Source organism: Poecilia mexicana, unplaced genomic scaffold (genome assembly GCF_051168715.1).
Source record: "Poecilia mexicana isolate PSO_F unplaced genomic scaffold, ASM5116871v1 scaffold_1, whole genome shotgun sequence".
In the NCBI taxonomy this organism is placed as follows: Eukaryota; Metazoa; Chordata; class Actinopteri; order Cyprinodontiformes; family Poeciliidae; genus Poecilia; species Poecilia mexicana.
Window position 1 is genome coordinate 4,231,923 of NW_028263370.1, and position 125,788 is coordinate 4,357,710.

The 125,788-nt window shown below is 41.5% G+C and overlaps 13 protein-coding genes across 16 annotated transcripts in view; 6 read left to right on the forward strand and 7 right to left on the reverse strand.

Annotated features, from left to right (window-relative positions):
• Window positions 1-467, forward strand: part of inab (internexin neuronal intermediate filament protein, alpha b) — a 5,274-nt gene extending 4,807 nt beyond the window's left edge. Inside the window, exon 3 of the mRNA XM_014967385.2 lies at window positions 1-467. This exon is cut by the window's left edge and continues 1,760 nt beyond it. The gene's annotated coding sequence lies outside the window, so the exon portion shown is untranslated.
• Window positions 468-18,778: 18,311 nt separating this feature from the next.
• taf5 (TAF5 RNA polymerase II, TATA box binding protein (TBP)-associated factor) lies at window positions 18,779-25,020 on the forward strand. The gene is made up of 11 exons (XM_014967429.2): window positions 18,779-19,210; window positions 20,193-20,418; window positions 20,508-20,823; window positions 20,926-21,089; window positions 21,390-21,525; window positions 21,647-21,767; window positions 22,664-22,793; window positions 23,346-23,510; window positions 23,625-23,802; window positions 24,215-24,392; window positions 24,484-25,020. Exons 1-11 carry the CDS (start codon window positions 18,802-18,804, stop codon window positions 24,696-24,698), a joined length of 2,238 nt encoding a protein of 745 aa, XP_014822915.2. The 5' UTR covers window positions 18,779-18,801; the 3' UTR covers window positions 24,699-25,020.
• Window positions 25,012-26,756, reverse strand: atp5mk (ATP synthase membrane subunit k). Its single transcript, XM_014967433.2, has 4 exons — window positions 26,659-26,756; window positions 25,537-25,642; window positions 25,228-25,321; window positions 25,012-25,150 (listed from the first exon to the last, which is right to left on the reverse strand). Exons 2-3 carry the CDS (start codon window positions 25,621-25,623, stop codon window positions 25,232-25,234), a joined length of 177 nt encoding a protein of 58 aa, XP_014822919.1. The 5' UTR covers window positions 25,624-25,642; window positions 26,659-26,756; the 3' UTR covers window positions 25,012-25,150; window positions 25,228-25,231.
• Window positions 26,757-26,857: 101 nt separating this feature from the next.
• On the forward strand, window positions 26,858-40,767 carry pdcd11 (programmed cell death 11). 2 transcript variants are annotated; one of them, XM_014967427.2, is made up of 36 exons: window positions 26,858-26,936; window positions 28,122-28,300; window positions 28,417-28,551; window positions 28,656-28,823; window positions 29,214-29,375; window positions 29,459-29,579; window positions 29,676-29,839; window positions 29,930-30,031; window positions 30,243-30,455; window positions 30,530-30,654; window positions 30,750-30,810; window positions 30,906-31,052; window positions 31,151-31,402; window positions 31,967-32,092; window positions 32,179-32,373; window positions 32,463-32,633; window positions 32,721-32,934; window positions 33,021-33,170; window positions 33,704-33,816; window positions 33,931-34,430; window positions 35,111-35,173; window positions 35,269-35,365; window positions 35,475-35,564; window positions 35,681-35,783; window positions 35,863-36,040; window positions 36,719-36,775; window positions 36,846-36,968; window positions 37,170-37,292; window positions 37,397-37,562; window positions 37,701-37,841; window positions 37,936-38,079; window positions 38,604-38,854; window positions 38,939-39,107; window positions 39,748-39,901; window positions 40,007-40,172; window positions 40,514-40,767. In XM_014967427.2, exons 2-36 carry the CDS (start codon window positions 28,199-28,201, stop codon window positions 40,683-40,685), a joined length of 5,418 nt encoding a protein of 1,805 aa, XP_014822913.2. In that variant the 5' UTR covers window positions 26,858-26,936; window positions 28,122-28,198; the 3' UTR covers window positions 40,686-40,767. The 2 variants fall into 2 exon arrangements, with proteins under 2 accessions (XP_014822913.2, XP_014822914.2); XM_014967428.2 differs by having other exon boundaries at window positions 26,915-26,993.
• Window positions 40,768-40,817: 50 nt separating this feature from the next.
• LOC106903546 (RING finger protein 122) lies at window positions 40,818-52,201 on the reverse strand. Of its 2 annotated transcripts, XM_088011349.1 has the most exons (8): window positions 51,671-52,201; window positions 51,423-51,578; window positions 50,870-51,247; window positions 48,312-48,465; window positions 45,628-45,670; window positions 44,981-45,022; window positions 43,953-44,035; window positions 40,818-41,656 (listed from the first exon to the last, which is right to left on the reverse strand). In XM_088011349.1, exons 3-8 carry the CDS (start codon window positions 50,892-50,894, stop codon window positions 41,536-41,538), a joined length of 468 nt encoding a protein of 155 aa, XP_087867475.1. In that variant the 5' UTR covers window positions 50,895-51,247; window positions 51,423-51,578; window positions 51,671-52,201; the 3' UTR covers window positions 40,818-41,535. The 2 variants fall into 2 exon arrangements, with proteins under 2 accessions (XP_087867475.1, XP_087867507.1); XM_088011381.1 differs by lacking the exon at window positions 51,423-51,578.
• A 1,864-nt stretch (window positions 52,202-54,065) lies between these two features.
• calhm1b (calcium homeostasis modulator 1b) lies at window positions 54,066-60,746 on the reverse strand. Of its 2 annotated transcripts, XM_088010921.1 has the most exons (3): window positions 60,415-60,746; window positions 58,436-59,026; window positions 54,066-55,894 (listed from the first exon to the last, which is right to left on the reverse strand). In XM_088010921.1, exons 2-3 carry the CDS (start codon window positions 58,979-58,981, stop codon window positions 55,385-55,387), a joined length of 1,056 nt encoding a protein of 351 aa, XP_087867047.1. In that variant the 5' UTR covers window positions 58,982-59,026; window positions 60,415-60,746; the 3' UTR covers window positions 54,066-55,384. The 2 variants fall into 2 exon arrangements, with proteins under 2 accessions (XP_087867047.1, XP_014822917.2); XM_014967431.2 differs by lacking the exon at window positions 60,415-60,746 and having other exon boundaries at window positions 58,436-59,407.
• A 1,093-nt stretch (window positions 60,747-61,839) lies between these two features.
• On the forward strand, window positions 61,840-66,566 carry LOC106903542 (inositol 1,4,5-trisphosphate receptor-interacting protein). The gene is made up of 2 exons (XM_014967424.2): window positions 61,840-61,978; window positions 62,901-66,566. The coding sequence occupies exon 2, from the start codon at window positions 62,910-62,912 to the stop codon at window positions 64,776-64,778; it is 1,869 nt and encodes a 622-aa protein (XP_014822910.2). The 5' UTR covers window positions 61,840-61,978; window positions 62,901-62,909; the 3' UTR covers window positions 64,779-66,566.
• A 538-nt stretch (window positions 66,567-67,104) lies between these two features.
• On the reverse strand, window positions 67,105-68,215 carry zp3c (zona pellucida glycoprotein 3c; the record flags this gene model as incomplete). The annotated part of the gene is given in 3 exon segments (XM_088007371.1): window positions 67,105-67,715; window positions 67,717-67,845; window positions 67,847-68,215. Coding segments are annotated over 3 exon segments (597 nt in total), but the record flags the coding sequence as incomplete, so codon positions are not given.
• A 439-nt stretch (window positions 68,216-68,654) lies between these two features.
• LOC106903551 (ras-related protein Rab-40C-like) lies at window positions 68,655-72,771 on the forward strand. The gene is made up of 6 exons (XM_014967444.2): window positions 68,655-69,351; window positions 69,428-69,488; window positions 69,585-69,645; window positions 70,069-70,146; window positions 70,980-71,202; window positions 71,681-72,771. Exons 1-6 carry the CDS (start codon window positions 69,198-69,200, stop codon window positions 71,995-71,997), a joined length of 894 nt encoding a protein of 297 aa, XP_014822930.1. The 5' UTR covers window positions 68,655-69,197; the 3' UTR covers window positions 71,998-72,771.
• Window positions 72,772-75,518: 2,747 nt separating this feature from the next.
• Window positions 75,519-78,278, forward strand: wfikkn1 (WAP, follistatin/kazal, immunoglobulin, kunitz and netrin domain containing 1). Its single transcript, XM_014967441.2, has 2 exons — window positions 75,519-75,875; window positions 76,758-78,278. The coding sequence occupies exons 1-2, from the start codon at window positions 75,624-75,626 to the stop codon at window positions 78,276-78,278; spliced, it is 1,773 nt and encodes a 590-aa protein (XP_014822927.2). The 5' UTR covers window positions 75,519-75,623.
• mettl26 (methyltransferase like 26) lies at window positions 78,276-81,869 on the reverse strand. The gene is made up of 6 exons (XM_014967442.2): window positions 81,544-81,869; window positions 81,263-81,425; window positions 80,089-80,148; window positions 79,955-80,022; window positions 79,020-79,098; window positions 78,276-78,918 (listed from the first exon to the last, which is right to left on the reverse strand). The coding sequence occupies exons 1-6, from the start codon at window positions 81,735-81,737 to the stop codon at window positions 78,862-78,864; spliced, it is 621 nt and encodes a 206-aa protein (XP_014822928.2). The 5' UTR covers window positions 81,738-81,869; the 3' UTR covers window positions 78,276-78,861.
• Window positions 81,870-82,051: 182 nt separating this feature from the next.
• Window positions 82,052-104,347, reverse strand: ccdc88aa (coiled-coil and HOOK domain protein 88a). The gene is made up of 29 exons (XM_014967437.2): window positions 104,285-104,347; window positions 103,089-103,180; window positions 101,815-101,920; window positions 100,211-100,280; window positions 99,669-99,727; window positions 99,511-99,594; window positions 99,293-99,433; window positions 98,052-98,227; window positions 96,889-96,970; window positions 96,268-96,426; window positions 95,924-96,070; window positions 95,499-95,643; window positions 93,959-94,534; window positions 93,661-93,866; window positions 93,363-93,557; window positions 92,802-92,923; window positions 92,570-92,708; window positions 92,129-92,302; window positions 90,892-91,053; window positions 90,519-90,796; window positions 89,671-89,814; window positions 89,406-89,592; window positions 88,948-89,093; window positions 88,069-88,161; window positions 87,178-87,359; window positions 86,572-86,652; window positions 84,652-84,867; window positions 84,454-84,519; window positions 82,052-83,697 (listed from the first exon to the last, which is right to left on the reverse strand). Exons 1-29 carry the CDS (start codon window positions 104,345-104,347, stop codon window positions 82,673-82,675), a joined length of 5,316 nt encoding a protein of 1,771 aa, XP_014822923.2. The 3' UTR covers window positions 82,052-82,672.
• Window positions 104,348-106,308: 1,961 nt separating this feature from the next.
• pld5 (phospholipase D family member 5) lies at window positions 106,309-116,512 on the reverse strand. Its single transcript, XM_014967445.2, has 10 exons — window positions 116,116-116,512; window positions 113,728-113,864; window positions 111,674-111,857; window positions 111,336-111,444; window positions 110,049-110,176; window positions 109,172-109,369; window positions 107,753-107,904; window positions 107,453-107,618; window positions 107,246-107,336; window positions 106,309-106,740 (listed from the first exon to the last, which is right to left on the reverse strand). The coding sequence occupies exons 1-10, from the start codon at window positions 116,146-116,148 to the stop codon at window positions 106,484-106,486; spliced, it is 1,455 nt and encodes a 484-aa protein (XP_014822931.2). The 5' UTR covers window positions 116,149-116,512; the 3' UTR covers window positions 106,309-106,483.
• Between the last annotated feature and the right edge of the window lie 9,276 nt (window positions 116,513-125,788).

A 125,788-nucleotide genomic window follows, 5' to 3' on the forward strand; every position in this document is an offset into this window, starting at 1 on the left:
CGTAATGCGCGCTTTGACAATGGATGAACGACTCGTGGTTGCAAAGCCTTACACTAAAAACCAAAAAATAAAAAAATAAAAAAACAACAACAAACAAATGTCACCACAACTGCGGCACTGCCAAACTTTTCTAAATGCACATTTTTCTCAAAAGGAAAAAAACAAAACAAAACTAGTACAATATGTCACCAATCCATACTCAACCATCAATATTGAACTATATCGTAGAAGAAATATTGTAGGATGTGAAACGCCTTAAAACACCAGCAGCTTCTGGTTCCATGTTCAGTGTGTATTTCAGTCCAGTGGGGTGTTTTCATCTTCCGTCGTATCTTCAGTAGTGTTTATTAGAGTTACCATTACTTCTAAAGCATAGGGATTGAATGTAGTTGACATGCTGTTCTCTTTACCGTGACTACTATATATGTATTGCTGTATGACACCATATCAATAAAGACTTGACCTGACCGAGGCTGCATGTCGTTTCATTGTGTCTCACTGACTGTGTGCTGGACAATCTAAACATTTTGAGCATATTTTCATGCTTTAAATAACTGTTTTGCATCTTTATATTCTTTAATCATTGATATCCTCAAAGTAATGAACACTTGTATTTAAAAAAAACAAACAGCTGAGATGATTTAACCCTTTCATGCATAGCGGTCACTTCAGTGGAGAGCTGTCTAAAAGCCATTTTCTTGTGCTTTTTGTGGATTTTTATGTTATAAATGCACACAGACCACTGAAGTGGACACTAATGCATCATAAAATACACTATCAACTACTGGCCATCAGCTGCAAATGCAAGAAATTATCTTTGTTAAATCCAATATGGCCGACAGACAAAAAACCATGCCTGGTCTCTTGCAGGTAAAAAAAAACATTGTGACCTCAGATAACCCCTAAAGAACAATACTACTGATGTATTTTTCAAATAACTTTGTATTTGGAGAAAATTACAATTGATCACCAAAAAAAAAAAAAAGTTTTTTTTTTTTTTTTTTGCAAATTTTTTTTTCCTACTTTTTGTATGCCTTAAGAAAATAAAAATAAAATTGGGAAAAAATCCTGACACAAAGGATCATAATTCATGCATGAAAGGATTAAAGTGGTTTAAATTATCTTTTTAAGACACCACATTATAGTAACACATCAAATGTATTCATCCCCCAAAACTTTTCTCATTTTGCCACATTAAAATCTCAGATTTCAGTGAAGTGAAGTATGGCAGGCGTCTTTTGTTTCTGCCCTCAGAGTCGGCGTTTTGTACATCCACCTTCCACTACAGTCACAGCCGCAGTGTTTTCAGGGTCCGTCTCTGCCAGTTTTGCATATTTACAGGTGGAAAGCTTGGTACACCGGATGTACAGCATCTTTGAACATTTATTTTCGAGTCTCGTCGCAGATTCTCAATTGGATTTAGGTTTGGACTTTGACTGGGCCACTTCATTTTAGCTCTGGCTACATCTTTGCTATATTTTTAATCCTCCTATTAACCCTGACCTGATTCCTCATCCCTGCAAAACAAATATTGCAATCTTCAAGACATTTCTTGTATTCTTTTGTCTCTTGGGCCCTTTGCACAGATGGATTTTTATAAATGTGATGGATAACTTGCTCCAATTTGCCGTGTTGACCTGTACACTAAAATCTTTTCTCTCCCAAACCTCAACATCTCCATCTTCACAGATCAAGCCTTCTTTCCTCTTTCAGCTGGGTGGGACAGATTTGTGTGTTTGCCCGTGACGCAGATTGCAGTTCTTCAAAGATTTATACTCCTGCAGTGCTGCCGAGTGGAGAGTGGGGCGTGGGGACCCATAACGGGGCTGATATTAAACAAAATGCTTCAGTATCTCGTCAAACCTGAAAAAAAGCTGCTCTCGGCTGCACTTCAGGCCGTTTGTCCCTCACTTCATAAGCACAAAAAGCTCTTGTGAGCTGTCGAAGGGTTCGTCCTCCTCCATGCTGATTAAAACCTCCAATTAAAACCCTCTTCAGTTCAATTCATGTTGATTCTACTGTAACTCTGGATGTTCCCCAGTTTATTCCACAAAAAACTAAAAGCAAACTTGCACCAAATTCTGGTCTCAACATTTGATTCAGGGGTGTTCAACTCAAGTCCTCAAGAACTCCCCTAGTCCAGCATATCTGAATCAAATGCAAAGATCATTAGCAGGCTGATGCTAAACACAACTGAGGAAGTAAATATCTATCAGGCAGGAAACCAGTTATTTAGGATCTGAGTTGGACACCCTGAGACGTTTTGGACGAGGCAAAGTTTTTCCAAGTTCTTAATGCATTATTTTTGGTGAATCCTCGTTAAATGCAGCTTCTTCTTCTTTCCGTCCTTAGCTAACACTACTGCCCCTTACTCTCCTTCAGTAGCCAATCTGTCTCAAGGTTCAGCATGTTTCTGATGTCAGAACACAAATAAAAAGTGTAAATATATGTTTCCTCCTGGACATCTAGAATATTTCTGACCTTCCAGTCTGCAGACATCCACCACAGTAAATGTCCATCTTTTTTTTTTATGTCCTTCCAGCTACAACCTTGAAGAAATAACTGCAAACGAGGAGAATGCTTTATGTTCTGTGAGATGATCATTTTGTCTGCACCTGACTTTGATGTTAGAAGAGATGAGCTTCAGTGAGGAACAGATTGACTAGGAATTTGCTTCTTTTTGTTGTCCCCATAACTGGACTGGACAATTAAAACCTTCCTTGAAATCAAACCAGTTGCTTGGTGAGATGTCCTTCCATGTAAAAAAAAAAAAAAAAAAGAATCCCAACAATTTCTGTCATTACATCGAGATGGAATACATTTCAGATATTTAAAGACGCATCTCAGCTTTATTTCTAGCAGGTAGCAAAGAGTTAATTGGTGGGTAAGGTTGCCATAGATTCTGTTGCTGAGCAGCAGCCACCGCGGGGAGCGATTTCTCCCAGAGACACACTGTGTCAAGACAGATCTGAGTGAAAACTGAGCTGTGTACACTGACACAGAACCTGGATCAAACACAAAAACAAAAAAACAACAAAAATCTAAACCGAAGAGATGAATTTACCTTATTTTGGCTAATGGATCTCTGACTAAAGTGGCTAAACACCAGAGTCATTAAGGCCTTAAAATAACTCGAGGAAAAACTGAAAGAGAACATTTTGTTTTTAAATCTTGAACCTTATTTCTAAAATTGCCTGGTTCAAGCTGTTTTCTGGATGAGGGGAAAGGTGCTGAATCATTTCGAGGTAGAGCCATTGTGTGTTAACCATGACATCATCGCCATCTTTTCCTTTTTTTTATCCATAAAACTTGGAGCTAATAATAGAGTGACTGCCAGCTGAGCCACCCAGACAGACAGAAAGACGGAGAAGAGGAGGGTCTTTGTCCCTGAACAAAGGGGAAGGGCACATCCTTCAGTCCTGACCTCCTTCTGTGCCACTGAGGGTGTTCAACCTGAGAAACATAATTACATTTCTGCCACATCCTGCTTATCAGAAAATGGAGCGGGTGGCCCAGTGATTGTTCCTCAAAGGTTTTAAATGAATTTTATAAGGGGCAAATATTTAACACAGGGGGAAATGCTAATTGCCTTTTAGTCACACAGAGAAATTATGATTATTTTCTTTTTTTTTTTTTTTTTAAACTTAGTCGGAGATGAAACAGTCAAACAACCTGAAATAGAAATATGTTGCACATTCACATTTGGAGATATTTCTGAAGACTTCTCTAAATTAAAGAGAAGACCCTTGGTCTGTTGACCAACATTTAGCACTGATATGAAGGGATGAATATAATAAAAGTCAAACACAGATTCTGAGGTGAGATAGAATGGGATTAATGACATCATCCTTAAAATAAACAAAGATAAAATACAAATTAGACACTAAATGTTGGAGACGTGGCATGTTTTTAGGTTTAGCTGTCTGGATCAAAAATCCGTTTCTCGTTCAGACATTTCAATCCTCTGCAGGACACTTTCTAGAATACATCCTCCAACGTGCTAATAGGCCGCTCATTGAAAAATGCTTTTCTCTTTCTGTCTTGCAGCAAAGTTCAGCTAACGTAGGACGTAGTGAATTAGCTTTTGACATTAAACCATCTTGGCATCACTTTCTGAGTTGTAGCAGTCCGTGACATGCTCCGTATTCAGCTGAGACTTGTTATTCTGGAGGCCTGGGAGGACGCAGCGGTGCTGCAAAACAAGCTTCACCCACAGGGGCTGCGTCCGTACAGCAGCTCTATGCTGAAGTTTGCATCTAAAGGATTCAATATAAATCACCTGAAATTAAACCTGGACTAATCGTCACATTTTACCGACACTTTGCTTTATAAATCTGCCTAGTTTCAAGTCGTGGTATGATAACTGAGCACTCCGCGACAAGCAAGGAAACTTAGACATAATTCATCTTTGAATTGTTTAAATATACTTTGTCTTAATATAGAAGCTGTCAAATCTAATGGATGTCTTCATAGACCCACACTGTACCGGTATGGCCTGAAATATAGTTCCTAAGTGAGAGGGTTGTGCTGCTGCTGCTGCTTCATGTATAATGAAAGAGCTGAAACCTTTCTGGGAATTATTCAACATCCAGTTTGCACATGACACAGCAGTTTGAGGCAGGAGGCTTAACACAACTTTAAAAGTACACCATAGATGATCCAGAGAAGGGCTTGGAAACAGGTTCCTGAATATTTAAGTGATTAGTAAGAGCAAGGATAATAGCAGCAAACAAAAAAGGAGCGACTACTGATCAGAAGATCAAAGTTTCAGAGTCACAGAGACGCGTCGCACCGGCTTTAGATGTTTCTGCTTAATCACAGCATTATTATCAGGGTAACAGAGTAAAACTCATTGGCATCTTCCAACTCAAACTTATTGTGAAGTTTTGCAGAGCAGTCACAGACCCCGTAACAAAGCGTAACGTTATGACCGACTGGTAAGTGTCACAGTTTTGAAGCAAATAGTTTGACACTTTATTCGTTTGCCATAAAATTCTGTTGCCTTCAGAAATTCTCCGTAATCCAATCCCAAAACATCACAGCATGCTCCAAGTCACAAATCAGGATGGTGCATTCATCCCTGCATGGAAAGGCTTCGTGTTGCATATCTGGGTCAGATCTGTGAAAGTTAATTTCCGCTGGAGCTGATCAGGTAAGAAAACCAACAGGTCAGATGAGCTTCAATCATTAATCTTCAATCCCAGAGGATATGAATGTTGGCGAGATTATTAAAGCCATCAATAACTGTGAAACATGAGTTTTTCCTGTGAAGTAACAGCTTAAATGTCTGTTTACAGCCCATCTGCAGTTTTGTCATGAGCTTTGCACTTCTATCTTCAATTACCTACACCAGATCGCCCAAGTTCATCCATAACTCACAAAATAAGAACATTAGCGTCTGCTATCAAATATTTTACTGATTCTTTCCAAGATGTCGGTTTTAAAATCATGTTTTTGCTTTTACGTACCGCGTTATAAAACCCTCTTTTACTTGCAAAACACAAAATAGGCAGACATTTACAACACGTGCTTTAAAACAACAGGTCTATTCAAAGAAGTCAGTGAATTTCACAAAAACAGAGTTTTTTTGTTTTCTTTTTATCAAGTCCAAGATTATCATTGGAGCGCCACAGGGTTTTTTGGGGGGGTTTTTTTTGGCTCGCTATGATGCAAACACTTTCCAGCTTGATGTCATTTCAAAGAGAGTGCACCAAGTGCACCATGTGCAAGTCAAAAGTTCACATACTCTCATCCTCAGCATGAATGGCACTATTTTGGATAGAGGTGTGACTGAACAACAAGCAACTTAAATTTGGAAACATTCTTAGTTGATTTCTGGCTTATTTTTAATAATTCCCAACTCCTTTTGGCAAAATTAAACACTTTTAAGTATTCTCCATCAATTTTCAGGATAATTAATTTCAGTTCTTTCCAGAAGCTTAATGTCAACTTTCTTTATCAATCCAAAATCTGTTTTACTGCCAGCACCAAAAATCCCAGTCTTTATTTAAATTTATGCCACTAATGTCACCGTGTTCAGGTATTTACACCACAGAGCAGTTATGTACGTCATAGTGCGGTTCACTAAGAAACGTGTTTATTGCAGTCCTTTTCTTCTGCTGCTCTATATCCACAACTCTTTGTGGAAGCAGGATGGGCTCAAGCCCGTCCCAGCTGTCGCTTGGCAAGAGGGCAGAGTACACAGCAGATTGATCGTCAGTCCGTCACACAGCCAACACAAACACAAGCAACATCCACCAACGTACTCCATCATAAGATCAATTTGGAGTCCTCAATAAACCTGGTCTGCATGTGTCTCAGCTGTGGGAGTAAACTGGGAAAATCAATGCACGTCGTACACGAGGATATTGAAGCAAACTGATAACAAACCGAATAGATGGCTGTTGTTTAATGTGAGCTGAAAAACGTAAATTGGTGGCATCGTCCCACAAAATCTGTCTCCTCTCACCTTGTTTCCCCCCCCCTCTAATATACGTAAACGCTAATCTGCCCATGACATCAATGTTTCTTTATTAATGTTTGGCAGCAGAGTCTGTTTAAGCTGAAAAAGGACACAGAAGGACACTTTCCTCCCCCAGCGGAGCTCTGCAGGTTGAAGGAGTGAAGATTAACTGCCCCCAGAGACCACCTTATTGACAGATGCTCCTGTGTGCCACAGAGTCTTCAAACATCCAGACGTGCACAGGACAGCTGTATGAGGGCGACTGGGGCACGGCCAGTGAGGCGGGGGGGTTTGGGGAGCGCGGTCTACCCTCCTGCACCACCAGCAGCAGCTTGTAGGCAGATGCTCTGAAAAGAGGTGAGAGAAAGTTTCTTTCCTCCTGAAAGCGAACCTTTAACTGATCATCCCACTCATTTGTCGTACTTAAGCTCTTGGGACAAAATAGAGGTGAACGGAAATTAGAACTGAGGTTTCTAGAGATTGTTTTGGGTTTACTTAAATGTGAAATGAACATGGAGGAGATAAGGGTAGAGAAGAGGAGGGAGGATAAAGAGAACAGTAGAGAACAGATGGATGTCTGCTTCTGCAACTACAGAAAGAAAAGAAACACAAAAACAAAACAAAAAAACAAGCAAACAAAAAGAAAAACCCAGAACAAAGAAACCACAGCGGTGGCTGCATTGAATTCTTTACAAAAATGAACCAACCGCTTCAGGGGAAACATTCAGACCTGAGTCTGTTGCAATGTTTTGCCTGCTCTATTAGCATCTCGTCAAAATGCAAAGTGTATTCAGAGTTCAAGGCCTGAAAGTCAGCCATGTTTGAACATGTCCTTTTGACAAATGGGGAGAATGAAAAGCAATTTCCTGTCCAGCAGGCTGAAAGTTTTTACAGTAAAGATGCGACGAATCATTGTTCGTCCCAAGAAGATTTGCAGAAATAAGTTTTAGGCTTTTGGAAATGTGAACAAAAAGGTCATCTCTAGTTTTCATCTGCATTCTGTGTATTAAAATTATACGTCTCTGTTATTATAACGTTACTTTTGACTGTCCAAAATTTTAGGAAATTAAATGAAAAAGCAGCATTAACACAAATCTGACAGCTCAGTTTATTGTTTGCTGACACTGTACTTTTTAATGTTTTTTTTATTGCAGCAGCATTTTCTTACTCTTCTAAGTTTTCAAAGATTTCTTGAAAATCAGCACACGTCTGCATTAACTGGACAGCATGTTCTCTTGTCTTCCCCATCTTGAAGAATAACTAAGGGATCCCAGGAACTTGATTTAACGTAAACTTATAAAGTATGCCTAAAATAAAGAGAATGTTTCAAACAGATGGCTCAAAACAAATATTTTCTTACCATTGTTTTATTTTTCTCACCACCAAACAGTTTCTAAATTTTTTGTAAAATGTGAGATTATGCAACCAAAACCCCATTTTTGTTATGTTTCATCTTGCAGTATTTATTTATTTTTTTTTTTTGGTTGGCTAGCAGTTTATGAATTTCAGTTATCAGTCACTTATGTTCCTATTAGGGCGTAAGCGATTTTAAAGACGATTTTCTCTTAGATATTTCCAAGAAGCAGCTTGAACGTTGCTGCTGTTTTACCTCCTTTCTGTGTATTTACTGTCTGCTCTGCGTTGTCTCAGTCTGCGGTCTCGTCTGGCAGGAAAACCTAAAGCATTAGTACTGTCACCAAATTGCTCCCATGAGCCCACGTGAGCAGAAAATTTCAGCTTGAACCCTGCAGAAAACAAAACAAACCCATTAATATTAGTGACAGACTGCTGCTGAAAGACTCCCTGGAAGCGAGTTGTGATTTCAGTCCTAAAGCCGCGAGGATAATTACAAGATGTAATTCAAAATCTGATCATTCACAGAGAGCCACAGAATGATCTCAGGAGTTTCTGACTTTAATAGATTGTTATTCCCTGAATTGGAAATTACAGCTTAGGTTAACGGAGAAATCTTTGGCCTGTAACAGCCTTTGCTGTGTCAGAGACAATTACATGTGTCAGTGGACAAAGTTTTTGATCATAGCATATTTGTTTTTTTTTTTTTTTTATTCCAGTGAATTAACCACAAGGAGCAGAATATCTTGAAATTTTACTTAAATAATAGTAAAGATACTTTACAAAAGTAATACTCAAGTCAGCACTTTGGGAGTACAAGGTACAGTGTAGTAAAGTGACTCTTAAAAGCACATTTTAACTAATTGTTCAGGTACATATAACTGAGTAAATGCAACTGGTTACTACCCAGCTCTGCAAGAATCTCGAGTCATGCTTCTTCTTCTTCTTCTTCTTCTTCTTCTTCTTGTGTCGTGGGACGTTGACGATGCCTAAACAGCTCAGACAGACCACCAATCACTGAGGAGGAGTGGATGCCTTCATCTGCTGCCAGGCTGTAAAGACACAACAGGAATCCCGAAGCTCGCTCAAAGCAGAAGAAACTTTATTGGCTTTCCAGAACACATCGCTGCATTCCTCTTCTCCTGGTCTGTCTGAGCCGTGAAGTGCTGAGATAGTTTCAATCCATAAACCACTGAACACCCTCTGCGTTTGCTCCACCTCATTTTCTGCCCTTCATCAGCACCGCAGACACTCAATGCAGCTCCTACAGCATGAAGCGCGATTGTGTGTGTGTGTGTGTGTGTGTGTGTGTGTGTGTGTGTGTGTGTGTGTGTGTGTGTGTGTGTGTGTGTGCGTGCGTGTGTGTGTGTGTGCTTACCCTGCTCACCCATCTCCCAAAGTGCTGACTACAGTCATTCCATACCTCCTGGCAGTCTGCCTGCAGGCTGATATAGTGTGTCACCATTCGCACATAAACAGCTATTGATCGGCTGGAAACACCAAAAGCTTTCCATTAGCTTGACATGAGTGTATTTCAGATTGCCTGTGGGACTTGAGGCTGAAGACTCAATCAGACATTGTGCCTGACTGCTGAACTGTTAAAATATTTACCCAACATGGCGATGTAGATAAGGACAAACATCCTGCCGCCTGATGCGACGGCAAGTTTCTTCCTATGTGTGGTTGCAGCTGTGGAAAACCTCATGTGTGTGTGTGTGTGTGTGTGTGTGTGTGTGTGTGTGTCAGTGAGGCTGCAGATCTATACGCTCATACGTCGTAATTAAAGAGCCAATCGATGAAGCAGCTTTTAATTGGAAAACCGTTTGTAACATTGTACGGAAAGACAGAGAGGACAGGAATCATCTGTATCTGACTATAGATTAACATTTCAACATTTTACCTGGAGCAAAGTTTAAGATTTTCTGAGCCGTGAGGTTAGAGGGTCATGCATTAAATATTCACTTCCTGACTGTCCAGTATATTAGGATTATCTGTGGTAGACCAACACAAAGCAGCACATAACTGTGAAGAGGAGGGAGAAAAAAAGGGATGCGTGGTTTACAAATTAGTAATTCAATTCAATTCACTTCATTTTGTTCTCAAAGGTCAACTCATTTGTAACAGGTGGAGATGTCGGCCAACACATTCACACAAGCTTTTTTTTTTTTTTACACAAAGATTAATAAACATCCATCTGAAATAAATGTCTAAAAATAACATTTGATAAATAATACATGAGCTAAAAGTGAAGTTGGATGGCAGCAGTTCGATAGCGACCTTAAGTCAGGACATTAAATTGAGCTTGTTTAAAAACCCAATGACTGTAAGAATAAAGATAGAGAGAGCTTCAATCTGTGCGTCCTGCACCTGAAGGGAGAAGATTAAACTGAGCACGTAGGGATCCGATAAGATTTTTTGGGGGGATTTGGATTCTGATCTGGATTTAAATACGTCCATAATGTCGTTCTGTTGCATCCCAGTGGATTTTCTGCATCCTTTCGATCACACCCTGTTAGTGATTACAGTTTTTTTTAATTCAGAAAGCCAAAGCCAGTCCTGGGTGACACCAAGCTGAAATACAAAGCATCAGTGCTTTAACATGCACGCTTCTTACAAAGTGCTATAAACCCACAGACTTAAGGAACAAACATTGCTTCCAAACTGCTGCATATATGAAAATGCACACATGCAAAATGGCGTGTCTGCTACTTTGTGTCCGTCTGTTGTTTTTGTTTGCACAGGTTGGTCAGTCCCCCAGGACGCCCTCCTTCATCAGGTATCCCCCCTCCCCTCCTTGTGATTTCCAATGATGCTCATGCAAGGAGACCTTCCTCACACCCTTCAATGACTTCTGTGTCAGGAACACACACACACACACATGTACACACACCTCTCAAGGAGAACAAGGACATTCAGCACAAAGAGATTCTGATATGCATTTAGCTGAGATTTCTTTGTGTGAAATTAAAGAGGAGCTGAATATTACCTGCAGAGATCAAGCAGGTTTTTTGAATCAGATACTCAGGCCTGCAGAGCTGATTAGGACTCAGCTTTGGCGCTGCCGACAGATCTCATGAATTAACTAAAGGTCACTATTTTTAGGGCGGAGAGGGATCTTTATCAGCTGAATGTCCAGGGAATAGATGTTCACGCCGACGCGGCACACGCAGGACAGGAAGGGATCTGTGATAATCCTCAATTCTCTTTAAATTATTCCAGGTTTTCAGGGGGCGCTGCATGTCTTCTTCAGAAAGTGTAAAAATGTCTCTTTCATCACGTACTCTTTCAGATCTCTCACTTTTATGCGCAGACTCACATATGCAGTGGACGTGCGATCTGTGCTTTAAATATCCGTTGTATTTCAAGTGATTTCACACTGTGATGTGAAAGTTTTGATTAATTATACAACTTAATTGCAGATACATTGATTCTGGAGAGGAGAGCTGACCTTTAACAAATTCAAGCCCGCTCCTTTATCTCAGTCCGGCAGCTGTCAGTCAGTGTGCGTGCGTGTGTAGGTGTGTGTGTGTGCAGATCAGGGTGTGTGATTATCTCCAGAAACAATCGCTGGACTGCAGAAGGAGCTAATTGGTAATCAGAAGCTACAGTGAGAAGATCCAGCCGATCAAAAACGCGAACATGACTTGCATTAATAGCTGATATAACAATGATGCACTGCACTAAGTGAAATTGGGCTAAACCCACGTCAACGCATGAAATAAGGTTTTCGCATCGGTGCTTTTTGTTAACACTTTTCCAGCTCCCCGGTAGGAGCTGGTTATGGCTCCTTGCCGTGTCTCGCCTGCTCATTAGTTTTAGATGAGGCCTGCATTATTTATGGCGATAAAGAAACAGCGCCGCGCAGCGTTGCGCTGGGAGGGACCTGCATCAGGGGCGCTGTTAACGTGCCTTGGTTAGCTCTGTCCTCGGAGGGAGAGCGTGGGAGGTGGCTGAGAAAAACCACAGGCAGCCAGATGAAGCTGCGGAGAAAGTGGAAAACACTCCTTCACTTGAAACGCCGCTTGTTAATCAGACGAGTTGTCGGTCGACAGCTCGCGTACACTCACTCATCTCTGGCACTAACGTCGTATCGGGTTTGAGTATTTTTAATCGATTGGTTCGAAACTCTGACGCTTCGGAGTGGACTGGTCCTTTTTGTTACAGTTTTTTTTTAGAATTGGATTTTGGTCTTCAAATTGAATCTATTTTAGATTTTCACAACATCAGTGTGTACACACACAACCTCACAATAACTTGTTAAAAACGTTCCTTAGCAACCCGGTTACTCTAAGAGTCTTCTTGTCGGAAATTGTTGGTCTAGTTGGTTGATTTTCAGCTAATGTTAAACGTTTTTAACAGCATGAGGACGAGATAATTCCACTCTAAAACACATTCTTTCATGTTGGAGTATTAAAATTTTTGTCCAGGTTTCCAGCCATTTAATTGGTGATTTCATGCGGTCTTGATGAAGTGGGGAAGTAGTCCTCCTTCTCCTGCACCTCCACAGCTGAAATGAACCCTCGGCATGACGCTGCAACTGCCATGCTTGAAAGTTGGCTCAGTATTTTGACATGTTTCCTATCTTCAAGGCCAAATAACTCAATCCTAGCCTTTCTCTAAAATGTATTTATCTTGTAAATTTCAGGGGTTTTTTGTTGGAGGGGATGTTGGAACAGGTGGTTCTGAGTCCATGGTGATAATAAACTCACTTCTCTTTCGACAGAGACTCTGGAGATCCAGCATTTTCTGCACGATTTGCAAAAGCCTTGGTGGTTCACAGGTTGTTTCTGAACATTTGGCTCAATTTCTTTGGGGTTGGATGGTCAAACAGGGCAAAGATCCCAAACACACACATAAAAAAAATGTTCTGGAACAGATAGAGCAGAAACCTGTAACTTGATATTGACTGTTTTGATTGTTTATGAGGGTGCGATTGAGTAAAGTGATTTTATTCAGCCGCCACAAACACATTGGGTCCCTCTCCCTGCGTTGATGAACACATCAGAGAGGGAGGATATTAACTTAAGACCCAATTTAAATGAAGTCCTTCATATTGTATTTTAAACTAACCTTTCTTATTTTCTAAAATGAATCATTTCATGTTTATTCTACCAATCATCGCTCTCTGACATCAATCTGAGGACAACAAACAGTGGTGAAAGAAGAATTGTCAGAATGGAGAGCAGGACATTAATGTTAGAAACAGAATGTCTAAGACCTTTTCGAGCTCCAGCAGAATACATTTAACAACCAACAAACTCAAGATTAAAGTCAGAATAGGAGATGCAGAGCAATGGTTTGGGTTCAGCTCCTGCTTACACAAAGACAGGAACTCAATAGCCCGAGCAAAAACGAACTCCAGCTCTGTAGTGAAGCCCTCTCCTTCAAAAACCAGCTGAGTCGCAGACTGCGTGACGGATCCCGCTTTCCAGTTAGGTCGGTGCTGAATAATGCACAATCCCCACATCCCTCTCCCCGAACCTCAGACCAGCCTTCACACCCATCATTCCACTTGGATGGCCTCAAGACGCTTTAATGCATTCACGCACTAAAGTACCCACACAGGGAAAAAAAAAAAAGAAATACACAACTTCTGCAACATGAGATATGAAACATGAGTAAATACACAAACGTCACTTGATAAAGACGTATTTTTCCCCATCTTGTGTTGGTCTGTCATACAAAACACACAGAGGTTTGAAATTTATCCGATTTAAATACGTTTGTGTGTCGGGTAAAAACTATTCCAGAACTGAACAGATCATATGCAGTAGGTAACCTTTTTTTAAATGTGTCGTTTGCTTGGAGTGACGATTAAAGCAGGTGAAAGCAGGTTTTGCTGTTTCCTCTTCTCATTTGCTGCTTCTCATCCTTCACACCTTTCCTCTACACCTCCATCTCACCGCCTTCTGCCGCCTCTCTCACATACCTTCCCTCCCTTTCATCCTGACAACCTCTGACTTCTCCTGCTCTTACATCCTCTGATGATCTGCCTCGCCCTTCCCGTTCCACCCCCTCTCTCCTTTTGTCTCCCTTCATCCTTTCCTTTCCTCTCTCTCTCTCCCTCTCCCTCTCTCTCTCTCTGTTCCTCTTCTGTGGGTCGCACCTCATAAATCATTTATCTGTGCCTCTCAGTGAGGAGGGGGGATTGGGGGGGGCTCTGCTGCATTTCTTGACCATTTCGGCGAAACCTGTAGGTGATTTCTCATCACCAGCAAGATGCAGGTGACTGCAGTTCACCTTACTCACAGCTGAGTGCTGCTCACAACCAATGCTGGGAAAGTCAATCTTGAAAGCTGGGAAAGCAATATGTGCACCTGTCATACTCAAACATCTTTGTAATTATCAGGATGAAGATTTAGCTTCAGCTGTGCCTCTTCCGCAGACGAAAATACATAAAAGAGGCAGTAAAATGTGCCACGCCCGGCTCTGCACTGCCAGGACTACGTCATATAGGCAGACACACGCAGGCGCATCTCCACAGGGTGCATTTGTGCTTCAACATTTCCTTCGTTTTGATTCATGAAAAGCTAAAAAATAATAATAATAATAATAATACAATCTGTTTTGCCTTCAGTAGATTTAAAACATGTTACTATAGCTCAGTTCTCAGCTGGCCTTGAATCAAGCTAGCAAAACATTACTCCAGCTATATGTATAGTATTTTCTTTAACAAGAGGAATTAAAGGGTTCACAAACTGTGTTTTTTTTTGCTCAGTTTTTTTTTTTTTCCTGTGCGCGTTCCAACAAACCTGGCTCTGTGGGGACGCCACACCCTTGCACCATCTGACAGAGCAGAAATGGGGATGTTGGGAGAATCCTTCAGCTTCCACCACCTGCCCACACACACACGCACACACACACACACACGCACACACACCCCCCCCCCCCCCACACACACACACACACACACACACACACACACACACACACACACATTTGTTTTGCTATCTTTGTGGGGACTTTCCATTGACTTCCATTCATTTTTTCCTCATTTCTGCAGCCTAAACCTGACCTTTACCCTTTTCCTAACCCTAACCATCACATACCTAACCCTAACCCTAACCAAAACTCAATTCATACCTTAGCTCTAACTCTGACCCCTGACCCAAAAACAGGGTTTCCCCTCGTGGGGACCAGGCTCAGGTCCCCACGAGGAGTGATTGGTCCCCACAACGTAGCATATGTCAGGAAAATCGTCCCCACAAGTTATTACAAACAAACGCACACACACACACACATGCACACACACACACATACACAGAGAATCCAAGCCAATCATCTCCGAGGTGTGAAAGAAGGGATGGGACTGAACATGCGTCTCTTTTCTCAACCCTCACCCATTTCATTATCACTATGAGACGTGCTGGAGCAGCTCTGCATAAACTCGATAAATAAAAAGCAGCAGAAGACATAAGGTTGGATAAGTGGAGCTTGAACATCCGAGAAGAAGTAGATCTGAAAATATATCACCTCTTCTCCTCATTTATGTTTCTTGCATTGCTTTTATCACAGCATTGGGACTCTCCTGGTGTACCGGCAGTCAGGGTGTGGCTTGAAGGTGACCTGTGAGGTAATAAATAAATAAATAAATGGGTGGGGAAAGCAGAATGGTTTTAGAAAAAAAAACTATATTTACATATCTGATCAACAACTTTTATGCAGCAAAAGGCTTCGAATAATAAGTGAAAGTGAATAACTTAGATCAAAATCAAGTCCTGGTACCACCTGATTATCAAAAAATAATAGCTGTTTTATTTAAATAAGAATGTTTTTCTTCACGCTTTTTTATTCATAAAAATGACAAAATGATCTACAGGAAAAACAAAAACCAGCAGAAAAGTGCAGAGGATGTATATTTAAGAACCAGCTTGTCTTGAGAACAGTGGAATGAGCTCAAATGAGCCTTAAAGCTAATTAGGATCAGCTTTAGGACTCAAAGAACAAAAAGGTGTGTGTTCAAACAACTGGCTGGCAATTTAAAGGAGAAGGGAAAATAAAAATATTTCCAAGAATAATACGTCCCAGATCACTCTCTCCGAAATCCTCCAACACTGTAAAAAATACTGCTGGAGAAACTACGTGTTGCCAAACTGGTAAAAAAAAAAAAAGATTACTCACAGCTGAGGCTACAAGAATGACTTGGTGAATAGCAATTATTTATTTGTAGAATATTTTTCCCCACCCAATATAAATACAGTATATTCAAATGTTGGATTATTTGGGGGTAGGGGGCAAAGTTAGTGAGTTTATACTACTGCAACAAAATCTTCATTTACTTTAAAACTTTTTGCACATCTTTACCAAGGCTGTTAATGTGTCTGCATCTGCCATTGCTGGAGAGCAGAAGTATATTTTTATCCACTCATTTCACTTCAGTCAGTAAACAAGTTGTTTGTGAACTAATTGCTGTCTAATCCAATCATCATCAGAAAGGATGAGATGTCAGCAGGTTGCTTCTGGTGTCTTTACTGTGTTGCATTTCCATTTAAGTTGTTGTTTTGTTTTTTTAACACTAAACTACATCATTGCTCACCTGAAGCAGGAATAAATGTTGGGTATTTTTCACAGCCGACCAGGCAGGGAGAACCTTCACTGATTGTAAGTCAGATTTCCCCCCCCAAACAAACGTTAAGAGCCGTTTTACAACAATCGGAGAAAAGCTGACCACGCCCTGAGCTGCTCATGTTGTCTCACACACTACACCCACAAACTAGTGCACCCCATCCCCCCACCCGGCTCTCCTCCACATGGAGCAGCGCCGCCGCAGTGTTACACAACATCCTGCCGCATCTGTGCCTTCTGTCCCAGCCCTCATCACAGAGCTGCTGGGGCGTCACCTTCATGGAGTCCAGGTTTGGAATGGGCCACGACTTAGGATGGTTAAAACAAAAGAAAAAAAGTCAAATAAAACCAAAACATCAGTCTGTTTTGATTTCCCCACGTGACAGCTTCACTGAAATGAAAACCTGGCTGACCTGAGACCTGCCTCGTCAGCGTCACACGTCTGACAGCATGTTCGGCATGTTTACTGAGGCAGGTATGGTGGTTGTTCTGTGCAGGAGCGAAAATCCTCCCCCCGCCCTGCCTCAGCAGAATGCAAAGTAAAAAACAATGAATTTTTCTGCATGTTTTTTTTTGCCTCAAAGTGTTTCAAGGTGAACATATTGAAAATAGGATTTTAAAGCTGTAAAGGACATGGGTATAAATTAACTCTTAAGATAATAATGTGTTGTAAAAGGAAAAGATAAGGGTAGTTGTAGAAAACCATTGTAACCTAAAGATGAGAATTATGACCTTGCCATCTTATGTGTCTAAACTGGATCTAATTTTGTCATTTTGTTCTTTTTGAATCAGTTAGTAAACCAAAATCTAGAAACTCAGTGTCCTTGAATTAGTTCTGCCTCAGGGAGTCTCCTGCCTGCCTCCTCCATGTTTCCTAGACTACACCAACATCAAACGCCCCTGTTAATAAAAAGGTCCGCAATAATCTTTGAATAGAGGTCTTATTTCGGTTCATAATTAGTCATCAATAGGTTTGAAGGTAATTTGTTATGCAAAACTGTTACTCAAATGAGACTCTCGTGTTTCTGTTTTCTTTTTGCTGCACAAAATTGTGTTTCACGATAATAAATTATAATTAGAATAATAAATTATGTTTATGTAATTTTACTAATCACCTGGAGAAATTAACTGTATGTTTACCCCTGGCGGCCTGACGTCACTATAATTTACAGCTATCAGGGAATATCTTTAAACAAAATTTACCAATTCTATGCTGTTATTTATTCACTGTGACTGTAGATAAAAATGTAATTCAACAGTTTTAATGGGGGAAAATATTTCTTTTTTTTTCTTTCTTTTTAAATCTTGACATACCTGAGAGTGAGTTGGTCGTGTGAGTAAAGAGTGCCCCCTGCTGGTAAAAAAAAAAGCACACATCTAATACTAATACTAAGCATAAAGGTACAGCTGGATACACTTAAAGTAATCAGCTGAAAGTTAGCAAAAAAAAAAAGAGATTGGTTTTATAGGATAGAAACAATCAAGACTGTTTTTAGGAAGTTGAAAAACGTTTAACCTCAGTCGAATTGCCCAAAATGTCTTTGTCTGCTGAAGAATCATTTTTACTGGAACTAAGGGGCTGAGATCAACTACTGCAAAACTCATTTCCACTGCAGAACATTGTTGGCAAGCACTGCCAATCCGCCTCATTGGCTTTTTCCACTCCTTTTTAAATCCCTGTCTTTCTGTATAGTTAGAACATCAGGTAGAGGGATGTTGGAGTCTGGGATATGATCGTTGCCCATTGTGACCAATGGAAGAGATTGCTTGACCTTTCTTCTTCTCCTCTTTGTTGTTTGGTCATGCTCTGCATCCACAAAGCCTTCTTTTCAACTCCATTGGAATTTGGGGTTGCAGTTCAGGTTTTATTTGGGCTTTGGAGATGTTAATAAGGCACTCCTCGAAAACAATACTTTGTGGCTGCGGTCACACATCATAGCAACTCTCTGAAAGTAAAAAAAAAAAAAAAAAAAGCATGAGTAAAAATCCTTTTATGCACATCATTCAAAACTACAGGGAATAACTATCCAAACATGCATCCCCTCATCCAATAAGATTATGAACAAAATTCTATAAAATGAACAAATCAAAAGTAACATGCTGCCACCACGAGCAGCAAATTCTGGTTCAAGTTAGTTAAAATAAACATCACGCTAAGTAGGCATACATGACAGTTTGTTTGTGTCCAACTTGCAAATGATTGTGCCAACAATATCCGTCCTCAGAGTACCACTAAGCAGCAACCAGTGGTACTAGTCCCACAGCTGTGAAACCAGAGTTGAATCTTGAGAGAAAGGGGCGGGACTTAATTAGACTCTTCGAATTTGACTGACATGCTCTTAAACCAATCAGGTGACTCGACGTCATGCAATTGGCGGTTTCCGTTTTTCAATCTCGCGCATGCGCATTTCATTCTGAAAATGGCGGCCGTACAGGGTAGTATAGTCGACGCGAAAGACGAAGCCGACATTAAAACAGAACCAGCGACCGATGGCTTCGGAAATAATCACGCCAACGACGCGGGAGTGCTCTCTGCATCCCCCGGCTCCAGCGCTGCGGCTGGAAACAACAAGCCGGCGGCGGGAGCCCCTGAGGACCAGCAGACCCTGCTGGCTGTGCTGCAGTTCCTCAGAAAGAACAAACTGTCAGAGTCCGCGGAAATTCTGCGTCGCGAGGCGGGATTGCCGGAGGAGGCTCTGGATCCAAAGGGGGCTGACTCCGCCGGTTCTGGGCTGGGAAGTGGTGCGGACGTAGACGGTGGGGATGCGAGCGCTTTGCTCAGCCGGGTGACCGTCTCTGCTCCCGGCGGAGCTAAGGCGCCAACCAAAGGTACAGTTCACTCCAACTCATGTTAAGTGTGTGGAAACGGGGTGAAAATATCTCTGGTGTTAATTTAGAAGCAACAGCAAGTTAATCTGTTTAGTAATACATCTAGAGATTGTAATCGAACCGGGCCAATATTGTAAAGTCAAACATTCACACAGATATGCCCAACATATTGAGTTTTGCGCTGTTAGTTTTACTTTTTTCCACAGAAAATTGATAGAATGTATCACATGTGTTACACTCAAGGCCGGCGGGCCAAATCTGGCCCTCCATAGGTTTTTGTGCGGCCCTCTAGATTCTGGAAGGATACATAAAAACAACCTTCATGATAGCAGCTGTGTGCTGAAATATTACTGTGTCGATCAAATCAAAGCAGTTTTTAGTTGTATACTGTCAAATTACATCACTTTGAAATTATGTTCTACATTATTTAATTTCAACAAGTACTCATTGAAAGAAGACATCTATTTCTTAACATTTTACCTGTTTTAATAGGTAGTTTTATTATATTTTGTCACAAATCGGCCCTCTGAGGGCTTTCATGATCTTGATATGACCCACAATGAAAATGTGTTTGACACCCTTTGAATATATAGATGAACTTGTTGTGTTCTCTAACGTTATACAGTTTCTGAAGCATTTTGCATCATTTTCCCCGGTTACGGGCAAATGCCTGTAAAAGTTTGGAATTTGAGTTAAATGTTTTCCAATTTTGAAATGCTTCAAAAACAGAAAACAGAGTGGAAAACATATTTCCATATGCAGTCGTATTTTCTCCTATCCCATTGTCTAAAACATGCATGCAGTAGATTCATGCTAAACTTTTGTATTCTTGCTTTAAAATCTGAACTGAAAACTCACAAAATCCCAATTTTGATATTAAAGTGCGTGGAAACCCTGAAGTCACATTTAAGTTTTTAGAAGCCAGAAGCTTTGCCTAGATGAGTTCAATCTACCAACGATGGAAAATCTGTTTCTGTCACAGCTGGGGAGGATCAGCCAGACGTCAACGTGGTTCTGTCAGCCTACAGCCAGCAGGGAGACCCAGCTCTATATGAAGTTTACTACAGCGGTCTGAAGAAGTTCATCGAGTCGGTTCTGGACTGCCACAGAGCAGAACTGTCTCAGGTCTTCTACCCTCTGTTTGTCCACATGTACCTGGAACTGGTCTACAACAATCATGAAGGCGAGGCTAAGGCCTTCTTTGAAAAGTGAGTGTCTTCAGGATATTTTAGTCTGATAATCCCCATCATCCCATCGTATTTATTTTCTCCTTCTTTTCCCCCCTCACCGTTTTTAGGTTCAGCGGGGACCAGGAGTGCTACTACGAAGAGGACCTACGCATTTTGTCAAGCCTTACGAAGAAGGAGCACATGAGAGGGAACGAGACGCTGCTGGATTTCCGCACCAGCAAGTTCGTTTTGCGCATCTCCCGCGACTCCTACCAGCTGCTGAAGAGGCACCTGCAGGAGCGCCAGAACAACCAGATATGGAATATCATCCAAGAGCACCTCTACATCGACATCTTCGATGGCATGCCGCGCAGCAAGAGCCAGATCGACGCCATGTCCGGCAGCTTGGCTGGAGAGGCCAAACGAGAAGCAAATAAGGCCAAGGTTGGATAATTAAATTATATTTTTGTTTTATACCTTTCTCTCATACTTTTTTTTTTTTTTTAACTTGTCTGTTTTTTTTTTCTTTTTTTTTAATTTGTGTAGGTTTACTATGGCCTGCTGAAGGAGCCAGAAATCGAGCTTCCCCTTGATGATGAGGATGAGGAAGCAGAGAACGAGGAAGGTAAACCCAAGAAGAAAAAGCCCAAAAAGGACAGCACCGGCTCCAAAAGCAAGAAGCAGGATCCAAACGCTCCTTCACAGACCAGGTACAACCATGTGTGCATTCCTAATTCATGTCTCTAGACTCTCACATTGTATCCTCCCTGTATAATAACGAATTTCTGTGAACAACATGGATATTTATGTATGAGAGAAATGTCATGTTATTTAGTTCTGCTGAGATATTTTATTAAGAAAGGACAAAACCTTATTCATTGAAATGTTGTTGTAGCATGAAAAATATGGAAAAAGTTCACTGGATGTTGATACTTTTGAACAGTCCAGCAGATTCTCATTCAGGATTTGTTTCTCAGTGGTTGACGTTTTTTTATTTTTTTTTTTTTTAGAATACCTCTACCAGAACTAAAAGACTCAGACAAGCTGGACAAGATCATGTACATGAAGGAGTCCACCAAGAGAATTCGTTTGGGACCTGACAACCTGCCCTCCATCTGCTTCTACACCTTTCTCAACGCATACCAGGCAAATGACCTCAAATGACCTGCGGACTCTGTTTGCACTTCATGGGAGTTGTCGGGACGAACCAGTTGATAGCAATCAGATTTACATTTTTTTTTTTTTTTTTGTCACGTCGCCCCTTCAGGGTCTAACTGCGGTTGACGTAACGGACGACTCCAGTCTGATCGCAGGGGGCTTCGCTGACTCCACGGTACGGGTGTGGAGCGTCACGCCGAAGAAGCTCCGCAAGGTCAAGACCGCCGCAGGTAAGACCTGCCGCAATCAGCGATGAGGGCTTTAACGACAAACTTTGTACAGTGTTTTCAATTAAAATTATGTGTTTTCAAGGTTTATAAAGTGCTTGATTTCTGTGTAAGGACCTTGAAAGTGTCCTTGCACACTGCACAGTTTTGTAATAAAGTGCAATCTACTGCTTGATTAAGAGCCTAATTTGAAAAATGTTATTTATAGTTGAAACCAGATATTTTTACATACCTAATAAAAGACAGATTTTTTTTTCTCACTGTCTGAAGTTAAATCAGTCAAAACTTTTCTTGTTTTAGGTTAGGTAAAATTACCAAAGTAATTTCTATTTGTTAAATAGAAAACTTAGCGTTTTAAAACATTTTCTGTAACTTTCTTTGTATATTATGTTTAGCATTTAATTTGAGCGGGAAGCCAATTTACCTTAACATGATTTATTTGGACTGTTTCAATGAAATTAATATTTATTATTCCTAATGTCTCAGGGATTTACTGCTATGTTATTGAAATAAATGTTGTTTTATATGTTATACTTTTTAAAAATAAGTGTTTTGTTCTTAGACTAATCGGGTGTATAGGGTGTGTGTGACGAAGTCTTCAAAATATAAAATGTTGTTATATTTTAGTATTCTACATTTTACAGAAGAAACAAACTATCACAAGATATTATCATTAACAGTAATAATAAGTAATATCATATAATAGTGAATTGAAACAATAATTTCTTCTAGCTATTTTGCAGTGTTTTTATCTCCAAAGTGTGGTGCTGAAAAAGTGTAAAAACTTACCCTGAAAGTGTTTGAAGTTTATTGTGGAAAAAAAGTGTGTGAACCCTGTATATTGTGACATAGTTTCAAAATAAAACTTTACTTTTATATGTGTGTTTTCCCTCTTTAAGATTTGAATCTGATTGACAAAGAGTCAGATGATGTTCTTGAGAGGATTATGGACGATAAGACGGCCAGTGAGTCAAAGTGCCTCTATGGACACAGCGGACCGGTGTATGGCATCAGCTTCAGCCCAGACAGGTACAGTTTTGATCAACTTGACCAGAATAAAACCTCATGAGAAGAATATGCTCAACTGAAAATTACCTAAGTATAGCTTAGATTTAGCTGTGACTTAAGAAAAAAATTTATTTCCTCTAAAAATCATCAGTCAGTGGATAGAAAGTGTTTGGCAAGCATCTAAAGTCCAAAGACAAACTGGAGTAAGTTCAGAAAGATTGAAGAAACATTGATCAAAACAACTTTAAACGATTACAATAAACTCTTTGTTCACATAAAGTGAAATGTAGAGATAAGGGAAGAATCAGGACTTTTGCACAGCAGGTACATTCATATATTGATTGATTGATTGATTCATATAAAAAAGCATCTTAGTAGTTGCCATGTTTGATTATGTTGATTCTGTCCAGTCCCCAATGTTATATTTTTGCTCTTCATTGAGGTACAGGCTTGAATTTTAGCAGTAAAAATGTTAATATTGTGTCGTAAAATAAAAATAAGTGAACATTTTGTTTTGAGTTTTTTATTTTATTTTGAAGGACAGAAAGATTTCTGACCATTTCACCTTTTCAGAAACTACTTGCTGTCATGCTCTGAAGACGGCACGGTCAGGTTGTGGAGCCTCCTGACCTTCACCTGTCTGGTGGGATACAAAGGCCACAACTATCCAGTGTGGGACACGCAGTTCTCCCCTTACGGATATTATTTCATCTCCGGGGGGCACGACCGGGTCGCCCGGTAAGAAACACTTTCAACACACCTGCAGTTCTGTGTGTCTGTAGAGGAAAGCCACATGTCGCAGCTCAATGTAGAGACTTGTTCCTTTGCGCTCTCTCTCTCTCTTTCCTGCAGCTTGTGGGCGACTGATCACCACCAGCCGCTGAGGATATTCGCCGGTCACCTGGCCGACGTCACTTGCACTCGCTTCCACCCCAACGCAAATTACGTGGCCACAGGCTCGTCTGACCGCACCATCCGTCTGTGGGACGTCCTCACCGGAAACTGTGTCCGTATTTTCACCGGTCACAAGGTGAGATTTCACAGGAACAGGCAGCTGCCATTTTTCAGCTCGGCATTTGCAAGAAATGGGAAGGATTCTCATGCTATGACGGTCTGGAGGAGATTAAGGATGGAAATTCAGTTTTACAGAAAAACCAAAAAATTTTAATATGATCTTATTGCTTATGTTGAAAACAGAAAGCAATGATGGCTCATGTTTGCTAAAATAGTAACTTCAATTAATAGTTCTGTAAATTGGTCTTTTTAAAGAAAAAAAAAAAAGAGAAATGCATCAGAAATAAAATGAGACTTTTCACTCTTTCTGACCTCAATTTCTTTTTGAGCTTAAGTTAACACGAAATCCGTAAACATGAGGTCCTGTTAGCGATACAAATAAGAAACCACAGCTTCTGGACTTTTTTTTTCTCCTCTCAATCCACCAGGGTCCCATCCACGCGTTGGCGTTCTCTCCTAATGGGAAGTTTTTGGCCTCAGGAGCCACTGATGGCAGAGTCCTCCTGTGGGACATTGGTCACGGACTGATGGTCGGAGAGCTCAAGGGTCACACAGAGTGCATCTACTCCCTCAGATTCAGCAGGGATGGAGAGATCCTCGGCTCCGGTGGGTGCTCAACATCTCACTGCACCATTTAAATCGGCTAAATAAAAGCAACAAAGGCTTTAATTAGTGATCATGGTTTCGGCCGTTCTAGGTTCTATGGACAACACGGTTCGCCTGTGGGATGCGACGAAAGCATTTGACGATTTAGAAACGGATGACTTCACTGCGGCTACGGGACACATCCACCTGCAGGATAACTCCCAGGAGCTTCTGCTGGGGACCTACATGACCAAATCGACGCCTGTAGTTCACCTTCACTTCACACGGAGGAACCTGCTTCTGGCCGCAGGAGCTTATAATCCATAGCAGCATTGGACCATCGGGGAGGGAGGAGAAATCATTTAAAGCTTGACATGATGCACATCACTAACCTCTGAGCTGTACAAATAAACGTCATCAGTTCGTTTTCTGGCTAACAGACTGAAGTAGTAACCGGTTGACCAATCAGGTTCCCAGAACAAAGCTAACTGTTGCAGTTGTAAACTGCCTCATTGACCCCTTTTTTTTTTTTTTTTTTAATAAATCACTGCCATGACTTCACAGTTTACCTCAAAACATGGCTTTCATCTTTGTAACATATTCTTTTATACTGATGCACATTGTAAATAAAAACAAAGTGTTTTCTATGTCCAGAGCGTACATTTTCTTTATTGTTTACACAAGGAAACCAAATAGACATATTTTATTACAAGCATGTCCAGCTGCTCTCTCTCTCTCTTTCCACTCCAAGCAGTTAGAAATGAAGATCAAACGAAAACCTGTCGAGAAAACCATCAGCTATAAATCATGGGAACTGAAAATAGCTTGTAGCGTAGAAATAGCGGAATATACTTACATAACTACTTCTCTGTGACGGCAGGTTTTTTCTTGGGCTTCAATTTGAAGAAAAGGAAGATGGCTGCAAGGCTGGCGTAAGTGGCCAAAACACACTAACAAAAAACAAAGGCGGAAGTATTAAAACAAGTACTAATTTTAACTTTACAATAAAACATGCGTCGTTCCGGTTTGATTCTTGCTTTGTGAGTCATCCTGTTCAAAGAACTACTTGTGTTCAAATTATTTTTGGTGCTGCTAGAGCAGTTTGCACATGTAAAATCTTGAAGCTTCAATTCAAACTTTAGGGTTAAACATCAACAGAACTTACGTTCCTCCTTCCGACGATTGTGTATGAATTGAAGTGTTTGGCAAGTCCAGTGAACTGGTGCTGATTCCCCGCGTCGTGTCCTGCCATTCTGGCTAAAAGTATGGTCCTGCCACAAACATAAGATCCAATATAACAGCAAGTGAGCACAATCACTTACCGATGCTAGTTAATGATGGATGATATTTAAAAAATAAATAAATAAAAATTGATAGTATTTTTGGAATTGTTATTTAACAAATTTCTCCACTGTTCCATGTCTTCTATGAGAGGATCAATACATTTTTTAAATATAGTTACATTTTGCATTTTAATCATAAAAGTCGATTTTCTTTATGTAACCGTTGATTGTGATTCCTGTGCAGTGCAGTCACAGCCAGTTACACAAAATACTGCAGAGGTAAAAGATAGTTTTTAAAAATATATATACATAAATCACTTATTGTGATCACAATAATACCAAAAAAACTATCGTGATAAAAATTTAACTCAACATCCACCACCCCTACTTGCCAATGCTTACACGTTGGCAAGTTTCTATAGTTTAACTCGGTGCTATTGTTAATCTTTCTTAAAAATAAATTCCGGTTTGTTAAGGAGAATCCAATTTCTGTATAACCGATTACAGCAGGTTTCATGCAAGTACAGGCATTGCTGCTAATATTTCAAGCAGTTTTGTTGTTTTAAATCATCCAACGTCAAGCTAACGGAAAGACATAGAAAAATCTAAAACACTTAGTATTTTAGTAAAAAATAAATAAATAAACAGTTTGAAAATTAACGCAGATTTAACTAAATAAGAGGTTTGACGTCTTCACTGAAATGCAAAAATACTGCAATATTAATTAAGTCGTATTCTAATCTAATACTTGTCATCGTAAGATACCGGTCAGAGTAACCCTATACTTATTAACTAAGAATTAATGTAACTAAACAGAAAAACAAGTTAACACACTGTGAAGTCACTGTTAGCTTTCAGAGTTAGCTTCCAAGCTAAGTAGACATTCATGAACGTTACCAGACCGTTCCGTCAAAACAAAGGAGTTACAAAGACATGTTTGTTCTTTTCACGTGTTGAAACCAAAAAGGATCAACTAACTAAAGCATAAACGTGTCGTAGCTTACCTTTAACACACGACCCCTGAGCTAGCTGATTGATACAAGTGCCCTTCAACAGAGGCCGCAACGCTAAAGTTGCCAGGAAGTCCCGCCCACTATCAGCAGTCCAGATGCGATTGGCTATTGGTTGAAAACAACGTCATTCATTTCTGGGCTCAGAGCCGATCTTTGATTGGGTTAAATTACTATCCATCATCAATTCTCCACCGTGATTGGAAAACAGAAGGACCGCCCTGACTAGTTTTTCTTCCGGGTTGGGATGATGGCGTGTTGCTGAAAAACATGTGAGTTACTGCATGGGCAAAACTAAGTCTAACTATACATAAATATCTTGAAGTCAGGTATTGTATTTACATATTTATCTTTAAAGGAAGACATAATGTTTCAGGAGAGAATTACTGTCTTCTCCGGATCTTGTTGATGTTCATATAGTTAGACTTTAGTCAGTCGGTGGAAGATGAGAGCTTTTTCGAAGTGCTGACTGCTCCATTTCGGTTAAGATTAAACTATTTACTGCCTTTTAGTTGATTTTTAGTGAGCCATATGTTTTATGTCTTAAGTATTAATATTATAAAGGACTACGGAGAAAATGGCAACCAATACAATTGAGTAATCAATTCATTTCCAAACAGTAAATCTCGCATCATTACAATGCATGTATTCATTATAATTTAAGTTATGTTTATTTCAATCAGCGATTTTGACTTACTACTAATGCAAATCCAAAATGCATTTTCTTAGAAAATTAGATTATTATACAAGACCAGAATTAAAAAAAATACTTTTAGTACTGTAACATCGTAAAGTTTTCATTCAATTCAATACTTGATCGGGGCTCCTTTTGCATAAATTACTAACCTTTAACACAATTTTGTCAGTGTGCTGCTGGTAAATAAATTATCCAGCAAATGTATATATTGTGGCATAAATTGTGTCTGCTCTGAAACACAATGGAGCAACAGATGAAACCACTACTGACTGTGGAAGCTCCACACCTGACCTCAAGTAACTTGAGTCCTGTTCATCTGCACCCTTCCTCCAAACGCTGGGACTTTGATTTCCAAATGAAACGTAAAATGATTTTTATATAGTCTTGTTATTTCCATCTAGTGGGTCTCCTCCAAACTCTTAGACTGAATTTGTTTTCCAGTCTTTTTAAGGCATTAACATAACTTTTTTTCTTGCACTGAACTTTCTATTAATATCCTTGGATACATTAGTCCGGGAACAGCGAGAACCTTTTGAGGCTTACTGTGTTTCTTGAGGGTGCTAGGTAAAGACAGTCTTCTTATACACACATTTAACAAATCTTATTGTTCATCTTGAATAAAATAGGAACAGAATTTGGGGGTTTTATTAACTATAGTCTTCAAAATAGCCAAGTAAATGCTCTCTGTATAGTGTCATGATCTAATCTCTTGTTTTGTGTGTGTGTGTGTGTGTGTGTGTGCATGTGTGTGTGTCTGCAGCGTTTTGGAGATTTGGATATACTCCTTGTGTCGACTGAAACTTCTTCAAACCGTAGACATCCCCAGCTTCATCCAACATGGCGTCGGTAGAGGAGGATTTTCCTCGTGGAGGCAAAACAAAGAAGTCCACCGACAGTAAAGTCACGGTGGAACGGACTAAAGTGGACAACCTGTTTCAGGTAAAAAAAAAGAAAAAAACTTCATTATCACCACGTTGTTCAAATAAGCTCCTCTACAATCCCGTCTCCGACCAGAAAAGTTAACCCATCTTGAACTATTTTTTTCCTCCCTTTAGCAGTCAGATGAACAAACGACAACAAAGAAAAAAAAGGGAGGCGACACGAAAGTCAAAAAGCAAAAGACAGAAGAGCAAGAAGGTGGCCTGACGCTCAACGCTGCTGCTAACATCGTGGAGATTCTGCACATAAAGGTGAGAGACATACCCATCTCCTGTAAACGTTTAACCCTTGGTCAGATTTCTACTTCTGGTTATTTTGTCAGTCGAGCTAAATTGTGCGACATGTCTTAACCCAGAACGTGAGAGAGGGGATGCTGTTACTGGGCTGTGTGAAGGAGGTGGCTGACTTCGAGGTGACCGTCAACCTTCCTTGTGGCCTGCAAGGCTTCCTCAGCATCAGGAACGTCTGTGAGGCCTACACCAAGCTGCTGAGCGAGCAGCTGGACTCGGACGTTGAAAACGAGGTGACTAATTCAGTCGGAACTGTTCGATGTCCGTCTGACACATTCAGCAGCTTACGGCGATGTAAAGTCAGGGTTTCCCCCAGCGTATTATAAGCCTGGTGGGCCACCAGGCCTTTCTTGTGCCCCCGTTGTTTGTTGTTGTTTGCATTTTTTAGGACTTTATAGTTGGTGTTCAGACATTAATCTTCCAATAACAGATAATTACAAAGTGATATTTTCAAATTTTCTGTCAACTTTAAAAAAATTTTTTAACTAAAGTCCAGATAAAATCTTTCCTATACTTTGTGTTGATGTGTCACATGAAATTCCTGTAAAATTCATTATATTATTAATGTCGTGTGATGAAAAAAGTGTCTAAGCACGCTGTACGTTTGCACTCTGACTTCGCAGGAGTTCTGCTCTTTGTCCCAAATCTTCTGGCCGGGAATGCTGCTCCGATGCGTGGTTTCCAAAATGGACATCACTAAAGGAGGCTCGCTCAGCATTCAGCTGTCTGTCAATCCAAAGCTGGTCAACAAGAGCCTCACCTCGAGCTCTCTGACGCCTGGAATGGTGAGCTGGAGTGAATGTCAGCAGTTTTAACAAAACAATAAGATGCTTTGACTGTTTTTTTAACGTTTGTCTCAATGAATCAGGTCCTGAGTGGGTGCGTGGAGAGTGTCGAAGATCATGGCACTATAATTGACATTGGTGTGAGTGGAACAAAAGCCTTCCTGCCCGAGGATGCTACACAGAGCAAACAGCATAAAAGTGACGGTATAAACCCCCAAAATGACCTGAACTCAGCTTTACAGCTTCAAAAAGTCCTCAGTTAGGAAACATTTCTTAAATATCGGCGTGTTCTCCGTGCAGAGCTTAAAGTGGGTCAGTATGTGACTTCTCGGGTGGAGGAAGTAAAGAACGACGGCCGCGTCGTCCGGCTCTCCGCGGCGGCTCGGGCCTCCGCTAACGCCAAACAGGGCTGGACCCTCACCAACCTCCTGCCGGGCCTCACGGTCAAAGCTACCGTCAAAAAGGTGACGAAGGCTTCCTTTTGCTTCACTGCGGATGTGACTTGAGCTGAAAGAGTTGCGTCTTTAAATGAGCTCTGCATGTCGGGGTTGCAGGTGACCAAACATGGCCTGCACCTGGACTTCCTGAACTCGTTCAGCGGCCAGGTGGATTTTCTGCACATGGAGCCGGAGTCCAGCTACAGACAGGGGTTTCAGGTAAAACTATCCCCCCTTTTTGGAAATATTTTTTTTTAATTGAAGAAATATGTATCTATCTATCCATCCATTTATTTATTTCTCAACTGTCCAGCCATGTCCCATTAAATGTTTATTATTTACTTGCTTAATGTTGTTTTTAGAGTTGAATTCATTTATGACACATTAATAATTTCGTGTGTTATTTGCGTGCCGACCCGTGACCAACCAGGTGCAAGCGTGCGTTCTGTACATTGAGCCGACCGCCCGCCTCGTCGGGCTGAGCCTGCGCAGCCACCTCCTGCAGCCCATGTCCGACATCAACGCCGCTCCTCCCGGCAGGGACCGGACCGGAGAGGTGGTGAATGAGTGCAAGGTGACCACGATGCACCACATGTCGGGGGCCATGTTGGAGCTGCCGGACAAAACCCCGGCCTTTGTGCATGTAAGTGAAAGCTGGTGATTTGATGAACTTGCTTTAGAGACCCCGGCGTAATATTTTATCATGCGTCTTGACAGAGGAACCACCTGAAGGAGCCAAGCGACCCGGCCAATGATAACAAGGTCTCTGCGATGCCCAAGCACACCTGCAGGATCCTGGACTTCAGCCCCGTGGAGCAAATTTATTTTGCCAGTTTACGAAAGTACGCAGCGGTCGATTTCTATTATTTTGTTTTACGTCAGAGAACGTGGCCTCGCTGTTCTGCACTGACCACCTTACGCTGTGTCCTGATTGCAGGAGTGTGATTGATCAGCGATTTTATAGATACCAGGACATTCACGCCGGCCAAGTCGTAGAGGTGAAATGGAGAAGTTATTTTGTTGGGGTTAAAGTCACAAATTTAACCCGCTTCGTACGGATTTGGACTGTTTTAATCCTGCGTTGTCCTCCAAGGGGACGGTGTCTGTCCTGCTGAGCCACGGGATGGTGCTGCACCTGTCGGAGCACGTCAAAGGCCTGGTGCCTCGGACGCACCTCTCTGACATCATCCTGAAAAACCCGGAGAAGAAGTACATCGAGGGAATGAAGGTCAAATGTCGGGTCAGTGCTGTTCTCTCCCGAAAAAGATGCAGGAATGAAGCCTGTGCGAGGGTTTTCAGTCCGATTAGCAAGTCTGGCTGTATGTGTGTGAACTTCAGGTGCTGTCGGTCGACGTGGACAACAGGAAGCTGTGTCTGACCCGGAAGAAGGCGCTGGTCGAGAGCACCCTGCCGCTGTTCCTCAGCTACGACGACGCCCGTCCCGGCCGCGTGTCCCACGGCTTCATCGTGTCTATCAAAGACTTCGGCTGCATCATCCGTTTCTACGGCAACGTCAAAGGTCTTGTCCCACTGGAGGAGCTCAGCTCTGAGCCCATCGTCCGTCCAGAGGACGTCTTCTACATTGGACAGGTGAGACATAAGCGAGTTGCATCGGTTCATCAGGGTTCCTTGCGCAGACCGGAGGAACTGAGGGGTTTGGAAAATAAAAACTGCTTTTGTCCTTGGCTTCGCGTTTGAAGCCTGACCGCTAACAAGTACCTGCTGCAGATTCTTGGTTATCTTTTTTTTTTTTTTTTTTTCTGTTATATTTTAAAAATGGACAAAAGAAGGAAGACAAGTCAAGTTTCATTTCATTCATTCATTCATTTCAGCAATTCAAAGTGCTTTTATGCCATAAAAACATGATAGTCAACTATTATGAAACAAAATAAACATTAATTTTTTTCCAAATGCCATCATCAAGCAAATATACATAAAATATACTGATCAGTGTTCCATCCATGCATTGATTGGAGCATGTAGATATTTAATAGGAGGGGTCCCAGGATTGAACCTTGGGGTACTCCCCAGGTGACATCTGCTCAGAAGATGCCTATTGACACAAAGAATTGGGGATTTGGAAAATTTGAATAATTTTGAAACTCCGTTTCTTCATCTAAGTGTACGTGGTTGTTTTCCACCTTTACCTTCCAGGTGTTGAAGGCCAAAGTTCTTCAATGTGAGCCACAGAAGGAGAAGCTGCTGCTGTCATTTAAGGCGGCGGCAGAGGGAGAGATGGAGGAATCTACCGAGCCTCCGATTGACTGCGAGGTTGGAAAGGTAAAGCGGAGTCCTGGGTGGTGTTGGTGTGTTTAGCGTCCGTCAAACTTTCCTCGTTTCCCGGCTACATTTTATTTGCCTTGCAGGGGGTGGAGGCAAGGGTGGTGAAGAAATCCGTCAACGGCCTGGAGGTCGTCATCCTCCCAGACGAGGGCCGCGCCGTCTTACCCACAGTGCATCTCTCCGATCACATGTCCAACTGTCAGTTACTGTGGGAGGTTCTGCAGGAAGGAGACACCGTCTCAGACCTGATCTGCTTTAACAAGAACAAGCAGAACATCGTATCCTTTCCCCCGAGCTGTTTAGACCGAAGCCGACGCTCTGTGGTGTGAAACGGTTTATTTCCGCCTTAGCTGCTCCTCTTTTAAAGACGCTCACCAAGAAGCCAAGGGTGAGATCGTCACTGGAGGAAGGAGCGGTGGCCAAAGATTTCTCTGAGGTAACCGTGGGGATGCAGCTGGTCGGCTGCATCAGGAGCATCATGTCCTACGGCGTCTTTGTGGAGTTCCCCTACGGGCTCGTTGGTCTTGCACCCAAATCTGTGAGTTGAAGAGCCGTGGACCAGTTTTTCCCTGACGCAGCAACGCCGCCGTTTTCAACACTGAGCGTTTATGTTTGACTGCAACAGGCCATGTCGGATAAGTTCATCAGTGACACGACGACCGCCTTTGAGCCGGGCCAGACGGTCATCGCCAAGGTGACCAACGTGGACGAGGAAAAGCGGCGATTCCTGGTCACGCTGAAGACCTCCGAGGTCATAACGTCTGACGGGGACGCCCGGGCCGCGCTCCTGAACGGCGTACAGGAGAGGCGAGCTGTGAAGGAAATGCTGACCATCAGAGGTGCGCTGACGGCTCCGGACGCTCTTGGTTCCTGTTCAGCCCGGCAGGACCTGGCTCTGCCGGGCTCATCATTTCTGCCTCTACAGATGACGGTGAACTCCGGCGGCAGTTGGCCGCTCTGACCGTCGGCCAGAAGCTGAAGCTGACGGTGGATTCAGCGACACAGGACGGGGCCAAATTCAAGTCTGACAACTTGCCTGGTGCTGACGTTGTCGCCAGTAAACGCCATGTGGCGGGTACGTTCAGAACCGTCGGGTCTTAAAGGGACGCCTCGGGGTTTCTGTTTTAAGACTCTGTTGAAAGATTTTAGTCATTTCAGATCTGGCCTGCAGTAGAAAACATTTAGTGTAAATTCAGACTATTTGGTGCCAGAGGCTGAGCTAATCTGAGACGACCAGCACCCAATCTGACCTTTACTGTTCATAAACGGTATCAAATTGTTAATAGGAGCAGGACTGGACAAACGACTGAGTTTGTTTAAAAGAAAACCACACGGAATAAGGCGCTCACATCAGATCCTGATAAATGTTGAAGCCTTTACTCATTATAACAACGTTTTTGTCTTAATTTGAAGACGTTCTGGTAAAATTACATCTTTATCCTGCTCATGTTATGATTACATTTTCATGACAAAGCAAAAACATCCTGGCCCTAATACTCTGTCGTACAACTCACTGAAGGGTCAATTGAAATAAGAGCTACTTTTTGAAAACTCATCTTCTGAATGCATCAGTAGCCCCACCAGTGAGCGCATCTGCCTGTTTTCCAGGAGTTAGCCTGACCCCTGGGCAGAAAGTGAATGCGGTCGTCCTTAATGTCGACATCCTGTCCACCTGTGTCCATGTTTCCGTCCTCCCAAAGCTGCTGGGGAAGAAGAAGTCTGTAAGTGTTGCCAGTGTTTTCTCTCCTGATTTCAGCAGGTTATATAAGCGTTTTTTTTTTCTTCTCACGTTGCATTACATTATCACTGCTGTTTTCAACATTCTTTTTTTACAGCTGAATAAAGGCTCAGACTGCTGTGCGGTGGTGCAGTTCGTCGACCGGGACTTTACCGTTGTCTCGCTAAACGACGCGGCGCAGCTGACTCTGCTCCAAACCTGCGGCCACCCGAACGAGGTCACCCTGTCCGGGGCAGACAGACTCAAGGCGGGGATGACTCTGACGGTGGAAGTCGTAGAACCCAGCTGCGAGCAACTGGAAGGGCTCCCCCTGGTGTTGTGGAAGGGCAGCGCCCGGAAGCGGCAGCGCACGGCTTCGGAGAACCAGGCCGACTCTTCGGGACACCGCTTCGGCGAAGTCCTGCAGGGCAAAGTGAGGTCGGTGAAGCCCACCTACATCCAGGTGGCGCTGGAGGACGGGAGCATGGGCAGCGTCCACGTGTCGCAGGTGATGGAGCCGGCCGCGGTCAAGATGGGGTCCTTCCCCACGTCCACGGTGAGAGTGGGCAGCACGGTCAAAGCCAGGGTCATCGGAGGACGAGAAGCCACCAGTCACAGGTTAACGCAACCTTTTAAGTGTCGTCGTACGCAAATGTGCTTATTAGGGAATTTTAATACTATTAAAAAGTTTGTTTTTCAGTACCTCAGTTCATAAAGTCAATCTCTCCTATGGATTCATCACACGCTGAGTGATTTGCTTTATTTGTTTATTTCTGTTTATTTTGTTTGACAACTGATGGATCTAAAAAAGTAGTAATTTTATGAATCAAATCAAATTTAATTTTTATAGCACATTTCAGCAACAAGGCAGTCCTAAGTGCTTTAAATAATAAAAACAGAAAAATACAAAGTCATAGTCAACAATTGAAACGTTGCATTTTGTCAAGTGATTTTCCGATAAGAATTCACAGAAAGTTATAATAAGACATGCTGAGCATCTTGTGAAGTTAGACTTTATTATCGGTTTTAAAGATAAGGAGATGCTTCATCTTTTATAACATCAGCATCAAATTATTAGCAGTAGCAGGACTTGGACACGATTAGGCAAAGAAAATTGTACAGAATAAGGCGGTCACATCAGATCCTGGTAAAATATCTTGTTAATAACTACTTTTTAACATAAGAAAGCGAGAAAAATGTTTTATTTTTAAGTCGGATCACTCAGCTGTAAACGAAATTTGTACATTTTCTCTATTTTCAAATGGCAGTCTTTGTAACAAAATCTTTCTTAATTTCAGATTTCTTCCGTTTTCTCATCCCAAATTCAAGTACACCATTCCTGAACTCACACTTATCCCCAGGTAACCAAAGTGGATCACAGTCATCACGTCGTGTGTCCTTGATTACGGATCTTTTACATTTTCAGCCTGGTGACTTCCTGTTTTTCTTCCTGTAGCCGACTGGATCCTGGTGTGGATTTCAAGCCAGTTACAGCAAAAGATAAACTCTCCGGCTATAAGGCCGGCGACGAAATCACATGTTTCGTATCAAAAGTGAGCTTTCATGAGCGTCTGATTGGATTTACTGTGTAACGGCTGCAGATCCAAATATTTCCAGTCACTTTTCCTGCTCTTCCTTCAGTGGTTTTGTTTCTGTTTCCAGTTTAAATCAGACAAGAAGTGCCTGGAAGTCACCTCTGACCCCTGCCTCACAGGGACCGTGGACCTGCTTTCCATGATCACAGATCCTAAAGTGAGTGATGCCGATTCTTTTTTTTTTTTTCCTTCTTCTGGTAATTAAATTGTGAGGATATATTTTTGCTTACGAAAATATCTGACCTTGAGTAAATATTTATTTTTCATGTCCAGGATGCCAGCCACCCAGAAAAACTGTTCAAGCTGGGCCAGGCGGTCCGCGCTAAAGTGGTGGAAGCGAGCGTCCAGCCTCATCGCTTTGTGCTGTCGCTCTCAGGTAGAGAGGGCAGAGTTGACGTTGAAATGCTTTGGTAATGTTTCCGTGGCAATGCGTCTCATTCTCCCCGCTTTCCCAGGGATCCATAAACTGGAGAAAGGCAGCATTACTTTGGGAATGGTGACCAGTGTCCACCCACAAGTCGGCCTCGTGGTCAAGCTCCCCTTCGGCGGCGCCGGAGCGGTTTCTATCACTGACGTCGCTGACACTTACAGGAAAAACCCGCTGGAGGCGTTCAGCAAGGATCAGCTCATCAGGTTGGTTGGCCATGAGGCTCAGCGTTCTTTGACGGGATCATCTAAAAAGAGGAAAAAGTCAGAATATCATGAATAAGTTCAACGTGTTTCTTGTAATTTATCTGTAAGTCGTAGTCAATAAAATGGCAAGAAATGCCATTTGTTGAGGCATTTACCCCGTGAAATAAATCTATAGAATATGAGCGTCGCTTGACAATAAATATTGAACCTTCTCACTATATTCAAGTGTTTGAGATCTACTGGATCTGGAATGGCAATGTGCTGGAAACAATTTCCAGGTTTTAATTTTGCCTTCTTCATTTGGAGCAGCCAAAGTCCAAAGAAAAACATTGAAAGACTTATAAATATTGTTAAAGACCATAAAAGAATGGTTGTGGAGACGCTTTAAGTAATGTTATAAAAGAAAATGTGAAACTTTGAAAAGTCCTGCATGGCACTATTCATCTGAGAATAGACTACAGTAGGACAAGAAGGATAAATACACAAAGATGGACCAAAGAGAGGATCTTGATTAAATTTGTTTTGGGTTTTTTTTCATGTTTACAGAACGTAAAATGAAAGCTCACATTTTAAACTAAGTTTATTTTAATCATATCAAATTTTAGCGTTTGTCTTTCTGACGTAGAGGTAATTAAGAAAAGTTAAACTCCTTTAAAGCAAGGCATTTCCACCCCTCAGGTGTTACCTTCTAGATGTGCAGAACGGAAAGTGGCACCTGTCCCTACGTCCATCGCGGTAAGAACCGTCACTGGGAAAAGTTGCGTGGTTTACAGAACGTGCGGCTCATTGCGGCACGTCTTTTCAGGCTGAACCCTCAGAACACCAAGCCGGCGAAGGACCCAGAAGTCCTGTCTTTGGACCATCTGCGCTTGGACCAGGTGGTCCGGGGTTACGTGAAGTCTGTGAGTGAGCAGGGGATCTTCATCAGGTAAATACGTCGGTCTTGGATTTACTGGATCTCAGTGCTGCATTGGCAACACTTGCAAACAAAAGATCAAATGTGGAGTGCCTCCAGGCTTCGTTCTGGGACCACTGAGCCTCTCAAGTGGACACAGAGATGGGAGCTGAAGAAAAAAAAACACACAAGTTATCTCCTCCTCATCATTTCTGTCCTCTCCTCTGTTTCCAGGCTGTCGCACAATATCACAGGAAGAGCTCGACTTCAACAGTCCTCCAAATACTTCATTAACAACCACAAGATCCTCTCCAGTCACCTTCCGGTCAACACCCTCCTCACCACTAAAATCCTCAGGTAAAAACAAAACGTCTCAGCTCACACTTTGTGATCGTATTTTGTTTTTGTTTTGTTGTTGTTGTTTTTTAATCGAGCGAAATAACCTCTGTTTGTTTCCTCAGTGTGGACAGGGAGGACGAGTTAGTCGACCTCTCTCTTCTCCCCGCGGACACCGGAAAGCCAGACGTGCTCCCGGAGTCCCTCGGCCTGCCGCTGCGTCTCGTCGGAGACGCGGAGAAACGCGACTCAAAGAAGGCAAAGAAACGCTCGCACTGCGAGAGCGAACAGGTAATGATCATTCTTTCACCTGCTGTCATCTTGTTTTCATGTATTTAACAATACTAGAGTCGAACAGAAAGTCCACAACAGCTGCAGCCAGGATCCTTAGACCCTCAGGTCAGTCTTTGCTGTTCGTTCATGTCACAGAAACCAGCAGAGCCCCAGGTCCCGAAGAAGAAAACAAAAAAATCGAGCACATCAAAAACTGACGCCGATGACAGCGGAGTGGAGGTCTACTTCAGGGAAGAGGAGGATGAGGGTGAGGAAGCAAAGCGTGATTCTGCTCAGGTAAGCTGAACCTCAGACTCTTTTTTTTTGCTCCTGCTGTAAATTCAGGCCCCCACAGCTGGAGAACATTACCGACGTGTTTCTGCCTCTGCAGGTGCCTCCCAGCTCAGCGGGTCCGTCCAGGCTGCAGGTGCCGACCGGCTTCTCCTGGGATGTGGGGCTGAGCTCCCTGAAGCCCGTGTTGGAGGCAAAGGACGGGGACTCCAGCGACGGAGAGGAGCAAGACGGAAACGAGAAGGTGAGACGATCAAAAGGGATCCATCAAGGTGGCGTTTGTGTCACTTGAGCTTTTTCATGTTTTCTGTGAATTTTGTTTGGATTTTTTTTTACAGATTGGCCAACATAAAGCGGGGCGTTAATGTGAAGTTGAAGAAACATATTTCTATTTGCTAAATGCCATAAATTTTAGGGGAAACATTTTTTAATTTTTGGATATTTGTTATTCTTATTTCCACAATGAGTTATCGGTCTGTGCAATTTAAATAAAGTTTGGCTTATATTTAAGCCAAACTTTATTTGGCGCCTTAGCGCGCGTGCGCGCTAAGGCGGTTCGACAAAGCATTAATTCAGAGGACCTGAACACAAAATCATGTCACACTTTTCACATTTTTATTGGTAAAAAATTGTGGGAAACCATTTCGTGTGACTACTTAAGCATTCACCTCATAAAAACCAGTATGAGATGATCCGTCCTTTAACTGGTCTCACCTGATTTTCTCCATGGTCACTTTTTTTTCTTCTTCTTTTTATTTAATCGTCCAGCCCCAGAAGAAGACGCGCCACGAGCTCGAGCAGGAGAAGAAGTCGGCGGAGAAGGCCCTGCTGCAGCGGGAAGCCGAGCTGATGGACCCGAGCCTGCGGCCCCAGGACGCGGCCGCCTTCGAGCGGCTGCTGCTCGCCTCGCCCAGCAGCTCGCTGCTCTGGCTCCAGTACATGGCCCACCACCTGCAGGCCACGCAGATCGAGCAGGCCCGGGCCGTGGCCGAGAGGGCCCTCAAAACCATCTCCTTCAGGTGTTTTACAAGCACCGATGCTCCTGCAGATGGCCATGAGAACGGAGCGTCGGTGTTCAGACTCCGCTCTGTGTTTGTGTCTAGGGAGGAGCAGGAGAAGCTGAACGTGTGGGTGGCCCTGCTGAACCTGGAGAACATGTACGGAACCCAGGAGAGTCTGAAGAAAGTGTTTGAGCGAGCCGTGCAGTTCTGTGAGCCCATGCCCGTGTACCAGCAGCTGGCCGACATCTACGCCAACTCCAACAAAATCAAGGTCCGAGTCTATTTTTACCGTGGGCGCATTCACACCTCTTTAATCGATCATTAGGTCGTTTGCATAGAAAGCCGTTTGGGGAGGTGTGAATGTGCAATCGAACTCTGATGTGAACTAAGATGGAGAACTCTGGTCTGCCCAGGTTTCAGTTCGGTTCAAGTGAACTCTGCTGCGATTTGAGTGCCAAGCAGACTGGAGACCGCTCCGAAAGCAGGAAGCGGTTTAAAGCGAAGGGCATTTTGAACAACTACAAGATGAACAAATGTGTAAATGCAGCACTATAGAAAGAAATCCTACAAGCACTAAAATCTGAACCTCACTCTATTTTTGTGTACATTTTGTGGAAAAGGATGTTGCTTTCAGTGTCTTCTTGAGAGGTTTTATGTTGTTTCCTTCAGTAGTTCTTGGTGCAGCGCCACCACAGGAAAGGAGGGGAACAGGTTTTTCAATTAGTTTGGATCCTTTGACACAGTGCAGTGTGAAAGCGAACCACACCAGCTGAAAATTTAACAAATGTTGCAATTTTGGTCCCCAATTGAACCAAGTCTGTCAGACCATCAGGTGTGAAAACACCCTTTGTTCCCGAGTAAATTAACTTTTCCTCCAGCTTCTAATATGTGTGTTTGTGTCGTGTCTCCAGGAGGCAGAGAGCCTATATAAGACCATGGTGAAACGTTTCCGGCAGAACAAAGCAGTGTGGTTAAGCTACGGGACCTTCCTGCTCCAGCAGGGCCAAAGTGACGCTGCCAGCTCTCTCCTGCAGAGGGCGCTGAAGAGTCTGCCCCCCAAAGAGAGTAAGACGAGCCGAGTTAGTTTGTCTCATCTCTCAAGAAACGGAAACACGCCTCAGGATTTTTACAAGTTGTGATGTTTCACTGTGTTTTGCGCCATCTTGCTAGGTGTGGATGTAATCACCAAGTTCGCTCAGATGGAGTTCCGCTTCGGCGACGCCGAGAGAGGTCGCAGCATGTTCGACAAAGTCCTGACGAGCTATCCGAAACGCACGGACCTCTGGTCCGTTTTCATCGACCTCATGGTCAAACACGGATCGCAGAAGGAAGTGAGGTAAACGTGAGCTCCCACCACTGACGTCCACGCTGGAATTTGTGTGCAGAAGCGACACAACAAATAATCAAACGTAATTTTTTCAGATGAAAGTACATTAATAGGAAATACAAATCTGAGAAAATGAGGATCTCCTAAGGCTCCATTCTTGGGCCTCTTTTATTCATGATCCCCCTAGTTTAGATTATTACTGCAACTATGCTGATTGTTCTGATCTTTCTGTGGGCACTGAAATGAATTTCTTCACACTCTGTTCGTCTTCTGCTCTAAAACATTCGGCTCCATCTGAACGGCCCGAGCGTTTGGGCTTCATTTCGTTCTCCGCTCCTCTCCTTCTGCAGGGCCGTCTTCGATCGGACGATCCACCTCAGCGTTTCCGTGAAGAAGATCAAGTTCTTCTTCAAGCGCTACCTGGAGTATGAGAAGAAGCACGGCACACCTCAGAGCGTCCAGGCGGTCAAAGAGAAGGCCATGGAGTTCGTGGAGGCAAAAGGCAAAGACGCTGCAAACTGAGAGGGCAAAAATACGTCGCCGTCTTTAACCGTCTTTTTAACGTATTTTGTAAAATAAACACTGATTAATGATGACAGTAGAAGTTCTGAGATTTTTCTTTTGTTGTTTTTTTTTTAAATAAATCCAACACCGTGACATTACATGACACTTTATTTAAAATACAAAATAACATCATATAGGGAGACTTTTACACACAATACATACAGGCAAGACTAGTTTTCTAAGAGTCCTGTTTTAAAGGAGGACGGGGTCACAATCGGTTCCTACTGAAGTCGTCAGGGGTTTGTCTTCCACCTGGTCTCCGTCTCGGCCAGATGTCGTGGCGAACTCTGGCTGCTGGGGCGTCTCGCCTTCGCTGGCAGTACTTGAGATGCATATGTGGCACTGGGTTTCTATGGTAACTGACATGGGTTGTGCTGGCTGCGTTGGTAACAAACACCCCTGAGAAAGTAGAGAAAGTATTCGGACTGATTCTGGGACGTCCTGCTCCGTGCCTGTGGTGATGTTAGTCGCTGGCAGTGCTGCTCTACTCGTCCTGGTAATCCAGCTCTCTCTCTCTCTTTCTCTTTCTTTCCTGCCGTTGTTGTTTTTGTAGCTGTGTTACAGTGCAACATGGAAGCAGAACTAGGAACTTTGTATGGAAATAATCCTACTCATCCGGTCTCTCTCTCTCTCTCTCTGATCCGATCAAACATGGTGGCGCCATCGTCGATGTCTCAAATCCCAGCCGAGGCGCGTCGCTTGGGATGGTTACCACTTGTTACCTTCTGAGATGTTCGTCATCTTTAGTGTATTTGATGTGGGTGTTTTCTGAGAGGGGGAACGGGTCTTGCTCTTCCCCCCGGTCGCCTCACACCTCCTCTGGATCCATGGGACCCTCGGCGCCCTGCGGGGCGTCGGAGTGGAGCCGCAGGATGGGCTTGTTGCACATGGGGCACACGCTGCGGATCTCCAGCCACTTGAGCAGGCACCTGGGAGGAGGAGACACAGGAGCAGCGTGTTTACTGCGGCAGTTCGCTCCTGTTTGAACGGTGGGGCTTCGTTCAAGAGATGAAGAAAAGTCATTTGGATGGAATATCGAGACACAAACAAAAAATAACAATAATGCAAATTTTGCACTAGAATTTACGAGGGTAAATAATACTTTTTCCTTTTTTCTTGCATAGTTTTGATCAGAAATTTACATCCATTCAGTTTCTACAAATGTCCATCTTAATATAAGGAGTTAGAAACAATTAATCGTGATCAATCAATTATTGATATGATTGTCAACTAATTTAGTAATCGATTAATCATTTGCATACAGACTAAAAAAAATTAAACTGCCAAAAGAACAACACCCTAAGACCAGTACTTAAGACAAAACTGCATGAAAAATGTATGAATTTAGCATTTGAGATAAAAACCTTCTTTGTTAATATGTTCTACCCAGAACTGCTTCAGTTTTAGCTTCACCTGGTACAAATTCAGTACAAAAAAATCGATTAAGCACATCCATTTATTAATAGGTTAATCAAAAAATGAATAATTATTAGTGTTAAGTAAAGTAATGCATCTTAGGCAATAAAATGTGTATTGTATTTAAAAAAGGAAATAATTTGTGTCTTTTAATGTATTTCTAATATTGCATAAAAATAGCTTAAACTGGTTAAATGAAAAATCTGCAGAATGTGCCTTTTTTTTTCCAAATCCAGTTAATCGTCAGAATAATCAATAGAATAATCAATTACAAAAAGAATAGTTACAACTATGTTATAAATACTTAACTAGTCGGGCTCTATTACCAGTTATTACCCGATCATGAAATGACGATGCTGAGGCTGGTTTCTGACTCTGCAGAGTCTTAAATCACCGTTGCGCTCTATTTTTGGCTTCTGGACAAACTTAGATCAGCTAAAACCTTCAGGAAACCTCAAATTTAAATTCACAAACGTCTCAGTTTAATCTCAGTTCATTCTGTTTGGGATCATAACCTCACACTAAGCTGGAGCCTGGGTTGTTCCAGGACTGAACCCAATCTTCTCTGACACGGTTTGGGTCAGATGGTCGGAACCACGATGTTCCAACGGGTCGTCCGGATTGGTTGGACTAACATTTAGATTTTACAGAGCTCCTCTACCATTCAGTTTCTTGTATATCACCGTGCCAAGCTTACAATATGCTGAAAGACCATCATGGAGACAATCCCCTCTATCCCTACTGATGAGGTTATTTTAGAAAACATTTTTGCGTCCGTTACAAATACCGGGCAAATCTGACTCTAAAAGCCTCGTCAGTCAGTAAATTTGAATAATAATTAAATAAGTCTGACAAAATAAAACGTGGCTTCGAAACGCATCAAAACATCCGACTGACAGATCTGTAATTCCAGTCCATCAAAGTCAGGTCAGAGGCTGTGATGAGGAGATATGCCGTTCCTTTATGTGAGCGCGTGCGGCGGAGCCTGAACGGTCCGAGGAGCTCGGTTCATGGTCACAGATCCCTGAAGCATCAAACGGGGATCAAAAGCCTCTGGGGGGAAAAAAACACCTTTTGAAACGCTGGAGCATGTTCTGAAATCTTCCCTCATATTTTCCAATCATTCGTCCACATTCACAGCTGCACTGGAAATGATGCTCACTGATTTTTACTGTCAATAAGACGTCTGGTTTGTTTTATTTTTGTTTTTTGGGTTTTCTGAAATCAAGTGTTTACACAGACAGGAGAACGAGATATAAAATGCGGCCTGATTATTTGACTCAAACAACGAACATCTGTCTCGGATCATTATGGCCAATGACAGAGAGGGAGACCAAAGTTTCAGCAGAAGTGTGATGTTATCTGTTTATTCGTCTTATAACGGTTTAGTCTTCCAATAAAGAGAAGGCTAAACCAAAGAAAATGAGAATCTTACATATTCTAGTTTAGTTTCAGCTTCTCTCAGCTCAGAAAGAAACAGGAGTCTCTGCTTATTAGCAGCTTGGATTGGGAATGCCAACAGATCTGACATATGACATCACATAGGTGTCCAAAGAGTGACCAAGGAGCCATTAGTGACCCTTGGACTAATTTTCCCAAAATGCAGTTCAAGAACGACACAAACTGCAGAACCACGTCTACCCGGAGACTGTTACTGAAAAGCCGAATCGGCTTTTGCTGAATTAATGAAACTTGACTACAAATGTAGCAAGCATTCAGGAAATAAAACCGGTGACCCAAATTCTCTTCTCACGACTGAGAGTGGAGCTAATCTCTCTCCAGAAGCCTTCAGAGCTCAGCGACACTCACTTCTTGTGAAATGCATGTGAGCACGGACACACGCCCAGTTCATCTCGGGTCCTGAATTCTTCCAGGCACACGGCGCAGGTTTGCTGCATCAACGGAAACAGAGCGGGTTAGTTTAAGGGAAAAGAAGGACGAAACATTCCTCAGTGTGCCACAGAGAGAGAGAGCACCGTGTAACTTCAGGTTGTCTCTTTCCGACCAGCAGGCCATTTGTTTTCTCATTTCACAGTAATTTAATTTATCTCTAACAAACAGGCCGTTGTAGAGAAATTGCGATCTTGCTTTGTTTCCAAGCAACAAGACCAGTTGGACACATAAATAATACAATAAATAAATAAATAAATAAAATGTTTCCCTGAAAATATATAAATGCGATTCCTCCAAGCATCCAGAAATTGTACCGAAAACTTCTTGTATGTTGAGGTTCGAATTTAAAGACGATTCAAAACTGCTTCATTGTTCTGGAATCAAATTATTTTGTTAATTCGTTTCCCAAATTCAAGTGAAAATACATTTTAAACAGCTATTATAAATTTCTATGCTGAAATGTTTCTTATTGAACTCGGATGAAATTATAACCTGAAATGTTTTCATTAGCTGTAAGTGGAAAATTATTATAATTAACAGAAATAACAGCTTGAAAATGTTTATTTAATCTGCATAATAATATCACTTGGTGAACGAGTGACTAAAATCAATGCATTTCTCAATAATATTCCATCTGGTTGAAAATGACTGCATGCATGGACACTGTAGAATGCAGCAATGCACTGCTGTCATTCTAACAGTCACACATTGTGCAGACGCGCTCACATTGACCTTATTTAAAGGCATCTCCACCCTAATTAATGCGGTACGGCCAACTAATCACGCCTGAAAGGAAAAGCTGATTGAGTTAACCCGACTAAACAAACACACCCAGCTCATAAAGGATCATCTGAGCTCTTGTGGAAAAGTATTCTGGCTAAAATAAAATGCCATTGTTAAAAAAAAAAAAAAAAAATCAAGCTTTTACGGAAAAAGGGACTCACTCCGAGAAGGCTCAGCTTCTTGCTGGCTCCTTTCAGCACCACCTGCAGTGAAGAAAAACGAGAGTGAGGAGAAAATGTTGGACGTTTTCTTTAAAGCTCTTCTCATTCTCCCAGCGCAGGAGCCATGAGCCTAATGCAGAAAGCCAAGAGCGTTTTTCCTCACACAGTCGCTTCCTTTTACCTCTTTCCTTTTACCTCTGTCACACATTTGATAAAAACCACCGAGTAAATGCCTACACACAGGTGGAGTCAAGGCCAACTATAAAAAGCGTAACACGGTGGACTTCACATGAATTTATAACATCCTTCAGAAACCTTGTAGGGCTGAAACGACTAATTCAGTAATTGATTAATCGCTAACTGACTCAATGTAGACTCAAAAAAAGGAAATTTGATGAAGAAACAACAGAGTCGGTGCAGCAATTAAGCTAAAACTGTACAAAAAAAATAAATAACCCTGTTTGAAAACAGAATTAAACTATTTGGAGCTTTATTTTTAACATTTTAGGGGGGAAAAAAGGCTTAAGCGATTAAATGACAAAATCTGCAGAATGTGCCAATTTTTTTTTTTATCTGATTAACCGTCATAATAATCGATTCCTTGTGTTACTCAGTCGCTCACAGTGACGGGTCTGGGTGCGACGTACCTCGTTGTAGCTGAACTGCTCCCTGGTTCCTTGCTGTTTTAACCTGAGGGAGACACAAGAGAGGATTACGCTGCCGTCTGCACAGGGAGAACTGCGTCAGGCTCCAGATATGACAGGTCTACACTGAAATGTGTCCGGTTCAGTCGAAGCGGACGTAAATCGCAAGGCTGTTCAATTGTTCAGAAGCTCTTTAATAAAGCTAAAAGCAGAAGAGATCAGCCGTCATGCGTTGATTAAAGATGTAGGGGAGGGTTGGTGATGGGTTTCACCTGGCCAGACTTTCTCCTGTGGGGTGAGCGTTACAAGCTGTCAATTAAAAGGCATATTTGTTGATTCTCCTCATAAAGTTGTATCAAAAGCCTTTAAAAAGTTTTATATTTTTGCAGCAGTCTGACCTTTTGCTAAAAATATTGAGCAAAATCCTCAAGTTGAGTCACTTATTTGGTAGAAATCCCATGTAAAGAATAAATATTTCAACAAAATCACCAGTGACACAATTTTTGCAAGAATCAATTTCTAAACAAATTTTACTGAGCTAATTTTTCTATGCTTATTTATTGAGTTTATTAGAGTTTCTAGGAAAGTCCTTTAAATAATCCACAGCTTTCTGTTTTCCTGAGGCACAAATAAAGAGATTATGGGGGAGTTGTTGTACCATGTATTAAAATAGGGAATGCTAATAATTATGTCACTTATGATTTTGTCAAAACCGATTTTTTTTTTTTTAACATACCCAATAAACGGTACTCATATTGAAGGTTGAATATTTGTCTGCATGGCTTTGAATTCGTAGGTCTTTTGCACGTCTTTTACCAGGGCGGGCAACACATTTTCTCAGGTCTGGGTCTGGAGAAAGCTCCAGAGGGAAGCATCTGCTTTGAAGTAGGTAGTGAAAGGAAAGACGAGGTAATGCTGTGCTCAGATTGGAAACTCTGAATTTTCAAGTCAAACTAAATGAAATTCCTCCACAGAAGGTTGAAAGCTTCTCACCACCGCTGATCTCAAAGCCCAATATGGCTGCTGTGTATGTTGACCACACCAGTATTTGAAAAATACGTCACATCACAATGTCAGATCCCTTTATAATCATTTAAAATAAAAATAAATGCGTATATAGGATGTACTATGCAGTTATTTTTAGGTAGAAAGAAAATTTGAGGGTAAAACCCTGACATGAACCTACCTAAGCTGGAAGTGTAATTCAGATGATGGCCACTAGGTGCTTATCCTGACCCAGTATGTGGTGTTTCGTAAACTTTCTCAATTTCTAAACATCTCTGAAAGAACATGGAGCTCTTTTTTTTCTGCATGTCTAATTACCAAACCGCCCTGTATTAGCGTGCTCGTGTAGTTTTTAGTCAACTGTTTTAGAAAAAATGTAAAATAGGCTTCAGTAATGATTTTGGGAACGATTTCAGATATTAAAACGATGCCCTGTTAAGGAAATCAGACATTTTAATTCTTTTTTTCAGACCAGACTGAGATAGTTTATTCTGATAAAAGTCAACATTGGTCTTATCTGATTAGCCGCTCCAGGTAAATTACACACACGCACACACACTCATAACTAAGGGCATAAAAGACCGGTTAACCTACCATGGATTTTTTTTTTTAACTGTAAGGAAGCCAGAATACCTAGAAAGAATCCACACAGGAACGCCCTGTGCCAACGAACCCCAAAGTCAAACATGGCGGTACTTGCATGTTCCTGCTAGTACCGCCCACACACCTTAGCAAATGTCTTTTATCTGGGTTATTGAAGGTAACTAAGACGGCATGCCGTCTTGTATTTCCTGTTCTGGAAGTGGATAAGAGAAATGGCAATCTCTCATCATATCACATTTTCATGGCAGCAGGGAAAACAAATTGGGAAACACAATTTAAAGTCTGGAGACATTCAGAATGACCAAAAGAAGATCAATTATGGCTTGGCAGCAATAGCTTCATTTAATACACTGGAATGTCTTGAGGTGCCAATAAATGTTGTACAATATGATTATTAAAAATAAATAGTTCTGTTTGTGGAATTATTTGTTTTTAATAAATAAATATGAGGAAGTTAGTGGCTTTTTTATGTGTGCGAAAAGAAAATATGTAAAGCCTTTTATTTGGCTACCAGCATGAAGGGCGTGCATAGAGATATTGAGAAACAGTCACAGAACTAGTTTATATACACCAATTGTTTTTTGGTTTGTTTCTTTAATACTTCTCTAATATCCCTTTTTTTTGGTCTGGCTTCGTCCTCATCAAACTTGTCGCCTGCTTTGTCTTTCTGCCCTCTGGGGATGTACAGGTGTCGCTTAGTGGCTTTCGCAGACGGCGGCCTCCTGCTCTGCCTGAAAGTAACCCAGACGTGCGCAGAAAGCGAGAAAACCGAGGCAGCGGGGATGTGGCTGAACATCAAAGGACGAGGTGAAAGGTCTCAGTTTGCTAAGTTCATGCAAATCCACCTGCAGAGTTGGTGGGAAATAATTTGCGAGCGAGCGACAAACGAAGCCGAGTCACCTGCTGCTTATTTGAACAAAAGGTTACAAACATAAAATAACGGGTTTCGATTTTAGTGGAGAGTGAGATGAATACCCATTCTGAAAATATTTGCTTAATTTCGTCTGCTTTAGCCGAATCTATTTTCAGTCTGATTTTTTTTTTTTTTTTTTTACCAGTTACTGGACGAACCGCCTTACCTGAAAAGGTAGCAGCAGAAGATGAGGCTGAGCATGAAGACGAAGAGGCCGATGCCCAGGACGATGACATAGATGTTGAGGGGGAGGTGGTAGATGTCAGACGTCATGCTGCAGTAGTGTTCAGAGCGATGAAAACTCAAACCACAAAGGCATCCTGCCAAGAAGAGTGTTCAAATGCACAAGTTTGTCACTCGGTACGCTTGTGGCGCCAAAGATTTCCCTTGTTTGTCGTTTCAAATGAGCAACTGTGTTATTTTTTAAAAACATATCTCTGCATATGTTTACTGTATTAAAACTGTTGCCTTTATCGACAGGAACATTGACGTAAACATGCTTTCTGCGGCGACTTTTTCCTCACAATTTTTGTGAGAAGCTCCTTTAGTGTTTATAAGGAGAGCCGTACCATATTTTGATGACAAAGACCCACAATGGAGTCGCACATTATTAGAAATAGAGCAAAAATGCGATGATGATGTTGTTAATTGTTTATGACCATTTACAAAAAAATGAATAACCAACAAAAACGGGTGTGTTCATTGTAAACACAGCGTGTAGATAGTGATTTGTGGATCACAATGCAGATTGTGTCCATCCGAGCGACATGACTTACTGGAAAGTCGGTTCTGGTAAAAGTGAACAAATCGATTCACAATATCGACAATATCGATACCAAGTCTGTATCGGTTTTGTTACAATATCAGTGTGATGAGATCGATATTTTAGTTTCAGATTCCTTCTTGAAATTTTTTTATTTATTGTGGTATTCTAGTTTCTGAACTGAACCGCAAAGAAGATTTTTATTTGAATTATTCTCAATCTATAAAACAATACACACAAGTTTAAAGTATCAGTTGGGCTTCAACAAAGTAATTCAAAGGAGAAACCACAATAACTCACAAAGGTCAGACGTTTGATGATATATAATACTTAGATAATAAGTATTGGGGTCGGGGATACTGGCCCTATCAGATCGATACTAGAATAAGCACAGCTCTCTAGCATTGGCCCTTATCTGGCATTTCAACGAAGAAATTTTGTTTCTCATGAAATTACCAGAGAATCTCAAAGCCCTCCTGAAACAATACAACATTAACAACACATCTATAACCTTAAACACCAGAGTCCACCAACAAACAGATCCCCGTCCTCTTGGCGCTCGCTGACGGGTACAAAACGTCCTGTGGATTTAAATGCAACACGCAGGTGTGTCCAGGGATCTGCGCCTGGCACTGCGGTGGCAACTGAGGCGCTCGCAGGATTGAGCGTTAATTGCCTGTGAACAAGACAAACATGAAGGATGGACAGCACTTCTGTCACGACACCATCTGTTCCACAGAATCTTCCGAGATGACTGGCAGAGTGTGAGTGCAGGCGTGTGTGTGTGTGTGTGTGTGTGTGTGTGTGTGTGTGTGTGTGTGTGCGTGTGTGTGTGTGTGTGTGCGTGTGTGCGTGTGTGTGTGTGTGTGTGTGTGTGTGTGCGTGTGTGTGCGTGTGTGTGTGTGTGCGCGCATGTGTGTCAGAATGTGTGGGGGAGGCCGTGTGGTTGGGATTTGTTGTCGGGGAAGTGGGGGTGTGCTAAACAGAACGTACTCTCTGGAAAAAAAAAAAAAAAAAAGCACCATTTGGTCAAACCATAGAGGAGGAAGCCCCACTTCCACAGACCACATGTGTTCCTATTAATTTGCTGTACAGGATGCTGTTTGCCAGCCTCTAAGTGACCATGTGTCACTCTTTACAGTGAGGGAATTGGTCCAGCGTGCAGGAGGGGGCGGGGGGGGTTGGAGATTTATGAGGGTACGGGGTCAAGTAGGGACATCCGAAGGGAGCGTCAGACATTACGCAGTTTTAAACGAATATACATTGTGTGCACACAAAACCGACGACACACGGCTAGTGATCAGTTTGAGATTATCGGAGATATAAAGTGGGAGAAATATCAACGTTTAATATTTTTACATCAGATTTTGGGGAGAGGATATTTTGTGTTCTTAGGAACAAACACGTCAAGATCACATTTCAAGGGTTTATCCGTATGAACGGTGCGAAGGTTTGGTTTGGTTTTAGCAGCCGGTGTACGGGTAACTGGACCAAGCCAAGCTGATATGACCCAGTTAATCAGGCGGGCAGCTAGCCTGCAGTCCGCTGCCTTACAGTCATGCGATTCTTATGTTTTCCAACTGTAGTGTGAAAATAACAGCAGTTTCATAAGAGCTACCGACGACGCTCCTTTTGGTTTCCGCAACATGACTATTAAAGTTTCTTGGGGTGTTTTTGCGACTGAAAATATTTCCAAACAGCCAAATGTGTCTGTCTTCTAGTTTTTCTTTCGTTTTTTCTTTTTTCCCTTAAGCCAGCTGACCTGCAGTGTGCAACCTAAGACAACAGGTACCAGAAAATAATAACACGAGAGGTGTAAAATACACATATCCTTGAATTCTGCTTTATCGCACGCATATTAGCAGCTACTTCCTGCTTTATTTCAATCTCGTCAGTCAAGTCTGCAGACTGCCACCACCTCGCCTGTGTTTACTGGTCGGCGGTGAAATCCACTCACTTACCGTTACACCATTGGAATGGTTGCATGAAATTCGACTCCCAAGGCAGCAGCAGTGAATTCAGGGTCCTGTCAGGAGAAGAGACTGGAGAAACGCCAGAAGCAGTGGATCCGGAGACTCAGATGCCGTAACTTGTTTCTGTCTTAGCGAAGGTTTCTCTCCCTGACCTGGATCTTTGCGTTAGCTCCTTCAGAAACAAATCATGGGAGATTTTCAGATTCCAGAAATCCTCAGGAAGTGTGGTTCTTTTTGTTGTTGTTGTTGTGGTTGTTGTTGGCTCAGCAGTCTGGGCTGCTGCACAGCACTCTCCCAAATCTGGATTAACCACTCCGGGGTTGAGTTGAGGCGGCGAAGATTTGGGTCTGGGGATCTCAGATGTTTCTGAATGATGTCACCAAAGGAGGGAGAAGAAGAAGAAAACAAAGAAACATGGCTGAGAACAAACAGGAGCAGAGGCCTGGTGAAACGACTGAGGACTTGTTATTGTTAAAAAAAAAGAAAAAAAAAACTCACTCAGTCATAAACAACAAGCAGCTTGCAAACAGGAAATACTCACATTTCTAACAGGGAGAAAGGGGGAAAGAGCCTCCTTGACTTCACTTTGCGTCACTTTGCGGTGTCGTCTCCTCTCTCCCCCCACCACCACCTCCACCACCACAACCTCTCACCAGTTACAATGACATCCAGCGTTAAAACGACAAATCCTCAGCACCTCAACGAAGGCAATAATCCAACATTAATCTGCGCTGTTGTCTTCCTCCTATAAAGCAGCTTTTTCTAACAGGGGATTTTCACAAGTCTCACCCCCTCTCCGGTCTCCTCCTCCTCCAGTCCTCCGATCTTGCAGTCGGTGCTCCTCCTCGGCGATGAAGGCAGCGATGTTCTCCTTCTCCAAGAGCAAACAAAGTGAGGACAGCTCCATGCAGTCACCAGCAGTCCTCTATAGCTGCTGTGTGTTTGTGTGACACTCGGAGAAGATACGTGCGTGTGTTTTGTTTGTGCGTAGGGAGGGGGATCCTACTCTCCCTCTAACCATCTGCTCCTTCGATTAAGAAAAGACAGAAAGAAGAAGAAGAAGAAAAAAAAACTCTAAGACAAAGGCGGAGTGTGTTTGTCAGCCTCTCACACCTCCAGCTGGCTTTGTCATGGCAGGCTTCCCCCCCCTCTTTGCTCCTTTTTTTTTTTTCTTTTTTTCAGTCCATAATGGTGCCTGCAGTTTGCCTTTTTTCTCCCCCCTTCTTTCCTCTCCCTCGCTCCTCTCTCTTGCTGCTCTGCTTCGGGTTTGTAAACAGATCTCTGCTCATGTGACCAGCCGTTTTGCCTCGCAACTCTCTCCTCCGTCAGCCCTCCCTCGCAGCCTCCGTCCTCCAATCTGCAGGCGGAGGCCAGCCAGAATGAGCCAGACGTTGACGAATGGGGGGGACGCCTGCGAGCACGACAGCGGCGGCGTGCGTGCGTGCGTGCGTTTGCGCGTTTCTCGTCCACCCCTCCACCACTCTCCCTCCTCCATACACTCCCATGTATATATATATATATATGTGTGTGTGTGTGTGTGTGTGTATATGAGTGAAAGAGAGAGAGACTTGCAGCAAAGTCAAGGGAGCCCAATGATACGCGCATGGCTGATGTCCTGACAACCAAAACAAAGCAGTGTGTGCGAAATGGAGGTCAGGTAGGGAACAAATGATTTCAGCCTTAAAAAAACAAACAAAAAAAGCTATGAAATTAACAGAAATCTTAAGCACTAGGGAGAATTTATGAAAAGATGTTAATAAAAAAAAAAATGCAGGCAGAAAATCACAAGCTGGACACACCCCCACACCAGCAGGCCTGGCTGCCAATCCGCTGAGGAGAACAGCTGCTGGGCTATCGGGCAAAGAGATGGTCAAGGGGAGGGCTGCTCCAGTAATCCCCAGGGAGCATGGAAGGAAGAAAGAAAAGGAGGTAGGAAAGAGGAGGAGGGAAGGAAAGAAGAGTCAATGGGATGCATGGCATTTCCAACACCCCTCCACCTCTCACACCCTAGTAAAATACATGGTGTGAGCTTAAAAAGTAGCCCTTCACAGCTCCGTCTGAATTTCTCCCATTGCCTTGGATTTCTCTGGTAGCGTTTCGAACGGGCCAATCAGCACGCCGAAGGAGAAGTTGTGATCGATAGAGTCGGTTTTCTGTGCTGGTTTAGGAATTGAAGTCGGCCTGTAGTTTTAGCAATGGCAGCGGAGGAACTGAGCAAAGCCGTTCAGGCCGTGTTGACCACAACTCTAAATATTAAATTAACATGAATTAAATTAACATCTTGTATAAAGAAAATGGTGTGACAATGACAGACAGAAACAATTTTGAGAATAGCACCATTAGCTAACAGCTGCTAACAAAGCCAAAGTTTACATCTGCTTTTGAACTCCCTGTCTGTGAGAAGCTACAGGGCCATTTTCACACTTTCGAAATAGAACTGCACCGTATTTGATCTTCTACAGTTCAGAGATGGTTTGGGTAGTTATATACTGAACAGAGGTTGTATCATCTTGTCTTGTGAGCTAGTTTCAATTCAGTCAATTTTCTGACTGAATTGTTGCCATGAGGCTAAAATTAATTAAGAAATTTAAACTCTTCCCTTTTTACCGTCGTTTTAAACTGCTGTTTCTGTGAGAAGCATCTGACTCAGCGCTCTGAGGCTTTTGACACTTTATCCTCTAATGTTCACCCTGGCCATAAGCTCAGACTACGTTGAGAAAAATGTTTTCTTTTGCATATTTGTGGACTGACAAGAATATTTGACTACTGTGGATTTAGAACAGCTATTTGAAAGAAAATCAGATTAACCCTTTATTGACTTGTCTTAGTTCCTGCAACAGCTGGCTGAGCTGCGGTTCTAAAAACAAACAAAAAAAACCTTGATATCAACTCATAGTATGAATCCTGCTTTATAGCATGTAGTGGAAGCAGCAGGTACAAACCAATTATTAGCGATTCTGACAGGTTGTATCTTATTAAATAAGTGCTTCAAGTATTACTGTGAACATCTTCCTTCCATATAAAATGGAGGAGTACAATGTTGTTGGTTTGCATTTCTACTTGGAGTTTGCAATGTTATTGGTAAGTGGCCACTTGCAGCTAAAATGTTCTTGTTTGATGAAGACAAAATCAAACCCAAACTCATGGGATAGAAAGAGAAGGAAAAACAACGGTGGCCCAAAGATTAGTCATTTTGTTTCATTTTAGTAAAACACAACTAAATTCTGCTAACAAACATAATTTTATGTCATCGCCTTCTCCAGTAGTTTGTCAGTGACACAGAGTGATTTTTATAGTGCATGAGCACTAACGGACAGCTGGGTTATCTGGACAGATGCGTAAATGCGCAGCTAAACACACTACATGCATTGTTGCTCGTTTCGTTCCAAGGCTGCAGACTGAACTCGCTGCTGCCAGACGGCAACAAGTTGGTGGTTTTAGAAATAGCACGCACTCTTGTGAAATATGGTTTTCAAGAGAACAACATTGAATCAACAACTTCCTGAGTTCACTCCGATTAGCATATTCAGCCGCAACTGTAAACATGCAAAAAAAAGGGGCTTTAAACAACACTTCCAATAAGAGATGTAAAAAAAAAATAAAAAAGTTGTGTCACTGACAAAAAAAAAAAGAAGAAGAATAAACACAATGAGCAAACGAGATGCAAATCTTGACCTTGTTTTCATTCTTACTTGTAAATGTTCTGGTAGCCACATTCTTTTGTTTTTGCATAAACTTTACATTTCCTTCGAAGTTAATAAAGTTGCAGTGCAGGATTTCCAACTCAGAAGTAAAAAGGCAGACACAATATTACTACATCTGCTTACAGCTGACAAAGTGACGTTGTATTCAGCTGTTTCGCTGTAACCCACACGGGGATGAACATTTTACCGACAGCCACACAGTCGTTAGTGTTAACAGTGAGGGCTTTCCAGTGTGCAGCATTAACTAAGTGTGAGCTATCAGTTTGATAAAAACGGCCTTTATTAGCCGTGTATAATTTACAAGATTTACACAAGCAAGCTTTCTGAGAGGGCAGAATGCTTTTCTGAGATCAACAAAGAGTTGATCCCTTTGCTAATACTAAAATGACATTTTAAGTGAGTCAGAGCCAATTTACAACTGATTGCATGTTAAGTTTTCTGTTCTTTGTCATGGAACAGGGATTAATTCATTGAATTTAGATGTCTTACATAGTTCACAGGTCAGATTGACGCAGCATAACAGAAGACATTCCTCTGAAAAGATCAGATCCTGAACTTAAATGATGGCAGAAACAGTAAAAGTTGATAGAAAAGCTCTGAAAAGCCTTCAGAAACCTGTAAGAAACATTGACCAATGTAACTTTGAAAGAAGAGGAGAAAGTCTAACTGAATGGAAGCAAAATATAAAGAGATGGGCAATGACTGCACACTTTGTCAAAGTAAGAAGGTCTTTTTCCTAAAGGCTACGTCTCTGGAACACAGTGAGAGCTCATTCGTAAGCGTTTTATCTCACTTTTCTTCAAACCTTACTGTAATACACGGCCCATTCCCTTTTTTTGGTCTCGTGGGCGTGTCCGTTTGCGAACCCGTTAAATCCCTCGTTTATCTTCCCGTTCAGCTTGCTACTGTTTTCGCCGTCCATCTGGTCCTTCCTCAGAGCCAGCGCCGGCTTACAGGTGTGCCAGTTCCACAGGACCTTGTTCATGTCGTCCTGGGCCCTGATGCCCAGCAGCTTGTCTTCGTCGCTTCTCTTGTCCTCGCCTTCGTCGCCGCTGTCGTCCTGGCCGGAGCGATGGCGGTGGAGGCTCTGCATCTCGCCGCTGATGTTCTCAAAGTACTGGTGGATGCAGACTTTGGCGAAGCTCTTCGCATGCTCCTTGCAGGTCTCGTCGAACATCTTGCGCTCGATGTCGATGTAATGGGACCAGTATTTGGTTTTGAGGAAAGCGGCTTGGGTGAAGCACGGTCTGATGGCCCGGATGAGGAAGGCGGTGAAGGTCATCATGAGGAGAAAAATCCACCCACATGCCTGTAAAGAGCAGAGGTTTTTACATTCTTGTTAATCTTTCCACTTGGTAATGTGAAAATAACACATTCTACAGGCTTCCTGCGACTTTCACAGCTCACCAACTTCATTTATGTTACAAACATTTCATATGGGACTTCTGAGCCTGCGTTTTTTTCCCCCCGAGGCTACTCAGAGACCTAAACAACAGCGCGGGTGTTTTATGGGAGGACTGAAATAGGTCTCGGTTTCATGAATAACGCATTTAGGGACTTAAGGACAAAAAAAAAAAAAAAACATCACAAAAGTAAATGTAACCAGTGAGGGACATTAGAGGTAAAACAGAATCACATTTTCTTATGAGGAATTGAAAATATCGCAGCTGCTAGAATTTTAAACACCCAGGTGCCGCGTTATCCCCAACTTTCTTATAACAGTCAAAAAATAAACAATGATATTATAAATTTTGATCTACTTTAAATTTTCCTGTAACTGAACAAAATGGTTGATAAAAATAACAACTTAGCTAAGAGTTTTGCCAATTTGCCCTGATATTTTACCTCCATGCTGTGTAATTGTTCTTATTGTCTTATTGCCTTTTAAAATGCTTTTTTTAATACTTGATTGTACCACTGTTGTATATTCTATTCATCCTTAGTTGCTTATTTAGTTTGAGGTGTTGGAAATGTGCTATATCAAATGATGTATCACTGACATTGATAGTTTGATTTTGGGTTAACAATAAAACAACAGCAGCTCATTTACAGTCACTGCTAAAACAGTGATTGATCTCACTGTAAACAAGGAGGGTGCAGGTAATGTCATGCTGCCATCATTTAGTATTTTTTATCACTTTTCTTGTACAAGCAGGAGTTGTCTTCTCATCTTGTTTGGAGATATTTTGTATCTGTTTGGAGAGTTGAGGATAGAAATAGTTTTATACAATCTGCTCATAGTTTACTAAAAGTAAATGTGGTTTTATGAGTTATAAATGGAGGAAACTGAGTGATTTCAGTTTAATCTGGGGGCCATAGTTTGTCCTAGTTCATACATTTTATCTGACACTGATGTAGGGATGAGAACCACAGTCACTGAAAACAGATTACATACAAGCAAACTAAACTATACGGGACATTTGAGTATGAACATTAATAGGAATAATTCATCAAGTGAAATAGTGTAATACACAATTGGTAAGTGGGCACAAAATGACTTGTTCTCAGTTGCAGAAATTACTCAACGAAGAGACAAAGTAGTTAATATCTCAGTCACCACCCTTCATCATTTAATGTCTTCTGAATCCTTCTTTTTCGGTTGTTGCTTCATATTGCATGTCTTCACCAAGTCCACTTCATTACGGTGTACCTCTAAGTTCTGCTTTAGGGCCTTTCTTGTTTCTGTTGCACATTCTGAGCAGAGGATGCAGATCTCTTTCATACCTCATGAGGTTTCTTGGACTCTGTTTTAAGACACACTTTTGTTTTATGATATACATGTTTGTATCTTGGAAACTACGAAAGCTTTCCAAACAGAGAATAGGAGGGTGTAATACACCCAATCCTGTATGATCTGTAAGGGAACTTCTACAGCTTTGGGGAGCATTCATGATGTGACTTTAGACAAAGCACAGACGGCAGCAGCTGTTTAGTTCATGGACAAAGCCACCAGATCATCCTCCGTACTCTACACTGTAAAAAAAAAAAAAGTCTCTAATTAATGGTAAAATACAAGCAGCTGTGGTTGCCAGAATTTAAAGTATAAAATTCTGGCAACCACAGCTGTCAGTATTTTACCGTAATTTAGAGTTTTTTTTGGGTTTTTTTTGTTTTTGTTTTTTCAGTGTACCTGACCTGAGCAATATGTTGAGCAGCACAACCTGATGCAGATAATGGCTCACGACATCATTCTTGAATTAAAGGAGTGGGTTCATTATTTGCACTTCTGTGTGAGGATTGTGACAGACATCAAAGTCCTAAAGATGGTAAATCAGGAACACATGATTTGTGCATTTTATTTGTGTGAATGCCTCAAGCTGTGTGCCCTGGGCTTTAGGTTTTCTGTGAAAAGGCAATGTGATCCATAATGGGAGTTTTGTGGTTGTGTCTTTATTGTGAAGTTTTGACTTGAAAGGGGTTTAAGTTGCATGTCCTTCATCAGAGCTTCGACTATGTAAAAAAGTTGGAGGGATGAACATTTTTCTTGAGCCAAGCCAACAAAATCATGCACATCAATCATCAGTGTTGTGTTAAGTCTTAGGAAACATTCGTCTACACTTTGAATAAGTGCTTCCATTCTGGACGGCTCAGACATTCCCAGCTTTGAAATTCAAGTGGTATTTTAGAAAATAATAAGAATAATTTTCTGTTAATTTTGTTTTGATTATCCATTTTGTGGTTTCATGTTTTGGACGGTGTTAAATAAACAGATTTTTACTTTGTTTACTTCAGGGACACCAAAACAACAACCTTGTGATTTTAAAAAAATCATATATCTGGGTTGCCTGGCAAATTGTCTCACATTACTTCTTGTGTTTCATCCTGAGAAAAAGTAAAAACACCCACCTACCTGTGATATACACTTGATGTACCGTGTTGCTGCCACTCTTATTTCCTGATTCTCAAACAGGTCCTTGCAGGGGATTCTGGCCAGCAGTCGAATCTTCTCCGTCTCCGACATCCCTTTGACAAAGCTGGAATTCCCAAACTTTTCGATATCCAAGTTAATGCTGAAGGCGCAGAGGAAGCTCTTTCCGTCCATGAGGGTGACCGACACCCACAACGCCGGGGCGATCAATGATCTCTGGGTGATAGAACAAAACATGTAGCGCAGGATTGTCGGATCCTTCGTCCGGCTCCCCGTGGGTCTTTTCCACTCCTCGGCGAGCACCGACACATTATTGTTCAAGACAAAGCCCAGCAAAAAGAACCATATGGGAGGGATGACAAGAAGCCCGATGCCGTAGGTGTAGTTGTATTCTGGCATGCAGGGGCAGCTGAACTCAAAGGCGGAGTACATCTGGGCACTTGCCAATGCCATGATGCCACAAATCCCATTCATGAAAGACTCCTGGTTGGACTGGAGGAACTGGAACATCATACGAAACTTATCCATCGTGTGAGATGTGGTGGACACTTCGGCTTATAGGCAGTGAAATTTCTGGAAAAAGATTGTTTGAGAAGGATCGTTAGATAGACAGCACTTCTCATGTGATATGAAAAACAGTAGAGTTTGAACCTCCTTCAAAAAAAAAAAAACTAAGTTGATACCAAGTTAGGTTTTTAATAATGCTCAATGCTATTTAACGAGGTGTCAGCGACATTCTTCTGAGATTTTGATCCATGTTGACCTGACAGCATGATGCATTTGCTGCAGATTTCTCAGCTTCGCATTCGTGATGGGGAGATCCTTGTTCTACCACATCTAAAATTTGCTCTAATTAATAGCGACCTGGTGACTCTGAAGGCCGCTGGGGTACAGTGAACTAGTTGTTCTGTTCAATAAACCAGTTTGGTTCCTACACATCTGCTGTGACATTTCAGCGATACTCAGCTGGTACTAATGGGCCCAATGTTTGCCAAGAACAATTGCCCATACTTTTATGCCGCCGCCACAAGGCTGAAGCAGTGACACAAGGCAAGATGGATCCTTGTTTACGTTGGCTACACCATATTCTGACAATAACATCTAAATCTCACAGCCAAAATCAAGGCTCATCAAACCACTGTTTTACCAACCTGTCCACTGTTCAGGTTTGGTAAGCAGGTGAAATCTGTGGCCTTGGTTTGCTGATGTTAGCTGGCAGGAGTGGCATCTGGTTTGGTCTTGTGATCTAAGGGCTTCAAGTGTGATACACTCAAATATGGTATTCGTAAAATATTGTTTGCAATGAGTGGCTGATTAAGCTACTGTCCCCTTTCTATCATCTTGAACTGTTCTCCTCTGGCATCAGCAACACATTTTCATCCAGACAGCTTCTGCTCCCTGGATATAGTCTCTCCTTTGAGTTCTGTGAACCTGAGAGATGTTTGTGTGCGAAAATCCTTGTAGATAAGCAGTTTCTGCCCATCTGGCACAAACAACTACGCTACCTTCAAAGCCACTTGGCTTCAACATTCGGCTTCACAACAATTGCGTGCCTAAACTCACTGAGCCACCGATGTGTGATGGGCTCATTCAGGATTTGTGTTACATGGTAAATGGTCAGGTGTACCTAATGAAAAGGCTAGTAAATGTTCTATCAACCATCAAACTTTGATGGCAAAGTTTTTATAAAAGCTGTCATATATATATTTTTTTATTATTAAGAAGAAACAAGTAGGAGATTTAAAGTTTTTGTTTATATCCGCAGACTTAATAGTAACAGAAAATACATTTTGGCTGAGAAGCATTGCTGGATTTCACCAGACGCAAAGAAGATGCAGCAACTATTTACTATTTATCTGTAAATACTTATCCAACAATAAACTTGAAGACAGAGATTTAGTTGAACATGTCGATGGTACACATATTCATAGACGTTGTTCTCGTATTAACTTCACACTTACCTTATTATTTATACTTGGATAAACAGCTGAAAGGATAAACTTGTCATATAATCATAACGTCCATAGTGAGTGTCTTACAGCTCCGTTCATACGCAGCATACATATGCACCTGGCTGACTGAGGAGTGACTCTCTGGTGATACTCAAAGCCGAGCTAAGCTCCTGTCATCAAGCCCCTCCCTTCACTGCATTACAGTGATTCGAGAAAATATATTTTCTCGAAAGCAAACCTGACAAAACGTGTGAATATCTTACGCTGCTTATTTCAGCCCCCTTTTAACTTTACTATGTTTCTGCATGATTATATGAAAAGCAAAGTGTTTCTGTGTCAGTCCAATAAATCCCATCAGTGAGAGCGCCTGCATTGTTCCTGCGTCACTACAACAAGCCAGACATGCAAACAAACGTTCAAACCATTCAAATATCTGTGGCTTTGGATGGAAAATTTGGTTGCAGTCACCGAGGTAAAGGGTGAATCTGTTTCCAATTGCTTGGAGAAGAAATGAGCGTGAAACATGTTGAAATAGTTTTTTTTTAATATATACATTTATGTATTTATAGCACACAGGGGTTTCAATACATATGGAACCACAAAATGAACTGAAGCTTGACAAACCAGTTTTAGGCCTGCAAGAAGATAAAAGGCAGCGGTTTGCTCCACTGTTCATGGACACTAGCCATTTAATACACTTGGTTCTGTCTGCAACCTGATACTGATTGTCAACACCAGGAAAATTATTTCTCTGAGTCAGAGATTTGTGTACACTGATTTTATGTAATGTGAACAGTGCTACATTAAGAAATGACTAGAGTGTCCTTTCCATTGACTCTCTAGTCAAAAGCTATAAAGGTTCACTGCCTGTTAATATGTTAAGGTAAATCTTTAAAACTACAAATGCAACAAAACTTGTTTAAAGCCACCAATAATATGGAGCAAACACAAAACCATAGCATTTATTCAAATAACTCAAACTGACAATTATGAAAATTGTCAAGCTAACCCGTAGTTACGTTTTATTACTTTGAAAAAATTAGTTTAAAATATGTTTTGGATGTTGCTGAAATACATTATCTGTTCCCGGTTCTCCTTAAGACCTCCAGTAGTTGATAGTAAAATAATTTTTTCCTGTCTCTGTGATAAGTTTCAAAATCAGTAAGATATTTAGCAAACATAGATAGTTTTAGTCATCTCAACTAATCAAAAACAGGGGGGAAAAATGCCTTTATGTCAAACACTTGGAAAACAAAGTTGAATGTTTAAACAGTGTGTGAAAACTTCTGGTTTCAGCCTATATAGCCGCATCATCTGAGTACATTTGGCACTGAATGTGAAATGAGTAGGCAGTTTCAGGAAGTCAGCTCGAACCTTGTACTTGTGCATATCGCACAGGAAAGTGTTGAAGCAGAACACATGGGGTTGCGTGAGCAGGAAGTAAGTTGAACCTTCAACTAAAATAGGAAGAGATCTCAGAACAAGAGGCAGCATAAGGTCGTTTCCTCCTTTGTACCTTTTCACTTATATTACCGGAACACCCCACTGCCGAGATAAACATTCCCTCATTCAGGTGTGTATGATTATTTATATTTGACATGTTCTCTACATGATGATGCCTAGTGCTTGATTTTGAAAACACCCAACAGGCTATAATAAAGAAATAAATTCATAATTGCTGGAGCATATTCAGGAAGTTACTTTTTTCCCCTCTTTGGCTAAGCATCGTGGTGAAACTTACTAGCAGCATCTTTTTCTTAGAAAACTTGAACATGTTGCAAAGAATTCTTTGTAACACGTTTTACACTTTTGACTTATGCCTTACAAAAGTATTTATAACTCCTGAGCTTTTTCGCATTTTGTTACACTGCAAACTTAATTTGACTCCTTGGTGATTTTGTGTGGTAGGCAAAAACACAAAGTCTGCCCATGAAAAATTATGAATGATTTTAATATATTTTTTACATTATAAAATTCGTGTGCATATGTATTCAGCACCCTTTACTTTCATGCCCCTAAATAAAACCTGTGCAACCAACTACATTCAAAAGTCAGATGTTTAGTTAACACTCCACCTGAGTGTTATTTTAACTTCAGCTGCTCTGTGAAGACTGTAGAGGTTTGTTAGAAAACATTAGAGAACAAACGGCTTCATAAAGACCAAAGAACACAACTCAGGCCAGACCAGACTAAAATGTCACTTTTTGGCTGACCTACAGAATGCTGCATGTGGTGGAAAACTTACATCCTGAACACATCAGGCGCACTATAAAACATTTTTTTAGCAACATTATGGTAAATGATGAATGCTTGTCTTCATAACTAGTCAGAGTTGATAGAAAGATGGGGAAGGAAACCTGTTATAGGCTGCAGGTTGAGGTTGGGGTTTGCCTTCCAACAGCACAATCATCTTAAGCATGAAGTAAATTAAAAGGTAAAAATGTTCGACCTGTAATTGAAAGTGAACTAACTGCTGCCTCCGTATTCCTTCCCAGGCTGCGCAGATGATGCAAGATACTCTGCTGAGAGTGTTTGTGGTGGCTGCAGGTCTTCTGTTGTGTCCCCGGGACAATCCAGGGGTTGAGGATTGGGACGATGCCGTCGACGAGGATTTGCAAAAGCATGAGCAGATGCTGCTGAAAAGGGAAGAGAAACTAGTCGAACCATCAGCACCTGTCAGTTACAAAGTAACAGAACCTCAAGGTGACATAAATAACAATCCAGAGCAACAGAATCAGTCCAATCAACAGGACAAAGATGAACCGTTGGACTCAGATGTGGCTTTCACTGAGGGAGGAACTTTTGATCCCAAACTACCAGTGGGACACATGACAAGTAAATCTGCTACCGTGAATCTGACTGAAAATCCTGACAATCAGGAGGGAGAGGATTTAAGAAGTGGCAGCTCAGAACAAGACGCTCTGCAGGGACATCGTGAGAAGCCAGAAGGAGCAACGATCCACCCAAAAGATCGAGACTCACCTGCCTCACATGTCCACAGCAAGACAGAAGACGAAACCTCAGAGAAAGGCATTGCAGAATGGGAGAGGGATTGCCTCTGGTACATCTGGAACACATTCTCCATCATTTCCATAATGCGCTTCTTCAGGAAATACCTGAAGAGAAATCTCCAAACAAATCAGGAAGAGACCAGGATCTCCCCACGCAGACCTGCTAAAGTGTCGCTGCCTGACGTTGAAACTCTGAGGAGCTTTTATGCTCAATGTGTTCAGGCCTCAGCTGAGAAAATGTTGAGGGAGAAGGGCTTTTTGGAAGGATTCGCAAATGACCTCTTGGAGGCCATGAGGACGGTTTGTGAAAACGACGGCAGCATGTTGATTGAGGACTTTCAGATGGTGAAAGAGCATGACATCATTGTTCACTTTGCTCCATGCAAACCATACAGTGTCCGCTGCCTGCTCAGGAACAACCCGGTGAGTGATCCGCTGCTGGACACGCAAGTCTGCGGTCAGATGAAACTCCTGAAAGAAGAGAAAGTCCCAAACGGCTGCCCCTGCCAGTCCGCCGACGCAGACGACATGGTTTGCCTGCTGCATTCGGAGAGCGACAAAGCAAAAACAAAAGTGGCTGATGCCTTCAATGGACCGCTGTGCAGCAAGAACACTCCTTTTCTGTCAAAATCGAAGATAATCCGGTGGTTTCAGAACACAGTCAAACAAGCCTGGGCACAAATCTCACACAAATACGAGTTTGAGCTCAGCATCCGCTACGCTGAGACTCCAGGCGCTCTGGTGGTACGCTTCAAGTCAGGGAGGAAGATCAACTTCAGTTTGAAGCCGGTGGTTAAGTTCAACACAGAAGCTCATTTCTGCATCACACCCTGGTCCTCCAGTGAGGATGTGGACACTTTCTGGGCGCTGTCACTCTCCATCTACGAAGACCGCCTCCTGGAACATCTCTCCAAACGCCTCCCTGTGAACTCCTGTCATGATCAAATTCTGGAAATCGCCTCCTTCCTTCATAGGAGACAGGAAGCGCTGACAGGGAAGACTGCACTAAAAGACAGCCACTTCAAAATAGCCTTAATGCACCTTCTGCTGACCAAAAAACCATCGCAGTGGCAACCGAACTTTGCTGCCTGCAGGCTACAAGACCTGCTGAGCTTTGTGGAGGAAAGTCTTAAGAGGAAGCGCCTGACCCACATTCTGGTTGGCAATCCTTTGGCTGGAGTTACTGGATTGCCTAAAGAAATCTGCAGAGCAAAGCCAGTGAACCTGTTTCATCTCTTTGTGGAAGATGACTGGGCATATAAGAATGCCTTCATGCATTGCCAGGAGATGTGTCAAAATGCCCACATGTTGATACATGAATATGTTGCTCAGCCTCAGGCTGGCACAAAATCCTCTGCTTAAGACTGTGCACAGTTAGACAGACTTTATTTTTAATTTTTTCCAAATAATCATACAAGTGCAGGTACATATTAATTACAGAATAACAAGAAGGGAGTCTAATCAGAGGGAAACTTGCGACGTTGACTTTGGATTTGTTAGTACTCAGCGGACTTGCACCTCCAGACACGGCTCCTTGAATCAACACAGGTTTCTGTTGTCCCTGTTTTTTTGTACGCTGACATTTTTTTTTCTTCCTCTCAACTCTTCATTTACATGCTTGCTTGCAGGACTCTGAACAATGAGGTTCTTTAGCTGTTACTTTTTGTGGCTTACTGACCTCGTGGAAAGTGCTGGCGACTGTCTGCTGGATTGCTGTCAACTCAGTTTTCCCCCTGATTGTGCAGAGCAGAGCAACATTTCACAATTGGAACGTTTTATGCATTAGGTCATTTCCTGACCAACTGAATTTCGCATTTCCACTTTCTGTAAGCCTTTATCCTCTAAATTAACAGGAATGCTTGAAATACATCAGTCTTATCCACATTTGAACCAAATTATTAAAATAAAAATGTTTGTTGGTTTTGGTATATCATCTGATGAGTCCATGTGTAAAGCATTTATTTGAAAAAGATTATTACAACATTTTAGATTTAATCAAAGTCTTGGAAGTACATTTGTTTCTTCTTACTGGGATCCTCAGTGGTCATCTTTTGAGGAGACCTCAGTAGACCGTCAAATTCAGCTTCTTAAATTAAACTTTACTTTCACAGTCAATCTTCCAAGAGCGACTGGAGATTATTTCTTTTGGTGCTTCTGTGTAAAAAGATGCGTCACATTCGAAACGTTAACTTCTTGCAGAGTGCGATTTTGATTGTGCAAGATTATAATTTTATTTCAAGGAGGACTTCCATCACCAGTGTTGACTTTTACCCAGCTCATGACAAGAGTTACTTAAGAGTTAATTACAGGTCTTTCCGTGCCATAGTTTGAGAACACCATCTTACCCTCCGGTCCTGCTGATGCGGGATGTTGATTCACAGCAGTTGCACACTCAGTCCTTACCATAGAGATTCTTCCATCTGGTGCACAAGCAGGATTATCCACTCAAGAGATTGTTAAAGCTCCTATAATTCTGCACTAAAACATGTCTACAGCTGCTAATAAAATCCACCGCAGGCAAGTTCAGCAACTTACTAGCACGGTCATAATTGCAAGTGTTCTGATTTGGGCATGGAGTATGTGGCTCTTAAAAATAAAATTCCTGCTAGATGATGCATCTCATTTTTAAAGCACATCTTCTGTTTAACAGTATGCAGCTCTTATTGGTTTGTGTTTCCCGTTCAGAAATGGTGGACGCTCTAGACCACCTTGGAGTCACAACGAGGGAATTTCGATCGTATGGGCTTGCCATCAGTTTGACAAAATTACACTTTTGTAATTGGTCCCAGTCAAGCAGTTTAATTTTAACCCAAATACTTCACTATTTACCCTTGATTGATGACAAGGTGAGCAGAGGTCTTTGGAGTCACAAAGCACTTTTTAATGTACATCCTTTCCTCCTCACTGTTTGCTTTGTCATGTCTGTTGGCTTCAAAGTACATTGGATCTCCTAAGCTGTAGATTTTGTTTCCTGATGCTTCAGAAAAACTGAACTCATGTCAAACTGATTCAAAGGGTTTTCCACAGACAGGTTCTGACGAGTGTTTGTAACTGTGCCAACTGTGTTAGCTGGAGGGTTTGTAAGTAGCACATACTTAAGTTGTAAACAAACTGTTTGGTTGCATGTCAATAAAACATTTCACAAACAGATTTTAGGTTCTCTCTCTTCGCCTTATCTTAAATTAAAATGTCCCCCTGTGGAGGAGTTTTGGTTTAATTCAGAGACTGACTGTCTTGTGTGCTTTGAATCATCGTCTTGCTACATAAATGAAGGACATTTGAACTTAATGTCATGATCTGATGGCTCGAGATTCCACATGATTTTAATTTTGTTTCTCTTCTATTATTTAGTTTTGGGCCTTTTTGATATCTTTTAGCCTACTTCGTGTTGTCAGATAGATCTATTTAAGTTTTATCTTGATTGTTGGTTGTTGGTTCAGGCCTGATGTGGCAAGTAAAATTGAACAAGACCAGTCAAAAAAAATGTGGTTATTCACAGTTAAATTACGATTTAATGGTAAGTGCGATTACTTACACATTGGGTCTTGTTGAATTGAATGCATTTCCTCCTTAATGAAATTATCAGTTGAAAACTGCTTTTTGAATATGCAAGAATTTCTGATGAACATGAGAAAAAACGGCATCAGCAGCCAACATATTGCTTCTGTTTGTTATACTGATTTTTAATCTTAATAGCAAATCTTAACATCTGCAGAAAAAGTACTCCTTGCTGTTATAATTCTTGTTACTGCTGAACCCCAACTTTGGAAACCACTGATCTAAAGTATTCAGGCGGAACAAAAAAGTAAACAAAACAGAAGAAATCAGAAAAGGGGAAAATGCTTTTCAACAGCACATCTAATGTAGAATGAGTAGGGGGCCACTTGGTTGACCTCCCTCCATGGCTCCCCCTGGTGGTGATCCTGAAGAAAATAAAAAAGGGCATTTCTTCCATTCTCACTGTAACAGGAAGCTGGGATTCTAAGTCTGGCTTGAAAAAGCCTGCCATCTAGAGGGGAAAGGTGAAACTGCTCTTTTGTTGGCGCTCTGTTGATCTGCAGTTTTGGATGAAAACTGACTTTGTAAGAGTAAAACAATCTGTAACAATTAAAAAGAGACACGTACAGAAGATGTATTTGACTCAACAATGGGCTCATGTTGAATGAGAGGTCTTATCACCTGAAGGAATAAGTCTTACCCTTAATATTTACTTTGCAGGGGAATACCAAATGGCATTTCCCTTAAAACTGGAGCAGTTGACGTCAGTCAGTATATGAGACAATGTTCAGAAAACCAAGAAAACCAAAGAATTCAGGTTAAATCTTTACTCCTCTGGAATTTAGTAATCCGTTTTTAGAGTATACAGAAGATAATGGTAATGTTTATCAGCATGGTTCATTGGACAACTTCCTAGTGTTAAATATTTCTTATGCATCCTGAGACTTAAAGACCTCCTTCCTGGTTCTTGCGTATATTCTGTCCAGATAACATTGCTCTAGCTCCGGTTTGTTTGTTGCACCTTCATCACTTGGAAGAGTGGGAGGAATACATGGAAATACTCTCTAGAGCCAGATGGGATTTTTTCCAATCCTAGTTTCAGGATTCAGAACTTTTCTGTGATCACTGGAAACAGGAACGTTGAGATATTCAGAAAGCTACTTTGATCCGACCCTGGAGGAATCACTGGCTGAGGCATGCAAAAACTAGGCTTTAGGCAATGAAGGTTGCTTTTCCTCTTTTTCAGGTGTCACTATCTGCTCTCTTTCTGAGTCAGATTCAGGAATTTTGAGGAGAGCAAAACATCATCGGAACAAGCCCAGCATCTGAGGCTTATATATGTAAAAAAAAAAAAAAAAAAAAAAAAAAATATATATATATATATATATATATATATATATATATATATATATATATATATATATATATATATATATATATATATATATATATATAGCCAAAAACATAAAATAAAAAACAAAGCAAAAAGATACAAGTTTGAACCCAACAACAATAAAATAAAAGAATTTAAGAGCCACATTTTCAAGATGAAAGCATCTTCAGAGTGCTTCATACAATACTTCCCACCATTAAATCATTGTTCTGCTTCTGATCTTTAAAAAATGAGTTGATAAAATTCCAGGCTTAAAACCAGCTCCTCCAGTCTTTGACGTTTTGTTTGCATAAACAACAATCATATTTTCTGCAAAAAGTTCAGCTTTACTTCGAATTTAACTTACCGGAAGTGACACCGTGAATGGTGTCACTGCCTGGTTGTTCCCTCACAGTTCGATCACAGCGTCGTTGGAGTCAGGGAGGCCCTCTTATTTTACTTCAGCTTTTTAGTCTTTCGCGATCAAGTGGAGACAAACTCTGATTTGGTTTGGTCGAGTGCCGTTACAAGTTAGTTTAAACCGGCTAGTTTTAACTTTACGGCTTCAGTTTGTTAAAGAATGCAGCGCTAATGTTTAAGTTAGCTGGCTTGCTAACGGGAGAGCTAGCAGCCAATGTTGTTGTTTTGATAATTTACTAGAACAATACTGCCTCCATATCCATGATTATAGTTTGCATTTCAGTGCAGTGGGGAATATAATTTGCAGCATATTAACGATTGAGCTATATAGAGAAAATAATTTTTTCAAGTTCGACTACTAGCTAACTGGTTAGCCAGTGCTAGCGACTGTCGACTAGAGTCCGCTGGCTCTCTGGGGAGCCCTCCAGATTGTCCCCCGAACAGCATATTGAATCCGGGGAGCTTGTAAAGCTCTCAGCGAACCAGATCCAATGCGTGGGATGATGGGAACTCAAAGCAGCCCCGTCAAGAGCTACGATTATCTCTTGAAATTTCTTCTCGTGGGGGACAGCGACGTAGGAAAAGGAGAAATCCTGGAGAGTTTGCAGGACGGATCTGTCGAGTCTCCATACGCCTACAGCAGCGGTAAGTATCTCTTATTCACTCCGTCAGAGGTGGTAGATGGGAGAGATCGACATGAACTCAATGTGTGTGGTTTCAGGGATTGATTACAAGACCACCACCATTCTGCTGGACGGTAGACGGGTGAAGTTGGAGCTCTGGTGAGGCCTCAGCATCACTAAATGACAAGTTTGTTGGTGTTGTAGCTTCGTGTTATATTTAAAAATACACGGGGCTTACATCTGTGCTTTTGACAGGGACACATCTGGCCAAGGGAGATTCTGCACCATCTTCAGGTCTTACTCTCGTGGAGCACAGGTAATCCCGAAAGCAGCTTTAACTTGTTTCTTAAAAGGTTTAAATATTTACCTGCTATATAGATAATACAGCTAAATGCATTAGATACATGGCTTTTCTCATGCAACTTGGTGACTGGCCTCATTTCTGAAAGGCTGTTGTGGATTTGGTTTCATGTCTGACATTTAGTGGTGTCACCGCTAAGACTGCGCAGTTAAATTTTTTTCAAAGTTGCAGAAGTTTTTTCTCAAATTTGAAAGTTACAGGATCCAAGCAGCAGGTAAATTACATACTTGGAAGCATTCGTTTAAAAGCTGAAGCATGCCTTTTCACTCACATGTAGCTTTTGCAGATTATTTATATTTCTCCATCCTGATTCTCGGTGAGATCCTGTGCATGTTGAACCTCTTTATATGATTCTCTTTTCTTTTTTTTTCTGAACAGGGCATTCTGCTTGTATATGACATCACCAACGGCTGGTCGTTTGATGGGATCGATCGTTGGATCCGGGAAATTGATGAGGTAATCGCTTTAATCCATTTATATTTGACAGAAAAATGGTATGTGAGAAACATGTACTGATACTGAAAGTACAGTGGCTTGCTAACATCTTCATTCTCATTGAATTTGTCCCACATTACAACCACAGTCAATATAATTTAATGGTATTTTTGTGCTACATCCATACCAATTAGTAAATACTTGTGAAGAAGAAGAAGCAATGGTTTAGCTCAAAGCTAAACCATTCATGCTTTAGAACAGCCTAGTCAAAGTTCAGACCCAGTTGAGAATCTGTTGCATCAAATCAGGGGTACTGAAGGTAATTGTGTGCCAAACTTCTCAGATTTTTACTTGTGAAAGATTTTGAAAGCAGGGTTTCCCGGAGTGTATTATAAGCCTGGCCGGCCACCAGGCTTAGCATTGCTTATTTGTTCAAGTCTTTTTAAAATGTTTTCATTTTTTTTAAGATTTTATAGTTGGTGTTCAGGTATTCCTCTTTCAATAACACATAATTAACTTTAAACATTTTTAACTCAAAAACACAGTGGACTGCGCACAACCCCCAGGCTTAGCAAGTTTTCCTTCACTTTCCTTCATTTTTACCTTTAAACTTTATTTCATGATGATTTGTCACTTAAATACAAGACAAGAAAATCGATTCCTGTCTTTGACTGCTGTTTGACACATTTTGGACCGTATAAGGAATGAGGACACCTTATCAAGAGAGTGTATCATCCACACTCTCCTGGCCTGATGTTAAGCCTCAGCTCAGAAGACAAGTGGAGTTTTTTTTTATTTTATTTTTTTAACATGTACCTGAAACAGAATAATAGGAGGATTTCCTTTTCCTTCAGCATGCTCCCGGCGTTCCCAGGATCCTTGTCGGAAACCGACTTCACCTGGCTTTCAAGCGCCAAGTGCCGACAGAGCAGGCGAGGGCTTACGCCGAAAAGAACAGCATGACCTTCTTCGAGGTCAGCCCTCTCTGCAACTTCAACGTCATCGAGTCGTTCACAGAGCTGTCGCGCATCGTGTTGATGAGGCACGGCATGGAGAAATTCTGGAGGCCCAACAGAGGTGAGTCAGCGTCTCATGTGATGAGCTTCGTCTGCTCCACAGGCAAAATGTTAAGCATCCAATAAGAGAGCGTTGCCTTTTATCTTCCTAAAGGTAAAGCGAGACAGAATACATAACTTAAAAAATGTCTTTCCAGTTTATTCTTCCAGTTGTCTTAAAGCCGAGTCAGCCTTTCCTTGTACTCTCCACTCAGTTTTTGTATTTTTTCTTTCTACTTTTTTCTCCATTGTTTTCTCTTTTTTTTCCTCTCGGTTTTCTATTTCTCTTTCTCTTTACTTAAAAAGAAAGAAAAGGTAGAAAATATAAAAACAGAAAAAAAAGACAAAATTAAGAAATAACTTTTTTATTCTTTTTTTGTTTTTTTCTTTCTTTGACCTCCATTTAAGAGAAAAAAAGAGAGAAACTTTATTTTTTTCCCTCCTTCCTTCACCAACACATACATCTTTAATAGTTTTTACTGTTTTTTCCCCCCTCTCAGTCTTCAGCCTTCAGGACTTGTGCTGCCGATCGATCGTCTCCTGCACGCCGGTCCACCTCATCGACAAGCTGCCACTTCCTGTCGCCATCAAATCCCACCTCAAGTCCTTCTCCATGGCCAACGGCATGAACGCCGTCATGATGCACGGACGCTCGTACTCGGTCGCCAACAGCACGGCGTCTGGCGGCGGCGGAAGCAAAGCCAACAGCCTGAAACGCTCAAAGTCCTTCAAAACTCCTCAGAGTCCTCCGATGAACTCCTCGTCCTCCTCTTCCTCATCGTCCTCCTCCTCTAAAGGCAACTGTAAGATCTCATAGTGATGGAGGGCAGGAGATATTTGCCCCTCATCACCCCTCATCAGGGCAGATATTAAAGCTGTTGCTCCAAGGCTGAAGAGCATGTAGAGCTCCCAGCTTCCAGAAATGAAAACGGATATGAACTTATTTGATGTTCAGGAATCAAGCTGGACTGACGGACTGGTTTCTGTTCTCGTTGCTCTCGCCGGCGCCATCTTGTGGATGCTCGATTATCTGTTCTCTATCAAGGCAGAAAGGATTTCCTGGGGGATCAACTAATGTGAATCAAGGGTTATCTCTCACTAGTTAACACTACAGATGATTCTCTTCTGTAAGGAAAAACGAGATTGTTTACTGGTATTTAAAGCTGGACTTAAAGTTATGTATGTATGTATGTTTGTGTATATATATATATATATATATATATATATATATATATATAGTGAAGCAGTGATTTTCATGTGGATGAGCTTCTCCTGTTTGTTTTCATCTCGAGTGTTTTGTGTTTTATGGCCTTTTTGTACAGGGGAAAGAATTGTGTTGCTTTGCTATTTATTCAGAACATTTTGTTTGAAACGTTTTAAGATATGCTAATGAAGTGGAATTAAGGAGGAACAGATTTTAAACAAAAGCTCTTCTTTTCCAAAACTGTTGATTCGGGTTCATTCATCACTGCACTGTGTCTGGGCTTTTTAAACCTAAATCGGATCCGCTTTGTTGTGTAACTGTTTTAACTATCGACAGCATGGTTAGTTTTGCTCGGCTCTTATTAAAAACAGAACTTGTACAAACGAGCGCACTGATCGTTGTGTTTTCACTTTCAGATTCGTTCATGTTGACATTGGCTGCAGGATAATTTAGTTTGCTTTAGGATATTGTGAGTAATTTTCAGTATGAAACAATATCTGACGACTCGTTTGCTGTAGCCATGTGAAGTGGGAGCCAGCTAGAAACGCTGCAAAAACAAATTATTTTAAAGCATTTTTGGTCTAGTTTCTATGTGAAATAATCTGCCAGTAAAACCATTATTAAGAAAGTTCAGCCTTAAAACAAGCTCCTATATATCCAATTTGTAAGAGTACATTTACTGCACTAGAAACTAGAACAAAAATACTTTTAAGATTTTGTGTTTTTGCAGTGCATTCACTTAAAGTAGTTTTTTTGTTTGTTTTTTTTTTTTACAGTGGTTGGTCTTTTATAGACAATATATTCTTATATCAAACAGGGTACATAATATGGAGCAGTAATTGGATAATTTAGATTATTTAGGGGCATTGACAATCTCAAATTCTTATAGTAGATGAACTTTGTTGATCTACTGACACTAAAATGTTAAATAAAAGTGTCTATTTAGTTGCTGTTATTTCAGCCTGCTTGCTTCTACCTAACAGAGTTTGCCAACTGTAGTTTTAAAACACCATTTCTAACAAGCAGTGTCTCTTTAGATTCTCCCTGCTTCTCCGTTTTTATGCCGGGGTTTGGGATCTGAAACATTTGTCTTTGTCAATGCGGGATAATTGTGGTGTGTGTCGTTCAGCCAGCTGACCAGCATTTGTGGAGGTGCAGCTCTGCAAATCGTCAGTCCAGTTCAGTACTTTCTCTGCAATTTAATGATTTGAAACCTCGATTTAATCAGAGACCAGCCCATGCCGACTGCATAGATTAAACGGTTTGAATGCAGTTTGTCACGTCTTGAAGCGTAATGTTCTACGGGCACGGTGAACATTGAAACATTTTCTTTCTGTACTGCAAGAACAACGAAATGGCATTTCGGAGTGTATTTTGTTTTCCAAGAGGTAAAACTTAAATTAAAGACAACATGCAAGATGTTTGAAATGACCATCAGACACCTTATAAGATATGTATAAAAACTGAATGTTTATTTTCTTTCTGAGTCAACTAAGTGGCAGATTCTCATGATTATGTAAATTATTTTTATTTCAGCTTCCTGAGTGTGTTGCAATAGAGCATGTCCCCGTGGTTCCTCTTTAAAACAATAGCCTACAAAAACACAGTCGTACCAAGTATTTTTGGTGTAGTTTCCAGTGCATTCATCTTAGTACACTTGAAGTAAGAGTAAACTAACTTACATGCTGCTTTTCAGCAGGATATAGACTTTTTAAATTATTGTTTTGAGTCAATAATTCCTTAATATTGATTCAAAAAATAGTTCCATTGGCACTTATAAAATAGGAAAAAAATGTCTTGTTAGAGGTGAAATAATCTGTAGTGAAGTAATTATTTTTAAGTCCGAGTTAATTAAATTAACTTAAAACAAGCTCCTACATCTTCCTGAAATATTACTTGTAAGTTAGTTTTGCCTCAAGATATTTTCTCTATACTACACCAAAAATACTTGGTAAGACTTTGTGTTTCTGCACTGCAAAAACCGCTCATGTGAACATTCAACAAAGAATAAAAGAGTGGTGTGTCTCAAAGTTTGCCAAGATTTGATTTGTTGTGGTCAAAATCACAAGGAAATATAGACTTTACTTCCAAGTATGCTTTTACTCAAACATTTATCAGGGCCACTGTGGGAGTCGTGGGAGTAATTTCCCCTCTCCTTTCCTTTTTGTCCAGTCCAGGGACTGGCTGGTGTTGAAGTGCATTAAAAACCTGTGGGTGAGGGGGAGCTGAATTGATTAGCTGCTCCCCTCGGTATTGGCCAGTTCGGGACAACCGGGGGGGCTCCGTCGCCGCGGAGCGTGAATGCGGGGCGGTCAGAAGTCACCGAAAGGTTGCAGGGTCACTGCCAATGAAAAGATGAGCAGGAAGGAGCGGCTTGCGTCGGGGGAGTGGGGAGGGTGGTAGCTGAATCTGCAGCCCGGCTCGGCAACAAAAGACGAGTCACACCCTGCTGAAAATGGGGCTCTTTACGCCTTCCCACCTGGCCGAGGCATCTCTGAGCCAAGCGCCAATGAGGCTCGGTGGTAAACTGACCCATGTCTAGACAAGAAGAGGGGCCGCAAACGACGCTGCTGTGTTGGACGTGATGCGACACGCCCTCTGCTTGGCCTTTCAAGCTCCTTGCCTCGAGGGCCTCTTAGCATGTCTGTATATCTACGTGTGTGTGTGTACGTGTCCGTAGATATGCAGATATTCATCTAAATATGAACGCACATTTCCAATCAAAATGCGCATCTTTTCCTTCCATTTAGCAGCACTTTGCAGCGTGGCTCCACTTGTCTTTGATGTTTTTACAATGTTTGTCCAGTTGCGTTGCTCGCGGTGTTGCTTCATAAAAGTTTCCGACCCAGGACGGCCATGGGGGCGGTCAGAGAGGATGGGGGGGGGGGGGGTGCCCTTTCCACCTCCATTCACACTCTGAAAGGCTGCAGCCGTCTCTCTCTCTCTCTCTCTCTCTCTCTCTCTCTCTCTCTCTCTCTCTCATTGTGGATAGCTGGTTGCGTCCTTCGTTCGTTTCCGAAGGTGAATTTTGCTCTTTGTTGCTCCAGACCTTGATTATTTAGGGGGCGGGGGGATATTTTAAAGTAGGCAATTAGCATGCGCTCGTGCGAATATTCATTAAACATCACGGGCTGTAAAACTGGAACTTGGTCGGTTTTTCTAAAGCATACAGACATATTTAACAATCTATTATTTGAGACCCGAAGGAGGGATGGAATTACTCGTTCAAGGGAGCAAAAATGTCTGAGATCCTTCTCCAACTTTTTCAAGTCAGGCATTCAAAGGACAAAAGGTGGCAAAGCAAACCGCCCTTCAGATGGACACGCGTGTTTTTGTTGGCGCTCTTGATTTGCGATTTTCTCGACTTTTCCTTGACTGCCAGCGTGACGGGAGCCACGGCTGAGCACGAAGGGTTTTGTCCCAACAAGCTCAACAACAATCTTTGGGTTGATGCACAGAGCACCTGCGAGAGGGAATGCAGCTTGGATGAGGTGAGACCCTAAAAACAGAGAGGCCAAACAGAGTGGAGAGGATGTGGGGTGAAATTCAGATGACCGACTGAACGATTAGTTTTCTGTACTGCAAAAGCCCCGAGGGTGAATGGAAGTCGCGTAGTTGGTGTGTTTGACATTTTTTTCTCCTCCAAATCTCAGGTGAAGTGATGTGGTTATTATACTGGATAATGTGGGGCATTCAAACCTTAAAGCACCTCTTGCAGGTGTCTAGAGCCGGCTGAGGTATAAGCAAACTTTGCGACTGCTGTAGACTACATCCCAAAGTGTGTTGTTGATGGTCTAAATCATTGGCTCAGTTATTCCAACAGTGTGAGTAATAATAAGATGACAAGTTATTCTGAGAAGTACTGTCAATATATATACATATATTAGAATTTTTAAAAATAAATCCAAAATGTGTTTATTCAAACTGTAATCCATGAAAACAGGGGCACTTTTATCTTTGACCTCAGGAAATATGTATTTGAGTGTAGTGGGAGGATTGGGAAATTGACAAGGCTTCCAACCTGAACTTTAGCATCTTGGACACCATCATCAGTGTCAGGCTTGGGCATCTAGGGGTCAGATCATACACAAACATTTAAATAAAAATAAGATTTTAAACGTAATTTCTTCTTTAGTTACACAGTTTTTTAGAAGTTCAGTGTGGTTTGCCTCAGATGTATCGGTTATATGTAAAAAAACAAAAAAAAAAAAACAAGTCTATTTACAGCTAAGAGATATGTGGTTTTACCTGTTGCTCTTTTTAGTTACTGCGCAATTACTTTCTTTAAAAAAATGTCAATCTTCTCTTGAACACTGAATACATTTTTCCTTTCAAATGGCATAAGTGACGACCTGAATTTTCTGCTTTCTCAGGACTGCGCTGAACACGAGAAATGTTGCACCAATGTCTGCGGCCTCAACAGTTGTGTTTCTGCACGTTTCTCCGACGGCACGCCTGCTCAGCCAGATGGTAAGGAAGGAGGAGGCAACGGAGACGCTGCCCCTGCCTCCACGGCTACCTGTGAGGGCTTCATCTGCAGCCAGCAGGGGGCAACCTGTGACATTTGGGATGGACAACCTATCTGCAAATGCCAGGACCGCTGTGAGAAAGAACCCTATTTCACCTGTGCGTCAGACGGCCTCACCTACTTCAACCGCTGTTACATGGATGCAGAAGCCTGTATCCGGGGAGTGACTTTGACTGTGATTCCTTGTCGCTTCTACCTCGCTGGTCCTCACACCAGTCCGTTGCCTCTTGATACTACAGCTTCTCCAACCCCAACATCCTCCCAGGAGGACCCCATGCCCCCCACACTGTACTCAAACCCTCACCACCAGTCAATTTATGTTGGGGGCACCGTTAGCTTCCACTGTGATGTGATTGGAGTCCCCAGACCAGACGTGACCTGGGAGAAGCAGAGTGAAAGACGTGAGCGGCTAGTCATGAGGCCGGACCAGATGTATGGCAATGTAGTTATCACAAACATTGGTCAGCTAGTGGTTTACAATGCCCAGGTCTGGGATACAGGCATATACACATGCATTGCAAGAAACTCTGTAGGAGTTCTCCAAGCGGATTACCCCTTGTCTGTTATTCGCCGAGCTGATGATGAGTTTTCCGAAGATCCCGAGTTGCCTATGGGACGGCCGTTTTCTCCAGCCGATTGCCTTGCTGAAGTCGACACTAGAGTGTGCAGTGGGGAGCGTCATGTAGACTGGTATTATGACAGCAAGCTGGGCTCCTGCGTGACTTTCAGCAGTGGCGGGTGCGACGACAGTCGCAACCGTTTTGAGACGTACGAGGAGTGCAAAGCGTCCTGTCAGAGAGAGGGGATGGGAATCTGCTCCCTGCCGGCGGTTCAGGGTCCTTGCAAAAACTGGGAGGCACGTTGGGCCTGGAATTCCTTAATGAAACAATGCCAGCCCTTTGCCTACGGAGGATGCCAGGGAAATGCAAACAGCTTTGCCACCAAAAAGGAGTGCGAGGCAAACTGTCCACAGCCCAAACGGAAACCGTGCAGAACTTGTCGGATGAGGGGGAAAATGATGCCCACCCTTTGCCGCAGTGACTTCGCCATCGTCGGCCGGCTGACTGAGCTCATTGAGGACCTCGACTCCGGTTTGGCTCACTTTAGTCTGGATGAAGTCCTACGGGACGAAAAGATGGGCCTGACTTTCTTCAACACCAAAAACCTAGAAGTGACCATAGTCAAGATTGACTGGAGCTGTCCCTGTCCCAACATCACCATGGAGGAGAACCCCTTACTGGTGATGGGAATGGTGCAGGACGGCATGGCCATCATCCAGCCGGACAGCTACGTCAAAGCCATACCTGAACGCAGGCTCCGCAGGCTTCGTGATGCCATCAATAAAAACACATGTGAAATACTGTGACGCTTGCTGGGACACAATGGTACGTTTAATTATTTTCACAAATAAGTGACTACAGCCATTTTATTTAAGTATGGAAGATCAGTTGTTTATATTCAGTCCAACAAAGGTTTTTATGACATTTAAGATATTGTGAGACAATTTATACAGAACTAAAATGCTATTTTATAACACGTTGTAATTTCTAATGGCAAATGAAAAAAAAAAATCAGCTAAAATAGCTGCTAACCAAATTAATCATGTTGAGTAAAATCCAGTAAGTAATATTTAAAATAGATCACTGTTGTATGACTGTACTTTATTTGATGTGCTCTTGAAAACCTTTTTGTGTGTATTGCCCCTCTAGTCATGTACTGTGTATTCTAGGTTATCTACCTCTAAAAAGCACTTATGCTTAGTTACTAATATAACATTTGTCTTTCCTAGGATGATAAAAATAAACTTTCATGTCAGTGTTTACCTGTACAGTACTTAACAGTTTGACACAGAGAGAAAAACAATTAAGATTGAAATAATGTGTGCAAAGTTATACAATGATTCAAGTGGAAATTAAGGTGTTTGGACCATCCTTCGCCTCAGAGATGGATCACACCAAACTCTCTTTCCTGAAGAGAAGGCATTTGTTGTTTGCTGGCATCTCCACCTAGACAAATTTAAAGCATTTTAAGTTTAAAAACTATACCTTTTGAGATAGCTTTTAGAAAAAAAAATTGCACCAGATTCCCTTATGAAATAGATACTTACAATTTTCTCCAGGAATAAACCATTTTTCTGTGCCACAGAATTGAGAAATGAGATGTCCTTTAGTCCCCATTCTGGATTCCTGCAAGATTAAACATTATATATACATAAAAAATAAAGTAAATACAAAGTTATTGTTTTGGTTCTTTTAATAGCCCTGAATTTTTCAGCCATATAGTTCTCCTTCAGTTTAAAGTCCTTTAAATGCCAGATGTAGTCCTGGAGTGACTGTACTGCCGGTCAGCTGGCTGAAAGAAGGCTGCTACAAAATTGAATGCTCAAAAATGTTACAGTTGGCGTGAATATTAATGGAGTCTCACACATCACTCTCATTAAGGAGGCTCTGTTTTGCCAAACTACAAGCAGAACTTTTACTAAGCAGCCAACTGCAGGTTCGCAACCAGTGCAGCGAGTGAGACCAAGTACCGAGCTTTGGTACAAAGAAAAACTGCAGAGACGTAATATTCTGATCACTAATGGCTTGAAAAGTATTCATTTAGCAGGCGCTTCTGTTACAAAAAACATGTTCTACGAGGATCTATAAGTGGACTTTGTGGAGGATGAAGTCCTGCGATAGGTTTGAAGATGTGTTGCTTTTGATGCACTTCCATTCTGAATAGTTCATGTACATTGAGATCAGTGGTATATAATTCAATGTTACTTTCTGTCATCTCACCATTTTTTTAAATTAACCAAATGGGAATAAAAATTTCAATGCTCCATGGGTGAGATCATTTTAACCAAATTAATTAGAAAGTGGATCAAGAGTCTTCAGTTCAAGAATCCATCATGGTGAGAAAAACATTTCCAGAGTTTTGCATGAAATCAAGTAGCTGTGGTATCTGAATTGAAGTTTCAGTGATTGATGATGATGATGATGATGATGATGAGCAAACATTTTTGTTGGTGCATTTATTTAAACAAACAGATCATCTTACCTTTGCCTCAGGCTGTAGTCAAAGTCCACGTTGCTTTGTGGGGTGATCTGGCCATTCACCGCATATGGCTGAGAGTATTAATCGTTAGCAGTCGTGAGTGGATCCGATAATGGCATGAAATGTTTTTCGCTTACCCCGTATGTCAACAGAAGACCCTGTGGCTTCAGCAGCACTCCAGCCCCTCTGAATAATCCCTAGAAGAGAACAGTGAGGTCTTCAGGGCACCAGAACCACATCACATAAAACGGAGGCTGGAAAGTGGAAAACTACTAAAACCTTTTTGTTTGGAGCTGCCTGCAGTTATCATCTGAAGAGCTACACATCTGAAGAGCTGTTATGTAAATACACTCAGGGGAAGCTTTATGCATACTGTGCGTGCGTTCAGTTTTTAACCAAATCAGGTCAGTTATTAAAAGATGAATACTACCATATAAATAAAAAGCTTTCTAAGCTGCAAAACACTCAATTCAAGATGCACAAAAAACAACCTCACCAGTTCTGACTGCTGGAAGACAATCTACAGAGGTTCATGTAAAACCAGAGTCATAACCTAAATTCTGCAGAAAAGAAAAGGCTTAGAGCATTAGAAGCCTGTGTTTCACTAGTCATGTCTGATTAACACAACTTTGACAACTATTATATGTACTTTCCACTGCAGTAATTTTCTTAAACCTACTCACATTGTCCTGTAGGGTAATGTGTTTCTACTTGCTGTCAATTAAACCTCTCTCTACCTGACAACGAGGTGACCACGCCTATGGATTCTGGTACTACACTGCCCTCTTGTGTGCAAATAATCTAATTACAAAATAAAAATCAATAACCGCCTAATGAGTCTAAATACTCATATCAGGTATTATATTTAAAGGTTTCTGACACTTTTAAGTTCAGTTCATGTCTCGTTTGTTTTTTTAAACTAACTAAAAAAAATAAATATTTCCACAAAAGGCACTAAATATGAGAGGAAAAAAAAACTAATAATCCAAAATGAGATCTCAACACAAAGCAATGTAATAATAATAAAAAAAATGCATTTCAGCGGTTTGCAATGAGAACGTTTTTGTTCTTAGAAATAAACGGGCATATTTTTTTATATATATTTTTGCCTTTTAGGCTAACTTGAACCAATTCTATTTAAAAAAATATATCCTTTGCTGATTTAAGCTACATTTATTCAACACAGCCAAAATACTGTGAGGAATGGTATGTGTACAGAATGTTTCAGGATTAAATAGTAAGAGCTTGGATTTGTGTGTGTGTGTGTGTGTGTGTTTGAAACATGAAGCTAAAATAATTTTCCAGGCTGACCTCTGTGCAGGACAAGGGAGAAATATGGATCATGTTGATGTTTAGCACCAGGTCAAGGCTTTCAGGCCGAATCCCTCCCCAGCACTGATGAGGCTGAGAAGCATCCAGGTGGATGGCAGGCTTCACATTGTGCAGCTGGTAGTGAGACCTGTAGGCTTCTATACTGAAAGCAGAACACAAAACATTTACTGTGAAGCATAAAGCACAGATTACCTCGACTGAAAATGATATTACAGAAGCCCTGAAAGGTTATTAGACAGCTAACTAACACCTGTGTTTACCTGGCAAGAGACTGGCGGTCATACTCAGACGGCTGCCAGGTGATATTTCTCAAAGTCTGTGCAAAGTGAACGACATGCTGCCCGGTGCCAGAGGATATCTCCAGAGCCTGCAGGGGTCTCTCGGTGTTAACGCTGTCCCGGAGCACCGACAGAATAGGCTCCTTGTTCCTCTCTGCCGCGGCGGCGTTCAACATCGTGCCAAAGCCCGGATTCAGGCGTCGAGTTATCCGGTAGAGTTTATGTAACCACTCCAGCTGGCCCAGTAAAGCTGTACCCCACTCAATACACCCACGAATGTGCAGGTTTCGCACTTCAACTGTCAACTTCCGCATTAGCATCACGTGCCTGAGTTACAATCCAATCAGAATACAGGGGCGGAGACAAGGACTTCAAAATAAAACACATCGGCTTTCATCTATTTTTTTTAACGTCTTTTCGCTTTATTATAGGAAAACGGCATCCAGGATAGTCATTTGGTCACGCTTTAATATCATATAGCTCCTAGTTACTAGAGTAATAATAAGTTACAGGTTTAGGAGGGGAGTTTGAACACTGAGATTGAGCAAAAATCAAATAGATGAAATAACAGGATTGTCACATAAGTAAAAGAAAATAGGCAAAGTAAAAACTGACAAGCACCAGTTTAACCAATAATAATAATAATAATAATAATAATAATAAAAACGTTAACGAACAGTTAATAATAACTTGGCATAAAACAATGACTGTGAACAGAAACTACAGTGTAACATTTTGTTGGACTCCTGGTCACAGATTCACAGCCTCATGCTGTATCATAGACATCAACATCTGGACATTCTGTCCTGTACTGATACAACTCTACCTGAAAAATATTGCACATCTCCAATAAGTATTTTCGATTCAATATGAAAATAAATAAAATTGACACTTCATTGTCCCGATATTACACTGAGTGAACAATTGACACTGGCCTTTACTTATAAACAAACAAAATAAAAAGTCCTAAAAACACATATCTAAAAAAAGAATACTATTAATTATTTGACACTTTCTGAAGATTTGTATCACAGCCAAATCTGTGTATTCTGATTCAAACCGATGTGTTTGAAGGACCCATAAGAACCAGGTGTTACGTGATTGAAAGCCATCAGTCCTCGACTGTGAGCCCTCTTGCTTCCTCTGCTGTTTCGCTTTGCTCGTTTCCAGAGCCGAGCCGTGTCTGCGGTGTCTCCTCAGCGTTTTCTCCTCTCTCGGGGGGAGAGTTTTGCTCTGCCAACGGATTAGGACCGAGGAAATTTGTGCTCATGTCAATAGTGTCCAAGATTGTTGCGGTGATCTCAGAATCACTGAAGATTGTGTCTGAGAAAACAGAGTTAAAGGTGAACGACGAGCCAAGAGGCGGCTCCTGCAAAACGGATTTGTGGTGTTTTGTGGGAACAATAACCGCTGGATCTCTTGGAGGTTTGACCGGAGGAACGGGCCCAGGCTCAATGTTTCTTACGTCAGAGTTTTGTTCTTGTGCTTGCTCCTGCTGCTCGGTTTGGACAGTCGCCCTGCAGTCGCCGCTGACACTGGAGCGTCGAGATGAGCCCTCCGCTGGAGAAATCACGCTCCTGGCGCGAGGGAGACTTTTAGGAGACCTGAACTCCCCCAGCTGTGCCTCTTTCACAAGAGGGGCAGAGAAGCAGTTCAGACAGCCAGACATTGAGGATGATTTACCCTGAACATACAGCACTGTGATCGGCGAACAAGCAGAGGCTTGAGCTTTTTCGTCTTTGGAGCTTACCCCGTCGAGCTCTGAGCTAGTTTTGCCTGCGCTGCCAGAGTCCGAGGAGCGACGAGACACTTTTTTCCTCGACCCCCTTCGGATGGTTCTCGTGCCTCTTGTGAGCCAGAAGTCCTGAGACAGCACTGGATCTTTTTGTCTTTGCAGCATGTCTGCGTTCAGACTGCTGGGAGTCGGCATCGTGGCAGCTTTCTCCCTGCTTTGCTGAAGCTTTGAGTGGGGCTGCGGGGTGGACACGTCACTGGGCGGCAGGTAGGAACACGAGGAGTTACGTGACGGGGGCTGCTGGACAGGACTGCTGCCGTTTGACCAAGGCTCGTTCTCCAGGCTCAGGCTCAACTCGCCGCTGCTCTCACTCTGGGCTCGACACTGGACCGCATTGGTCCCTGGAGAAGTAAAAAGATAAAGTTACATTGTTTTAAAAATGAAGAAAATAAGTATCAAATACCTTGAACCTTCGAAGAAGCCAATGAAAAGCTGGGACTTTATGGTTTAGTAATATAACTTTAAACATTATGGATGAACCATGCAAACGGTGAAGTTTGGTAGAGGAGGCATCATGATATGGGGCTGTTTTTTTTTTTGTTTTTTTTAGCATAGGGGACTGGCAGACTTCATTTAAAGAAGCAAGACAATTTCTCAGACCCCCAAAAAAGAGAAAATAATAGAGAAATACTTTGGGGCATTCTTAAAAATTGCACAGATGTAACACGGATGAATTTCTAAGCAAGACAACAATAACAAACACACTGCACCTTCTCTCTATGTCCACTCTATTTCCTGTTTATCTGCTGTCTGATAAAGGTCACTATTGCAGAAAAACATCTTTTAAAAACAACTATATGTTTTATAACATAATTTTTTTATATGCAATTTATATATTCCTTTCAATCTGTTGGAGTTTTTTCATCTCAACAGGCAAATGTGCTCAACACACTGATGCGTAGGGGGGAAGTAAGTAAACAGTAATGGCCAACAGGGAGCAGTAGAGCAGAGCCTCCAGCTCTCCAGTTGCGAACAGGAAAGAGATTAATTCAAAACAGGGTCATGATTGCAGTTTGAGGGGTTTAGCCTAATTCCTGATCTGACTGCACATCTGTATGCTGACTGAATCCTCTAAACAGGAAATCAAAGGGTTTTACCACGATTCTGCAGCCCGTCGCTCTCTTCACATCCAGATGGCACAGAGCTGCCATTCGAATCTTTGTCTGCAGGATGTAAAAAAAAAAAAGTAGGAAATCACCACCCAGCAAGAACAGGATTTACAGCTTCAGCCTCTGAGTGCTGTTCTACTAGTGCTGATGAAATCCAACACAACATCAGTTTCTGGTTGCCTCTACCTGTAAGCCACAGCTCAGAAATGTTTGGGCCAGTGACAGGGGTGCTGTTGTTGAAATGGCCAGATGGAAGAGTGGTGGGATGATGCTGGTGATGTTGGAGGATGGACAAAACGGAGGTACAGAGGGACGAGGTCAGCAGATCCTCTTGGCCTTCGTCCGCATCAGTTTCCTGCTTTGTCTCAAATGAGGTCGATGGCTGGGATAAGCTGCTCAAAGCTACATTGAAGGATGAAGGAGTGATTGGGTGGGTGGGGGAAATGGACAGACAGGTGAAACGTGTCATGCACAGTACAGCGTAGTTTGTCCGTCTGGTCATGTGAGCGGCACAGAACGGTGCGAAGGCGAATTTGCTGCAGCTGGAAGGGCAAAACGCATGCAGCGCCACGACGTTCCTGCATTCATAAGGAGTTGTCTTGTAAATGACACTTGAAGCTGTTGCAATTTAGAAAATGAGTGAAGTTTGATGAAATGAGGCTGAAGATTTGATGGACATTGTGATGTTGCTGTTAGTGCTAAAACTGTAGCATATTGCAAAAATGTCCACAACTATAACCATCTTTACAGTTAGTTAGGTTACAACTAAAACCATTGATGTATTGTTTTGGGGTTTTATGCCATAGGCCAACAAATAGCAGTGCATAATTGTGATGTTGAAGGAAAGTAACACATGGCTTTCTAATTATTTGACAAAAATAAAACCCAGAAGTGTATCGTGCATTTATGTTTAGCCTCCCTGTGTCAATACTTTGTAAAAAGAAAAAAAACAACAACTTTTGTTATGTTTGTAAATCTGTACTTGCTTTGCATGTCAAGATACTAAATTGTCGCACATGCTGCCTCGCAAAAATACTCAAGTTCAGCGAGTTTGGATGGATTCATTTTCAAGCCTTGCCACATATTCTCTATTGGATTCAAATAGCTCAACTTTAAATGTCCCCAGTACTGTCTGCTGTCTGTTTTGATCCTCATGATGCTATTTGTTCACATATGTTCTCCAACAAACATCTGTGGACTTCACAGAACATCTGGATTTTACGTATAAATCCTGTTACTTTTTTGGAGTAACAGGAGTAACATTTTTGGAGTGAAGAGGGCTGAATACAAATGCACGTCACACTTTTCAGTTTTGTTATTTCAAACAAAACATTAAAAATCAGGGATTTTTCCCCCTTCTAATTGTTATTCAGTACTTTGCACAGGTTGAACATATAAAACCTCAAGAAAACACAAAAATGTGAGAAAGTTTGAGTGGTACGAATGCTTTTGCAATCAGAGGTGGGTAGAGTATCTGAAACCTTACTCAAGTAAGAGTTAAGAGTAAAAAAACGCATTTGGTAAAAAGACTGAAACAAAACATCAGTCATGTAATAATTAAAAGTAACACAATCAGACAGATCAAACTATAAAGTGAAATCTATATCAAAGGAGATCCTGATATTTTAGAGATCAAAATGAAAATGATCCATATCAATAACACAATTACAAAATATCAAGATACTGCGAAAGAAGCTTTCTTCCAAATCAGTTTCTTTCAGTATGAAACTTATTAAACTTTAACAAAAACTGCAGGTGTGTGTCTGTGTCTGCTGAGTTTTTGGCCAAAATAAACTTGTTCTGGATACTCAGAGTGGGTCGAACATCCAGGAATTTAACTCAAGTAAGAGCAGTGATACTTCCAGACAAAATTACTCCAGTAAAAGTAAAAAGTACAGAATAGCAAAAGCAAACCAAGGAAAAGTAACTTAGTAAATATAACCAGTTACTACCCAACTCTGTTTGCAATGCACCATTTGTAAGGACCAAGCACATTATGACGTAGTAGCATAAAGCAAAGGCACCGCTGGAATTACTGCTATAACAGCGACGTCAAAGACGCGAGTCAGAATGAGAGCAGGCGGTGGACACACCGGTTTTTCTTACACAAAGAACGACGGAAGATGGACTTGACTTTGTCTTTGTCCTTCAGCCTGCTCCTCAAACGGGGAAACTTTTTCACGGGGGCTTTTCAAAACCACAGCGTGACCACATGAGACAAATACACATGACGATGGGAGGGGAGGAAAACACAAGGGGAAAACAAAATCCAAAGGTCGACAGAGGGAGGGAATGAATCCATATAAACAAGAAAAAGACACAAGGGAGACGTTTATGAGTGTTGGAGAAATTTCACACACAAAATCCATCAGGAATAATGAGTGTCTGGACGTGGCATGCAACGCCGTCTTTGAGCAGAAAAAAATGACAAATGTTGAAAATGCTCATGTGAGTTTTTGGATCGGTGTTAACAAGACAATTCAGCTGATTTGTGATTTAATGTAGTCGAGCATATTTAAAGAAACGGCAACGATCAAACTGCGTCGAGGCTCAGAACAGAGAAGCACGTCCGTAAATAGTTTTTAAACAAATTTACTATTTATTAACAGTCAACATTTGGTAATTCCATATTTTGAAGGCGAAGATAAAACTGCTGCTTCCTCTCTGACAGTCACAGGCCTGATGCGGTGAGTTTCAGGTTCACATACTCACTGCTGCCACGTTGCTGTGAGGTGAAGTCACCCGCTGAGGTGGAGGCCGATCCTCCCGATCCGTCGGAGCTGATGAAGGAGCCGCCGTAGTGGAGGGCTTCGGCCTGTGTGCTTTCGGGGACGTTTTCACGGCTGCTGGACTTCATCAGCTTCTTCAGCTTCAGAGTTATCCAGTTGCCACGCCTGCCAGCGCAACATGGTGGAAATGATGGAGGCAACAGAGGTGGAATTCAGATGTTCAAAATTCAAACTGGAGTCTTATGGTTAGGAGTGGGTGATATGGACTTAGAGTTTAATCAGGATATTTTGTGGTAGCATCTCAATAATGGAAAAAACAAATGAAGGTAAGAACTGTTTCTTACTGCTTCTTTTTTTTTAGCTAATTATAAAGATGGGACTGCATGACGCCGCAATCTTAACCTCACAAACACAAATACTGACCTCGAAAAACATGCGATTTGTAACACACTTCTTTTATGTGAAATCAGTCAAATAAAAAGTGTGAGTATATCACTAAGCTGCACACGGAAGCTGCACTGAATTATATTTTAATTATGTTTTGGGAGATTGTAAACTGTGACGACAATAAATCAAAATTCTTAACATGTGAAATATCACTTGCAATCAATGCCCACCTCTACTTATGATTATTGATTTTACTAATCAAATAATAAAAAATTAAAAGGAGCACAAATCAAACATTCCATCTAGCAACTCTCAAGAAGTTGACTATCCAACTATTCATATTTCAGACTTTACCTTTCCAGTTTGTAATCTTAATGTGCACTGAGATGGTTGTGTTTAGCAAACAGAAGCATCTCAGCAGAAGCAGCTGAAACATGGAAGCTGCTTGATTCACTCAGCATTTGTGTGACTGTCAGAGACGGTTTACCTGCGAGGAGGTGAGGGGTCGTAAAACTTATACTGATCCATTATCTTTTCCTCCAGCTTCTCCTTCTGTCTTCTCAAATCATTGAGCTTATCACTGAACAAAGACAGAGACACCATTGGGGTATTATTATTATTATTTTTTTTTTTTCTTCTTCCTTAAAATGTTCCTAAGTATATCTTCTCTTATCTGAAGCTGTCACTCATAAGTCATTCAAATTTGATCCTTTCCAGCCGACTGGATCACAATCAAATTCTTTTTTTTCGTCTAAACAAGGTCTACGTTTGTTTACACCTGCTGTTTTAGCAAAGAAACAACTTAGTTATAGCTCATAATGATTTCACCAGGACATATAAATGCTCTCTTGCAAACATTCTCTGTTCCATTAAGAAACAAAATTCACCAATTATATAGCAATCACACAGAGCTTGAATCATTGTACTTATGTACAATAAGTAGTACTTGCTAGCATAACTGTATAACTGCAAATACTAGCAGTTGTTTCTAGTCATAATGTGTTAATGATAAACATGCATGTTGTGCAACTCCAGCTCGATGTTCCAACAATCCACAAATCCTAAAATAAAAGTAACAAGATCATTTTTTGTAAGGCAGAAACCTTTTCTCAGTAAAACAAAACTTTTTTCTGTGGCATAATCGTGATGCGACAGAGTGGTCATTTATCTTAGCCAGTCTTCAAGAGCAGCAAGACAAGAAAATATCCAAGAAATCGAAACTTGTGCTAGAGAAGAAGAGTTCAAAATACAGTTCAAATATCACCAGCCCGAGTGCTAGTAACTGTGGGACAAGTGATTTTATTCAAAACTAAATGACTAAATAATGACATCGGGTTGTTTTGTGTGCGTCCTCCGTGCTGCTTACATGTACTGTCGCTCCTCAACATGAAACAGATCCTTGCTTTCAATGTTCTGCTCCAGCAAGCTTCGGTTCTGCAGCATCAGGGTCTCGATTTGGCCGATCAGATGCCGATTCTCTTCTTCGAGGTTCCCCTTCAGCTGACTCAGTAACTAAACATCACACGCAGAAATCTATCTTTAGTTCGCTCAAATTGAGTTGCGCAAACAAAAGTTGGTAAACCTAAAGTGTAACTAAACCCCAAATCAACTTTGTGGATAAACAGTAAATAGTTTCTTGAGAGTTTCTGTGCAGATTTGAACATTTTTGAGTAAATTTGTTCAGTTTTGCAATATTTTTCCTAACACCGTCTCAGTTGGGACTAGTTATACTTTAAGGTAATGTGATCATCATAGAAAGAACTACAAGCTGGCAGCAGACCATAAAAAAAAAAACAAAAAAAAAACGTTGTGCTAGTCCAATACCTCACACTGGTTGGTGAGCTTTGTGAAGTTGATGTCCAGCTCCTGGTCTTCCTTCTTCAGCTTGGAGAAGTCGGCCTCCAGCCAGGTGTACTTCAGGTTGGCCTCGTTCAGCTGGCTCTTGAGCAGCTTGTGGTCCACTGTCAGCGCCTCGTTGTCGCTGAGAAGCAGCCGGTATGTGCGGTTGAGCCTTTAAATGGGAAAAAAAAAAAAGCACGGTGAGCCCAGCGTCGGGTTAGTCTGGCGTCTGTTCTTTATGTTCTCTTACCGGTCCTTCTCGTCGCGGAGCCTGCAACATTCGGCCGCTGTTGTCTGATGCTGTTCTTTCTCCAGAGAGATCCTCATCTGCTCCTCCTTTAAGGTTTTCTCCCGCTCTTCCAGCTTAGTTCTCTGCTGCATCAGGTTGTTATATCTAAAAACAAAACAAAAAATAAAAAATAAAAAAATCACAGACAGAGGCGGATCACATGAGTGCACACCGACGCATTTTAGTAAACCATAAACTGTCATGGACTAAACTTGCTTGCAAAACTTGTCATACACCTTCAAGTTTTTTTTTTTTAATCTTTTGTCACATTTTAAGAAAATTATACTGATTTTTTTAATCACTGCAGAGATCCATGCCTCATGTGAGAAAATGTGTTTACCTATTAGTTTTGCGCTCTACAAATGTGGCCTTTATGGAAGAGAGGTAAGAGGAATGCCACTGTTGAAAGAAAGCCACATCATTCCAGTAAAATACTTTAAAGTTTGAGCTTATAAGCAGGGCCGGATTTAGGGCCACTGGGCTTGAGATAGTTTTGGTGCCCTATTTAAAAAAAGAAAAGAAAAAAAAAGCAGCATTTTATCCACATTTTACGTTGATAAAAATGTAACAATATTAAAACTCTACACTTCATAAAGGCTTATGACATTTATATAAGCTGAAACGTTTGTAAAACATGCATTTATTGTAAAAACATCCTAAATCTCAGGGCAGCCGAAAACTTGGGGGCCTTCACTACAGCCCCTGTTTGTGTTTTCAATAAATGTGAAAAAAAAAACAACAAAAAACCCCCGCAACAAACCAAAACAACAACATTCATTGTCATCCTGCCAGCATCTCGTCTCTCTGACCTGTCCTGTAAAGTTCGATGCTCCAGCTCCAGCGTGCGGTGGGCGTTCTTCAGACAGGCATGTTTCCCCAGCAGAGCCTCACACTCCATGGCTTGTCGCTCGTGCAGAGCCGTCAGTCGCTCGTGATCTCGCAGGAGCTGCTCGTGAGCGCCACGCAGCTCTTCCCGTTCCTGTATGGCGACGTCACGCTCACTTTCTATGCCGGACTGTTGCTGCTGCAGATGAGCGTTCTGGGCCATGAGGGAGGCACTCTGGGAATTTAGTGTCGACTTCTCCACCTGCAGAGGGAGAACAGTTGACGCCTTGTGTGGTTTTGCTTCACCGGCGACTATGTTGCAATGATTTCAATATCTAGGGAGTACTGAGGCGGGACCTGGAGGTTAGCGTTGTGTGTCTGCAGGGCCGTGTTGCTCTCCTGCAGCGAGGCGGCCTGCCTCTGCAGGGCGAGGATCTGAGCCTGCTGGCTGTCCGACTGACTCTCCAGCTGCTTGAGTTGGACCTGCGCTGCCTGCCGTTCGGCCTCCAGAGTGGCATTCTTCAAGAGAAACAGACGTCGCTCAGGACCACCAACAGATTACAGAACCCTACACCTCTGGTTTAGATGTGTGAAATAAATGATTCTTATGCAGCGTAATGTTAAAAGGTGAATCCAGGCTTTTGTTTCAGCGCATCGGTGTTGACAAATTCCACAATTTACAGATATAATCATTGACCCACTAACGATTCACGCTACCCAACTGTATTTGTTATTTTTATTTAATACTTGTAAAATACATTTCACGTTATCTAGCCACTCCAAAATGGCAAAGACAAGAGAACATTTCATTCAACTAAGGCAGGTTTATGAGTCAGTTTATGGCTACTGGAAAACAGCCAATTGCCTAAAGAGAGCAACAATCCTGTGGTTCGGTCGGGTAACAACAAGGCTGATACTTCCAAAAGATTTCAGGTCAAACCCCAAAACAAACCAAGAGCCTGACAATTATATATAATAAAACCTAAAAAATCCGAGAAAAGTTCAATGGAAGAATATTGGCCTCTGCTATAATGTTGGTACTGAGTCTTTCATAATTATAAAGATTCAAAATATATGACCAAGTCATCACATTCTGCTTTCAAGGTCAAATCATTATTAAATTATACTGGAATAAGGTCATCAATAATTTCATCCAATTTTTTAATTTCTTAGCAATAGTTTCTAATAATAATAATAATAAAAATTAAAAAAAAACTCAAAAAAGAGATTTCATGGTATTTCAGATAAAATGTATGCATCTTTCATCTCAGTTCAATCTAATCCAGCACAAATAAACCAGGCTGGTTAGAATCTGATTAAATCCAAAATTGTCCAATTTCTGTAAAGTGCAGCCATGCATTAATTTTCCAATCCTGGTTTGACCTATTTAGGCTCATGGTGGACGGAAGTCGATCCCAGCTGTTATTGAGTGGAGGGCGTACATCCCAGCGGGGCTATTCCTCCTCCTAAACATACACGGATCGATTTCTAATAACGGAGAGGAGACCTCTGGCAGAGTCACATTCAGAGAGGCCTCGGCGACTTGTCGTAACACAGGATCTGCCTCGGTGGTCGACAGTAACAAACTACTTACGTTTCTCTCCACTTCAATCAGGCGGTCTTTGAGCCTCAGCAGCCCCCTGGTAGCCTCGTGGCTCTCCCGCAGCCACTCTGTCATGGCCTTGTTGGTCTGCGCTGGAGGGCTGGAACCCGCCGCCGCTCGCTCTTCCTCCTGCCGCTGCTGCAGGGCCTCGTGGCTCAGCTTCACCTGGTAGAGGTGTGCAGCTTCACTTCGACAATCAGCTAATTCTCTAGAATGAATTCCCTACTCCTGACATCGTAGTGTTCACACTACGGTGTAGCTACGGCTCCATTTTCATTAAGAAACTGACTGGAGAAGCCACTGCTTCTGTCTTATCCATCGTTTTTTTTTAAACTATTTATTCGTGTTTTCCACTTCCTCTCTTCGTTTTGTTGAAAGTTTAACTCGCAGAAATTAAACAAATAAAGATCTGAACCTTTTGACTTCACTTACAGTCTTCAGCTCCTGCAGAATCTGCTGGTTTAGAGAGGAGGATTCCTGCAGCCGAGCCTCCAGGGCGGCCATCTTGTCATCTTTAATCTGCAGGGACTTCTTCAGAGACGACTCCAGCTCGGATTCTAGCATCTTGACCCTATCTCAGGAAAAAACATTAAATAAAATCACGTAAGATATTTAAACATACAAAACATCTTTTAGAATTGATATCTAAGCAGTTTGCACGAACCTGCTGTCTGCTGCTTCTAGCTGCGCGTTTTCCTGGTTCAGGACTTTCATCTCCAGCTCGTGGGACAGCGTCTCCAGCTCGTTGTCTCTCTGCTGAGTTTTCAGCTTCTCACTCACCAACTCCTGAAGGTGGATAGCATTTTAAATGACATGAGTCCTGAACTATTTCACATTTTGTCAAATTTCAACCGCAGATTTCTGTGTATATCTTATTTGGATTTGGCAGACCAACGCAACATAGTGCGTCATTGTAGAGTGAAAGGAAGAGCAAAGGCAGATTAATTTATTTGTATTCATCCCCTTAGAGTCAATACACTAAATACACCGATACCGAAAAGAAAAAAAATGGATTGTATTAGAGTATGCCACACTTTAAAAAAACAAAACAAAACAAAACAAAAAAGACAAAAAAAACAAACCATGCAGTTTCACGTGAAATTCTAATACAATTCATTGAGGATGTAACGTGGACAGCTTTAAATTGTAAGAATACTCTCACAAGTGACACTAATTAAACGTTCCCATGCAGATTTGTAGAGGTATAGATGTGGTTTATCCTCACCTCTCTGAGGGTTGCCAGGGTCTTCTGGTCAATAGCAGCTTGTTTGATCAGCTCCCTGTTGTCTCTCTCCAAGCTTTTGACCCTCTCAGATGTTTCTCTTAACCCCTCCGCCTCCTTCACCAGCAGACGCATTTCTCTTTCCAAGCTTGCCATGCAGACGTTACGGCTGTCTAAGTTGGCTTCCTGAATTTCGGCCTGGAAAGGATGAACATAGCAACCAGGAAACTACTTTCGTAGCTCTTTTAGGCCTTATACTGTCACCTGTTTTATTAGTTTATCAAATAAATGTGATTTCCACCTGCTGTCGGAGTCTTCGGTTTTCTTTCTCTAGTTGCCTTTTGTCTTTCTCCAGCGTGGAGGTTTCGTGCTCCAGGTTCTGTTTCTCGGTTTCCAGCTGCTCCAGACGCCGCGCTGAGATCCGAAGCTCTTCCAGGGATGCCTGCAGGGCCTGGTTTTCTGCCTCCAGCTCCTGAACTTCAGCCTCCAAACGCTGCACTTTACGTTCTCAAAAAGCGCAGTAAAGTAAAATAAAATAATGTAAACCGTGGCATTTCGAATAGTTACATAAGCATATAGAGTGAAGCTACCAAACCTACCGGTGTTGTAAAGAGAAGTCTGTAGCTGCTGATTGAGCGTGTCCAGACCCCTGCATTTAACCTCCAGCCGCTGTGTGTGCCTGCTTGCATAAGATGGACGTGTTGGCACACCTGTGTGAGCGCTGCCGTGTTGTGGCCTTCTGCTCTGTGAGCCTGGGGAGTGACCGCATGACCCGACACAGCAATGGAGCTGATTGTGGTTATTTTCCATGGTTTCCAGATCCGACACCATTTCTTTGTCTTGATCCTGCAGGTGTCCGTTCTCCTGCGCGTGACAATCCGGATAACCCGTGAGAAGGATCCGACTTTGGCCTGCTTCCAGCTCTTCTGTGATGAGCTGCTGCTGGCAGCGTGAATCTCCCGAGAAGGCGTTTGTCTCTGATTGCTCTGCCGATGAGGTAAAGTGGTTGGCGTTGCACACCATCCACTGGGGGCTGAGTTTGGCCTTCCTGCAGCTGCTATGAGCTGCAGCTCTCAGCTCTTCGATGGTCCTCAGGAGTCTTTGGTTTTCCTTCTCCAGCTTTAAAATTTGACTCCGGGTTTTCTCGCTGACCTCTTCGCTCAGCGTCTGTGGCCCTTTGAAGAAACACACCAAAAGTTTGTAACGTTTGGAACCAAAAAGATGCGCATTAATGCTAACCTGTCTTTTAAACGGCCTCACATTTCCTGTTTCAATTTACAGAAATTGAAATTGGGCCAGTTATGTAAAAGAAGCTGAATGAATTAGCAGTCTCAGGTTTGTTTAGATGTAAATAAAAAGAGTTCTATTTAATTAATTGATCTGAGAACAAAGGGAGACATGCATAGTATTTTAAGCATTACTTTATATGAAAGAAAATTTAGGAAAATATCATTTCAAATGATTAAACTGGATTTAAAGCTGTGAAGGTGAAGGTTTGCAGAAAACTGCATCTGAATTTCAGTCAGCCAGTTGGAAGGTTCAGTCCAAAATTACAAAAATATTTCAACCAAATATCTTAAAATTCATTGTAGAAATGAAGACAGGTTTAAAGGCAAACTATAAAAAAAATCATTAAATAAAATAATCTTTGTTTATTCAATAAAACATATTTAGTAAAATTTAGTTTTCATTCAAATAAAAAAGATAAAAACTGATTTTGAGTCAGACTTCGGATGTAAAAATGTAGCTCATTTAAATATGTTAAATTATCTTGGCTTAAAGTTGAATCATTTTTAACATGCTGGTCGTGGCCCGGTTCAGTAGTAATGGTTCTTGAGACATTTCATTCTTCAGCTCTGTACTGATGAAGAAGCCTGATGGATGAAGGGTGAAACATCCTCAAGGACGGTCATGTCCTGGATGACCGAGAGTCCGCAGCAGCGGGTGGCCTAGTTAAATATCAGTCCTCACTACTAATTTTATGGAACTGAAAACAAAACATATTCCTGTGAAACTCGGTCTTTCACTGGCTTCCATGTGCCAGTCCTTCTTTGGGACACAGCAGAAAATATTTAGGCAGGTTCTACCTCACAACAACATCCCCTCCCTCTGACGCCTGCTGCTCCCATTTTCTCTCACCGTGGGAGTTGTCTGCGGTCTTGGAGAGCTGCTCCAGCTCCCACCCCAGGTGTTGGGACTCCTCCATGCTCCTCCTCTGTGCCAGACACAAAGCCAGGTTCTCCTCCTGAAGCTCCTTCATCCGCTTTGCGTCTGCTTCTTTCTCCTGAAGTCAAAACAAAGCGCTTCAAGAATCGGCTTGGCGTGGCGCGAGGAATGAGAAAACAGTAAACTGGAGTGTGTGGACTTGTGCTGCCTCCTTACACTCGAAAAAAATAAAAAATCAGTCTTTGGTTTTGATTTGTTCCTAAATGGAGTAACTAAAAACGAAAATAAAAACAGACTGCTGTCATGCAGGGTGTTTTTATTTTTAAATCACCTTACTGTCCCTGCCTTCTTCTAGGCAGAAACGTCAAAAAGCTCCTTCTGTGTAAAACATGCCTGACCTGCTCCATGTCATGGACGCGGGCCTTCAGCAGCAGGTTGTGTTTCTCCAGCTGGTGGATTTGATCTGTTCGGGACCTCCAGCCCTCCAGCTGGTCCTCCAGCACCTCCTTGGTCTCTTGGAGGACCCTGTTGTCCTCCTTCAGCTCCTGTGACACGCCAAATACGTTTGCACAGCTAACCTATCAAGTTCAAATTTTCAAGCTTTTTCCTCAAACCTTTTAAATATTCTTGGCAACAAACTACATTTATGCACGCGTGGCATCAGGAGCAACCGTAACTCCTTAACTTTCAAAGGAAGTGTAAGTAAAACCCAAAAATGGAAAACAATCAAATATGCCTTCACCTCCACTTTGGCTTTGTAGAACTCCATCTTGTGCAGCTGCTCCTTGTAGCGCCCGACTTCGCTCTCCAGCTTGTCCGCCTTGATGGCGCGCTCCCTCAGGGCGTCGAGCTCATCCCGGTAGGTACGGGCGGCACGCGCATCCACCTGCAGCTGGGAGTTCTGGATGAAGGTCAAACACATGACTTCCCTTTAGAGGCAGGACTTAACAAGAAGAAAATACACCTTTCACATTTCTACAAGCTTGACATTCCCTCCAACTCATCCTGGAGATTATAGATATTTATAAATATGAAAAGAACTTCTGACTCAAAAGTTGGGTTTTTTTTTCCCACCAGTTTTTGCTTTAGTCTAACGGCTTTAATGCTGTTTTAACAGATTTTGACAAAGCATTTTGGAAGCACACAGAACATGTCACTGTTGGAAATAAATATGTCTTCAAAACGCTGGGCACGCATTAGCATCTCTTTGCGTTTTTCTTTTTGTTTGTTTCTCAGGTTAGCCAATCCTTCATCAAACTGAGCATTTTGTCACGTTACAACAAAAAAACTCTCTTTTACTGAGATTTTATGTGACTGACCAACACAAAGTAGTGGGTAACTACGTATTTTTGCCAAGTCGTACCTCCTGTTGAATCCGTTTTAGTTCGGTCTCCACGTTTTCCAGCTCGTGTCTGCAGTCGAGCATCTGTTCGCTCTTTTCCTCTCTGTGGCGATGCATGCAGCGAGAAACTGCAGTTAGGTGTGTTGCGTTAGCATCACAGAATAATTTAACGTGATTAGTTTTTACCCACAGAGAAAGGGAGGACAACTCACAAAATAAAAAATTTAGAATAAAAAAAAAATAGAAAAGACGACAAACCATTTAAAAGGGCAAAGTAAATCTGTGCCTGAAATCTCTGCTTGCTCAGAGGCAGCTGGAGGAATTATCCCACCAACAAGAGAGGATAATACACCAGAGACAACTGGATGGAGAGAAATGGTGGAACTGAGACCTGGATTGGATCAGGGTTAATGTGTGACTGTGTGTGTGTGTGTGTGTGTGTGTGTGCGTGTGTGTGTGTGTGTGTGTGTGTGTGTGTGTGTGTGTGTGTGTGAGTGTGTGTGTTGTATCCGCTGAAATGCAGAGCAAATGTGGGTCAGTGATAGTGCACCGCAATGAAACCTGCCAAGCAGGCAGCAATGTGGGCCAAACTCCGCAGGGCATTGCTTTTCCTGCGCTATCTCTGCCACCGTCGTTCATTCACTCTCCTCCAGCAGCTAAAAAAAGGGAAGAGCTTTTAACATTCACTAATCACTGACCCAAGAAAGTGAGAAGATAGATGTCCACATTCCTCTTTTCTCAAGTCCAATCTTATATTTTATACCCAAAGCAAATGAAGGTCATGGAGTATTGACTGAAAAAAAGGTCCTGATCAACTTCAGCAATAAAGAACAAAATAAAAATACTTCAGTTAATCATTTAAGTCAAATTATTAGAATGGTTTTGTAAATTAACATATATTTTTGTATATTCAACTAAAATAAATCAGTAGAATTTATTATGAAAAAATATGTAAAACGTAGATTTGGTTTGACACTAGAAAGAAAAAAAAAAACCTCAAAACATATTCCTAAATTGGGAAAATATTCATTAAGTTCAGTCCCAATGGTAATTAGTAAATCAAAGTCTTATTAGCTCCTCTGAAGGTAAAAGCAGACCATATAACCCTGTTATTTAACTCCTGATAAAATCCTTATTTTTAAGCGTATTTATGTCAATCTTCTCTTAATCTGTGGTGTGCTTACAGTTCCTGCCGAAGTCGTCTGATCTTTGCCTTAGAATCAGCCAACTCCACAGCCAGATGTTGCTGGGTTCCTGCCTGCTGCTGCATGCTGGGAAAATGGCTGGCAGGCTGTGGACTGGACGGGCTGCTGAGCAAGCTGACAGCTCCTTCCTTCTCCAGCATCAGCTCCACTATTGTCTGCAGAGGTGAATGGAAGTGAATTTAAGATGTTACAAAAATAACTACAGCTCATTTTCCACCCTTTTCTGATATCTGAATCATTTAGACATCTGTATAAGCGTGTCGATAAATCTTTTCCATTTTTTACTTCCACACAATTTTTGCACAAATATGATTGGATACAGGACTCAGTAAATAACCAGCTTCTTTAGCAATAAGCGTTGAGGCTTCCCCTCCTTGTCAAGGGTGTCAATGACTGTCTGGTGGACATCTATCCAACCAGCAGTCTTCCCCATGATTCTGTAACCTGCTGACCCATGAGAGACCATGTAGACCATATTTAACTTTTTCATAATAATCAAACTTTCTCAAACAAATTTTTTCCTCTGATTTCACTGATTCTAAAACTAGATGGCTTAGACAACTTTGAGCTTTCTTCACTTAGCAACAAGTTTCACAAAACAGGATGTTATTGCTTGGAAAAGTTGGATTTAGTGAAGTGAAAAGATCTGGGGGGGGGGTTGGGTTTCAAATGTCAAAGTGTCAGTCAGATATGGGTGGGCGTTTATCGTATTGTTTGTCATTTATCGTGAGAATTTTGATTTACATTTGAAAGGATAAATTCCCATTGACGATGTTTAGCACCCCAAAACTGTCCATACTCTTGGGATTGCTTGGTTTAGCATTTCCTCCATTGTTCAATGAGAGTATAAATAAATATAAATGAATTTGAAAATATGATTAAATGCTGTTAATGTGTGTAGTTTAGTGACATAAATCTCACTTTTTATGTGATTGTTGTCCTAAAAAAACAGCATGGCAAATGGGATTGATGTGCCATGCAGCCTCTGCCATACAGTTAACTAAAACACAGTAATAAATAGTTCTTATCTAACCCTAACTCTTTTACTGCACCACAAAATATTGTGATGAAACTTTAAGTCCATGTCGCCCACCCTTACACTCAAGTTACAAAAATCATCTGATCTCAAGCTGATCCTTCTGTGCAACTCTAAAAACCTGTGAATAAAGTGATGCGTGAAGGTAAAACATGTTCATAAAAACATGTTGTTAAAGTTGTACCTCCAGATGGGTGTCCCTCTGGTCCTGGATGTGCTGGAGGTGTGCTGCCATGTTCCTCATAGCGCTCTCCATCTCCTCTGGGTGAACGCCACTGGACCCCAGCCACTGGAGATCCAGCACGTTCTCCTGACTGTGGGTCAGCTTTTGGCCATGAAGAAAACAGCCAGTCAGTGTAGTGAGAAAAGAAGACAAGACCGGAAGGGTTGAACATCTGATACCTCCTGAATGTGTCCGGCTATGGCAGCTTTTGTATCAAAGTCAAGCGTCTGAATCCTCTCGATGTACTCCTCCTTTTTCTCACACTGCAAACAACAAAAGATGGCAAGGTTCTTATCATAACACACGGGACAGAAGAACGCATCAATAGCAAACGCACCTGAACTGCACACCCCATCAACAAGAGCAGAAGGTTCTTCATTTCTTCCAGACTTTGTTCTGCAGAGAATGGAAAAGGAAAACGATCAGAGCTGGATCCTTCACGGAGGATTTCTACCATCTGAGCAGGGACTTGACTGGTGAATTTGGGTCAACATTCGCCAAAGTTTTGCCATCACAAGCCAGTGCACTTATTAGATTGATTGTGCAATTGAATAAAATGGTTAGGGAGGAGAGAATATTGACTCTGCTGCAGTCTTCTGCAGCCCGAGTTGAATTAATCACCACGGACAGCGAGGACGTCTTGTTTTAATGTTGCAATCTTCCAACAGAAACAACAAAAATGTACTGTAATTTCATTGCATGGATTAGTAAAAACTTTATTACAAACATCCTCAAATTCCTAAAAAAAAAAAAAAAAAATCTAACTACGTGTGCTGAAAATCAGCTGACAACTAAGCACACTGTGAGCCCTTCCAAGCTCCAAAGCTCCAACAGAGTATGGAGACGAGAAATCCTGTGAGGTATCTTTAGGAAACCTACCACAGTAGGGAGTCCTGCCCAGCAGCAGCACGTCTGGCAAAGGAATCATGATTAATTGTCTCAGATTATCCTGCAGAAAAGAGAAAACAGAGGAGGAAGAGATGGGGACTGAAAAACAAAACTTGCATATTTTGGCTGGAGGGAGACATGCAAGACCTTTGGCTACATGCTTCAATAAATCTGGGTGAACGTGCGTGGAGAAACCAATCCAGCTAATGAATATGCGTAAAAGCCGGTGCAGCTCGCTTCTTTAGTGCAGCACTGAAAAGGTCCAAAATTCGCCTCAGTCTATAGGTAGCTTGGTTGTGTGAACAGCCTGTGTGACTGCTGGTGGGGGGAAGCCGGGAATGTTAATGGCCTCTCACTGAGGAATAGAAAACTGTGCTTTGGTGACAAACACTGTTCACTTCGACTTTAATGCATCAGATTGTGATTGTGAACAGCTTGAAACAGCAGTCAACTTTGACCCAAAACCTCCAGGTGTCTCTTAGAGGGTTGAGGAAGAAACGCACTAAGAGACACCTGTTGTTCAAACCACACATCCAAGACTCCAGAAATTAATCTGAAGGAAAATACACTTGAAGAAAGCTGCAGATAATAGATGTCCACACAATCTGGTAAATTTGGGGAACTTTGGGGCAAATATTGGCAAGTCAAGATGTGGCACGCTGACTAATGAAGCGCCCAGCTGCCAGACATTGGACATAAATTTAGGATCTGTATCACAAGAGAACTATCCCATCCCAATGAGATATAAAAAAGTCATTATAGTAAGATTTATAATTTCTTTTTTAAATAAGAAAGCAACAGCAGCTCCTCTTGGGATCTTTTAATGTTGTACAGAGGAAACGGGGTGAGAAGGAGAGTCATAGCCAGCCTCTTTATGACCCTTTAACAAGTCATAATCTGTCAGAGGAACATATTTTTATAAGTTAAATTTTCTCATTTTAACGAGATCTAAATCTCGTCTCGCTAAAATGAGAAACCGCTCCGTAGTTTATGGCAGTAAAAGGCTTCCGTAGCTGACACATTCTTTCGACCCAAGAAGACTTCAACTAAATCAAAAAGTTCTGCAGAGTGCATAAATATGCCACAAGATCACTATGCTATTTCTATTTAATATTTCCCTTGGAATATTTGTGTTTCGGTATTGAATTATGCAGGATAAAATGACAAATCACAATCTCATTTGAACAGGGGCGTGTCCGTGTGTGAGATACACAGCGCCTTGTCCCATAAAGAAACAGTTCTGTGGTGATCTTGAAAGATTTAGGAGAGACCAACGGAGAGACAGACAGTTCAAAATTTTCCACTGTGATCTTTTGATTTCATGAGTCACTACAGAGCTACAGTATATCTGCCTGTTGGTCTCCATATGCTGCTTTACTTGCTGCTGCGTGGTAACCTCTCTTCTGGGCTGATTACACATCTGCTGACATGACCGATATTTAGGCCACCAGATCCACAACATGTGACGCCAATGCAAAGTTGGAACAGCATCCGAAACATGCAGGGATCCCGTTTAGAATGCGATTACGAGACAACATGTTTTGCACGGGATAAGACGAAGAGATAAGACGCTAGGAAATTGTCCAAAAGCTCACCAGATAATAACTTCTGATTTGCTGGACAAGAAAGTTCAGGTTCTGGATCCTCTGACCTGGATCTCTGCACACTTTGTTTGGACACTGAGTTGCAGCAGAAGGATTTCTGAAAATAGGAAAGCATGAAAAACACATTTTAAGTGACATATCTTCTGTTTCCAAACAGATAAACAGGCAGAACAAACTGGCTCGAGGCTCAGACTCTTCTGTGAAAATAAGACTAAGGTCACCATTCATTCCTAACTTTAGCCTGTGTGACATCATCGCTCCAGACCGGGGTGGTTTTTGAGCCAGAGCACGTTACACTTTTCACTGGCTGCACATCAACTTTGGGAAACTGGATCGAGTGGAAATGAGCCAATTGAGTTGAGTTGGCAAAGTGTGAACCTCAAATGACCAAAAATTATGCAGGCCTGGACACCAATAATTTCATCTCAGGGCTGCTTGCATTCCTTTCCACACTGTCTGTCCTCTATCTGGACCTTTATCTCCCATCTGTGTCCCACTGGCGCTAAACAGCAGGTCCTAATCTCAAAAGGGTCTCTCAATCCAAGGGATTATCCCGCCTCCTCCCCTCCCTTCCTTGCAGCATTGTTTTTACATTTAAAGCTGCGCGACCACGAGCGGGATGAGTGAGCCGAATGCTGGCAAGTTGTTCACAAGTGCAGCCTGGGCGTCATCAGTTTCTCCACCTCCTAACAATCAGACTCTGCGGTTAATTTCTGAAGTGTCACTTTGCCCAGACATGAAGGCCAAACACACGAACACCATCAGTTAAGGCTTTTAATAATGGATGAGGGCAAAGCTGCACAGAACAGAAGGCGAGCAAATCATAATCTCTTAAGTAGCATCTTGACAGCATGTATGATGATGTCTTTTATGTTTTTGGCCAGTTTGTTTTTTTCTGCAGCCAGAATGCTCGGCCTCAGCGCATATAGGATTCATGCTAATTCTAACATTTTCTGAGAAACTCTAACCTGAAAGTAATGAGGAAGTTACACTTAAAGTCTTCTGCTTACAACAAAGATCCTCTTTATTTCTGCAGAGGGACAATGGCGGCACTGTTGATGCCTGGATGCATAAAGATGCCTGATGCTGCACCAGCAGCCCCTAAATTACATTTACTGCCCTATAAAAATCTCCAATGCTGACAGGTCACTCATGCTCATCCAGTTTTTTTTTTTTTTAATGTTGCCACTGGTTTTGAAATGCGATCTGAAAGTGTTCACATTCATAAGATGTTGCAAGAGGTGAAATAAGGTGTGCTGACTTACATTTGAGCCATTATCTTGTTCAGAATCACTCCATCCAGAAGGTCGGAAAAGTCCAAGTGGATTCCCTCATCAGCTGGAATGAACGTCTTCACCTAATCACAGAATAAGACATGCAGGAGCTTTAAAGGGAATTCACAATCTCTGTAATTGCACAGATAAAAAAAAACTCTATTAGCCTTTAACCAATGTGCAAACATTTTTGTAGATTTTATTATTAAAAAATAGAACGGAAATTCAGCTTTATAGTAACTTACTTACATTTAAGCTACTGCTTACAACGTTCATAATAAAATTAGTTGGGAATAACCTTTGACAACAAAGATAGAGCGTCATCAAGTACTGTGGGCCTGTTACGGTGCAAGACAAACCATGACATCCTTTATAAATGAAGATATGCCAGTGATTCAGTCTACGATAAGGGCGGGTAACGATGCCCATCCAACCCGAGAAGACGCTTAAAGTTCCAGATAAACCTCTGTGCTCCATGTGAGAAGAGACTGTAAGTTCACACTGTCTGTGACACAGACCTGTCAGAATACACAGTGTGTATTGGGCTGCATAGATAGAGACCAGTCAAACTGCTGGTCATGATGTTATGCCTGATCAGTATTGTCTGAGTCAAATGGAAAAATACCTCCACTTGTCAATAGTTCATGAAAATTGAGTATCTCAATCAAGTGTTATTCTTTAAAATTAATCTATTCATTTGTTTTTTTTTTAACTATCTAGAGCAATCTGAGGCCCCTCTGCATTCAAGTGTTATTTAAATAGGTTACCACTGCAGCATCATTTAACAAGATAAAATATGTGAAAATTGTGTATTTCTTCTGTTTAGAGAGATTATGAAAGTTGACAAAACTATTCATTAAATATTTGTAAAATGTGTACTAAGATTTCTATAGCAAACTTTATTTTTGGGGATACAGGTGGAGAGAACACATCTTAGGGGCCACAAAGTATTAATGACCTATAAAATTCCTTAGTTGTACAGCAGAGGGTACAAACTTAATAGATTTAAATTCTTCACACAATGTTTAAGAACTTGCAAACAAAATTCAAGTATTTCATAATGTCAGAGTAAACCACTATACTTCTGTTAACAAACCAGGTTTGAATAACGTTGCAATGAAATTATTTGTGCATTTTTAATATCCTCTAAAAATTCCCCTTTTATAGTGCACAGAACGTTCACTTACCCAAGTGACAAGGGGGCTCAGCATGAACTGATCCACGGAGGACAGGAAATCTCCACTTTCCATGGTCCCTAAAAGCTTGTATTTTTATCCCAACAGGAAGTCCAAGTCCTCTCTGAATTAAGACCGTTACACTTTTTAAATAGATGTTTCTATTTTTAAAAGCGCTTCAATCTGGTACGGGACAACATAAAAGTTGTGTTTTTCTGATTTGTCTTCAACATATCCGCATTTAGTCCCGCAACAACACCCAGACACGAATAGACATCCTCCCGGTCGTTTGCTGCAAAGGCATCTGCTGTCTGTATTCTCTTCCTCCTCCTCCTCCTCCTCCTTTTCCTCCTCCTCCCTGCTGTCACTCAGGGAGACTCAGCGCTGATGTATCAGCGATATTTAAACAAATGAACTGCAACAAAACGACGTATGACAAATAAAAACATCTACTTATCTTCTGTCAAATACACCTTGTTTTTAGGCGAAATGCTATTGCAGCTAGCAGTCCGTTGCCATGGTCACAACACACTTACCGACTCAATCAATCAAACAGTCAAATCCAAACGGACAGGAACACGTTATTTCTTAGCGGTCCACACCATTCACTGTGAAGGTAGAAAAAAAAAAACAAAAAACAACTTACTGCGCCAAACTTTGGCTGCAATGAGATGTGGTTTTATGAGGCAAAAGCGCCATCTTGTGGCTGAATGTAAACCGAGTTCACAATCACGACATCCATCCATTTACCTTTGATTGTGCTTCAGTTAGTTTTTCTTTGAAATATTTTGCTATTTAATAGTTATATTAAAATCCGTCTGAAACTGCCAAACGTTCATAACCAGTTGCTTACTCTGGAGCAGACATTTCTGCACTCCTTCATTTTGTGCCCACACTGTGAAACAACAACAACAAAAAATCTAATCTAAATCTAATTTATGGTAAAGTACCGGTAGCTGTGCCGGTATTTTACCGTGAATTAGATACTTTTTTTCCCCTCTTTTACAGTGCAGACCTGAACTGAAGGAAGACTAAAGACTACTCCTTTAAAATTAAGGTGAAGGAAATCGTTTTCAAAATAACTCACTGGTTTTATCCCACTGAAGTGTTTCCACTGAAGGATGTTGATGTAAGCTACTGTCTGTGTAATCTTACGAAAATAATATTAATTTGTTTTAGCACCAGGAAGATTTGAGGAACTTTGAATTTACTTTTATTTGTCTTGTCTCACCTTAATTATCACAAAATATATTCTTCAAATGCCATGCTAATACAAGCAGGTATATGCACTTTTGTCAAAAAGGAAAAAGAAGCACTGAAGTGTTTACATTTTTAACCATATACTGTCAAAATGGAAAAAAAGCTATATCTATAAATCTTATACGACACATGAGATAAAGATAAATGAAATATTAACAGCAGCAGCTTTAGAATTATGATTTAGTTTAATACGGGAAAACACCTGTGCAAACCAAACTGGCATCATGTGAAAATGTTTGTTTGACCTGAAGTTCATGTCCAGACGTCTTCCTTCAGGATTTCCTGGTTGAGAACAGAATTCATGATTCGTTCACTTGCAGCAAATTGTCAACTTTCTGAACAGGCAAAAAAAGACACTGACCATTTTACCTCATGCTCAAGTCCATGACCATGATGCTCCTGTTGGGTTATAATGTGTGTAAACATGTTGATAATCCTGCAGAGCTCTGCACCAACTGGAAATAAAATGACGCATTTTCAATCAGACGATTCACACTGAACAAAGCACCTCTGAGTAACAGCAACAACTTATTTACTGTTAAATTAAAGCTAATTCATTCTTTGATTACACAAATAATTTGTAAACTTAATCTACAGGAGAAAACAATGCATCATTAAGGAAAACTGAATGATGTGGTAAGTAGATTTCACAAACAGCACATATTTTTTGTTATGATGTTGCTTGCATATACAGTGCAGTTGAATATCAGTTGCATTGGTCATGCAGTAGTAGGTTCATGCTCTCATCACAGCTCACTGAGTATACAAGTTGCCACTGGTGTATTTTGCAGCTGAATCAAAACGATACCTCGATTAATATTTCAGATTAATGATACAAATTCAGATTCGGGTCAATTAGTGTGATTATACACTTTCATCTGCGCACACATTTGCAGAATCTGCAGTACTGAGGCAAAGACAGTATAAGGATGTAGTAGCAGAATTATGTGCTCATAAAGGATTGTTCCACTCCTTTTCCTCATTGGTTTCCCATTGGCTTTTAGACCACTGCAAGAGTCTATATTTCCCCTGCTGATCCTTGCTTTTTTGTAGGTTCTTGGCATAACGTGACCTCCAGTCTCTCTCAAACGAAGCTTTAATATGCTCTAGGATTGTTGAGCCGGTGTCTTTGGTACTGTCTTTCATCCTCACAACCAGTCCCACTCCTGCATTTTTTGCAAAGTCGCTCCCGACCCAGTCGTGGGTTCCTGTGGACCGAAACAGAGATAAAATCTTGTAGTTAATATGCTTTTCCAGCCTAAATCAGTGCATAACTATTTAACGTAACTCTTGTTATGGCACCTATTTAAACCCTTTGTCTAACACACTTCGCCTCAGTTTGTGGCAGTTTTAGATTTCCCCATGCTGACTTAATATACAAGGCAAACGTCAAGAAATCATATTTGTTGTGTAAGAAAAAGAAAAGAAAAAGGCAAACCAAAAGGTAGAATGCCACCATTAGGACTTTTACACATTTTTTAATGCTACAATCACAAACTTTTATATATTTTATTTGAAATGTATTTGATAACTTGCGTTTTGTATATTTTTCTTACATTTTTTTTGGACATTGTTTTTGAAATACAAAATAAAAAAACTGGTTCAATTAAAAGATTAACTTCTGATAACTAAATGATGAAGAACTTTCTGAAACTGGATTGTTATTGTATTCCAAGCAGCATCCATTACAAACACAGTTTTGACCCTGCGTACCGAGGTAGACAGCGTTGTCGGTCACCATGTACTTGTTGTGGTTGAGACCCAGTTGAAAGTCCTCCTTCTGCTCCTTGTGACTGAAAAACCTCTGTGAAGTCATGAAATCCATTCGATTCAGTCACTGAGTGATAAAAAACAAAACAACAACAAAAAAACAACATATATGCAACCAGACTAAGTCGCAACGTCCACTGATTCACCTACCACCTCCAGGGAACAGTTGTGAAGCTGCATGCACAGAGTCTTGAGCGAGGTCACAAAGTTAAAGGTGAGGGGGTGAGTTTTCTTCCAGAAGCTTATGAGCAGGCGGACCTTGACTCCTCTGAGCACCACAGCTTCTCTGATCAGCTCATCGATAGGCGACCAATACCTGCAGACAGTTTTGAGAAATGAATTTCCCCCATTCAGGATATTTAGCTGACCCATCTGTGACACAGAAACAAACCCAAACTAGATTCATAAGTATTGCCAAAAAAAAAAAAAAGCTTTTCCACACTCACACACCTTGTGACTGAAGTGCCTCTGAAACTCCTTTTGACCAGAGGAAGATAATCGGTCACAGAAATGAAGATAAACGTCTTTGCGCTCTGGATGACTTGATGGATAGCGTCTAAATCTCTTGTACGATCTTTGGGACAGAAGTGTTCAGGGGAGGTCTGCAAAAAGGATGTAGTGCTTAGAAAGGCATCTGCTTAAATTTAAAAAAAAAAAAAAAAGTACAAGATCCACCAGATCAGAAAGGATGTTTATTATATTAATTTAAATTTCAACGATAATCGTCCAGATAGTTCCTTCTTTGTTTTCTCCGAAATTAGAGAAAACAAAGAAAACAATGATGCCCCTTCTACAGCCGTAGATCATCGTAAGAGGAAACGGGGCCAAAGAGGCGTTTGAAGCATCCAGAGGCCTGTGACGGCACGGCTTCATCAGCTTCTGCAGGGTGATAGATGTGCTAAACACAACTGATAAGTGTCTTGTAGCTTGGAGGGCAGCAAGATCAATCGCCATCAAACGAGGCTATGGCACCGAAAGAGTCAGACTCAAGGTGCTGCTCGGTGTGACGCGGACATGATTAATCATTGCACGTGTTGTTAGTTTGTAACGAACGTTTCTATAAAGAGAGTCAAACATGAGATGCTTGCAAACATCTCACGCAGAACCAGAACAGCAGTAAAAAGTTTACTACACAAATTTAGCACTGAATTACAGCGCATCTGGCTTATAACATTTAATGGCACTGCGAAGGAAGAACTGCAAAATGTGTTTTTAGAAAACATGACCTGGGTAGCATCCCTACTCTAGTGAACCTCAGTCTTCTCTGCTTCTCTGATTGCTCAGACATTGTGCATTAAACTACCTTTCGCTTCATGTTGAATGAGTTGTGCAAAATGTCTTATGAGACTGTAACGCACTAGGGCGTTTGCATCATTGTTATTCGTGCACCGGGTTCTTTTTGTCTCTGGTAAGAGGGAATTTGTGAAATGTTTTAGACTGATGTCTCATGTTTCTGTTGTGAAATTAATTTTCTGTTGCGTACCAATCTTTTGTGAAAGCAACTAAAGTGACAATGCTTGAGTTATTTCAGAAAAACATACAAATGAATAGTATATTGTCTCTTATTGTATGCTATCATACCATAAAATACTATATTACATCACAATCATACTACATTATATCACATAGTATTGCATTGACTCGTATGACGATGCATAACAACAATAAACCATTTGGATAATTTCTGTCAGTGCAGGGAAAAAGAATGTTGAGTCAATTTTCAGAAAGCGCAAAAAAAAGCCCAGAACACCACAATAGCCAAAACGGGGAAAAAATGGTTCATTTCGACAACAGCTACACAAAGAAAATACCTAAAATGCAACTTTCTCATGCAGTACAGCTTCTGATCGTAAATAATGTGTTCCTCACAGATAAATAAGCGGTAGCCGGTGTGGTGTTGAGCTGCAGCTCCAGGGCCTCATGCTTCCCGTAGAGGGCTGTAACTCTCTTCGACCAGATGGAGGGGATATAGTCCCTGTCATGAAGCTGCCAGTAAAATGAAAAAACTCTGTGGAGGTCCAGAGCGAGACAGCTGCAGTTATACACCACCACTCCAAGTTCTTTCCTCTGTGGGGTGTCAGGGGAGGGAAAAGAGCAGAGAGAAAACATGACGCAGCAGAAAAGTTGGCGTCTCTAGTGCACACACTTTCTGAGACAACTACATATCTTGACCGTCAAGATGGAACCAGCCTTTAACTGCAGTAACTTAGAAGTTTTCTGTCTGCTGCTGTTGTTGTTGAGGAGTTCAGCTCACTTGTCCTCATAACTTTGCTCGGTTACATTCAGGTCTGCAGGTGTTTGTTTCTGCACTGTCTTTTTTTTGTCAGCTGTCACAGCCTTCGTCAGTGACTGGATTTTGTCTTCCTTCCTCTGTTTCTACGTAAATTCTCCTGCACACCAAATGGATGTTCTCAAACATATGTGTCTTTTTTCCTCTCCTTTGCCTCATTTGTCTTTGGTTGCAGCTCCATGCACTGCTGAGACATCAAAACAGCTACATAACGACTTTAGTGTAACAGTTCCAACCTCATTCATATTTAATGGTTTGCCCTCTACAGTGAATTAAACTCTAAATAAAAAGAGGAATGCTGCTTTTCTTTCTGGGCAGCCATCTTCGGGCAAACCTTGAGGCCTGTTAAGATGGTGATATGATTTTGCATGTGGCTAAAAATTGACTGCAGACCCGTGGAAGCTCGACAACTCAAAGGCCACGCCAACGCAAGCGCAGCTCATGTTTGTTGTTTACCTTGGACAGTGACCTCCAGTCCATTTCAGCGCTTCCGATGTAAATGTGCGTCCGGTCCACTATCCAGAACGAGGAGTGGAGGCCTCCTTTGGTGAGAGCTGTCATATTGATAAAACGAACCTGGGCATCTACAAACAGCAGAGACGAGTTTTATTAGAAAGGCTCTGAGATAATAAGGAGAGTACGGTGGAAATGCGCCAACTGGGCTCATGTCGTCTGAGATATGAGTGAAGGCAGCAGTGTTGACAAAGTGATTTACAGAAAACTTTCAATGGATCTGCCAATCTGAAGGCTGATTCTTACAATAACTTGCTAAAGTGTTCATACCCATTGACATTTTGCCAAGATTATCACAATGCAACCACAAAGTGGCCAGGAAGTTAGACCAAGTTTTGCCCTTTTTTTCTTCTTTAAAAAAAAAAAAAAAAAATCTAAAAGTGTTATGCTCATTTGTATTTTGTGTAGCCACTTGTCATAAACCACCTTATCTAGAGGGTGAAGTTGTTGCCCAATCCTCTTAAAGCTCCAATATGTAACTATTATAAATAAATTGTTTTTGTTTTTACATATTTGTTGAAACTCTCACTATGTTGTGATAGTATAACATGAGAAATAATCTGAGAAAAAATGGAGCTCTTTTGCCATTTCCCAATGCTGCTGACATTATTTACAGAAATACAACGCTCAGTCACAAACAACCAATCAGAGCCAAGAGGAGGGTCTTAGTGCTCCTAATGTTTTTTATCCCAGGATTGTCTTCTGATTTTCTGTATCCATTTCCTCATCATCAGCATGGCCTTGGTTGCTTGGTTGTTTGTTTGTTTGTTTACTGACATTAGAGTAGTTGGTCTCATACGGACCGCTCACATTCGGCTTATGAAAGGTAATCTGGTTGCACTGGGTTTTCTTCAGAGCCATCAGTTAAAGCTACTAAATATAAATGTACACCAAACATTTAAGAGTTTTATCCTAAAACTGTGTACATCGACGTACGCATCACTCTGTAAAACATTCACTGGGATTTGTGGTTGCAACGTTGCAACATGTGAAAAATGTAAAAGCCCGCGCTTTAATTTTAAGGCAGTGCAGTGCGAACCTCAGTTTTCTTCTTGACAAACCAGTGCAGCTGGTTCCAACTAGTTTCACGAAGTCTCTACGACACAGCAGGATCTTGTAGTAGAAAATGCCTTCAGGTTGGCAGAGTAAAGACGTATAAACTGTAGCCGTCATTTGTCACAGTAGTATAAGAAATAGCAATTATGCGGTTGAAATGTGACAGGCGCTCACTGTGTGCTGCCAGGGCTTTCAGCTCGGAAGAGTTTGTCAGACTGCTGGCAATCTTCAGCTTAACCCCACGAGATTTCAGCCGGAGCAGCCTCTGGAACAGAAGCTGACCCTGAGGAAGAGAGAGACGTTCTGTCCTGCTCTAGCCGAGGATTTCAGCAGCGTTTCTGTCTTTCCGAAGGGCAACGCTTACATTTCAGCAGCTCTGACCTCATTAAAAAAGATGACACGGGTGTTTAATTAAAAAAAATAATAATTGCGTCTGCTCGGTTAGGACGCTTATATATATATATAAAAAAAAGACTGTTTGTTTTAATTTTCGTACAGAGAGCGACGCGTACCTGTGCTGCAGTGCCGGGTGTTGGCTCCAGATCCCAAGCATTTAAATCCCAGACAGACGACACCACCTCCACCGAGAGCTTTGCTTGTTCTAGGAGAGAGTGGAAGCCGACAGAAAGAGGAATGTGATGCCTGCCGTCCACGTGGAGAGAGAGGTCGTCTGGGATGTTCTCCGCCAGCACGATCCTGAAAGAAACAATTTCTTTTGTCCTCTTGCAGTTCCACTGAGATCTTCCTTATCTTATCAGCACTAACCTAACATGATTTTTCTTTTCACTAAGAACTGTACCCTGAAGATAAAAGTGCGGCTGAGTTGAGAAGAGTAGATTTTCCCTGCAGGATTTTGCAAAATACTTGAAGCTTTGAAAAGCACTCAGTGATGACAAAAAATAAATAAACAAATTCTATTTTAGTGGATCACGGGAGTAACTAGCTTATCAAATTGCGTTGCAGTAAACTCCAGTGGATAAGTCGACATCGATTATAGAGCATTCAAGTTGCCTCTGAGTGGGAAGCTGTTTGACCTTTTGGCGTTCCTCCCTGCCCAAAATGTTGTTTTTTTTTCCTGTTAAGTTTGATAAGTGTGTCTTGCAGTGAAAAAAATAATTTCAGACCACTGTGCAAGACAAACAAAAAAGGATATTAAATACAAAAATGCCAGAGTACTAAAAAGTATGTCCATTTAGTATATGCACTCAGCATTCAGTCTGGGCTCCTTTTGCATGGATTATAACTAATGCATTCTCTAAGACAGAGGTTCCCAAACTGTGGGGCGCGCCCCCTAGTGGGGGCGCCGTGTCATTGCAGGGGTGGGGGGCGCGGGAAGCCGTCTGGATGAAAAAAAAAAAACATGAACACTGTATGCGCTGGGTTTTTACCTTAGAATGGCCAACTCTCTGTTATTCCTATGTCAATTTGATACAGTAGAGGCTTCCACACTTCCCATATTTCTGTCCTCTGTCACTTTTATCAGCAGTTAAAACTGTTTAATCCGTTGTTAACATGTTGTAACCTGCTTTTCCGAGCCGCCTTTAAACGCAACATGAGCGCTATGACGCTCGCGCTGGGTTTACACCTGTGAAGGAGACCTGCTGCTGCTGTGCGGAGCTACGTAGGTTTGTGTTAGAATCACGGCAGCAAACCAGCAAAACGCAAAGAACTTTTCACAGTTTTTCCCTCCAAACTAACCGACTGAGTTGAGTAAAGCTGTTGGATGCAGGTAATGTTAGCTAAAAGATGACTAGCTAATACCAATACAGAACCTTAAGCTTAACAAGTACCTTGTAGGCTACCGATGTTGGTGTCTATTTTCAGCTACGTACATTCATTTTGCCCCCAAAAAAGTCGATGCCCCCCCCCCACTCTCCCCCTCTCACACACGTCGTTTCAACCAGACAGCCATTTGTAATCCATAGGGGGGGCGCAGAAAATGTTTGGAAACCACTGGGGGGGCGCAGAAGAAAAAGTTTGGGAACCACTGCTCTATGAGGTTCAGGTCAAGTCTGTTTTTCCTCCCCCAGTCTAGCACAGTGAAACTACTGTCATTGAACCAGGTAGGTACTTTTGACAGAGTTTACAGGGACATTAAATCATCATCTCCACAAGATCTGTCAGTAGAAGAAAGCATTACGTTCTCTAAACATTCCCTGAAAGATGATCTGAAATTGAAACACAGTCAACAAGTATCAGCAGAAGACACCCAGATCATCACTGATGACTGTGGGAACTTTACACTGGACCTCAAGGTCTACAGCAGCAGTGACTTAACACTGCCACAAAGGGTGAGACAGATGTAGCCCATTCAAACACCTGAATCCTGTCCAGTTATCCCTGTTGCTTGTGCTTATGCCACACGTTTTCCTTCCACTAAGCTTTCCATCAACGTGCTGGGCTGCAGCAGTCTGTGAATAGTCGACTCCTTTTTTCTCTCTGCTAAGGGTGTCAATGACTGTCTGCTAAACGACTGTATAATATTCCAACTTTTTTTTTTTTTTACAAATGAAATTACACTTTCAAACTTTGTCTTCGGGCCGAACCTGTTTGCAGAACTTCTCACCTGCAGTCTCTGCTGCAGTTTTCCTCCGTGATCCCGTCCTCGCTGTCCCCCCAGATGTCCACGGAGGAGAAGATGAGCACCATCAGCACAGCAGAGCAGCAGAAGAGGGCCAGGGTGGCGATGCACTTCTGCTGGGTCTGGAAGAACAAGTTGGAGACAAACTAAAGTCTGGAGGGGGTTGGGGAGGTTGCACCTAGTGAAAACGATCAGCCTGCGTATGCTAATGTCTTCAGTCGATGCAATTGATTAGAACTTAGGAGTCCTGATCGATGGGAGTACTATGCGACAGTTAGAAGCCGTATGTGTCCAGAAATAGTGCCGAGTCCAGAGCGCTCCATGTTAGTCCCACCAGACAAAAAAAAAAAAAACACCTTACTTTTATTTATAAAACCATGCTTGGACTGTTGCCGAACATCTGTGATCTAATATTGATTCATATTCTTTGCATTCATGTGATAATTTCTTGCTGTCTGTCCCATTTCCCTGCACAGAATTGGGGAAAAGGGAGCCTTTGTTCACTCTGTACTGTCTACACTGAAAAAAAAGAGAGACTTATTTCATTGAGCACTTTTCTGTTTGTGCTTACAGGACTAGAGATGACTTCTTTAACTTGTGACTGTTTTAAATAATTAGTTGTATGGCAGTTTAATTGTGTAACTTGTAATTGTTGTGTAACCTTTGCTGAGTCTTGGCCAGAACTCCCTTGAAAAAGATGTGGGACTTTCCTTATTTAAAAATAAATAAATAAATAAATAAAATAATACAAACAAAACAAAAACTAGTTGAGTTGAACCCTCTGGAGCTGAGACAGTCATAAAGAATATATTGGAAAACTCTTCCTCCTGCTTTATTGTCCACCAACACATCCTCAGGTGAAGAGAAACTTATGAACTCCGTCCCAGGATAGACACTGTGTGTGTGTGTGTGTGTGTGTGTGTTTTCTTTTTCTGAAAAGCAATATATCAGCGGCTGTACTTGTGTGCATGAACATGCCTTGCGCGGTATTTTGCACACAGTAGCTGCAATATGTTTGGAATGACATTTCGGGTTGTCGGAGGTTATAACACCACAGCCCCGACCCGGCAGCAGGAGTCCTGAATCTATCAGTGAGGTTGCTGTGTTTTGCTTACAGCTGCAGGATTTTTCTCCCCTCATTTCATTCCCTCCGTTTGGCTTTGTCGGTTTCGGGGGGACGCTGTCAAAGTCCCATTACTTATTCTCTTTTGAGCGTTTGTTCAGTCCAGTCAATTTCATCTCACTGATGCACTCGGCTGCGCACGCACCTCCGGAGGCAACAACAGCTTTCATCAAGACAAAAATAATGAACATTATTCAGGCAGCCTTCCGTGGAGACGCGGAGCTGCGGGATGTTTCTGTCTCCGGGAACGAGGCTCGGCATTCGGAGCTCTTCGTTTCGATTAACCGTGTCAAGGACCAGAAGTGACAGCGTGTATGTCTGTGTGGCCGCGAAGGAAATGAAGCGTCGTGAATCAGAAATAGTCTGACAGGTAGAAACAGGCCAGTAACTCACACAGTCTACTTATAAGTCACCCCCACAAAAAAATACAGCAGCTGATTTACAGTAGCCAGTAGAAACAGGCTGACAAGGCTGGAAACTGGCAGAGTTTTATACAACTGATGCTTGTTGGTTTAAGATGGATTAATTCACAGGATTTATATATATATATATATATATATATATATATATATATATATATATATATATATATATATATATATATATAAATCCTGTGAATTAATTAATATATATATATATATATATATATATATATATATATATATATATATATATATATATATATATATATATATATATATATATATATATATATAAAAACTCTGACTCCGGTATGGGATATACATGACAATATTTTTCAATTATGAAGTGTAGAAGAGGATCAAAACCTAAGTAAACCACATTAAATTATTCCTTCATTTAACAGACTTGTTTTATAGTATTTTTGCCACAATAAATAATTTTTTTTTTAATCCATCCTTTTTTTTCTCCATTTATTTACGAATTTATTCATTTTCACTTTATTTACTTCCATGAAAAGCCTGAACACAAAGGCAGGAGAAATGAATTTGGTAAATGTAAAAGATTTCCTCACATTCTTCAGATTCACTTTAAGAATCCTTATTTTAAACAAAGAACAGACTGACAAAAGAAGAAAATGATTTCTGTCACAACCCAATTTATGGAATTCAAAACAGAATTAAATAAAAATAAATTTAAGAAATAAATCCTAAAGAAACCTGCCCCTCCTTTTTTTTTTACCACGTTTAAAAATAAATGTTATGAATTTAAGCCTTGAAATCAACAGACAAAGTGAGACAAACTGTGTTGTAGAGAGCTGTGAGCATCACCTTGACGGGCTCCTGCGGGGCGGGTCCTGCCATGAGAGCAACACTCCTTCAAACTTCTCCGACCGACCGATGCGAACCAGCAACTCAGTCCCACAAGTCTGTGCAGCTCTTCGTCTTCATTCCTCCCATCCACCTCACATCTTCACTCTTTGCTGCCGTCTCCATCTCTCTGCTTCTTCGCCGACCAGAAAGGGCGTGTGTGTGTGTGTGCGTGTGTGTGTAGGGGTGTGTGTGTGTGTGTGTGTGTGTTCCTCAGCTCTCGGTTCTTCACACATCCTCAAACACTTCGTCCAGGCTCTCTGTGTTTCTGCTACTCGCTGGAGGAGGAGAGAGAGAAAGATGGAGGACCACCTCCCACCCCCTTGCTCTAACGACCGATGCAGCGCTCCTTTTGCCTCCTCCCTCCTCTTCTTTCTTCTGGATCTCTTCATCATCTCTCCTGTGTGTGTGTAAAACTTGTGGCAGAGACCATTTGGCATAATATTCTTTATGAGACTCTGAAGCTGTTCTGGACGCTCATTCGGGTGCCTGCACATTTTCCCCACAGAGCTGCTCACGAAGAAAACAGTTAGTAGCTTCTGTGAAGCTTCATCTCATGGCACACATGAGTCAGCACTACACGGTCCAACCCGATCACCACTCTGCTTGAATTATTGTGCTTTTCAGTTCACTATTTCGCTGCACTTACTTACATTTCACTTCTGCTGCTTCAGTTTCAATGGTCTGCCTCTTTCTCTGTGGTGGTACAAAAACAGATGAAAAATGCACACACTTTATTTAACTCGACTCCTTCCTCACGGATGAACGCAGCGTTGCCTGATGGCACAATAACAACATATGCTGCTGACTGCAGGCAATCTGTGATGCTGTTCATCAGCCCGGCACTTTGCACTGAGAAAAGTTGAATGAGTGTAAACGAGGAAATCCGTTTTGCAGGCCTTACAGAGTTGTAGTGACTGGACAGAGAAGAAGATATAAACAGATCTATATTCTCGTGATCTTTGAGTTTGACTTGGTAACTAAGGTTCCTTTCATTTCAGTGAATTTCTCTATTTTGGGTTTTTAGTTTCTATATACAGTATACTGTTACTTTATTTTTATTTTTTACTTGGGTTCCAGATACAGGACTCATTTTTTTTGTTTTGTGAGTTAGAAAATTCGGAGATGCTCCAAATAATTCAGTTTGTTAATATTGATTAAAGATAACACTTGATTTGAAGGAGTGTGCATAAGACTGACATGACATAACACCTGTCATGAGCATGAAGGAGCCTTTATGAATGTCTATGACTGTTATCATGAAGCGTCATTCGGTAAATAATGACACTTTTAATGCAAAGTTGCTCTAAAAGTTGCATTGAAAGTGCCAGCTTTGCACTAAAATGTTATTATTTTGCAAATAATGCAAAGGTGGCACTTTTAATGGACTTTCAATGCAACTTTTAGAGCAACTTTGCATTAAAAGTCATTATTTACCGAATGACGCTTCATGATAACAGTCATAGACATTCATAAAGGCTCCTTATGCTCATGACAGGTGTTATGTCAATCTTGTGCACGCTCTGTCAAATAAAGTGTTGTTACCTGATTAAAAAAGCAGCACATATAAGCTACAAAAAAAAACAATAAGATATTTTACGTTTTTATATTTTCCTGAATGTAATTCAGTGTTTATTCAGTTATTACAGCTGATCAAGCAGGTAGCTTTCAGCAGAGCGAAACATTTACTTTTGAAAACTGTCTTCATTTTCCACTTTCTGCTGCATCCCACGAGTCACACCAACAGAGAGCAGAGCACAGAAAGCTATTAATTGAGTTTTAATTATAAAGACCTACGGAGAACTAGGTGAGGTTGGAGATAAAGACAAAGTCATGGCAGATGAAACTGCTGTGTTGAGGACAAGTGCCCTCTGCACGCCACGCTGTTTGCAAGAGAGAGAGGAAGAGAGGGAGTAAAACAAGGGGGTGAGACGGATGTGACGGAGGCGTCTGACTAACTCCCAGGAGAGGTGAAGGTCCTAAAGCCTCAGATACGTGGGCGAGCAAACTTCATTTCAAAACTCAGTGAGAAGCACAAAACGAGTCCCGTCTTCTAAATGCATAATTTCAGCTGAAGCTTTTTAGAGCAGGGCTTGATTGTGTGGAGATGAACAAACTACTGCACACTGACACGATCACACGACTTCAAACGCTACTTTATGCACTTGACAGTCATTATCTTCAGCACAAAAATTTAATTAATGCTCCTTATCTTCACAATCTGCACTGTGAGCAGCATTCCGACTTTGCAGAAAAGTGTACAAATCAAACTGCAATTAGCTTTAATTAGTGACAAAGAAAAGATTGTTTTTAACCAAACATGGCAAAGGAAGAAGCCAATAGTCAACTGTATAGGACTTCTTATTTATTAACTGAATATGAACTTTAGTTTTTTTGACTTCTTTCCCTTTTCGGGACAGTTTTATGGGATTGTATAATGCATGAGAAATTATAAGGAGAGGACATAAAACCAAATCTGGTACTTAGTATAAATAAATATTTCTGTACCGAGTTCGGCACAGAAAGCAAACAGGAATTATAGCCGTCTTCTCTTGACCAGATGCTGTGAGTTTAAGGTCAGATCCAGAGGTCGGACAGAAAGTGAGAGAGTTTCTGCAGAACGCTGCAGGGCGGAGTTTTTAATTGAGTGGCTCTTCTCTGCCACATAGGTTCATGTATCAATTTTTCCCAGTCGGTTAGCCTTTGCTCATGTGAGTCTGGCCCAAAATCAGCCTCTTGTTTTCATTTCTCTTGAGCTTTTTCACTTTTTTTTTTTTCCCATTTTGTAATAGCCACACTTTGTTGTATTTAATTGGGAATTAATTTACAAGAACAACACAAAGTAGTGCCTTATGAATATGAAGTGTTTCACAGTATGAATTAAGTTTCCTCCCAACATCTTAGGGGAGAACAATAATTCCCAAATACTTCATAAATGTGTTACATTTGGTTTATCATATGAAATCTAGTTAAACATATTTACTACTCTACGGTACGAATACTTTTGCAAGGCACCGCATCTACACACAGTGAAGCTGACACCTAAATGCTCTCATTTTAGGTGTAGTAAGGTGCCCTTAAATTAAAATACTGAGGCTACTACGGCATCGTGAGGATGTGGGTTAAGTAAAAAAAAAAAAAAAAAGAAAAAAATCAAAGGGCAGACCCAATCTGCCCCCAGAGGAGCAGGATTATTGGGTTTTCTACTAAAGTTTTAAACGAATTAATTCAAATGATTTAATGGGTCGTGTTAATATTTTGAGAGAATTTTGAACTTAACAGAGCTGCCATTTTCCTGAGGGGGGGTGAACTGAGAGCAGCAACATAAATTGTTTTGGGATGTAAACACCAGATGGAAGCTGAAGACTTGCAAGAAAAAGGGATTAGGGTGACGGCAAGGAAGCCTTCAGACTTCAAAGAAGACTTTGTGCTCACCAAGGGAGATAAATAGTCAAAATACCAACTGAAACATGTAAAAACCTGCTCAGCAGTTATCATGAGAGTTTGCTTTCTGTACTGCTAAATTCAAATTTTCCATTGATTTTTATAGAACGATATAAATAATTTTCCCCATGCAGTTTCCTAATAAAATTCAAGTAATAACAGATAAATTTGTCTTTTGTTTATTGATACTCGCTTACGTTGTTTTATCATCCCCTGACAGATACCTTTCTCATTTCCAAAAAAAAAAGCAAATTCCTCACTGAATAAAAATAATTTATAACCCAGTCTGCGGTTAATCGATTTTTCTTTTTATTTGTTTCCCATTCATAATCAGATTCAAATGCACCTTCTGTTTATTTCCTTTCACAAACTTTAATGTTTTCACAACTTAGGATCTACAATGACCTGCAGATGACCTAAGCTCTCCCCACAGACTCTTCACTTACTGCCCAGACTGATTTACTGTCTCCATTTACTCCTGTATGAATAATGTCAGCTGCTCTTTCAACGTCTGCTCCTTCGAAGGACTGTTCTCTGTAGGCGCTCGACCTTCGCACCGGGAGCAGGTTTGGACATGTGAGCAGGATATGGGCTTTTTATAACAATACAGCCTCAGACCAATTTGCTGCTGTGAAGCGGACTGGGCAAGGTGGCATGGCCAGAGAAGTGGGCCCAAAGCCAGACTGTGGACTGAGGGTATTTAAAGGCTCAACTGAAAAACAAATTTTTTGTTTTTGGAGTGTTTTGTAAGGGAAACATCAGATTTGCATAACGTCATAAAAGCAAGACCGAAGGAAATTTACATCCTGGTGACGTGACGAAGAAATGCCAGGCACAGGTTTTGCTCTGTACTTTAACAGGATTGGTTTTCATTTTTACTTGTCACATTGCCTTTCTTACTGCTTCCCTTAAAGGAGAAATAGGCTTTTTTCCCCTTTCTTCTAAAATTAAAGCACATTCATGTCTCAAACTAGGAAAGATATTAGAAGTTTTTTTTTTCCACCGTATGAATACACTTTGAAAGCGGAAACATTGTTATTTGGTTGTTTTAACTTCTTCTCTACAAAACGACCAAGTTCCAGTGCAAACGGTCGGTGGCGGTCACACCAGGAAATCGTCGACACAAACAGTTTGCCAACTGCAGTCGCTGCATTGTTGCAGCTGTGAATACTAATGAACAAACTGCCAGCCCGCTCAGTTTCTCTCGAGGTCACAGTTCAGGAAGCGTCCCTTGATCTGCAGCCTTTTCGAGCGTTGCTGTGTGCAGGAGGATTCAGGGGTCACAGCGGTCTCTCTAGTTCCTGTCCTGTGTCCTTGTGCAGGACGTCACCATCAGACAGAGTCCGGTCTCGTTCTCTGACTCAAGGGACTAATTCAGAGCTGTAAAATCCAAGCGCCACACAAAAAGGCAAACTCGGTTTAACAGCAGCTAATTAAGTAATAACACAACAAGACAGCGACACTCTTTGTATAATTGGTAATAGGGAGGAAATATGAGTATAAAGGAGCCCTGTGTGCCCTTTTTAGTGTATCTCATTATGTTTGTTTTCATGTTTCTGCTTTTAACAAGTCATGCCTTGTAATAAGTAACAGCCAATAAGCATTGAAGCATCCGGATTATGCCTTGCTGTGAAATTTATCACAAATATGCCCTCTTCTAGAACACACAGTACTGCTTTTCAATAGATTTCTGTTTTGTTGTAGATTGAGAAATAATCTGACATCCAACAACTGCATTGTGTGTTTGTGACTGGCAATAGCCTCCTTAAAGAAGTAATGCTATGTACTGCAAACAGTGGCGCAAAAAGCGGATATGCACTAAATGCGACGCATGGGGGCGCTGTGGAAGGTATTCCTACTTGCTGGAGCGTGATTTTTTTTCCCTCCCCATTTAAATCGAGTTGTCGTCTGATAACAGCTGGCTACTGATACCAGACGACAGAAAACAAGTAAGAGGGACAAAGATAACAAAAAGCTTTTCAAAGTGCTTGAAGGATGGCAGGTAAGTTATTTCAGTTTCTAAAGAGGAGGTTTGTAAATATTCAGGTTAGTTTCAGTTACTAATAAAGTGACAGATGACTGTTGTCTTGCAACTGTGTGTTGTAGTTAGTTACAGAAACACTACTGAGCTGCGCTCCTGATCGCTCATGTGCTCAAAGCCCGAGTACTTTGGGGATTTTCTGAGATTTCTTTCAAAATACACACAACGATTTCATTTCTACATACCGTCTATGCTGTACGTTCTGCTGGGGCCCACACAGCAATCACCTGCTTCAATAGCTTACAGTCATCAGAAAGCAGACGGACTGACAATCGGTCAGTCCAGCCAGTTATCACCTCTACGCCTCCACCTGCCTGCCAACCAATATCGACAGCTTCATTCCACCGACACCAGTGGGGAAGAAGTAAAAGTATAAATGTTTCAAATCTAAACAGCAAACATGATCCAAGGCAGCCCAGAAAAAGAGTGAGGAACCTGTGGAGCGTGAACCAGTCTACTCTCCTGGCCTGGGGTCTTTCTGCATAGTGTATGCCTGTTCTCTCTCTGTGTTCGCATCGGTTCTCTCCATCCCAGTTCTTCCTACCATCCAGGAAATTGACCGTTGGGTTACTTGGTGTCTGTAAATTGCCTCTAGGTATGAGTGTGTGCAAGATTGTTGGGCATGTATACCCTAAATACCCTGCAAGTATAGGTAGCGCAAAGATGGATGGATGGATGGATGGATGGATGGATGGATGGATGGATGGATGGATGGATGGATGGATGGATGGATGGATGGATGGATGGATGGATGGATGGATGGATGGAACCTTACTAGCTGTGATATATGCAATATGGTACAATTGTGTATTCTGTGTTAATCTTGTATATGATCAACACAAGTATTTTTCTTGTTGCTTGATATAAAGTGTTTGGCGTTTTCCATTTAAACATGCAGTAAAGGTAAAAAGAAGAAGAAGAAGAAAAAAAGGTAATCAATTCCTGTAGGAGGCAATGGAGCTCTGCTGCATGTAAAGGCAATTCACCTTCATGAAGACAGATGAACTGCAGGCGTACATACTGAGCAGCCTTCCAGTGGAGCCATAGTATGTTAGACTGAATTTCTTAGCATTACATTTACATAAATGATCCGTTTACATTTTGCATTATTTTGGTTGGTTATCAGGATTAAAATTCTGAATTTGTATTTTATTTTACTTTTTTGCATTTAAAGTCAGTTGAAAACACTTTTTTTTTTTTTTTTTTGACTCTCCAAAAAAGCAAACATAATTTCAGGATATCTAAGCCACTTGTCAGGCTGCTCACCCGCTCCACTTTGTCTTTATGTCGTAGGAGGATGGTAGCAGAGTAGCCCTGCTGCTGGACGGCGCTGTAGCTGCTGCTTTTCACCTGGGACACGCAGGCCAACAGAGCCGCCGGGGTGGCTTCATCTTGTCCCTCCAGCCGAATATCAGCTGACAGCTCCATTAATGACCTGTGGACTGATGCCGTCTGGTTGGGGGGGGGGATTGAAGACACACTCTCATCCACACACTGGAAGATGCTGTCACTTCTGTCCTCCCTTCTGCTCTTCTTTTTAAATCTGTCTTTCAAAAGCTGAATCAGCTGCTTCTGGTCTCTCTGCTGTCTGACGCTCAGTACACACCTCGCTTGTTTGTAGCCAGAAACATCAGAGCATGTTCGCTCTCCGATACTCATAGGGGAGGGTGTGTGTGTGTGTGTGTGTGTGTGTGTGTGTGTGTGTGTGTGTGTGTGTGTGTGTGTGTGTGTGTGTGTGCGTGCGTGTGTGTGTGTGTGTGTGTGTGCGTGTGTGGGGGTGAGCGTGTGTGTGTGTATGTCTTTGTGTGCAGCTCGTCAATGTAATACACCTTCCCAGGCGGGAGGAGGGAGACAGTAGGCTCCAGTCTGCTCTTCTACAGGATGAAGGTGCAACAAAAGCTTCTGCCTGATTGCGTTGTAGCAGGACCTGATGGGGAACAATGCGATTACTCAAAGTGTGAGAAGATGTTCCAACGTAATGATATATATTCACATAATGCGATTTATCGTTTCCAAAGGCTTGCTTCTTGCAGAAAACATCGCTACGGAGAGGCATGGAGAATGCCTGAAGGAGTGTAGCCTCAGCTTAAAGAAACCTTCGGCGCACCACGCTGTGAAGAAAGCCACAGACACAAAAGAAGAAATCAAACGCGGTGGCTCAGAAATGTTATTACACTTTCGGTTTGTGAAGTAGATACAATCGGCGCTGCGAGAAAAGAGCGACTGAAAAGATTTACTGCAAATCATGTTGTCAGCCTCTGTTATTTGGTGAAAACTACTTATTCTTGTTCACATGTTCTCTTCTGTCTATAGAATATGACTGTGAAAATATATATGCAGTGAGGCCATTTTTATTCTACTAACTTCAGAATCAGAATTAGCCTCATTTGACCTCAATGAAGACACTGGAATTGATACCAGAAGTGGGTGTCCAGGATGTGTGGGGTCTGCATAGATGTTAGCTGCCATTTTCCTGACCCTCGCTCTGTAAAAATCCTGGATGGGGTGAAATCCAGATTGTTAGCGGCAGTTTGGACCTGTCCTGTTTTGTCGCTGAGCCAAGCCAGACAGTGATGGATGACGATGGGACAGAGTGAATAATGGCTGTGAAGAATATGACCAGCCGCTTCCCTGGAAGGTCGTATCACTTGAGTTGCCAAACCAAGTACAGTCTCTGCTCTGCCTTCTGCTGACCGGTGTCGAAACTTTTCCATCTGAACCACCCAGACTTTCACTTTTTTCAACCGAAGAGGAAAGGTTTCATCAATAATAAAAAAAGAGTGAAATATGTAAATGCACAACGAAGGAGTAGCGTCATTCATCTTCTTCTTTTTCACAGTAAGGATACAGAGGTGCTAAATCATCGGCGACACTTTCAGTTTCACTGAATATCACACAGGGCACAACTGATGGATGTTTTTATCCATATTCATTACAGTTTCATATGTGGAAGCTCATTTTTTAACTTTATAGTTCAGAAAGAGCTACAAAAATAGTGACTTCTGCAGAGATATATTCTTTCGGAGCCATACAGACCCATTCAGTAAATTAGAATATCAGTGAAAAGTGAACATTTATTTTAAGAACTTTATCACTTAGTCAAACACACAGAGGGGATTTTTTGTTTCCTTTGCAGCCTTCATTTCTGTCAGTTATAATCATTTTCCGCTTAATGAAAATGTGATGTTTAAAATTAGACCAACAAAACAAAAAGAAACATTTGTAATACATAAAGGGAGCTTTAGTGAAAAGTTTTTAGAAGGTTGTCAACTTCCAAAAGATCTGACAAATGAGCCTAATTGTAACATATATTGTAATTTATTGATATGACTGTAAGCAGTGAGAATAACGGTAACCAATTCTAGCACCTTGTAAATTGGTAGGAATTCAGAGAAACCATTTCCACTCCAATGCACACCTGCAGAGTGTGGCCCAGCAGCTGTGCTGAGAGCTGATTGCAGTAGAAGGAAAAAAAAAAAAATCTACACACAGCTTTCACGGCTTGAGGAAGTGAAGCAGACGTGCAATTAGCAGTGGGTTAACTTTGACATGGTGACCTCTAAAATCCTATTCGTTCTACAGAAAGTGTGAGAAACGAACGGCAGTAAGAGGAACAGCTGAGTGTGAGACGTTAGAGGCCAAAAGGGATTCTGGGAGAAAAAGGAGGATAAAGGAAACTAAACAGCGACACAGTTTTCTTATTGGCTTATCGGAGATCTGATCTAATAATTTATTATCTTCCGCTTGACTTGAAATGAACTCGTGGTGAAACAAATTGATTTTTCTTATCCAGAATGAGTGGCAGAAACTCTTTGGGGTTTTATTCTTAACTCTTGACATCCAAATGTATGAATTATAAAGTAATAGAAATTTTTTAGCCTTTTGTTGGGAACACAGATTGTTTTTGATCATTTTGCTCAGAGACTTATCAATGCATTGTCAGTGCATGTTGTTTCTTATAGTCTGAATCTCGTTGCATTTCCTTTAGGTAAAATCAATATTGAAGTAAATCAGTGCTCACCAACATAACGTAACAATGTTTATGGCTGTTTTAATCATTCTCTGTTTAATAATAGATGCAGAACTGCAGAGGAAATGTGACTTAAAGCTATTATTTCTTGTGAAATGGCTGTGACTGGCACAATTTAA

Coding starts and splice junctions, on each gene's coding strand:
- taf5 (XM_014967429.2), top strand. CDS start 18,802: ATGGCGGCCGTACAGGGTAGTATAGTCGACGCGAAAGACGAAGCCGAC. Junction 19,211..20,192: donor AGCTAAGGCGCCAACCAAAG/GTACAGTTCACT, acceptor TTTCTGTCACAG/CTGGGGAGGATCAGCCAGAC. Junction 21,768..22,663: donor CAAGGTCAAGACCGCCGCAG/GTAAGACCTGCC, acceptor TCCCTCTTTAAG/ATTTGAATCTGATTGACAAA.
- atp5mk (XM_014967433.2), bottom strand. CDS start 25,623: ATGGCAGGACACGACGCGGGGAATCAGCACCAGTTCACTGGACTTGCC. Junction 25,322..25,536: donor CAATCGTCGGAAGGAGGAAC/GTAAGTTCTGTT, acceptor GTTTTTTGTTAG/TGTGTTTTGGCCACTTACGC.
- pdcd11 (XM_014967427.2), top strand. CDS start 28,199: ATGGCGTCGGTAGAGGAGGATTTTCCTCGTGGAGGCAAAACAAAGAAG. Junction 28,301..28,416: donor AAGTGGACAACCTGTTTCAG/GTAAAAAAAAAG, acceptor TCCTCCCTTTAG/CAGTCAGATGAACAAACGAC. Junction 30,456..30,529: donor AAACCCCGGCCTTTGTGCAT/GTAAGTGAAAGC, acceptor GCGTCTTGACAG/AGGAACCACCTGAAGGAGCC.
- LOC106903546 (XM_088011381.1), bottom strand. CDS start 50,894: ATGCAACCATTCCAATGGTGTAACG. Junction 48,466..50,869: donor ACCATTCCAATGGTGTAACG/GTAAGTGAGTGG, acceptor TCTTCTTGGCAG/GATGCCTTTGTGGTTTGAGT. Junction 45,023..45,627: donor AGCAGTTCAGCTACAACGAG/GTACGTCGCACC, acceptor TCTTCACTGCAG/GTGGTGCTGAAAGGAGCCAG.
- calhm1b (XM_088010921.1), bottom strand. CDS start 58,981: ATGGATAAGTTTCGTATGATGTTCCAGTTCCTCCAGTCCAACCAGGAG. Junction 55,895..58,435: donor ACATCAAGTGTATATCACAG/GTAGGTGGGTGT, acceptor TGCTCTTTACAG/GCATGTGGGTGGATTTTTCT.
- LOC106903542 (XM_014967424.2), top strand. CDS start 62,910: ATGATGCAAGATACTCTGCTGAGAGTGTTTGTGGTGGCTGCAGGTCTT.
- LOC106903551 (XM_014967444.2), top strand. CDS start 69,198: ATGCGTGGGATGATGGGAACTCAAAGCAGCCCCGTCAAGAGCTACGAT. Junction 70,147..70,979: donor GGATCCGGGAAATTGATGAG/GTAATCGCTTTA, acceptor CTTTTCCTTCAG/CATGCTCCCGGCGTTCCCAG. Junction 71,203..71,680: donor ATTCTGGAGGCCCAACAGAG/GTGAGTCAGCGT, acceptor CCCCCCTCTCAG/TCTTCAGCCTTCAGGACTTG.
- wfikkn1 (XM_014967441.2), top strand. CDS start 75,624: ATGTCTGAGATCCTTCTCCAACTTTTTCAAGTCAGGCATTCAAAGGAC. Junction 75,876..76,757: donor GGGAATGCAGCTTGGATGAG/GTGAGACCCTAA, acceptor CTGCTTTCTCAG/GACTGCGCTGAACACGAGAA.
- mettl26 (XM_014967442.2), bottom strand. CDS start 81,737: ATGTTGAACGCCGCCGCGGCAGAGAGGAACAAGGAGCCTATTCTGTCG. Junction 80,149..81,262: donor CTCCCTTGTCCTGCACAGAG/GTCAGCCTGGAA, acceptor GTTCTCTTCTAG/GGATTATTCAGAGGGGCTGG. Junction 78,919..79,019: donor GTTTATTCCTGGAGAAAATT/GTAAGTATCTAT, acceptor AAATTTGTCTAG/GTGGAGATGCCAGCAAACAA.
- ccdc88aa (XM_014967437.2), bottom strand. CDS start 104,347: ATGGAAAGTGGAGATTTCCTGTCCTCCGTGGATCAGTTCATGCTGAGC. Junction 103,181..104,284: donor TGAGCCCCCTTGTCACTTGG/GTAAGTGAACGT, acceptor TTCTGTGATTAG/GTGAAGACGTTCATTCCAGC. Junction 92,303..92,569: donor TTCTGCAGGAGCTGAAGACT/GTAAGTGAAGTC, acceptor CACCTCTACCAG/GTGAAGCTGAGCCACGAGGC.
- pld5 (XM_014967445.2), bottom strand. CDS start 116,148: ATGGCAGGACCCGCCCCGCAGGAGCCCGTCAAG. Junction 107,905..109,171: donor CGGCTACCGCTTATTTATCT/GTGAGGAACACA, acceptor TCCTTTTTGCAG/ACCTCCCCTGAACACTTCTG. Junction 107,337..107,452: donor ACAACTGTTCCCTGGAGGTG/GTAGGTGAATCA, acceptor ATGACTTCACAG/AGGTTTTTCAGTCACAAGGA.